General features: G+C 41.9%; 8 protein-coding genes and 1 long non-coding RNA gene across 12 annotated transcripts in view; 4 read left to right on the top strand and 5 right to left on the bottom strand.

Moving 5' to 3' along the window:
* The window catches only part of LOC130455604 (serine protease 33-like), a 2,583-nt gene extending 1,936 nt beyond the window's left edge, over positions 1 to 647 (bottom strand). Inside the window, exons 1-2 of the mRNA XM_056806316.1 lie at positions 542 to 647; positions 103 to 265 (exon numbers count right to left, since the gene is read on the bottom strand). Of these exons, the coding sequence (XP_056662294.1) occupies positions 103 to 265; positions 542 to 647 (269 nt within the window). The remainder of the gene's footprint in view (positions 1 to 102; positions 266 to 541) is intronic.
* A 21,041-nt stretch (positions 648 to 21,688) lies between these two features.
* On the top strand, positions 21,689 to 26,156 carry LOC130455653 (uncharacterized). The gene is made up of 3 exons (XR_008913762.1): positions 21,689 to 22,594; positions 22,898 to 23,000; positions 23,390 to 26,156. It is a non-coding gene; the product is annotated as an uncharacterized LOC130455653 (long non-coding RNA).
* A 1,437-nt stretch (positions 26,157 to 27,593) lies between these two features.
* Positions 27,594 to 41,765, top strand: LOC103106037 (RING finger protein 112-like). The gene is made up of 15 exons (XM_007497970.3): positions 27,594 to 31,455; positions 31,814 to 31,925; positions 33,016 to 33,056; positions 33,943 to 34,237; positions 34,459 to 34,674; positions 34,907 to 35,041; positions 35,294 to 35,398; positions 36,047 to 36,097; positions 36,413 to 36,469; positions 36,563 to 36,649; positions 37,280 to 37,397; positions 37,548 to 37,678; positions 37,769 to 37,825; positions 38,034 to 38,108; positions 39,248 to 41,765. Exons 3-15 carry the CDS (start codon positions 33,034 to 33,036, stop codon positions 39,677 to 39,679), a joined length of 1,782 nt encoding a protein of 593 aa, XP_007498032.2. The 5' UTR covers positions 27,594 to 31,455; positions 31,814 to 31,925; positions 33,016 to 33,033; the 3' UTR covers positions 39,680 to 41,765.
* Positions 41,766 to 55,373: 13,608 nt separating this feature from the next.
* On the bottom strand, positions 55,374 to 56,430 carry LOC130453535 (alpha-hemoglobin-stabilizing protein-like). Its single transcript, XM_056804829.1, has 3 exons — positions 56,365 to 56,430; positions 55,925 to 56,003; positions 55,374 to 55,743 (listed from the first exon to the last, which is right to left on the bottom strand). The coding sequence occupies exons 2-3, from the start codon at positions 55,994 to 55,996 to the stop codon at positions 55,540 to 55,542; spliced, it is 276 nt and encodes a 91-aa protein (XP_056660807.1). The 5' UTR covers positions 55,997 to 56,003; positions 56,365 to 56,430; the 3' UTR covers positions 55,374 to 55,539.
* Positions 56,431 to 69,819: 13,389 nt separating this feature from the next.
* Positions 69,820 to 81,097, top strand: RUSF1 (RUS family member 1). Of its 2 annotated transcripts, XM_001370357.4 has the most exons (14): positions 69,820 to 70,078; positions 70,750 to 70,827; positions 71,243 to 71,357; positions 71,679 to 71,724; positions 72,995 to 73,027; positions 73,131 to 73,236; positions 74,954 to 75,055; positions 75,883 to 75,953; positions 76,034 to 76,218; positions 76,296 to 76,353; positions 76,580 to 76,650; positions 80,268 to 80,411; positions 80,498 to 80,575; positions 80,797 to 81,097. In XM_001370357.4, exons 1-14 carry the CDS (start codon positions 69,932 to 69,934, stop codon positions 80,889 to 80,891), a joined length of 1,329 nt encoding a protein of 442 aa, XP_001370394.3. In that variant the 5' UTR covers positions 69,820 to 69,931; the 3' UTR covers positions 80,892 to 81,097. The 2 variants fall into 2 exon arrangements, with proteins under 2 accessions (XP_001370394.3, XP_056662719.1); XM_056806741.1 differs by lacking the exon at positions 71,243 to 71,357 and having other exon boundaries at positions 69,947 to 70,078.
* LOC100016631 (sodium/glucose cotransporter 2) lies at positions 81,097 to 88,096 on the bottom strand. The gene is made up of 14 exons (XM_001370387.3): positions 87,951 to 88,096; positions 87,051 to 87,122; positions 86,817 to 86,921; positions 85,858 to 86,022; positions 85,578 to 85,683; positions 83,960 to 84,040; positions 83,538 to 83,767; positions 83,323 to 83,458; positions 83,072 to 83,179; positions 82,656 to 82,806; positions 82,366 to 82,534; positions 82,018 to 82,233; positions 81,714 to 81,846; positions 81,097 to 81,580 (listed from the first exon to the last, which is right to left on the bottom strand). Exons 1-14 carry the CDS (start codon positions 88,050 to 88,052, stop codon positions 81,360 to 81,362), a joined length of 1,995 nt encoding a protein of 664 aa, XP_001370424.1. The 5' UTR covers positions 88,053 to 88,096; the 3' UTR covers positions 81,097 to 81,359.
* A 7,217-nt stretch (positions 88,097 to 95,313) lies between these two features.
* LOC100012406 (transforming growth factor beta-1-induced transcript 1 protein) lies at positions 95,314 to 105,322 on the bottom strand. The gene is given in 11 exon segments (XM_056806740.1): positions 95,314 to 97,137; positions 97,272 to 97,420; positions 97,580 to 97,661; positions 97,884 to 98,057; positions 101,026 to 101,226; positions 101,424 to 101,529; positions 101,678 to 101,801; positions 101,872 to 102,002; positions 102,141 to 102,193; positions 102,280 to 102,395; positions 105,172 to 105,322. Coding segments are annotated over 11 exon segments (1,539 nt in total). The 5' UTR covers positions 105,308 to 105,322; the 3' UTR covers positions 95,314 to 96,870.
* Positions 102,288 to 112,215, bottom strand: LOC130453531 (armadillo repeat-containing protein 5-like). 2 transcript variants are annotated; one of them, XR_008913761.1, is made up of 7 exons: positions 111,744 to 112,215; positions 110,257 to 110,364; positions 109,330 to 110,116; positions 108,312 to 108,931; positions 107,948 to 108,080; positions 106,241 to 107,387; positions 102,288 to 102,395 (listed from the first exon to the last, which is right to left on the bottom strand). XR_008913761.1 is itself a non-coding variant. In XM_056806737.1 (6 exons), exons 1-6 carry the CDS (start codon positions 112,213 to 112,215, stop codon positions 106,598 to 106,600), a joined length of 2,910 nt encoding a protein of 969 aa, XP_056662715.1. In that variant the 3' UTR covers positions 106,200 to 106,597. The 2 variants fall into 2 exon arrangements, 1 of the variants encoding a protein (XP_056662715.1); XM_056806737.1 differs by lacking the exon at positions 102,288 to 102,395 and having other exon boundaries at positions 106,200 to 107,387.
* A 536-nt stretch (positions 112,216 to 112,751) lies between these two features.
* LOC130455652 (zinc finger protein 501-like) lies at positions 112,752 to 118,936 on the top strand. 2 transcript variants are annotated; one of them, XM_056806739.1, is made up of 2 exons: positions 112,752 to 112,883; positions 113,316 to 118,936. In XM_056806739.1, the coding sequence occupies exon 2, from the start codon at positions 113,488 to 113,490 to the stop codon at positions 114,769 to 114,771; it is 1,284 nt and encodes a 427-aa protein (XP_056662717.1). In that variant the 5' UTR covers positions 112,752 to 112,883; positions 113,316 to 113,487; the 3' UTR covers positions 114,772 to 118,936. The 2 variants fall into 2 exon arrangements, with proteins under 2 accessions (XP_056662717.1, XP_056662716.1); XM_056806738.1 differs by having other exon boundaries at positions 113,151 to 118,936.
* Positions 118,937 to 125,518: the final 6,582 nt, after the last annotated feature.

Genomic DNA, 125,518 nt, shown 5'->3' with positions numbered 1-125,518 from the left:
TTGTAATCCCCAATTTCATCTGATCCTCTTCCTTAATTTTCCTTCCCCATCTCCATCTCTCTCTGTCTTTATCTTCACAGGACAGCTAATTTTGGGACTTACCTGGGAATACAATGGGCTGCAGTGAGTAGCCAGCTATGAGAGATTAGAGTGGCACCACAGATGTGCTGTTTAAATCGTCTGAGGCTGGCATGCCAGGGCCATTTGCCCTCCCTGGCATTTTCACCCCCAATCACCCGGAGAGAAAGAGGAGGTCGGCCACAGACTAGAAGAGTATGGAGGAAAGTAGTGGAGAGGAGTTATGACAGTTCTCAGATGTTTCAACATTCAGCACCAAATACATACAGAATCTAAATATATTCTTGCCCATGCTTGATAGCACCCCTCCAGAATCTAAATGACCCCCTTTCCCCTCTTCTCTTTCAGCAAAATTCTGTCCTATTAACCCAAAGACTCTCTTCTAAAAATCCAAATCGTCCTGCTCTCTATTTTTTCCTCTTATCCATAGATTCCTTCCCCAAATCTAGGCACACCGCTTTACCTAAATTCCAGGGGGACTTCTGTTCTCCTTTGATGACTGTAGGAATAGAAGAGCCATTGTGAGTTCTAGTACCCAGATGAGGGGAAGCAGTCACTAAAAGGCTCATTGTCCCTGTGAAGGAGAAAATATCATGAAACTCATCTCTTCCCCACATTCTCCCTCCCACTCGATTGTTCACCCTTTTGGTGGGAGCTGAAACCATTAACTACAATTCTGACTACTGGACCTGGGAAAGACATAGCCTCCAAGGAGATAATATTCAAGATTGGAGAAACTGGTAGGAGGGGGAAATAGGAGAACAGCAAGGGTTCCAAAGAGGGAGGGAGAAAGGACTGGCTCTGAAGAGAAAGGGCTTCTGGTGCTAAATAAAGGAGATGGAGCTATGAACACTCACCCAGGACTACTCCCAGAGATGCTCTCCACTGATCCTTCATTCTTTGTTATTCTCTAAGACTAGCTTGCTAAGATCAGGGCTCTTAAGATGTAGCCTAATTTGGGCCCTCCCTATGGGCACACCTTAACAAGGCCCCACCTTCTGGTCTTTTTCCCTTTTTCCACTTATCACTTTACCACCATCATTCTCTGGGGCCAAGAGTACCTTTGTACCTGTAAGATGCTCCACTGATTCCTGGTCACTTCCAGGGACCTTTTCACTGGGGACTGGAAAGAGAAACAAAGATTTTGGAAAGGGAAGGGAATGTGATAGCCTGGGATGAGTGGAGAGATTTAGGACTTGGGAGCCCCCATACCTGGACTTTGGGAAGGAGCTAGATTTGAGGGGAGTTAGGTGAGGTTTAGGGAGTTTGGGTCTTGGAAAAGTTAATTCCATAAATTGACAAATCAAAAGGCACTAACTTAAAGAAAAATAATGTTTCAACCCAACAAATTATTTAATTTTTTAAAAAGTCAATGCCTGCTGATTTTTCTTTTTTTCTTTTCTTTATTTTTCCTGCTGATTTTTCAATCTTTGTAACCGGCACCCAGACCATAACAGCCACCAGACACTCAATCTTTTGAGGAAATATTTTTGGTATCTGGGGCCAGTAATTTCAAAAGTGAACATCAGCCAAGTAAGGGTCAGAGGTCAGAAGGGGAATTAGTCAAATGCCAGATCAGCAAGGGAAAGGAAGTATGGAGAGTTAAAAACCCTTGGCAACTGGAACCTGGGAGGGGAAGGCAGTTCTCTTGGGGAGACAATGGGTTTGGATTTGGGGAAGGAAGATCATACAGGGTGGGGTGACTTGTGATTTAATCTTTTAAAGCAGGAAGAGGAAATTCTCCCATTACTATTGAATCAGTATTTGCCTCTCCCTAACGACACATTCCTCTAAAGATATAACATGATTTCCTGGTTGTGCTGGACATTTGTGGAAGGGGGGAAAATAGTGAGTTTTGTATGATCCTCACATTTGGCCCCTAGGCTTCATGCAGAATCCAAACACTATTTTCCTAAGTCTCTGCCTTGATGCCCCCAATCTATTTTTCCTAAAATCAATGCATGTAGCTTAGAGCTACAGTTGGAAGACTTCAGAGGCCAACTCTACAACAAATGAGGAAATTAAGGCTCAGAGAGATTGAGTGGATAGTGAACATCAGAGGCTTCTTCTCTGGGCCTCAGTTTCCTCATGTTTGAAGTGAGAGTTGTTGGACTAGATGATCTCCAATGTCCTTTTCAGCTCTAATGAGCCTTATTGTTCAGTCATGTCTTAATTCTTGACCCATTGAGAGTTTTCTTGGCAAAGATACTGGAGTGGTTTGCCATTTTTCTTCTCCGGATCATTTTACATATGAGCAAACTGAGGCAAACAGATTTAAGTGACTTACCCAACGTCAAATAGCTAGTGTCACTTGATTTGAACTCAGGAAGATGAGTCTTAGCTGCCCATCTGTGATCTTGTCATTCTTTTCCTCTCTCCCAAAACCAAGTTACACCCCAGAATCCAGTGGCCATCCTCGCTGGTTCCTGGCTCCTTACTCCCTCCCCACTCAGTTTGCTGAAGTGTTGGGGTTCTCTCCCAGTAACCCCCTAGGCTGTCATCCAGCTACCTCTTCTTCCCAACCATGCATCCAATTATCACTAATCCATCTTGGACACTGATTTTCTCCCTAGGAGAGTAAATTCTGGTGCTGGAATCCCAAAGGTCTTCCTTTGGGGTTCTTCACTTGAGCCCTGAGAAGTCAGGTCAGCATTTTGGGGGAATTACTGCCCAAGAACCTACACCCCAGTGAGTAACCACGTAACTGATCAAGGACCTCTCCCTTGAGATTGTCTTCCCCATAGCATCTAGTTCCCACCCAGCAGCCCTAAATCCCATATAGTTTACTATCCCTCTGACTCATTATACTCATCACATAATCCCTCCTATTTTTCAGTTGCCTTTTCACAGCTATTATCTGACAGCCTGCCTGGGGTCTTTGAAGGCAGAGACTGTGTCTCACACATCTTTTTCTCACCTGCCCTGCCCAGGACAGTGACATACACATAACAAGGTCTCAGTAAAGACTTCTTTCCCCCACCCTCCGCAATCAATCAACAGGCATTATCTTTAAAAATAGTTAATCAGTTTCCAGTTGTTTATAAAAATAATTTTAACCTTTGGTTTGAGTTAAAAATTCTCTCCCTCTCTTTACTCTATCCCATCCTTGCAAGCAATTTGGTTTAGGTTATATATGTGCAGTCATGCAAGACTTATTTCCATATTAATAATGTTCTGAAAGAAAACACAGACCAAAAAAAATATCTCAAGAAAAATAAAATTTTAAAAAGTGTTCTTTGATCTGCATTCAGACTCCATCAGTTTTTCTCTGAAGATGAGTGCAAGTGAAGACTTCCCCTCATCAAATGGGTCTATGAGAACAATCTGTACCAATGGTCATGAAGGAGGTTGAAGTGGGCATTGGGGAGCACTTAGAGCTCAGGCAGACACTGAAGACACCAAAGTCATCCGCCACATCCTGGGCCATCACCGGTCATACTGACTTTTGTCTTTCCACTGGACTTCGAAGGATGCTTCTGGAAGAGAGAGGGAAGCTGATGACTTTGTGCATCTCTGCCTCTTACATCTGATTCAGTCTCAAATCAAGACATCACCCTGTGATGTCATTGTTCCTCTCAGAAAACAAAGGATGAATAACAACAAAAGGGACTCTCAGATTTCTGAGAGCTCCTTTTTCCATAATATCTTCCTCTGGACTCTGATCCCAGAGCCAACCATTACGCTCCTCTCTGGCGCCAGACCTCCATGAGGGCTGGGTCTTCTCTAAGCTTAAAATCTCCCCTAAAGAGGCAATTAGGTGGCTCAGTGGATTGAGAGCCAAACCTGAAGATATGAGATCCTGGGTTCAAATGTGGCTTCGGATACTTTATAGTTCTGTGACCTTGAGCAAGTCACTTAACTCCAACCACCTAAGCCCTTACTGCTTTTTTGTCTTGGAACTAATATTGTCATTCTCGGTCACTGAGAGACTACCACTATAGTTCTGTGACCTTGAGCAAGTCACTTAACTCCAACCACCTAAGCCCTTACTGCTTTTTTGCCTTGGAACTAATATTTAGTATTAATTCTAAAGGAGAAAGTAAAGGTTAAAAGAAAAATGATCTGCCTGTGAGCTTTTCACATTGTTTCACACATAACAGATACTTCATAACTGTGAGTCACAACGATTCTGTGTTTCCTTGGTTATCCCAAATCTGATCTAGCTTAAGTACCAAGGACTCAAGAGTGTGAATATACTGCTACCCAAGATCAGTTATGAGACATTCCCTATAACCATGTCACATCCCCTCTTCCAAATTCAGAACTTTGAGGTCAGAGATAGAAAACCTAAAATTTTCCGAAGTGGAATATTCTGTGGCAATCCTTTGGGAAGAAGAAGACAAAGGAGATAGATGGGAGGCATAGAATAAGTGTGAAAGAAGTAGATATTGGCTTGATATTGTATATTCAATTCTGTTATTCTCTCTGGTATTTTACATTTTATTCCACTACATAAGTGATTCTGTATTCCATATACCAAACTTGATCCTTCTCTTTGGTCTCTAAGCAAAGCAGTTTATAAGTTCAAAAGTGCAGACTCCTTCTCTAACCACTTCACTAATTACCCTCCTATTAATACTGCTAATTAAAGAGAACTTCTTGTGGGAATTTGTTATCTCAGTTACACCTGCATATAGGGAAGTTTGTTATTTCACATAACTTCAATCTCTGAGAAGCTGAATGGTACCTGTGTGCCATCCTGAGAACCAAACCATGTTGACCTATCCTAATCCCCTATATTTGTATATTTTGAGGTGGCTTTATCCTATGCCCAGGCACCTTCAAGTTTGTGGCTCTTGTATGCTATCTATGACCTCAAGATGCAACTAGAACCCATAAATTCATAGAAACATTCCTTAGAGACAGAGAAAGGTAGGTCTGATATCCTTCTGTACTTAATGCCCCTTCCTTAATCCAACCAATCATAATTCTCTAACTTGGTGATATTACCAATCTCATAACCAATGATGCGTTTTTTGTTCTTTTCTTTGTTCTATGTTTGTAAAAATGTTTCATACCCCGAATTTAGGGTCTTTTGGCTATTCCAGTTGCTGTAAAAGGAAATTCTTGGTTCTCTTTGTCTATTCTGAGTTTACATTTGTGAAAAGGGAATCCTTTATTCTCTTTGCCTAGTTGTAGTTAACACTTTGGTTAACAATAACTTAAATACCCCTACTTAATACCTCACTAGATTGTGAAGACAGAATTAGTTCTCCTTTGTCTACTTTTGAATTGAATCAACAAAAGCTTGAACACCCTACTTAGCACTAGGTGGAGGAACTCACAAGCCACTTAGAGAATTCACACCCTCAGAAACTCAATCAGTCAGGAATCTATGAACCCTTTTAATGAGTCTTCACCTCTCCAGAAGGTGAGAAGTGATTCCCACTAACACTGCCCCCCTGGGTAGTGCTAGACAATTTGGAAGTTGTGATTGGCTGCTCTGAAGAGGGGAAGGGACCATAGGAAGTCACCATAAAAGCTATGAATTCTTCAGCTTGAGGCAATCTTGTGGAGATAGTCTCCTGGGACTGTTTCCTGGAGATTGTCTTCTGGGGAGAGTTGGCTTGAGATCAGCTTCAGAAGAAGGTTGACTTCAGACATGGGTCAACTTGAGGAATTGTCCTCCACAGATCATCGCCTTACATTCAGTTCAAATCATCATCTTGACCTATCTCTTGGAGGGAACTTGGGTGAGTGAATAGCTGGCTTTCCTTTATTGACCGCTGGAGAGAATTTAATTCTGATTGGAGGTTAACTGGCTGAGTAGAGCACTGGAGCAATATTTAGTTAGATAGGCTAATGTCTTCTCTACCCTTTTGTATTTCTTTACTTTCCCTCTTTCCACCTCTTTTGTAAATAAAAGCTATAATAATTGACCCAAATTTTGATCAACAGAACAAATTACTTCGACTTTGAGCAATAATACTTTGAATTCACGACCACCATTATTACTTGTAATTTTCATATATTATAGTCAAATAATTAATTTTAATCCCTACATGACCAAGAGATCTGCTTTATTTTAGGGTAGTGCCCGCATTAATAAGACATAACAGCTTGGAGAAGCCTGCCTTGACTTACCCTTTTGTTAAATTTCCTTTGGAAAAAGTAGGAGGAGGGAGAGAAGAACTACAAGTTTCAGAACTTCTCAGTTTTGAAAGAACTGCCTCATCTGGATAGGCAAAGCTAGGAGCTTAGAGACAGGATGTATGGTTGGACTGTAACTGGTGCATCAATTTTTCAGGTTGCGTAGGTGGAACCCTTGGGTGTGACCCATATGGAATTGATGACATACCTTGTGAGATCACATAAGGCAAAATAATGGGAAGACCAAAGGCAAAATCCTTTGATCAGCACCTCTGATCCCTCAATCTGCCACTTCTCTGCACCCTCCCCCCACCTCAGAAGAAGAGGTTAGGGGGATGAAATAATTTCTGATTTCAAGGAGTTCACATTTGGGTTAGAGTTGGGGTGAGGAAGAGAATGCTTAAAAATATTATTCAGTCCTACTCCCTTGTTTTACAGATGAGGAAACTAAGGGGGCAAAGAGATTCACTGAATCACCTTCCACCACTCTTCTTCATATGCCCTAAACACCAAGCAAACTGAACAAACCTTCTCCTTATGGCCCAAATGTGACATTTCCTTTCTTTATGATATTGTTCCCTTGTCCTCCTATCCATCTCTGCTTTTTGACATCCAACCCATCAGGAATTGTGTGAACTGATGTAGAGGGAAGTAAGCAGAAGAATAATTTGTATAATAACAGCAATAAGGTAAAGGTATTAAAAGGGATCAGAATTTCCAGTCAAGGTGAAAAGACACAATGGGGCCTAGCTTTCCTATTTATTCCAGAAGTGATGTAATAAAGTCACCAGATCAAAAAGGATCAAGAAATACAAAGAGAAATATGAGTGAGTTCCTTCATTCAGCCCAGAATAGTCAGAAGACAGAACATGGGGAAATAGGTTCCTAAGTCACAGGGTCCACCCCTAGGTCACAGAGTCCAGAAGCACTGCAAAACCTTGGCACTAGGAGGAAAGAAAGATCACAGTAGCTGCCAAATCAGCAAAGTCTAGGGAGAAGAGGGAGGGGGTGCTGGGACAATTATAGCAGAGATCTGACAGCCAAGTGCAGAGCCTCGGCTGGAAATACTGACATCTGCCAGTACTCTGAGCCCAGGCATACAAGGGAAGGGAAACCAAAAGCAGGACCCTTTGGAAAGAAAGAGAGGCCATGACCTGACTACCTCATCCAAGAATATGGGAGAGAGTAGAACCTGGCACTGCCACAAAAGCTCAGGAACTAAGGCTGGAGATATGAGTAAACAGAAGAAGACACTGAACACTAGAAAGGAATTGTCTGGATCATGAGAAGCCCAAAAGGAAAATATAGAATTGCTATGAAAAGAGATGAACCTTAAAAACAATGGATTGATTGGGCAAGAGTATCCAAAAAAACAAACAAACAGAAAAAAAAAACCTGAAGCCAGAGATTTTTAAATGAAATAAGAATCTAAAGAAGAGCTGTGGAAGGGGAGAAAGTGGAAGAACAATACATAGCATAAAAGAGGACAGGAAACTTTCTTCAAGTAACAAACATCCTGGAAGTTAGGAAGGAGCAAATAACTACATGACACAAAGAGGACTATTAAAACAAAATCAAGAGACTTAAAAAAAAGACAGAAAGAAAGAAGGTATAGTCTGTTAAAAACTATTGGCTCTGGGGGCAGCTGGGTAGCTCAGTGGATTGAGAGCCAGACCTAGAGACGGGAGGTCCTAGGTTCAAATCTGGCCTCAGCCACTTCCTAGCTGTGTGACCCTGGGCAAGTCACTTGACCCCCATTGCCTAGCCCTTACCACTCTTCTGCCTTGGAGCCAATACACAGTATTGACTCCAAGACAGAAGGTAAGGGTTTAAAAAAAAGAAAAAAAAAACTATTGGCTCTGAGAACAGGTAGAGTAAACTTTTAAAATTCTATTTGATTTTTTGAATTCTGAACTTCACAAATACCAAATAAAATGGGCACATCGAAGAACAAAGGGGGAGAATTGCACATGAAAGAGGATGTCTGTTATGAAGTGCTTAATTTTTTAAAAAGTATATAATAAGTTCAACATGTAACTGTCAAACTATTGTAACTATTCTGTTTATCTATGACTCCTTCCGGTTTTTATCCCATTTTCTTTTCTTTGTGTGTGTGTGGGGGGGCTATTTCTTGGATTTCTAGTTCTCTTTTCTCCCCCATCAAGTGAAGGACAGAAAAAAAAAAAAGCCTTGTAACAAATATGCATAGCCAAACAAGACAAAATCCAATATTGACCATTTCCAGATCTATATCTTGAGTTTATCCCTGCTCTATTAGGAACTGGGTAGCATACTTCATCATCAGTCCTCTGAAGTCATGGTTGATAACTGCATTGAGCAGAGTTCTAAAGACTTTTAAAGCTATTATTCTTTTAAATATTGCTGTCATTGCATAAGATTTTTCTCCTGGTTCTGCTCACTTAACTTTGCATCAATTCAGATAAGTCTCCTAGGTTTCTCCAAAACTATCTCTTTTGTCATTTCCTATATGGCAATAATATTTCTTTGCATTAATATCTCATAATTTGTTCAGTCATACCCTAAATAATGGATACTCCTATAGTTTCCAATTCTTTTCTACTACAAAAAGAACCACTTTTTAAACACAGCATTTGTAATCCACTTAAACTTATCAATATAATTAGGTTTCTTCTTTTTCCCACTGGTAGTATTTTCAGTAATAGTTACACATTATATGCCACATTTCTAAGATGCTATGGATAAAATTAATGAATGCCTAGGATAAATGCTCATTATTCTTTATTTTTGTGTAATATTTCAACATTTAATCATATGTACTCATGCTGCTCATTCTTTTAAAAATAATAAATATCCTGTTATGCTTTTCAAAAACAAAAACAAAAGTGAAAAGAACTACCTTTCTTAACTTTTATCTTTTTAAGGAATAGGCCTAGTAGTGTTATTGCTGGGTGAGTTTAGTGACTTTATGGACTTAGTAAGGAGATGGTTTAAGAATCATTTAATTCCCTGAAAGGTATGACCACAAAAATAATATTTGAAGAAATCATGAAAAATTATCCAGATCTACTAAAATCAGATAAAGACATATAAATAAGGATAACTTAGCTTGCAGGGCTTGGAATAATACTACATTTAAAATGTAGATATTAGGGGCAGCTAGATAGCTCAGTGGATTGAGAACCAGGCCTAGAGATGAGAGGTCCTGGGTTCAAATGTGGCCTTAGACACTTCACAGCTGTGTGACCCTGGGCAAGTCACTTAACCCCATTGCCTAGCCCTTAGCACTCTTCTTCCTTGGAACCAATATACAGTATTGATTCCAAGAGGAAGGTAAGGGTTTAAAATAAATAAATTTAAAAATGTAGCTATTAAATGAAATAGAACTCTTTAAAGCCTTCCTGATAAAAAAGATTAGAGTTGAGTAGAAACTTTGAAATGCAAACACAGTGGTAAAGAGAACCCTAGAAAAGCAAATATATTGAAGAGATTACATTTCAATAGATGGAGAAGAAACAAGGTCCCTTCAGGATCCCAATGTCTTCAAGAGTTAAAGATATCACTAAATAAGATGAAAATGGTTTTGTAGTGTTTTGTCCGTCTTACCAAAGGAAAGACAAGTGCAGGCAAAAAAGAATTCACTAGGGAAGAAATGAGGAGCAAGAGGGAAAGTATTATTATTATTATTCCCATTTTATAGATAAGGAAATTGAGGCAGCAAAGGTTAAGTGACTTGCTCAAGGTCACACAACCAGAAGGTGTATGAGGCTAGATTTGAACTCAGATCTAGTGTTCTATCCACTACACCAGCTAGCTAGCTAGCTGTCTGGTATACAGAGATGTATACAAACATAGAAGAAGGGGTTAGAGGTGATGAGAGTGGATACAAACCTCATAAGTTCTTAACCTGAAGTCCATGAACTTGTTTAAGAAATAAAATTATATATTATGGAAATAGGTCTTGACCAAAGACACATGTAAAACCCAGTGGAATTGTGTGTTCCATATGGGAGGGGGCTTGGGGGGAAGGAAGGGAAAGAACATGATTTTTGTAATCCTGGAAAAATGCTCTAAATTAATCAATTAAATAAAAATTTTAAAAAAGAATGGAAATAATAGCTATATTTCAATATCAGTAGTTTCATTGGTAATCCTATGTATTTTCTTTTGTTTAATATTTATTAATTAATTCTGAAGAGAGATCCACAGGTTTCCCCAAGACTGCCCAACGGGTCCCTGACACCAAAAGGTTAAAAATTGTGAAGATCAGATGAGATAATGATTGTGGAGCACTTAGCACAATGCCTGAATATAATCAGTTCTAGATAAAAGTCCGTTAACATGATTACGATGATCCTCTGAACCAGAAAAGGACAGTGGAACCCAGACACAAAGACCTTGGCGTAAGTAACTGGGATATCATGGAAGGATCAAATGTGACAGACTAACAGCAATACGACGATTGTAAAAATGGCGGTTCCTGAGGTGAAAACAAGGGTTCTCCCCCTGATTGTGATAGTGTATCAGCGGAGTCTAGAGAGGGTTTCTGGAGCAGGAGCAGGACAGGAGAGAGAGCCCAAGCTTGCCTGGAGCCAGCTTCTGTCTTCCTCTCTCTTCCCTGAGGGAGGCACTTGTCAGTTGCAGCACTGGGTTCCCGGAGGAAATGACGGGAGGGAAATTGAAGACCGGCTTCCCCTGCCACCGTTACCCAAGGAGGTCCTCAGCTTTTCTCCCAGAGAGGCAAACCCCAGCAGAGGGGGTTGGCTCAGATGACTCTATTGTTCTTGAATCATATATCCTTTCAAAAATATATCAAGAGACTTGGCAAAATCTGACTGCTTTACAAAGGTTTTAATTCAGGATCTTAGGGAAACCGGGTGAAGGAAGGCGGGGATTGGTTACCCTAATATTTTCTACACGGTCCCTCACCCGGGAAGTGAGGATTTAGCGACTCCAGGCTTCTCCGTCCCCACTATTATTTTAGGGAACTAACTGGCCTAAGAAACTACAAAGAGATAGGTGCAAGAAGGCAGGAGAAGGCATGGGAGCTGGGCTCCCCTTTCCGCGAGTCCACAGCCCACCCCCCTTTGGGATTTGTGGTATCTTCTCCTCAGTTGAGATATCAGATTGAAGAAAGATCTCTAGGAAGCTTGAATGGAGGAACAGGATTCTCTCAGGTGGCTTTTAGAGAAATTCCCGGGTGAAAACAGGTCTTCTCAGGTAGAGGACTCAGAAACCCCCAGAATTCTCCAGATCTTCCTCAGGTCATTTTTCTTCCCAGAATCCTTTGCTCTCCAACTGACATTTTTTTCCCTCTCTCTCATCTGATGTCAGATTCCAAAAAATCCGACCATGATCCAGGACAATTCTGAGGGACTTCTGACAAAGAAGGCTCTCTACCTGCAGAGAAGGAACTGTTAGAGTCAGAATGCTGATGAAAGCATGTGATTTTTCTGTTGTTTATTTGGGTTTATGTTTGGGGGTTTTGGTTTTATAAGATTATTCCCTTACAAAAATGAATAATATTGAAATGTGTTTTGTGTGATAATACATGCATGACCCAGATTGAATTGCTTGTCAGCTCTGGGACGGGGAGGAGAAGAGAGGAAGGAGATAATATGGATCCTAAGTCTTTGGAAAATTTATGTGGGAAATTGTTATTAAAAAAAAAAAAATTAGTGTCGACCTTAAACTCAACAGGGAAATAGGTGGAAACAAGAAGTATGGAAAGAAATGAGAGAAAAAGTTCAAATTTCTATAAGGCTTACTGTGTGCCAGGCATTGTAGGAAGTGCTTTATAATTTTTACCTCATTCTATCTTTACAACAACCCAGCAAGGTAGGTGCTATTATTATGATTATTTTATAGATGAGGAAACTGAGGCAGATAGAGGTTAAATTACTTGCACAAGGTCACACAGTAAGTATTTGAGGCCAAATTTGAACTCAGGTCTTCCTGACTCCTTATCCAGTCCTCTCTCACATTGTACCACCTAAGCTGCTAGACGAGGTGTTTAAGATGGAGAGTAGAAGTGGGGAGGGAATAGTCACAAAAAAGCCCAAACTTCAGCTTTGGAATATGGATTGTAAAGAGGTAACTAAAAAGAAAGAAGTCACTATGTGAGAGCCACTAATCCAATGCCCAGCAAGAGGAAGACTGGAAGGACAATGGAATAGGTTCAAAGCATTTCAGCTAAGGATTGCGGTTGCTGAGTCGAGCAAGTCCAACTCTTCCTGACCCCCTTTTTTGGATTTTCTTAGCAAAGGCTCTGGAGTGGTTTTCTCTTTTCTTCTCCAGCTCATTTTACAGATGAAGAAACTGAGGCAGGTTTAAGTGACTTGCCCAGAGTCACACAGCTAGTCAGTGTCCAAGGCTGAATTTGAAATAAGGACTTTCTATAAAAATGACAATCCTACCCAAATTAATTTACTTATTTAGTGCCATACCCATTGAACTACCAAAAAACTTCTTTACTGAATTAGAAAAAGCATAACTAAGTTCATTTGGAAGAACAAAAGATCAAAGATATCCACGGAAATCATAAAAAAAAATGCAAAGGAAGGAGGACTTGCAGTCCCAGATCTCAAACTATACTATAAAGCAGTGGTTATCAAAACAATTTGGTACTGCCTAAGAGATAGAAAGGAGAATCAGTGGAATAGACTTGGCGTAAATGATCTCAGCAAGACAGTTTATGACAAACCCAAAGACCCCAGCTTTTGGGACAAAAATCCATTATTTGATAAAAAAAACTGCTGGGAAAATTGGAAGACATTGTGGGAGAGATTAGGTTAGGATCAACATCTCACACCCTATAACAAGATAAATTCAGAGTTGGTGAATGACTTGAATACAAAGAAGGAAACTATAAGTAAATTAGGTGAACACAGAATAGTATACATGTCAGACCTTTGGGAAGGGAAAGATTTTAAACCAAGCAAGACTTAGAAAGAGTCACAAAATGTAAAATAAATAATTTTGACTACATCAAATTAAAAAACTTTTGTACAAACAAAACCAATATAACTAAAATCAGAAGGGAAGCAACAAATTGGGAAACAATCTTCATAAAAACCTCTGACAATGGTTTAATTACCCAAATTTACAAAGAGCTAAATCAATTGTACAAAAAATCAAGCCATTCTCCAGTTGATAAATGGGTAAGGAACATGAACAGGCAGTTCTCAGCCAAAGAAATCAAAACTATTAATAAGCACATGAAAAATGTTCTAAATCTCTTATAATCAGAGAGATGCAAATCAAAACAACTCTGAGGTATCACCTCACTCCTAGCAGATTGGCTAACATAACAGCTATGGAAAGTAATGAATGCTGGAGGGGATGTGGCAAAGTAGGGACACTAATTCATTTCTGGTGGAGTTGTGAATTGATCCAACCATTCTGGAGGGCAATTTGGAACTATGCCCAAAGGGCGATAAAAGACTGTCTGCCCTTTGATTCCACCATGGCACTGCTGGGTTTGTACCCCAAAGAGATAATAAGGAAAAAGACTTGTACAAGAATATTCATAGCTGCACTCTTTGTGGTGGCCAAAAATTGGAAAATAAGGGGATGCCCTTCAATTGGGGAATGGCTGAACAAGTTGTGGTATCTGTTGGTGATGGAATACTATTGTGCTGAAAGGAATAATAAAGTGGAGGAATTCCACGGAGACTGGAACAACCTCCAGGAAGTGATGCAGAGCGAGAGGAGCAGAATCAGGAGAACATCGTACACAGAGACTGATACACTGTGGCACAATCGAAGGTGATGGACTTCTCCATTAGTGGCAATGCAGTGATCCTGAACAATCTGCAGGGATCTAAAAAACACTATCCACAAGCAGAGGATAAACTGTGGGAGTAAAAACACTGAGGAAAAGCAACTGCTTGACTACAGGGGTGGAGGGGATATGACTGAGGAGAGACTCTAAATGAACACTCTAATGCAAACACCAACAACATGGAAATGGGTTCGAACCAAGAACACATGTGATACCCAGTGGAATTGCGCGTGGACTATGGGAGTGGTGGTGGGAGGGTGGGGAGGGAAGAAAATAAAATGATCTTTGTTTCCAATGAATAATGTCTGGAAATGACCAAATAAAAAGAAAAAAAGAAATAAGGACTTTCTGACTTTAGGCCACCTCACTGCCATAAGTTAAAGAATGCTAGTATTAATCAAATCCCTTCTCTTTCACCTAAACTGCTTTCTTCTATATAAGGATGGAAGCTGTAGCAAAGTAAGAGAAGAAAATAAGGGATTATGATGGAGAGAAATACATACTAATTAGTCATTATCAATAAAAATGTGAACTCACCCAGGAAACAGGGTAGCAAGATGGATTAGATAGAATTCAACAATATGTTGTTTACAAGAAACATGCTTGAAAGAGAAAAACAGAATGATTTACATAGAGTTAAAAATGAAAGGCTTAGGGGCAGCTAGGTGACTCAGTGGATAGAGAGCTAAGATGAGAGGTTCTGGGTTCAAATTTGGCCTCAGGCATTTCCTAGCTGTGTGACCCTGGGCAAGTCACTGCCTAGTCCTTACTGCTCTTCTACCTTGGAAACAATTCCTGGTATTGATTCCAAGATGTAAGTTAAGGGTTTAAAAAAATAAATGAAATAATATAAAATAAATAAATTTTATTTATTTTAAATTAAAAAATAAAAAAATAAAATCAATTGTGCTTCAAGTAAACTCAACAGGCAACAGTTCCAATCATGATCTCAGATAAGGAAGTAATGAAAAAAGACATGACTAAAAGTGACAAGCAGGGAAAGTGTTACAGACAAAACAATGAAATAATACCAGTATTTAAAATGTATGCTCTGAGTACATCATAAATAATAAAAGATGGATACTTAAAATATGCACCCTATAGTGTAGCATCTAGGATGATGTTGTGCTCTATGAACAAAGAGGAATGGCAGTAGCTCAAAAGAAAAAGATATAAGATGCACAAATTCAGAGACATTTCCACCTCCAATATTCATATGAACTTTTTCTGTGCCTGATCTGTGGTAGAGTCTTCCAAGTTTGTATTGGTCTGATCAGCCACAGCAGAATAGACTCTACACTGTCCCTGGCATGGTGACGTCATTTTTGTCTTCTTTAACAACAATCAACAACAATGGGGGGGGGGGGGGCAGTTAACATCTTTTATTCCAAATACCTCAAGTGGGATCATCACACTTCCAATTTCCACACCAAGACCCTGAAGGCACAAAACTCGGAAGCCATTTAGTGGTTGCCAGTTAATTCACAAAACCAAAAACAAGAGCTCTAAGGAGCTAAGGACCTAAAGGAAAAGTTAATCAATTTTTTTAGTGTTTCAGCAGTATTATAACTAGGTCTTCAATGTTCCTTTTGAAGATCTAGACAAATATAACAAAAAAAATAAACAAATGAGAAGTTAAGGATCTGGTCAGAACTTTAGAAAAGCTAGATATAAAAGATTTTTTAAATTACTAAGTGAGGGGAGAGAAGGGGAGCCAAGATGACAGACCCACCTGATCTCTACAAAATTATCCTCCAAAAAATTATGATAAAACACCTCAAAATGCATTTTGAATCAGTAAAACCCACAAAAAAATACAGGGCAAAATAATTTTCAACAACTTAAAAATCTGACATGAAACATTTATCATACCGGGGAGAAGTGGAATGCAAAGCAGCAACCCAAGGCAGTCCCCATCATAGCAACCAGCCTTGGGAGGAACTAAATCATCAGCAAAGGCTTCTGGAGCTCTCATCCATATGCAGTAAGGATTGGGGGAGGGGGGTGGAGTGTCAGATAACTGCTCAGAAGATCACAAGGGTCCCTTTGTTGGCTCTGGAGAGTGCAAGACTCTTGTCACATGGCCCAAATGTAAATTCAGGTAGCAGCTCTGAGGCATGATCTTGGGGTGAAGAGGAACACCAGTAGACATGAGCCCTTGCAGCCACAGGGGATCAAGGGATCCTAGTCACAGTTCCAAGGGGTAAAAGAGTGCTTGGAGTTACTCACAGACCAGAGCACAGGCCAGGAGAGTATTAAACACATCTCTCCTTATGTCATACCAACTTAGAAGAACTGAAAGCTGATAGATCCCCAGAGCCAGCTTTGAAGATGGCTGCACAAAGAACCTGAATCTTGGAACAGTGCTCCCTTTATCACAGTTACAGAGCCCAACTTTAACAGTTTTTTTTTAATTAAAAGAAAAGAAAAAAGCTTGGAAAGAAAAACAATAAAAAATAAACTCAATGTAGAAAATTATTTTGGCAACAAAGAAGACCAAAACACATTGTCAGAAAAAACAACAACAAAAAAAAACTAATGGAGGAGCTCAAAGAGGATTTTAAAAATCAAATACAAGCAATTGAAGAAAAATTGGAAAAAGAAATGAGAGTGATACAAGAAAACATGAAAAAAGTTAACAGCTTGGTAATGGAAGCACAAAAAATTACTGAAAAAATGAATATCTTAAAATACAGAATAGGCCAAATGATAAAAGAGGCACAGAAATTCACTGAAGAGAAATTCTTAAAAAGCAGAATTGGTCAAATGGGAAAAGATATACAAAAATTCAGTGAAGAGAAGAACTTGGTAAAAGGTAGAATTAGCTAGATGGGGAAAAATGTACAAAAATTCACTGAGGAAAAGAACTTAAAAAAAAGTTTAATTAATTAACTTAGAATATTTTTCCATAGTTACATGAATCATGTTCTTTCCCTCCCCTCCTCCCACCCCCCTCCTGTAGCCAACAAGTAATTCCACTGGGCTTTACATGTATTATTGATCAAGACCTATTTCCATATTATTAATATTTGCACTGGGGTGATCGTTTAGAGTCTACTTCCACAATCATATCCCTATTGAACCATGTGATCAAGCAATTGTTTTTCTTCTGCATTTCTATTCCCATAGTTCTTTCTCTGGATGTGGATAGTGTTCTTTCTCACAAATCCCTCAGAATTGTCCTAGATCATTGCATTGCTGCTAGTAGAGAAGTCTATTATATTTGATTGTGTCCAGTGTATCCATCTCTGAGTATAAGGTTCTCCTGGTTCTGCTTCTTTTACTGTGCATAAATTCTTGGAGGTCATTCCATTTCACATAGAATTCCTCAAGTTCATTATTCCTTTTAGCACAATAGTATTCCATCACCAACAGATACTACAGTTTGTTCAGTCATTCCTCAATTGAGAGATACCCTCTCGTTTTCCAATTTTTTGCCACCACAAAGAGTGCAGCTATGAATATTTTGGTACAAGTCTTTTCCCCTATCATCTCTTTGGGGTACAAACCCAGCAATTCTATGGCTGGATCAAATGACAGGTAGTCTGGAAAATAACTTTGTAAAAAGTAAAATTGGCCAAATGGAAAAAGTAAAAAAGTTCACTAAAGAAAATCATGACCTTTGATCTGGCAATAACACTACTAAGTCTGTATCCCAAAGAGATCCAAAAAAAGTGGAAAGGGCCTTCTTGTACAAAAATATTTCTAGCAACCCTTTTGGTTGTGGCAAAGAATTGGAAATTAAGGCGATGTCTATAAATTGGAAAATGGATGAACAAATTGTGGTATATGATGGTAATAGAATACTATTTTTATTGTACTTTAAGAAATGATGAGCAAGTTGATTCCAGAAAGAGCTGGAAAGACTTACATGAACTGATATGGAATAAATGAATAGGACCAGAAGTATACTATACACATTAATAGCAATATTATGGAATGATCAACTATAAAAAACAGCTACTTTCAGCAATCCAGTGATTTAGGACAATTCTTAAGGATTTATGACAAAGAATGCTATTCATCTCCAGAGAAAGAACTGTTGTAATTGGAATGCAAATCAAAACATACTATTTTTCACTTTAGTTTATTTGGGTTTTTATTTTGGGGTTTTAGTTTCATGATTACTCTTTTATAAAAGAGAACAATATGGAAATATATTTTGTGTGATAATACATGAATAACCCAGATCAGATTACTTATCATCTCTTGGTAGGGGGAGGGAAAAAAGAGAGGGAGACGATTTGGATCATATAACTCCAGAAAACTTATATGGAAAATTATTACATGAATTTAGTAAAATAAAATATTTATTTAAAAAAGACTACAAAGAAAAAAAAAGAAAATAATGCTTTAAATATTAGACTTGGGCAAATGGAAGCTCCATGAGCATCAAGAAACAATCAAAGTCAAAAGAATGAAAAAATAGAAGGAAATGTGAAATAGCTCATGGGAAAAACAATTGACCTTGAAAATAAATCCAAGAGAGATAATCTAAGAATTATTAGACTACTTGAAATCCATGGGGAAAAATGTGCTTAGACACCATCTATTATCAAACAAAACTGCCCTTATATTCAAGAACAATAGGGCAAAATAAAAATAGAATAAATCCGCCAATCCCCTCCTAAAAGAGATCCCAAAAGGATAGCTCCCAGGAATAAAATTCCAGAACTTCCAGGTCAAGGGAAAATATTGTAGGCAGCCAAAAGGAAAAAAATTCAAATATCATGGAGCCATAGAGTAACACAAGATTTAGCAGCTTCTATATTAAGTGATCAAAGGGCATAGAATATGATATTCCAGAGGTCAACGGAGCTAGCACTTCAACCAAGAATCACTTAGCAAAACCAAGCATCCTCTTTCAAGAGAAAAATGGGTATTCAACAAAAAAAGAGGACTTCCAAACATTTCTGAGGAAAAGTCCAAAGCCAAATGGAAAATTTGATGCTCAGATACAAAAATCAATAGAAGCATAAAAATGTAAACAGAAGATATACTATGAGGAAATAGAAGTCTAAGAGATAAACAGAGAAGAAAGTAATCTGACATTAATTATGCAAGAATCTCAGAGGAAAAAAATGTCTTGGCTCTATAGGCAACAGGAGTGATGGAAGAAATTAAGTGTAAAATTTAAAAATATATATTTTTCCATGTTTACATATTTCATTTTCTTTCCCTCCCCTCTTCCTCCCCCCCCCCCATCCAATAAGCACTTCCACTGGGTTATACAAATGTCATATTATTCATTTTTACAATAGAGCAAAATTTTAAAACCAAAACTCCTAATGATATATCCATATAAACAAATGATGTCATTTCTTCTGTTTCTACTCCCACAGTTCTTTCTCTCAGTGGGGATAGCATTCTTTCTCATAAGTCCCTTCAGATTGTCTTGTAATAGCAAAGTCCATTACATTGTATTGTTCCACAATGTTTCACTTTCTGTGTATAATGTTCTCCTGGTTCTGCTCATTTCACTCTGCATCAGTTGATGGAGGTTCTTTCAGTTCATATAGAAATCCTCCAGTTCATCATTCCTTACAGCACAGTAGTATTCCATCACCATCATATACCACAATTTGTTCAGTAATTCCCCAATTAAGGGACATCCCCTCATTTTTCAATGCTTTGCCACCACAGAGCTCACCTAGGAATATTTTTGCACAAAAATTTTTCATTATTATCTCTTTAGGGCACTAACTTAGTAGTGGTATTACTGGATCAAAGGATATGCATTCTTTTAAAGCCCTTTGGGCATAGTTCCAAATTGCCTTCCAAAATGGTTGGATCAATTCACAACTCCACCAACAATGCATTATTGTCCCAATTTTGTCACAACCTCTCCAATATTTATTATTTTCCTTTACTGTCATGTTGGCCAAACTATGGGGTGTGAGGTACTACCTCAGGGTTGTTTTGATTTGCATTTCTCTATGAGATATTTAGAACACTTTTTCACGTGCTTATTGATAGTTTTGATTTTTTTTCTGAAAAAAATTCCTATTTATATCCCTAGACCATTTGTCAGCCAGAGAATGGCTTGATTTTTTGTTGAATTAATTTAACTACTTGTAAATTTGAGAGATTAGAGCTTTGTCAGGGGTTTTTGTTATTAAAATTTCCCCCAATTTGTTGCTGTGTAAATTTTTAAGAATTAAATTAGGAATGATTGAGAAGTCAGAAAGAAAGAAATCAAAAGGAAAACAGAAAGCTGAAAACTTGACTCATTTTCAATTAAAAAAAAAAGGATGGAATAAATAGAACTCAATGACTAAGTCAAACAATTGCAAAATAAACTGTAAGATAAGAGCTATCAAAAGCAACTGAACCAGAAAAAAGAATTACCAGGCTATTTAAAAACAATGCCCATTTTCTACATTATATTTTTAAAACTCATAAAAAGAAACTGCACAAACCTATTAGAATCAGAGGACAAAATTAAACCAGAGACAACCTCCTAAAAGTGCCATGGAATATCACAACCAAAATCCAGAGTTGACAAATTTAAAAAAAATATTGCAACAAGTATAAGTGTAATTTAAAGAACAAGTAAGTCCAATTTTACACAATTTTTCAGCAAAAATAAGATCCTGCCAAACTCCTTCGTGTTTTATGTGAGTAAATTTGCCCTCTTCTACCTCTCTCTTCTCCCAGTACAACTCTCCTCACCCCTACTTTTTTTAAAATTATCTCAAAATAATTGATGCACACTCATGCTCTCTATGTGCTCTAATAATGATAAAATCCTTAGAATTCATGTACCATCTTCCTATACAGGAATGTAAAGAGTTTATCGCTATTAAGTCCCTTGTGATTCATTTTTCATGTTTACATTTTTATGTTTCTATTGAGTCTTTTGTTCAAATATCAGATTTTCTATTCAGCTCTAGTCTTTTCTTCAGGAATGCTTGGTAGTTTTCTATTTCATTAAATATCAATTCTTCTCCCAAAGGATTATACTTAGTTTTGCTGAGTATTCTTGGTTGTCATTCTAGCTTCTTTGTTCTCCAGAATATCAGATTCCAAGCTCTCTGATATCTTAATATGGAAGCTGCTAATCTTGTGTGACCCTTACTGTGACTCCATAACATTAACATTTTTTTATTTCTGGATGCTTGCCATATTTTCTCCTTGACCTGGAAGCTCTGGCATTTGGTTATGATATTCCTAGGAGTTGATCATTCTCTCAATTTCTATACTAACTTCTGGATCTAAGATATTGAGACAGTTTTCCTTAATAGTTTTTTTTTAATATGAAATGTGTAGGCTTAAAAAAATGACTTTCATGCACTCCAGTAATTCTTAAATTATCCCCCCTTCAATCTCCTTTCCAGATCTGTTGTCTTTCCATTGAGATATTTCACATTTTCTTCTTTTTTTCTTCTTTTGATTTTGTTTTTACTATTTCTTGAAGTCTCTTGGATTCATTAACTTCCACTTGCCCAATTCTAATTTAAAAGGAATTATATATTTTCTTCAGTGACCTTTTGCATCTGATTTTTACATTCAGTTTTTTAGAAAGTTCTTTTCTTCAGTGAATTTTTGTGCCTCTTTTACCATTGGACCAATTCTGTTTTTTTTAGATGATATTTTCTTTAGTATTTTTGTGTGTGTGTGTGCTTATTTTACCAAGTTGCTAATTATCTTTTCATAATTTTCTTGCATCTTATTTCTTTTTCCAATTTTTTCTCACCTAACTCTTCCAGAAATTCTTGTTGGCCTTGGGTCCAATTAGCATTTTTCTTTGAGGCTTTACTTTGTAACCTCAAAATTTCTTAGACATATAAATGTTGGAAATTTCACCATTGGGAAATTTCATACTTGAAAATTTTCCTATTGATAGTGGGTCTTGACTATTGGAATGTGAACCCCATTGGCATGGGAGGTTCCTCCTCTTCCCTTCTTAAAATTACTTTAGGACAGAAACCTTTTGCTGAACAATGGAAAGGACTTTGACCTATGCTTAAGCATAGAACAGGAATTTCTTTGAGTCATGATTGATTTTAGAATTGATACAATGGAGATACTTGGAATAAATCTCCACCCTATTCAGTCCTAACAGGATTGAGTAAGGGCTGCAGCCTAGATCAAAATTTAATTATTCCAATCTCTACCCTACTCAGGTTAACAGGATTTAGAAAGGGCTGTAGCAAAGGATCAAAGATTTAATTATTTGAAAATATGACCTTCAACAGACATGTGCAAAGCCAGACCTCTGGGCGGTCCTGGGTTAAGCTAGAGCCTCCATTGGCACAGGGAAATTGATGGACAGGTGATTGGTAGATGTGAGGACTGAGGGGAGGGAACTTGGATGGTTTCCTTAAGGATAGGGGGGTCTGAAGACTCGAGGTGGTGGTGTGAATTTTAAAAAGTCTCCATCTTGGTCTAGCACCCAAAAAAATTGTGCACACCCACACTACACGGGCATGTGCTAGTCAATGACAAAGCAGAAATAACTAACTGCCCACCTGGGCTGTCCTAAGCCAAGCTAGAGCCAACCATTGGATTTTGTGAGACACAGGAAGTGAGGTAGGGAACAGCCTCTGGAATTCGCTCACTTCCTGTGGGGAGAGGGAGACGCCAGTTGGTGTTAGGGAGAGTTGGTGTTAGGAGCTTGGACAGAGAGGATGCCCGCAGACAGCTTTCCTTCAGATCGGTCACGTGAGTTAAGGACTGATTCTTTCCACCTGGGCCTTTGGGCCTAAAACTCCCTCTGCCTTGGTCAGAGGTTGAGTAGCCCCTTTCCCTTTTCTCTTCTCTCCTTCTCTCCCTCTCCTTTTCCCTACTCCCGTTGTGATTAAACCTCCATAAACTTCATTCTGACTTGAGTGTTTCATTTTTAGGAATTTCATAAGTAAATTCCTTGGCGGCCATTGTTTAATATTACATAAATCCTGTAGCCACATTCTTAACCATTACAATATTATAACCTCTCCCATCTCCCCTAAATTTCCACCATTACAGTGGTTGAGGAGTTTGTCTGAGTGGTTGCAATGTGCTCTGAGAAGCTTGCTCTGAAGGAAGCTGAAGGTGGGGGCCTCTGAGACTGTTTCTCCATTTTGGTCACGTGAGTAATAGGGACTGATCTCTTTTCTTTGCCCCAGCTATCTAAGGGCTTGGGCCTTTTGGCCCAGCCTAAACAGAAGGGGTATTTAAGCCCTATTCCCTTCTCTCCCTTTTTCTCTCTCTCTCTATCTCTAATTCCTTTCTTCCTCCTATTGTAATTAAACTCCATAAAAGATTGACTGCTGACTTGAGTTTTCATTTAGGAAATTACATAGCTGAATTCCTTGGCGACCTTAAATTAATATATATCAGTCTTTTAAAGTGATTTTCTTGTCACAACTTGTAGCAATTTTCACATTGCTGTCTTCTCCTGAGTTTATGTCCTCTTCCTTGCTGCTGTAGTATCTCATTATGATCAAGTTCTTTCCTGTTGTTTGCTCATTTTCCCAGAGAGAAGAAATGGAAAAAAAACAACAGTGTCAGATGTCTGCTCATTGGAAGGAAAGCTATGGTGAATCTGGACAGTATACCAAAAAGCAGAGACAAAGGATTGTACAGTCAAAACTATAGAGTAGCAATGCATGACTGTGAGAGAAGGACTATAAGGAAATCTGAGTGCTACAGAATCAGCACTTTTGAATTATGGTGCTGGAGAAGATGTCTGGAGTTCTTTGGATAGCAAGGAGATCAAATCAGTAAATACTTAAAGAAATTAGTTCAGACTATGCATTGGAAGTTCAAATACTGAAGTTAGAAGTTTAAATACTTTGGCCACATAATGAGAACACAGGGCTGATTTGAAAAGATCTTAATATTGGGAAAGTTTGAAGGCAAAAATAGAAGGGGACAGTAGAGGATGAGACAGATAGATAGTGTCATGGAAACAATGAATATGAACTTGGATGTACTTTGGGAGATAGTGGAGGATAGAAGGACCTGGCATAAATGGTCCATGGAGTCATGGAGAGTCAGACACAACTGAACAATAATTTCCCCAGCCTATTTCTTCACTTTTAATTTTATTTTTAAAAGCTGAGCTCAGTTTACTGAGGGTAGAGTGGCACTGTGCCAAGCTTTAGGCTTTTTAATGCTACTATTTTCAGAGCTATTTCTGGGTTTCTGCAAGTTTTCAATGCTTCCAAGATAGTGTTATCCTAGGAGAGGTGTACTCTCCTGCTATGTACTCTGGGTCTTTGTTCCCTTTCAGGCCCATATACTAATAATCCTCTTGGTTCTGAAACTATGACTAGGTCTCCTGCTTTCCTGCAGCCACAAATGCTAGCATTCCTCTCTACCCTTGACCCCCTGCTCTCTTGTGACCCATTACAAGTGCTCTTCTCCATCCTGGAACTGTGGCCCAGAAATGCTTATGGGCAATAGAGTTGCCAATCAGTTCTAGATAAACTCAGTGCCAGCAGAAAGTCCCCTGTGATCTCTTCCTAACAAGTTGCCTGACCTTCTTGTCTCTGTTCTGAGAGCTCCAAAGCTGCTGCTGCCACAGCTACATCTGCTGGGAGCCATCAGGCCACAACACCTTGACAGAGTCATCCGTGGTAGCTGAGGAGGCCACAGAGTGGCACTTGGCAAGATGTGATTGCCCACTCAGTCCCCCCTTTGCATGACCTCTCTTATCAATGTACTTACCTATGGAATTGGCATGATTATTATTCCCCCTACTCTCAAAAGGACTAATGCAAGAGCAAAATACCTGTACCCTAATTCCCCAAAACATCACCAAAAGATCAGACCCCTAAACCCAATCCCAAAAGACTATCATGGGTTAACTTTTACTTAGGTACATAATTCTTAGCAAAACCACAGCTACAAGCCAAGTCCAAAACTTTCCCACTCACAGAAACCTATTCTCATGAAGCCAGCACACAAATCAATCATAGAGGCCCATACAATAAGTACAAGTACATCAAGCTTCAATATGCCTCAGTGACTCAATTACACAATCTGTAACTCAGAAACTCCCTAGTAAAAACCTTGAAAAATGATCAGTCTCAATTTGAATTGTGTTCCCAGTACCCCTCAACCTCAATGATATGATTGTTGAATTGTCTTTTAAGAACTGTTGATTAATTATTCCATTTTATTAAAAGCAATAAGTAATTTTCCTTGATTGTTGGTAAGCTAAAAACTTCTCACAGGGTAATGAGAAAATTAAGCCACCTGTGACAAAATCATTTATCTTGTATGCAACCTTTTATTCTGTCTGTAGTCACAATACAAGAATATAGAATGTTAATCAAGTGATTTGTTAAAAGTTAATGTATTACTTTTCCAATTATCTCTCTTTGGACATGTGTGTTAGGTAATGTATCTGTGTGCCAAGAAAATGGGTATAAAAATAAAAACCAGGCATGGGGATGGCAGAACAGCTATCAGATGCAATACAGTCCCATGGCAGTAATGATTAAGCTGTCTTCCATTTGTTATTTTTTTGACTGATCGTTGGCCCCCTGTCAGGAAACCCTGGAGTTGCTAGTGAGGCTGGACTTCGCCCATGGCATGCATCCATGGTCTATGCTTGTTGCTCCTGTCCAACTGTAAGCCAGAGCCCATCTCAATGTTACTAACCTCTCCTGTGGACCTCCTAACTTGTGTGAAGGCTGGAAAAATGTCTCCCTCTGACTTTTTGTTGATTCTTGTTAATATTTTAATCCTCTGAAGATTGTACCTTCATTTCTAATTATTTGTTGAATAATAAAAAGCAAGTCAGAGAAAGAAAAGACACTGCCATATGTGGCCCACTGTTTCCTTTTACATACCTCCTCCCCTAGCTAACCTGAGCTCATATTCCCCTCGCTGGCTTGTGTTACTGTCCTGTCCTCAGACCTCAAACTTACCCCCTAATATCACTTTTCTGGGTCTCTTGGACTTGACCTCAGTCCTGGTCAGAGGCCATTCTTCTGTATGCTAGGAGTCACGTGAGACAAGAAGCAAGTGTCTTCAGGGGTGCTAGGGAGCCACAAGGGTTCTGGCATCCTCCCAGTGTATGCAAGTGTCCCCCTTATACAGATAAGTCTCAGACCATGTTCTTGATACAATCACAAGATGGGGCTGTTGGAACCTCAAAAGAACAGGCATTCAAACTCATTAATTCTCATACTCTGCTGCTCTAAGATTTTATTTGAATCATTATTATATTTTCAATATAATTTTATTTTGTAAAAATATTTTTTCATGGTTACATGATTAATATTCTTTCCTTCCCCCTCCCGGAGCTTACAAGCCATTCCACTGTATTATCCACTGTGTTATACATGTATTATCATTGAGTCTTTATTTTAAAGTTATTTGGAATATTGGTAGAGTTCAACTGAGTCCCAGCCTGTATATCACCTCTATATCTGTTTTTTAGACCACTTAAGGAAAGCTTAACACTTCACTTGAACTTTTGGGGTATCCTATACAGGTTGCTACATTAAAATATTAACTTTCTTTTCTTTAATTTTACTTAATTAGAGGATTTAGAATAATTTTCCATGGTTACAAGACTCATGTTCCTTCCCTCCCCTCCCCACAACCCCCTGCCATATCTGATGCTCAATTCCACTGGGTTTAACATGTGCCATAGATCAAGACCCATTTCCTTATAATCAGTATTTGCACTAGGGTGATCTTTTAGAGTCTACTTTCCCAGTCATAGACCCACCAATACATGTGATCAGGCAGTTGTTTCTCTTCTGTGTTTCTTTTCCCACAGTTCTTCCTCTGGATGTGGAGAGCGTTCTTTCTCATATGTCCCTCCAAATAATTCTGGATCATTGCATTGCTGCTAGTAGAGAAGTCCATTACATTCGATTATGCCACAGTGTATCAGTCTCTGTACAATGTTCTCCTGGTTCTGCTCCTCTCACTCTGTATCAATTCCTGGAGGTTGTTCCAATCCCCATGGAATTCCTCCACTTTATTATTCCTTTGAGCACAATAGTATTCCATCACCAACAGATACCACAACTTGTTCAGCCATTCCCCAATTGATGGGCATCCCCTCATTTTCCAATTTTTGGCTACCACAAAGAGTGCAGCTATGAATATTCTTGCACAAGTCTTTTTCCTTATTATCTCTTTGGGGTACAAACCCAGCAGTGCTATGGCTGGATCAAAGGGCAGACAGTCTTTTATCGCCCTTTGGGCATAGTTCCAAATGGCCCTCCAGAATGGTTGGATCAATTCACAACTCCACCAGCAATGCATTAATGTCCCTACTTTGCCACATCCCCTCCAGCATTCATTACTTTCCTTTGCTGTCATGTTAGCCAATCTGCTAGGTGTGAGGTGATACCTCAGAGTTGTTTGGATTTGCATCTCTCTGATTATAAAAGATTTAGAACAGTTTTTCATGTGCTTATTAATAGTTTTTATTTCTTTATTTGATAATTGCTTATTCATGTCCCTTGCCCATTTATCAACTGGGGAATGGCTTGATTTTTGTACAATTGATTTAGTTCCTTATAAATTTGAGTGATTAGACCTTTGTCAGAGGTTTTTGTTATAAAGATTGTTTCCCAATTTGTTACTTCCCTTCTAATTTTGATTGCATTGGTTTTGTTCGTATAAAAACTTTTTAATTTAATGTAATCAAAATTATTCATCTTGTATTTTGTAATTTTTTCCAATTCTTAATTGGTCTTAAAATCTTTCCTTTCCCAAAGATCTGACAAGTATACTATTCTGTGTTTGCCTAATTTATTTATAGTTTCCTTCTTTATATTCAAATCATTCACCCATTCTGAGTTTATCTTGGTGTAGGGTGTGAGATGTTGATCTAAACCTAATCTCTCCCATACTGTTTTTCAATTTTCCCAGCAGTTTTTGTCAAATAGTGGATTTTTGTACCCAAAGCTGGGATCTTTGGGATTATCATAGACTGTCTTGCTGAGGTCACTTATCCCAAGTCTATTCCACTGATCCTGCCTTCTGTCTCTTAGCCAATACCATATGGTTTTGATGACTACTGCTTTATAATACAGTTTAAGATCTGGTACTGCTAGGCCACCTTCCTTCTCATTTTTTTTCATTATTTCCCTTGATATTCTTGATCTTTTGTTCTTCCAAATAAACTATGTTATTGTTTTTTCTAATTCTGTAAAAAAAGTTTGTTGGTAGTTCAATGGGTATGACACCAAATAAGAAAATTAGTTTGGGTAGGATTGTCATTTTTATTATGTTAGCTTGTCCTACCCATGAGCAGTTAATGTTTTTCCAATTGCTCAGATCTAGTTTTAATTGTGTGGAGAGTGTTTTGTAGTTGTGTTCATATAGTTCCTCAATTTGTCTTGGCAGATAGATTCCTAAGTATTTTATGCTGTCTATGGTGATTTTAAAGGGAATTTCTCTTTCTAACTCTTGCTGCTGGGATGAGTTGGAAGTATATAGAAATGCTGATGATTTATATGGGTTTATAAAATATTAAGGTTCTGGAAGTGAAGAATGTGTTCGCTAGCCTATGTAGTGCTTGAAGCAGAACCTTGTACCAGCATGATGCATGCAAAAATATATCTTGCACAAGTGGAATTTGATCGTGCTATCACTAATATTAAGAACAAATTATAATAATTGAAAGGAGGAAGAACTATTTCAGGTTATTGTGAGCCAATAAAATATTTATTGTATATCCACTTTAAAAAAGTAAAGCATAAGCAAGCGCAAAAATAGCCTATTTCCTCCTGTCTCTTCCAGAGAGGAAAGAAAGAGGAGATCTCTTCCCTTGAGCCCTTCTCACTCCCTACTCCAGGAAATGGAGTTTTTCTACTTGAAAGATGAACAATTCATTCAGTAGGGCACACTTGGTCCCACAGCAAGTAGAAACAGATACTCTTCAATTTGGACCTGAGCTGTTAAGAAGAGTAGACACAAGGAACTCAGTGGAGTGACTAGTCCACTGCAGAGGAGTGAGGAGGTGGGGTAATGGGAGAGAGAAAAGATGCTGGGGCCCTTGAGTGAAAGAAAATGTGTGTGCTTCTCAAAATAAACACTTAGATCACTTTATTGCAAATATGAATAATATGGAAATTGGTTTTGAACAATGATACATGTATAACCCAGTGGAATTGCTTGTCAACTCCAGGAGGAGGAAAGGAAGAGGGATGGGAAAAATCATGAAGCATGTAACCATGGAAAAATATTCTTTAAAAAATGATTTTTTAAAAGAGGATGCATAAAAAAATAAAATAAAATAAACTCTTAGGCCTATACCCACTCCCAATGTCCCTCAGGTGAAAGCTCTGGTTAATACCCAATTAGCTTAATTGGGAAAAGGATGGCTAGCCTGTTTTAAATATTAAAAAACAAAACCTTCTGTTGACTATTTATCTAAAGATTCTTGACAAGCCTGGGTGTAGAGATAATTTTAGGGTTGTGATTTAAAATCTAAATTAATGGGTCAACAGGGGAAAATCCCAAATAAAATACCCAAGTCAGTCTGGAAACTTATGGTAATTTTAATTAATATAGAGGGAAGGATTTAAGGAGTAAGAGGGAAGAAGGTATAGGATTTCTCCCACCTGGCCTTTGCCAGGGGAGTTCAAGATCTCCGCCACTAGGTCTCTGAAGAAGATTGGAGACTTCTAAGAGGATAAAGTTGGAAAGTAAAGGGGAAAGACTCAGCCAGAAACTTACCACTAAACCGGACAATAGTTGTAGCCCCTCCAATATGCCAAAAGGCCCAGCATGCTGCCACCAGCCAAACCTACCGGGGAGAGGAAGTGATACAAAATATATAGACCTTCTACTCTTGTGTCCCCTCCTCTAAATTTTCACGTCTACCAATCACATCAGAGGCTTTTTTTTTCCAGGACTGCCCTTTCTTTAGTTCTCATCTTCTCATCTCTCATCATCTCATCTTCTCATCTTTTTGAGTTACTTAACACTTCTTTGTTAAGTTCAATGTTTGTTAGTTACTTAACCTTTCTGTGATTGATTTACCCTTTATAGTTACTTTGCACCTTTTTGTATTAAGATCTTAAAATAGACAGCTTAAAGTTCTAGCTTCACTATAAGGTAAGAACTAAGTACCTTCATTGTTCAATCAGGAGACTACAATTTCATCTTCTCCATAAAGTAAGATCTAAGTAGGGTGGAGTAATCTAAATTTCACATGGGAAAGAGACTGATTGGGGTTGGAATGCCCCTGATTCAAGGGTGATGAACAATTCAGTTGCTCCCTTTATCTTTAAAAATGTTCAAATACTACTTCTTCTGTACCCTGAAGTGGGTTAGAGCACACATGTTTTAGACTGTAAGACAAGGCCCATTTGGGTGGGAGTCGGGGGGCCTGATAGGTGTGGGAGGAGTGTGTGTGAGTGGGGTCTTGCATTAGGAATCTGTATATATTGCCTGCTTGTGCCTAGTCAATTTGTACTTTGGTAGCCTGTTGTTGAGGTGCCCCTTCCATGAAAGGAATAAACATCTGCTTTTTAAAAATTCCTCTAACTTCTGATTCCAGATGAGTAATTTAAATGAGGTAGGTGTTCATCATTTTTATCCCACTTACCCTGAAATTTTGGAGGTGTGTTGACCATGTGTGTTCCTTTTCTTTGTACCTCTCAGCTAGTGATGTCTGTGATCGTGCACACATTTCCCTTTAGTGCTATGGGCATCAATGCACAATTTGGGAAAGAGGGGGCCCCAGGTTTATGGGGGGATAGTTTGTTACAACACTTCATGTTATGCCATATCACTAATACCTTTATTTTAAGCCGATGGTGTCCTCTGGCAGACTGCTTATAGTAAATACAAGCATGGGCACCCTGGGCTATAGTTTTAGTTGTGTGGCTCCACAGAGTACTTTGAACCTGGGGTAGTCATCCCCTGGGGAGTCCACCCACAACCCTGACCTAGAGGGGAAACTACATCTATTTGTTTTGATTTTTAACCCTAGACCCAGCTAATAATTGTCAGCTCTTTGGAGGCTGGGTCTACGGTTATTTTTTCTTTCCATCTCCCCATAGGTCTTTGCAAAGAACCTTGAATAGGACAGGCATTTGGATATGGAGTCAGAAGAAACCTGGGCTGGGAATCTATCTCCTTATGACCTCTATAACTATAGTCAAGGCTCTTCTTCTTTCTGAGTCCATTTGCTTATCTATAAAATGGGAATACCATCACCAATAGTATTACAGATGTCCATGAGAATCAAATGAGAAAATGTATGTTAAATGCTTTGCAAATGTTAGCAATTCTTTTCTTACTGAAAATCACATGTTTTACTGGAAAAGCTTGTGCAATAAAACAATAAGTGAAGTCATGTGTTGTGTTTCCCCTGACTCCCTTTCCACTTTCTCTTCCACTTTCTCTTTTCTTTTCCAAGTCTCCTCAGCTCCATTCCTGAACTCAGGGGCTGCCTTCACACTCTATTTCCTGGACTCTGAGCTGGTTACTACTCTTTCTGGTTCCTGGGCAGATTCCTCTTCCAAAACATCCTACAGTGGTTTCATTTTCCTTCTTGGGCAGAGGCTGGTTGAAGACTGAAGAGGAAACCTGTGCCCGTCCCTTTCCCAGTGCAGGTACAGTTTTTATTAAGGCAGGAAAGTATATTCATGCAGTCTCTGATTTCCTCTCTCCCTGCATCATCCCCACCCTCAAACCTTTCCCCCATCTAGTCACTTCCAAGAACAGAACTTGTTTACCCCATTTATTCCAGACAGACCAGACTTGAGTTTAATGGAAGAGGACTAGGTCTGGGGTGGTGGAGATACTGGGGATGGATTTGGGGTAAGAGCAATGGAATGTTGGGAGGATAATAGAATGGGATGGAAATGAGGGCTAAATTGAGAAACTTAGTTGTCTCCTTTCCCAGTGCACGTACACCTTTAAGGCAGGAAAGTATATTCTCATAATCTCTGGCTTTCTCTTTTCTCCTAGGACCCCTCTGTCTTCTCTGGCCTCCTCCCCACTCTTAATCTCCCTCATCTAGTCACTTCTGAGAACAGAATCTGTTTTATCAGGTTTATTTTGTGTTTGGTTGACCAGACAGGTAAGTTGTTGTTCTTGTTCAGTACTTTTGGATTCTTTGTGACCCCATTTGGGGTTTTCTTGGCAAAGATCCTTGAGTGGTTTGCTATTTATTTTTCAGGATCATTGTACAGATGAGAAAACTGAGGCAAACAGAGTGAACTAACTTGCCCAGGGTTACATAGCTAGCAAGTTTTGAGATCTGATTTGAACTAAGGTCTCCCAGACTCCACAGTCAGTGCTTTGTACCACCTAGCCACCAAGATCTTGAGCTCAAAGGGAGAGGAATGGATCTTTTGGGAGGATAGTGGGATTGGAACAGTTGAATGGGAGGGGAATTGATCTGGAAGGAAGATAAAAGTATAGAACCATGATGGCAAACCTATGGTGCATGTGCCCAAAAGGGCAGGCAGAGCTCTCCCTATTGGTATGCCTGCGGTTGCCCACCAGAATTCCTAACTAGGAACCCAGAAGGACTCTGGGCAGGTCTGTTCCCCTCCTCCTCTCCCTATACCTGAAGACATTCTTCACTCCTCCCCCCACCCCTCTGCCCAGCAGCCAATGGGAGTGCTTCCTGGGGGCAGGGGACACAAGCACAGCACTCCATCTCAAAAAGGTTTTCCATTACTGGTATAGAAGGACTCTAATACTAAAGTGAAAACTATAGGAAGGCTAGGAGGCCTGGGGTTGAACAGGTATACTATTATCTAGAAAGGAATAGAGAGGTAGCTAAATGACTCAGTAGATAGAAGGCAAGGCCTGTATATGGGAGGACCTGGGATCAAATCTAGTCTCAGATACTTCCTAGTTGTGTGATCCTGGGCAAGTCACTTAAATTCAATTACCTAGCCCTTACTGCTTCAGTTTTGGAACTGAAACTTAGTATTGATTCTAAGACAGAAGGTGAGGAGTTTTTTTTAAAAAGGGAAAAAGAGAGGGACAGAGATAAAGAAAGAACAAAAGAAAGAAAGAAAGAGGAAGGAAGGAAGAAAAAAGAGGGAGGGAGGGGGAGAAGGGGTGAAGGGGAGAGAAGGAGGGAGTTGTAGGATGCCAAGGACCAGCACTAACTATTCTGTCTTGTGTCTGTCTCTTTTTTATTTCATCTTCTCAAGGAATAAAAATCCTTCTCAATGGAAAACAGAAATGACCGTTTGTAAGTAGAAGTGATGGTTAATATTCAATCATGAGCCCAGTTTGAAGGAGATTTGGGTTGTTCAGCCTGAAGAAGTCATGACTTAGGGGAAACATGATAGTTGTCTTCTAATATCTGAAAGGATATTAAATGGGGAAGAAAGAATCTTTTTCTTTGTGGCATCTTACAGAAGGCAAAATCACTACCAGTCAGTGAAATTTATAGTAAGGCTGAGATTTCAATTCTATGTAAAAAGGAATTTTGTAAAAATGAAGAGAATCGTTTTCTTTGACCTATAGGGAATTTTTTGTCTCTGGAAATATTCAAATAGAAGATAGTGCTATAAGAAGGTATTCCTGCATTAGGTGACGAGTCAGGCTGGAAGACCTACGATATTCCTTTTATTTCTAAGATTCTATAATAAGCAAATTAGTCTGGGATCAAGAAGAATAGGAATTCCTCCTCCACTTCTTTAGCAATCTCTCCTTGCCACAGCGATCCACAAGGAAATAGATTTATGAAGAGGGATCAAAAAGAGAAATTATATATCAAAATATCTACTTGCATTTGTTCCCTCTTACTAACCCTAACCCTAACCCTAACCCTCACCTTTCTCTCTCTCCCTCTTTTTAAACCCTTTCCTTCTCTCTTGGAATTAATACTATGTATTGGTTCTAAGGCAGAAGAGCCATAAGGACTAGGCAATGAGGGTTAAGTTCCTGCCCAGGGTGGTGAGCCAGGAAGTGTCTGAGGTTAGATTTGAACGTCCCATCTCTAGACCTGGCTCTCGATCTATGAGCCACCTAGCTGCCCCCTACCCTTCTCTCTTAAATCCTAGCCATGATCCCAGCTCCCCCATTATCTCCTACAGCCCTTCCCACATCTAGACCTCTTTCTGTACCTTTAGATCCAGCTTCCTTCTGAGAAACCCCTCACCGAGAACGTTGGACTTCTTGAAGTTTGAACTCAACTGCTCCATCTGTTTGGAGTTGTTCCAGGATCCTGTCTCCATTGAATGTGGCCACAACTTCTGTGCTCAGTGCATCACCTGTCATTGGGACTCAGGTGCCCCAGGTTCCCGGCCAGCTCGCTGCCCCGAGTGCCGTAGACGTTGTGACAGGAGTAAGCTAGTTCCAGACACGCGACTCCGGGGTTTGTTGGAGAATATGAACTCCCTTCAACAAAGGGCAAACTCAGACCAGGTCAGAGATGCTCTACCGTCTTACGAGTTTCTGGGTCTCATGAGCAGAGTGTTTCCCATAAAGCAAGCACTCAATCAATTACTTTTTGCCCAATTCAGGACAGGGTTGTGAATTCTGGGTTCTTTCTAGACAGGTTAGGATGACAGAAGGGGAACTCTTTCCTTATATGGTCAAGACCAAGAAGACTAGGAAGTTTACAGAATTTTCCTTCTTCTCCTCAGACCCCCTGTGATGTTTCCAATGTGGAAGCAAAACCTCTGCAGTTGATTCAAGTTAACTCCGCCAAGGATTTCACCCTCGATCAAGATGTTCTGTCTCAGTGTCTGAATCACCCTCAAGCCAGGAATACTCAAGTCTGTGTCATCTCTGTCACGGGGGAGCAGAGAACAGGAAAGTCTTTTCTTCTCAACTATCTAATCCAAAGATTGCAGGGTCTGGTAAGATCTGGGACTGGGGTTCTGTGGCCTAGAAAGTGAAGGAGAGGACAGGACAGGACCATGGGAAGAAGGGAAATGAGTGGAGGCAGAAAGTCTCTGAAAGAAGCTCCAGGTTAAGAGACCCAGACGTGGTTTTTGAAAAGAGAGCAAAATGGGTTCTAAAGGAGAAATGTTATATAGATGGTATTTGAACCCTGGGGAGAAATGATTTATTAATCACTTTCTCTTCTAGAAGTCCAAGGATCCCCAATGGATGAAAGGAGGAAGAGCTCCTCAGGGGTTCCAGTGTAAACCAGGAGCCCAAAGCATCACCAAGGGCCTGTGGATATGGAGCCAGCCATTTATTCTGAAGGAGAAGGGGAAAGAGGTAAAAGGACAGAACTGGGGAGTTGGAAAGTGGGAGGCAAAAGTCAGAATAAGGTAAAGGGTGGATGATGGAAGAGAAGATGGAAGGTGGATATATGGGATGGGGGAAAATAAGAGAGAGAAGAGAGGAGAGAAACAGAGGGAAGAGAGGCAGGTGATGGTTAGAAGAATCCTGAGGGAAGAAGGGCAGAAAGATGAGAGGGCCACAGGCAAGCTTTGACCTCATGCCCTGGCTCTCCCCTCTATCCTCTAGGTGGCTGTATTTCTTGTGGACACAGAAGGGACCATAAGTCTAGAAACGGACAAGGAAATGAATGCCAAGCTCATTGCTCTCAGCATGCTGCTCAGCTCCTTTCAGGTGAAAGCCTAGGACCCAGGCATTTTGTTCCCTAGCCTGTGGGTTCTCCTCTCTCAGACAGCTCCCCTTCTAGCTGATTTCTGGCCTAGTAGGATTTCTAGGCCAGATTTGAATTATAACTCAGGCACTGAGCCAAAGAGGAATGGTGAAAATATTTTCATTATCTTGATTTTTAAAAAATTACAAAAGATGTCTTAATGGGATAGGATTGTTATCTATATTGTTGTAATTGGGAATAAATGGTTAGAAAAATCCACAAGGTCATACAATTTAAAGTGGATATGATTTGTATGTTTTAATCATGATATCATTGATGTCTATGTTGTATAAAGAAAAAAAATAATGAAAATTCTAGATCAGAGAGATTGAATTTGGACCAGCCACTGTGTGCTTAGTGAAAAAGATGGCTCGATTCTCCCTAGCTTCTATGTTTGTAATTAATATCTTCTGGCTCTAAAGAGTCCCTGAGGCAATATTTTAAAAGTAGCCCCTAACTTTAATAGACAAGATTTGATTTTCCTTTTCTCTCATAAGATGTAATAATCCCTTTCTGAGAATGTGTCTGTTCTAACAACTAGAGTTCCTGCTTTCTGAAACTCTCCTGCCTTTGGCTTCCCTGCCTACTTCCCTGTCTTCCTTGTTCCCCAGATTCTCAATGTCTCTCGGATGCTGAAGGAAACAGATTTGGATCATCTAGAGGTGAGGATATATATAACTTCCAGCAGGAGAAGGGGAAGAAAAGAAATGAATGGTATGAGCTAAAGAACTAAGCAAGGTTTCAGAGTGTGGCTATGAGAACCAGTAGATTTTCTTGGGGGTTGGGGGGAGACAGACAGACAGACAGACAGACAGAGACAGAGAGAGAGAGACAGAGACACAGAGACAGAGAGAGCCAGAGACAGACCCAGAGAGCCAGAGACAGAGACAGAGAGAGGGAGAAGAGAGAGTTAGTTAGAGTTTAAGGATACCTTGGTTCTGTGACAAAAAGAGCCTTAACTTGTATCTGCTTACTAGATGTTCCTCCACATTGCTGAAGAGATAGGAAAATATTTTGAGATGGAACCAATACAGGTGAGGCACAATTTGCCCAGTTCATTTATCCTGAGACTTCAACGTCCTTTAGAATCCACTTGTCAAACTGTCTTGCCTTTTCTTCTCTCCCAGCATCTGGATCTGTTAGTCCGGGACTGGTTTTATCCAACTACGTTTGGAGAGGAAGCAGGCGAAACACACATGAATGATGTGATGCAGGCAAGTGGGACCATTTGCCAATTGATTCAATGACTGATTCATTCAAGAAGCACTCGTTAAATGCCTACTGTTGAGCAGGGCCTGTACCCTAGGGAAGGTTGAATCTAAAGCAAAAAAGTTGCCCTTAAAGAACCTACATTTTCATGACGGTAGTGGTGGAGATGGCAGGTACACATATAAGTATAAACAAAATCTTTGGTGGGGGTATACTAGCAACTGGGTTGAATGAGAAAGGTGTCCTTTAGGAGGAGTCATTTGAGATGGTTGTAAGGAGGGAGAGACACAGCAAATTCAAGGCTAGGTCCTAGAGGATATAAAGAGCAGTAAATATAATGAACCTGGAAAGGTAGACTGTGAGGGGTTGTAAATACCAAACAAGTTTGTATTTAATTCTAGAGTCAAAAGAAAGCCATCGAGATTAATGTATAGAGCCAGTGCTTTACGGCTATCAATTTGGCAGCTGTTTGGAGGGTGGCAGGAAAGAAGGACATCCAGTCTTGGTTCAGGGAGGAAAGAAAATTAGTAGTGGAACATTCAAAATGGGAGAGGGCCCTAGGAATGTTGGTTGGAGAAAGAAGCCACCACCTGAAGCCTGGCTGAAACCATCTTGAGGTCTTGCTTTTTCTACAGAAAATCTCTGACAAATATCCCAGGATTCAGAAGGCATTTAGGAGTAAACAAACCCACTGCTACCTCTTGCCATTTCCTGGGAAAAAAGTGGCATGCAGTGGCAATGCAAATCCAGAAGGTAACTTCCTCTTTATCCAGAAGTCCCTGTAACTTCTTCCCAAAGTGTAATTGATCTCCCCTCACCACCATTCTGATTCCCTTCTAAACACCAGCCACCTTATTCCTGACTCCTCCAGTTTCCCAGGATCACACATCTTCTCTTTCTTAGACATGGATCCAGATTTCTGTGAGCATCTACAAGCCTACATCACAGACGTTTGCAGTTCAGCGGTCCAGAATGTGACAAGATGGTCAACTGGGAATTTCCTCACTGGTAGAGAATTAGCTGAGAAGATCTTGGTATGTGCAACTTCCCCAACTTCAATGAATCTTATACCTACCTGTCCCTTCTCCTGTAACTCCTAATTATCCCTTTGAATTGATCTGCAGAAACTCTCTGATCTGGTAAAGAAGAAAGAATTTGGATTCTCTTCCTCGCTTGATTCGGTAGAGTCTTGGCTCTTAGTTCTGGGAAGGGTTTTAATTCTAGAAAGAGAAACCGATCTAAGGAGTCAGTATCTGTCTTCAAGAGAACATGGGGTTGGAGTAGGTTTAAGTAGAAAGTAAAGGTGGGTGAGGGACTTGGAACAGAATTCCAAAATGGAGACAGTAAGTGAAGGGCAACATGCATGAGGGCCTTCTTTTCATTGAACAGATGACTACTGAGCTCTACAACATGAGGATGATTAAAGATGCTAGAAAAGAGTTTGAGGACTTCATAAAGGAACAGGTGAGCCTTCAGAGTTTTAATTGTCCTTCTCCCATATGAGCTTCTCCGAAGAATGACTCCAGATACAAGATACTCTGAGGGTCAACATCTACTCACAACTCATAGATTCCCATTGATATTTCTACTTTTTCCCTAGGCATCCAGAGGATAGAGTTAGTTCAAAGCAAAATATTCCTTCCATGAATGTAGGGTATTTTATCATACAAATATACAGGCCACCTGAGTGATTAGGCACAGCTATTATTTTTACACATGAATTCACCAGGGGATATCAGGGATCTTAAAGCGTCAAAGGCAGTTAGTTGCCCCTCTGTATTCTAAAGTGATCACTGATGTACCCTGGAGAATCTACTGGGTTTACTAGGCCAGAATTCCTCTCTATGGGTGCTCCTCCACCAGATTTCCTGTCTCCCTCAGTAACCACAATCTCCTCAGAGCCAGCTTAGCCACTTCAAATTAAGTCTGCTAGTGAAGAGTGGTTAAAACTTCTGTCTGATAAGGACTGGCTGATAGCTCTTTAGTCATGCTTGTTGACCAGCTACCACCCCCAGACAAAATCTAAGAAGACTGTTCAAGCTAAGATTTTAAAAGGCAGGTCTTTGTTTTTGGACCCTATGACTGACCGAGCATCCAAAGCTTTCTAGTCTAGATAATTATCTAGGGTCTGGACAATTTAACACACTTCCAATATTATCTCTGGCTTAGCTACAAATGGATCTGAGTCAGAAGCAAAGGCAACCAAAGGAAATAAAATCAGTGGCCTCCACTCAACCATCCTGAATTCTGTCCACAATGGTAATGGCCAAACATGGCTTCTACCTTTCCCTGGAGGCATGGCTTTTTCTCTAGTGCCAGTCTCTGTCACAGTATAGAATATGATGATGAAATTGGTAAGTTGGGCGCCAGCACGAGGGCATACCTTTGTAAAAAAGAAGTAAGATAGAAAGAATAAAAGGCAACATTAAAACTTTTTCTCTTAGAGAAAAAAAAAACCATAATTGAGTTCATCTAGTAGGGAAAGGGAACTGCGATGAAGAATACCTGAATTCTCAAAATAAAAGGAATCTGAATAGCAAAGACTAGGAGAGAATGCTGAGGTGCTCAGCCAGCAGCCACAGCTTCTTCTTCCATACTTTCAGGATTCTTCCACAAAGAACATGTTTGGTGCTGTGAAGATTCTTCCTAAAAACATGTGGAAACGCCTCTCACAAAAGAAGGATTTTGTCTTGTTTAATCTCAGAATGACTTTGAAGGGCCCAGGGAAGACACAACTTATGAACAGCTTTGAGGAAGAGATTCAGAAAAAAGCTAAGGACTTCCAGGATTCCTATAAAATGCATTTCTGTCGTCAGGCTTCTGCCCTGGGTGGAGTTGTGGGAGCTGGTATCCTGGGGTTTGGTATAGTGGGAGTTGGTGTGGCCACCACTGCTTTTACTACTGAGGCTACAGCTTTGGCCACAGGGGCCACAGTGGGTGCCACAGCTTTTGGGGGTGGTGTGGGAGCTGGCATTGGGGCAGCTGTGGGTAGAGCCATAGATGAGGAAACAGTTCCTGAAGAGGAATGGGACTAGCCCCTTCTCAGGGATGATGAATGAATCCTAGAGACCAGGTAGAAGGAAAGGGGGGGCCTACATGTAAAAATGTAGATTTGAACCCCAGACTTAAATCCCCAGAAGTCCTTGGCAGTTTCCAGAATTCCCTATAACCTCACCTGAGTGCAAGATCACAAATTATTATTTAAAGGGGATGTACCACCTACTGGCTCTCTCTGCTTCCACTTCTAAGCACATGAGTCTCTCAAGATGTAGTAAGTGAAATTGAATGGGCTATTCAGCCCTCCTAGATACGTGCTTTTCTTATTTTATATTTTCTTATTTCCTTGATTTCTAATAATCTTTTATAAACCTCTAAAAATATAATACTTTTAGTAGAGAAACTAATTTAATTTTTACGGTTTGGCTGACCACATTGGTTGTGACAAAATAACCTCAATCTTCTTAACTTTCCTAAATCTTTTCTCTACTGTGACTAAGTTCAGCTTTTAATAGCTACTGCCTAGATTTTTTTTAAGCCACATTTCTCCAAGGTTTTTTAGCAAGCCTCTTGACTCATCTCACTCCTGCCTGCCTGCTTCCCGACTCCCGGCTCCCAGCTCCCAACTCCTGCCTGCTCACTTGGTCCCAGACCCACCCGGCTACTGCCTTCAATCCAGACCCATATTGTTCTCCCAGTCCCGAAATGCCCAGCCCACCAACTCTGGCCTCCAAGCAGATCGATCATTGCCCCAGGCCCAGGACTCACTTTCACCAGCTGGTAAAAACAGGGGTGTTTTTTCTTTAGGCTACAATTAGCCTCCACATGGACTGGGGGCAGGACATCACAGTGAGGGAGAAAGAAGGAAAGAATGAAGAGACTTTTCCAAACAGGAACTTATAAGCATGGCTACTTTAAAAGGATATCTTTTTGACTGCCCTGATACTTTTATTTATATCACCTGAGATTCAGGAGAAAAATTCAGCTCCCTACAATTCTTTGGCCAAATTTGGGATTCCAAAAATCCCCTCACTATGGGAAAGCAGCTCAGTGGCTGAGTGGATTGAGAGCCTAAAATCTGGCCTCAGACACTTCCTGGCAGTATGGCCCTGGGCAGGTCATTTAACTCCCATTGCCTACTCCTTACCAATCTTTTGCCTTCTGAAAATAGGCATCTAAATGGATAATTAAAAAAAAAAACACCAAGGAACTTTAAAGAGGCGGGAGGTTATATTTTTAAGGCTTTTCAGACTCCAATGTTTTATAAAAATCCCTGTATTCTATTGCATTTTGCTGATTGTTTTGTTTAAGATTTAACTTTGTGATTTTAAGTTCATATATTAATGCATTCAATACTATTCTGTTATACTGAATCATTTTAATGTACTGGGTTTTAAATACTGTTAAATTATGTTGCTTTTCCCCTATAACTACACTGAACAAACATTATTGAATAAGCCCATATAAAAATAGATTTTCTATTTTTGACTTTGTAAATTGTCACATAGAGGATAGATGGACTCCATCAGAAAATTGCTACAATTGTATAACAACCGTTGGGAAATTTAATGAGCTAAATATCTCAAATTGATTTTTTTAAGGGTTCTTTAGACATGATTTTTAGAAAAAAAAATTTTTAACAATCTCTGGTCATTTTGCCTGCCCCTAACAGGAGTTAAGGCCCATTTTAGTAGCTAAAGTGAAATACAATTATAATCCCCAACTCCCACATTTAGAAAAATGTGAACGGAAGCTGGGAAGTTAATCCCAAGGTACCCCTGAATGGCTCCCCCCAAAAGAGGAGCATTTATAATGCTTCAGCTCACTTCACTTCCACCAGAATGATATCAAGAATTCTTGATGATGTTCTAAACCCAAAATAAGTTTCACTTTGTTTAAAAATGCATTTGACAAGGTTGAAAGATTTGCTAAGTTTGTAAAATTGTGACAAATATCCATCAGTTCATAGGCTTTTAAAAATGCTATACAGCAACTTATGTGAAATATGATAGTTGGTTTGTTTGTTATTGTAATTAACTGGACTATTGAGAATTTGGGGGATATTGATACCTACATATTTGTATTACTGTTCTTTATTAAAAAAAAAACTGTTACCTTGTAAAATTCATTTGCTTATACTCACAGTGGATCATGGCCAGATATGAAGAGAAAATGGATCTCATTTTTCGTGAGAAATCCTTGTATTCTATATTTTCTTAGCTGACACAGTGTATCAATGATTATAAGCTACATTTTTGAATTTTAAAACTCTTTTATTATTATATTTTTCTTGCATGTGCAATATACTATTTCAGTTTTTTATTTTTTCTCTCCTTTTTATATTTGAAGCATGTCACCAGTATTAAGATTTTCTTTAACTTTTTTGATTTTGCAGTAATATAAGTTTAAAATACATTTGCTATAATGTCAATGCATGCCCAATGATCCTGAACAATCCAGAGGAACTTATGAAAAAGAATACTATCTACATCCAGGGAAAGAAATATGGGAATAGAAATGCAGAAGAAAAACATATGGTTCAATGGGGATTTGATTGGGGATGTTGACTTTAAATGCTCGCTGTATTGCAAATATTAATAAAATGGAAATAGGTTTTGATCAATGATACATATAAAAACCCAGTGGAATTGCTTGTTAGCTCCAGGAAGGGGGAGGGAAAGAATATGAATCATGTAACCTTGGGAAAATATCCTAAATTAATTAAATTAAAACATTAAAAAAAGAAAGACAAAAAGGTCCTATATGTACAAAAATATAATATCGCTTTTTGAGTTGGAAATGAACTGGAAACTAAGGGGACATCCATAAATTAGTGAGTGGCTAAATAAATTATGATACATTAATATAATAAAATACTATCATGGCATAAGAAAAAAATTAAATGAATGCTGAAGGAGAAGATAACCTATAGCAGTGATAGAGAATCTTTTAGAGATGTAGTGCCTGGGAGAGGCACACCCAGGGGAGACCATTAGACTTCTGGGCAAAGGGGTGGGGAATGTGAAAACATGTTGTCAGGCGTGGTGGAGAGGGAGAGAGGAACAGCTCCTTCTCGAGTCCCTCTGCCTTTCTAGTAACAAACTAGGCAGTGTGGGGAGGGTAGAGGTACATTCCCACAGAGTGTGTTCTGTGTGCCATCTTTGGCACCCATGCAATAGGTTTGTCATCACTGACCTATAGCATTTAGCTTCCTGAGGGTGAGTGAAGCCCACAGTGGACTAAAGCAGAATGTCCATTGAATAAGGAGAAAAGAAAGAAATGGACCAAATACAGCATTGCCACAGGTGTCTCCTTTTTAGGAGTAAAGAGTGTTACTACCAGAGAATCTTCCCAGCCCCCTCTCCCTGGCATTAAGATAGTATATATGGAGACCAAAATGTGGCTCTTTGGTGGAAGGAAGCAAAATATCTTGGAAAGAACAGTGGCCATGGAATCAAATAATCTAGTTTCAAGTTCCATTTCTGCCACTAAGTAACAGTGTGACCTCGTGCAAGGCTCTTTATTTTCCTCATCTGGCAAGGCAGGATCCTTGGTGTATCTGCCTCACAAGGCTACTGTGAGAAGCTTTATTTATAAACTAGTATTCAGAGGATGAGTCAAATCCACTTGACAGGGTGGAATTTTTAGAATGGAGTTAATACTAGTAAGGACAACATCTCTTGGCCAATATTAGGGAACAGAGGATAATGGGCTGGGCTTTTGATCTGCAAGGAATTGATATGTAACTTATGTGCTAATTAATATAATATAATGGAAGTAATGTGATACAGCGGAAAGAACAGGGGATCTAAGTTCAACTCCCACCTCTCTGACACTTATCTGTGTGACTTTGGCCAATTATTTGACCTCCTTGGGAATACATTTTCCTATCATTAATTTGAAGAGATTGGGCTAGATGATCTTTTAAGATTCCCTCTTGGGGGCAGCTGGGTAGCTCAGTGGATTGAGAGCCAAAAGACAGGAGGTCCTAGGTTCAAATCTGACCTCAGACACTTCCCAGCTGTGTGACCCTGAGTAAGTCACTTGACCCCCATTGCCTAGCCCTTATCACTCTTCTGCCTTGGAACCAATATATAGTATTAACTCCAAGACAGAAGGTAAGGGTTTTAAACAAAACAAAACAAAAAAAGATTCCCTCCAGCTCTAGATCTATGATTTTATATTTAACACTAAAGGGGGGGAAGGGGAGAGAAGGGGGTCAGCTGGATAGCTCTGTGGATTGAGAACCAGGCCTAGAGATAGGAGGCCCTAGGTTCAAATCTGGCCTCAGACACTTCCTAGGTATGTGACCCTGGACAAGTCACTTAACCTCCATTGCCTAGCCCTTACCACTCTTCTTTCTGCTTTGGAACCAATACACAGTATTGATTCTAAGACAGAAGATTAGGGTTTTTAAAAAACCTATAATATTGAATCAGATGTCCAGACTTACAAACAGAAAAGCAGGAAAGGTTTGCATTTATTGAAATAGGCTATAGTCTAAAAAGAGTCAGTGAATTAATGCTATTTCTTTAGGTTGTTAGTGTAGAGGCATTCACACTCTCTGTTCTGGCTCACTCATCCCAACATTAACTTAAACTGGCAAATCTGAATAGTTAGGGAATAGTGTACCGACATTATACCTACCAGAACAGTGATGGTGAACCTGCACCCCCCAAAGAATGGGTACTATGCCCCCAACAGAGACTCTATGCCTTGTGTTCTGCCCCCATCTTATCCTAGAGGGGCAGGTGAAGTAAGGACATTCATGGAGGGGGAAAGGGAGTGACCCAAGCATTCTATTCACCTCCCAGCTCTGCCACATGTGAAGTGCTCCCACTAGGCTGCTGGAGGAGTGGGTAAAGTTTTAAAAAATGTCCTCAGCTTGGTGGCAAGGGGAAAGGGAACAGCTTCTCCGAGACCCTTTCCTTTCTAGTAATGAACTCTAGTGGGTGATGGCTCTCATGCCCACAGAGAGGGCTCTGTGTGCCATTTTTGGCACACATGCCATAGGTTCACCATCATGGTACTAGAATGTCTCTGCTAACTATTTCCTCTCCATTTATCGCAACTCTTTTGCTGAGAAAGTCATTTCTTTGTTATTTTTGAGTCACTGAAGCAGTGTCAAATTCTTTTAGCATATTAAGATTGACAGGGTTCTCAGAAAGTATTGGACTCTTTTAACAAAAATATTTGCACAGCTCCAGCTACAAAGCCTTCTTTTTACTTTCTTCTTCCCTTTCTCTTAAGCTATAGAGGGCAGTAAAGAAAGGTTTTCCCTCTCTTAAGCTGTAGATGGTACTAGAGGGCAATAAGCCAAGATAGCTCTTCAAATAGCAAAGGATTCTGCTTTCCTCCAATCAGATTCCAGCAGGTAAACATTCTCTATCAATAAAACAGCTCCTTGCATCATCTGCAAGGCCTCCCTGCTTTGTTTCTCTGCTTCTCAGAGGTCTAGGGACAATGATTGTTTAAATAGGGGTAGAGGTAGTCTGTCTAGGGTTGAGATATTTGAATTTTATCCTTATACAAGTTTTGGGTTAAGAGACTGTGAGACCCAACATTAAAATTTTTATACCTGGGAACTTTCTTTGGCTACCCAAAAAGACATATCCATTGAATTATAACTTTTTTTGCATGGAGTTTTTTATATAGGTTAGGAATATCCGTTTTGTTCATCTCTTGCCATCTTTCCATATTCTGCCTTCAAAAAGCAATAGCATTCCAATGTTCTGTGTTTTCTGTCTCCAGAACCTTCTAATTTTTCTAGCACTCAGCTTTTAATTTCCTGTTTTGTGTTTTTATCTATCTCTCTGTGACTTAAAATTTTAAAATATAAAAAGATTGAAATAGAATTCTTTTTTACCAAATTACATGTAATAAATTTCCACATAAGTTTTCCAAAGTTATATAATCCAAACTGTCTCCGTCCTTTCTTCCTTCCTTCCCCATCTGGATTATACACATATTATCATGCAAAACATATTTCCATAGAGTTCACTTTTTTAAGTAAATAATCTTTTTTTTTTAACCCTTACCTTCTGTCTGGGAGTCAATACAGTGTATTGGCTCCAAGGCAGAAGAGTGGTAAGGGCTAGGCAATGGGGGTCAAGTGACTTGCCCAGGGTCACACAGCTAGGAAGTGTCTGAGGTCAGATTTGAACCTAGGACCTCCCATCTCTAGGCCTGGCTCTCAATCCACTGAGCTACCCAGCTGCCCCCTTAAGTAAATAATCTTATAAAACCAAAACCCCCAAATATTTCCCCAAATAAACAAGTGAAAAATCATATGTTGTCATTTGCATTCCTATTCCAGTTTTTCCTTTCTGGAGGTGGATAGCATTCTTTTTTTCATAAGTCCCTTAGAATTGACTGACTTAGAGTTCTTTAGATGAAGTCTCCTTGTATTTAGTGACTTATTCCTCCCCAAACCCACTTTTCTGTCAAGTATGACTCCCTATGTGAACTTAATAATAACTGTAACCAGCATTTATATACTATCTTCTATGTACCAGGCACTATGCTACTTGCTTTCCACAAATATTATTTTATTTGACTCTCACAACAACCCTATGAGGGGAGTGCTATTTTTATTCCTATTTTACAGATGAGGAAACTGTGACAGAGGTTAGATGACTTGCCCAGGGTCATACTACTTATAAGCTCTATCCATTATGCTACCTAATTATAATTTCTAATATAACATTCGAAATTCTGAAAATAATTACGTGGCAATGGACTGATGGATAATAATGTCCAGTAACTATCTGGATCAATTCTCTGCTTTCAAACCAGTTCTAACAGTACATTTGTGGGAAGGATAATCTCTCAGGTCTTCAGACCAGTTTTTGTCTTTCCTCAAGTCTCTTGTCATGAAGTCCTTTGTTACTTCTCAAGCAGATTTTGTCTTTACATGAGTGTCCATTTTCTGCCTCCTTTCAGCAACCAAAATGTCTATGTTAGAAAGGGACAGTATCTCCAGTAGCAATTTTTTTCTTAATGTAAGTCAACAGATGGCCCTGGTGAGCAGAGCAGGCTTAATTATCAAGAGGCTAGGGAAGAAGAACCTCCTGCTTCCCTTGATTGAGGGCTGACTTTCATCCCATTCCTACTTTGGGCTCTTGGTCTTCACTTTTCCCACCAACTCGGGCCCCCTGGCAGCCATGGAAGGAGTGGGCGCATGTGTGACTTCCTTTTTCCTGCATCTCCACTCTGCCTTAAGCGTAACACAAAAGTTTGAAAAAGAAAGGAAAATTGCCCGTACTTTGTCTACTTGTATGGCTCAAATCTCAGGAGGAATCTGGCTTTGAATATTCTTATTCCTTCTAATATACTGAAATCTCAATTGATTATATGGCTTCTACTTTTGGCCAGTTTGCCATGACAATTCAAGTTGGATTTATAAAGTCTCTGTCTTTTAAATCTAGTTCCTTTCTGTGTTTGTTCTCCCATCTCACTCAGTCTCACCATTCATATTCAAGTAAGCAGAACTGATTAGAGAGAGAGAGAGAGAGAGAGAGAGAGAGAGAGAGAGAGAGAGAGAGAGAGAGAGAGAGAGAGAGAGAGAGAGAAAGGGAGAGAGAGAGAGAGGGAGAGAGAGAGAGAGAGAGAGAGAGAGAGAGAGAGAGAGAGAGAGAGAGAGAGAGAGAGAGAGAGAGAGAGAGAGTTATACCTTGCTATTGTGGTTCACTTATTATGGCTTCACTGTATCATGGATTTAAAAATATATATCTATATATATATATATAATTCTGTATGATCAAGTTACATTTATTGCAGCAAACTATTGGCTGATGGAATGAAAAGCGACCAACCACAGCGCTGTTCTGTATCCTGGGTGCTGAGTAGCTCAGTGACTGTAGGGTAATAAGAGTATGGAAAAGGTTTATAGGAAATTGGGAAGTGTTTATAAAGCCATAAAATATATATTAATAATAAATATAATGTTGCTACTTTGTGGATTTCCACCTATTGGAGGGGTCTTTGGAACATAACTCCCATGATACGTGAGGGATCACTATATTTGAATTAGGATGACCCTGTATGTAGTTATCCTCCTAAATGCTAGTTCACAAGCCACCAACCCATGGACTTCTTAATTAGCCATAGACTCAGTTCTTTTGCATTTTCTCAAGGAGGCATAACAAGTACAGTAGTTATAATGCATTTTCCCAACACACCTAAAGACTAGTACTGGCAAGAGTAGGTCTGAGAGTGGTAAGCGAGGCATTACAGGGAGAGGATAAATGTGACCAAGGCAACTCACAACTCCAGTAGTACAGGGCTTCTATCTTCCTTCTCTATCCAGAGGGTCCTCACAAAGATCTTAGCAATAGGGCACACAGAGGTTTATTTTTCAATGGACTGGGGACTGTAAGAATTGAATTACTATTTCTACCCAGATATATATTTTATAAAAGTTTATTAGAAAGGGTAGACAATCATAGCTTAAATCTCATCATTCCCCTAAGTAACCTGACCACAAAGTGCCTGACCTGCAAGTCTCTTTCTCTTTCCCCTTACTTGCCTCCTCTCTTCCCACATCCCTTCTTCATTCTCTTCTCAAAAGCCCGGGTCCATCATTGACCCCTCACTTTTATTGATGTACAACACATACACAGATGCAAAACCTGGCATAACTGTGTTATGTGAGGAATGTTGACGGACGGGTCAAGCCACTCAGGAGGGGGAGGGAATGAACTTCCTTGACACAGGACGCCTGTCACTTTTCAGCTAAGGCAACTACCCTTAATTAGAACCAAGAAAAGATTCTTTCCTTTGCTTCTCTCAGAACTGAAAGTGTTTGTCATTTCCAGGCAGAAGATGAGAAAAAGCTTCTTAAGCTTTCCCTTCTTAAGCCACTCTATGATGCCTTTAGATTAGTTTTAGTTCAGTCATTTTTACCTCCTAGACTCCTTAGGATCTTATTTCTGAGCAGTAAGAGACAAAGGTATGAATATGTCTATTCCCCTAGTACAAACGTCAGTAAACCATGTGGTCCATGGTCCATCTTGCCTAATGCCTGTTTTTTTTTTTCCCCCCAGGCTCTTAAGCTAAGAATTTTTTTTTTATTTTAAAGTAAAATCATGTTGTATTTAAAAATGTAAAAGACATCTTAAACGCATGGGATGCCCAAAAAATAGGCATTAAGCCTAATTGACTCTTGGTCATAGTTTGCCAATCCCTAGAGGCATTTTCTTGCTGACTTCTCAGATGCTTTCTTGGGTGGGAGATACTAATTTTGTATCTGAAAGCTTTCCTCTTAACTTTTCAAAATCTGTCCTTTAGCCTTGGTAGAGACACTGGTTTTTGCTGAAGTCTGATTGGCGCACCTTCCTTACATTAATATAGTTTCTCATGTACACTGAAAAAAGTGTTTTAAACAATGCCACTTGAAAAGATTACATTTCTATTTGGAAGGAAGGGCTTCTCTCAGCAAAGTTGGGAAAAGAAACAAAATGACTGGTTTCCATTTTGTCCCATCCTCTAGGGAAGGGGTGAGTGAAGATAGAGAGTAGATGTAGTAACTAATTAGGGACTGAATTCCTCCTAACAAGATTGGGAAGCCTGGAGTGTGTGTGTATGTGTATGGGGGTGAGGGGAGGAAGTGAAAATTCCAAGTGGGTCCAACTGACAAATTCTGATCTTACATTTTAGAGAGATGTTAGAAAGCCCTGGAATATCTCTTCCCAGTTTTTAGGGCTCCTCTGGTTCCCCTGTCATTGAGGGGTAAACATTGGCCCCTATAACATATAATTATAATATAATTATAATAGCTCAAACCACTACAGAAGAGTTCAAATAAGAAAAGATGCCAACTGGAATGCTGTACTCATTTCCATCATTGCATTCTCCATCATCCTCAAAGTCAAGTCACTGATCTTCATTATGGTTCCCAAAGCCAACTTGAACCCCAAAGTAATCCAAGACCAAATGCTCATGTCTGAATCCTAACTCTGTCTGGTTCCTTCAGGAGGGATACTATTCATAAAAGGAAGAGAAGAATTAATGAAGTTCTCTTCATTTAAATTCCCATATTTGGAGGCAAATACTTTTCCAAATGAACGTTTCTGGAAAACAACCAAGAGATTTGGCACACAGAACCTATCTATTGAAATAAAATCATAAATCTAGATTTGGAAGGGACTCAAGAAGCCATCTAGTTCAATCTATTAATTTCACCCAAGATTATTTTTTTATATTCAACTTTAGGCCTCAGGAGGTCTAGAAACAGGGATCCTACAAATGTTCAAATTTGTGTCCAGCACAAGGGGGAGGAGAAGTGAGAGTTGCATTTCACAAAGGCGGCTTTCTAACTGTCCCCTTTTATTATATAGAAAAGGATCCTTTTATATAGATAAGTTCCTATCTCTGCTGTGAGTTGGACATTTCTTCTTGATTTCTAGGGCACTAAAACAGTGTTTGGTGGGGAAGCAAGTCATGTCTTGTTACTTCTGATTCTAGATCTATGTATTGCCATCTTTGAATATTGTAATTAAGGAGAAAAGAAGGAAGAAAAGGAAAGTGGAAGAAAGTCCGACTCACTCTTGTGTTTGACTTCAGTTCTGTTAACTCTGACCTTGAATCATACGACCTTAATTAGACAAGAAACTCTTCTCTGCACAGGTAATCATGAGCTCATCTGGGGAGCAAAGGTGCTAAGTTGGTTCGTGATCTGAGTTTCTGATTTAACTCAAATCTCCTGAACCAGACTCCAGATCCTAAAACAGGGGGTTCTTTACTTTTTTGTGTGTCATGAACTGCTTTGGCAACCTGGTGAAGCTAAGAACTCCTTCTCAGGATATTTTTTTTTAATTTATAATGGAAGAAAATGTGTAAATTTCAGTTAGAGATTAATGAAAATTAAAATATAAAATTTTCTTATCTAAGCTTTTTGAGCTCTAGAAATCTGTTTTTGAATCCTCTTCCATGTTCATGAACTCTGAAATTCTCTTATCTGAACACAATCTGTTGCCATTCTACTTCTTCTGCATTGTAACCCCAAGCTTTATCTTCATTCTCCCCATGACCTCTGTTCCTTCACCTTCTCATTTCTCTTTCCTAGGCCATCGCTCAGGCACTGGCTGTATTTTCCTCTAATCCCCATCTTGACCCCTTGATGAACCAGTTCAACACTGCCTTATCCTCTTTTCTCAAGTGTCTTTCTCCTTGTGTCCTATCACTGATCTTGACCTGCCAAGCCTTAGCCTTGGAGTGCCTTTGCTCCTAATAATGTGCTACTGAAAAAAAAAGTGGGAGAAAATCGAAAAACCATGCTGACAGTTATTTTAATTGTCGCCAACCCTACATGATCCCATTTGGGGTGTTTTTGGCAGATACTGGAGTGGTTTGCTATTTCCTCCTCTACAAATGTATATTACATTATCTCAACTGATACCACTATCTCATTACAGAGAGTTGAATTACTGTCTCAATACAAGAGCAACTTTTCATTCATCCCTGAGGGCAGGGATCATCTCTGTCTCTCTGGGTCTTTGTCTCTGTCTGTCTGTCTGTCTCTCCTGTGCCCCACCTCCTGCCACATACACACACATCCCCAGGACCTAGTGTAGCACCTGCCATATAGTAAGAGCTTAAAAAATGATTATCTAACTTAATTGTTAATTGAATTTAATTCTGGAAGACTCAATATATCAACAAAACCATCAAGAATTGAGATAAAGAAGCAGTCGAAGAAAGTTGATGATCAATTTAATACAATATTTATTAAGCACCTGTTAGGTATAGGTATTGTGCTAGGCTTTGTAGATACAAAGGTAAGATGGGATACACACCCTTGAGGGCAACTCAAGGTACTTAGAGTCCAGTTATGAGCCAGAAAGGGATGGAACACAGGAGACTTGAAGGCTGGCAAAGATAAAGTATATACAAGGTATTCTTGGCTAGGAGACTTGGACAAAGTGATACCATGTAGGATCATCCCAAACCCAGGTACCCTGCTTCCCCATCTTCTCCCTTATTCCTAGACCCCACAACCTAAAAAATGGCAACATGTGAAAGTGTTGTCATACAGGATGAAGAGACCAACCCTGACTCATACTGGCATCCCAATTACACATGGAAACCAATTGTCACTAGGTTAGGATCCTACCCCCTCAGCAGGTCACACACTCTGAAGTCCCAGCTTCCCAGTTAATGCAGTCTGATTCCATTTCATCATAAGATGAAGCAACCTACTCTTTAGATGGAACCACAGTCTCTTGGAAGCTGAAGACTTCTCTGACAAAATGTATGGTTACCGGAAGTCTGGGAAGATTCTTGGACTGAGATTTCAGAGCTCAAGATTTCATTCAAAATTTTTGTTAGATTGCTCTGTAGTATAAACGGATAATGTAGAAATAGGTATCAAATGAAAGCATCTGTACAACCCAGTGGAATTGCTTGTTGGCTCTGAAAATGGGGAGGGAAGATGGAAAAATATATTTTTTAAATTTTTAAATTTTAAATTTTATTTAAATTTTAAATTTATTAAAATTTAAATTTTAAATAAATTAAAAAAAATTTTTTTAATAAAATAAGGGGGCAGCTGGGTAGCTCAGTGGATTGAGAGCCAGGCCTAGAGACGGGAGGTCCTAGGTTCAAATGTGGCCTCAGACACTTCCCAGCTGTGTGACCCTGGGCAAGTCACTTGACCGCCATTGCCTAGCCCTTACCACTCTTATGCCTTGGAGCCAATACACAGTACACAATACTGTGTATTGGCTCCAAGACAGAAGGTAAGGGTTTAAAATAATAATAATAAAATTAAAATTTTAAATAAAAAAGTTGTTTTGTTGGGGGCAATTATTTTGAGAATCCTATTGACAATGTTTTTCTTAAGAGTCCTAGACTTCACTTCTGTCCCTATGTTATGAAGTATTCCACAATCATTCAGTGGAAATTCTAAATCTGAGAGTAGAGCTGAAACTAAGGCGAGGTACTTAGAACTTTTCCTCATGGTGCTGACACACAGGGGAACACATTTTCTCCTGTGGAGGGATGTTTCCTCTCCATGACGGTCTAGAGACCACTGTTCCTGTGCCTAGATATCTACAAGATTGCACTAAATCTCATGACCCTGGTACTTCACCTGGCCCCTGGCTGCCACTCCCAGGCTCCTTTCATCATTATGAGATTTGCCTTCTATCCCCCTCAATCACCTCTTGGTGGTGGTGGTGGTGGGGATGAGCAAGACTCTCTGGTATCTGGGTCTTTTCTTCTACCCATGTGAATTCACCCTGGGTGGTACTATTTTCAGTGCTGCCAAGGGGTCATCCTTTCCCTCACCCCTACTCCCCCTAGTTGCATCTCTGATTTCCATTTTTCAGTGGCTGAGGAAAAGGAGGCTAAGAGAAACTTTGTGAGTGATATTTCAACCTAGATTTGGATGAATGATCTTGAGCTAGTCAAGGGCCTCCGTGTTCTAACCTTATAAAATGAGAATTTTGAACTAAAATCTTTAAATTTCTCGTTAGCACGAATATCTCATGTTTCATGAGTTTCCGGCCCCCCAGGATGAGCTTTCTGGTTTTGCTTCACCATCTGGTGGTTGTATGGAACATGACACCCTCTGATATTAGGGGACTTTGATCTATTTCCTCCCCTTGGATGATTCCATCTTTTCCATTTCCATGATCAAACTCCTTCTTGAACATTTCTCTTCCAAGCTAATCTTTTTCTCCTCTATTACTCGCCCCTTCAGTCTCTTGGTCCTCCTTTCCACAATGTCTAAATGGAAATGATCCTCCTCTGGCCTTTACCCATCATTTTTTCCCCTGGTCCCTCTCTCCTTGCTCCCCATCACTACTAAGCACATAAAAGAGAGTGATATGAAGTATCTGGGAAGGTAGGCTGCTATCATATTGTGGAGGGCTTTAAATATCAAATACGTTGGAGAGTCAACCAAGAAGCATTTATTAAGTGCCTACTATGTTTCAGGCACTATGAAATATTTATTAAAATAGCCAAAAAACACCATCCCTGCTCTCAAGGAGCTGATCATTAACCCAAGAAGGAAGGTCTTTGTAGACCTGAAGATCACAAGGGAGGAAGCATTTGAAATGGCTTTCGAGATTTGGTAGAAATTCAATATGTCAAGAAGTAATGGGAGAGGCTCAGTCCAGACCTTGGAGATGGGAGGGCCTGGGTTCAAATACGACCTCAGACACTTTCTATTTGTATAGCATGGGGGGAGTCACTTAACCCCCATTGCCTATTCCTTATCACTCTTCTGCCTTGGAACTGATATTTAGTATCAATTCTAAGACAAAATAAAGCTTAAAAAAGAATTAGCGGGAGGGTATTCCTACTCTAAGCAAATAGAGGAAACACTCAAGATAAGGAAGCAGCTGATAGGACAGAGAACACTCCATTTCGATAGGAATATGAAGTGTCTGAAAGAGAAGAGTATTAAATAAGGATAGAAAGGTAAAATACCTGCTTAGAGCCAGGAGGTGAGAGGCTTTGAATACCAAGTAAAAAGTCTGAATTTTACTTAATAAGCACTAGGTAGGCACTAGAGGATTTTCATCAGGGGAGCAAAATAACCAGGTCTCTGCATATGCAATATTATTTTGAGAAGAAAAGTGGGTAGCAGGCCGGGGAGAGGAGGCCAGAGTGAGGGGGAAGTCATTTGTCCAAGGACACACTTCATCTAGTGGCAGACTCTGGACTGGAGTCCAGCTCTCCTAACACCCCTGCTTCCCACTATGACACACAGTCTTGAAAGTATCTGCCATTTCATATAGTAAGTTCTAGATTCCATATGTCTGATGCAGATTAAAAAGGGGAGAAGGGATTAGAGGCTGAAGTGAAGGAGGGTAAGGCCCAATTCTAGTCATCCTAGGGTTCTAAGACCATCCAATAAGAGCCCCTTCGAAGCCCTTTCACTCCTTTCACTTACAGTCACAAATATATATTTGAGGAAACAATTCATCTCCTGGTTAATCATTGCTCCCATCCCCAATTATATCCCTGAGCAAGTTAGTCACTCCTCTCTGGGATTCAGGTTCCAACCAGATGATCTCTAAGCTGTCTTCCAGCTCCAACATTCTATGACCTATGAATTAAGCACCTTGGTAAAAGGCTGAGGGAACAAGGGATTCCTTGGGGTAGCACTGGCATTAGCAAAAGAGAGCATGGCTTCAGTCAGATTGAATAGAATCCTGCCAGTTGCAAAGTGAATTCTGTTGGTTCCACTTTAAAGAAGATAAGCAAACAGAGGCATTTCAAGGCTAGTTGGGGTGGTACGTCTCCTACATGTACAAGTCACCATGTTTCTTATTCCTACCTACCAACCCTGGACATCTTCTCTCTCCATTTTTTTCCTCTCTCCCTTCTGATCACCCTTATTCCTCCTTGTTCTTCCATCTCCTGTTTGCCTAAAACCTGATGTTAAGGTTATGGAATATGAATGACTGGTCTGGGTAGATACCAAGAGAAGAAAACTCCAGGATAAGAACTAAAGAAGAGAAAGAGACGGGATGGACCGCTAGACTTTGTTATGGGGAGGTCTAAGTGTGGGGACCAATTGGAAAAGAGGGAAGGCTGGAGAGTACTAAAAACTTGTTCCCTTTTGATGGAAACGAATCCTTGGAAGTCCATTAGACTTCCCAAAAGACACTGTAATGAGACTACCCCTTGCACTACTCTGTGCCCCTAAGTTCCATCCATGGGTCTATGCTACGAACCCTGAAAAAAGGGGAGGTACATGTTGAAAGAAGAATGCTAGGGTCAGATATTCCCATGTGTGTATTTATTGAAGTATATATCCTTTAGGGTTGGAGGAAATTGAGATACAACAAGGTTTCAGGGGAGAGGAAAAGATTGTTAGAGGGTTCAGTATTGGGCATATCTTAGAAATAAAAACATGGGACAGGAATGGGAGACATGGGGAGACTCAAAGGGATTTTAGGAAGGCTCTGTACTTGTCCAGGAAGGGGTTGGCAGAAGACCGAAGCTCCTCTTGAAGTTTTTGCATGGCTCTCTCCTGTTCTTGTTGATCCCCTGACATCTTTTGTGAGAAGAATGAAAGGTAGTAGTTCATCCAGTCGTCCACAATGGTAACCATGTCTTTCTCAGAGATTACAGCATATGTGAAATCCTGGCAAAAGAAGAGAGAAGTTGCTGTTCAGATGTGCTGACCTCCAGGCACTCAAACTTCCCATCAGTCACTACACATCTCCCAGAAGCTGCATTTCCTATCCCCCATCAAAGTTTTCCCATCAAACCCCCACCTTATTTCCAAAAATATCTCCTGGTGCTTAAGAAAAGACCCCTCTCACCTGCTGATTCAGTAATTTGTTAAACTCCTGCATTGCTGAGGAAATAACATCCTGATTTGACTGAAGAGCCATCTTCCTGCTTAAAGAAAGAGGGCAAACTCAGGTAACCTTTCCCCTAAACCAGCGTTGGTGAACCTTCTAGAGATTGCATGACCAAACTGCATCTTTAAGCCACCTGTAAGCCCCTCGAATTACCCCCAGAGAGTAGAGGGAGGGCTGCTGGATAGAGGAATAGGGCATGTGAAAATTGTCCTCCAGTTCAGTGGAGAGTGGTAGTAGCGGAGTCCCCTCCAGTTTGATGGGACATATGTGCCATGTCTTCACCAACATGGCCCTCGACCTTTACCCACCCCTAACACTTTCAGTACCTTGTCTCCTTCAACTCATGTACATTTCCCTGCACCTCTTTCCTTGATTCTCTCTTAAGATTAGCCACTTACCAACTATAGCCTTCTTCTAGATGTTTCACCTTGCTTTCTTGGGTCAGTTTGTGTGACTGGGCAAAACTAGTCAAGGATAGAGAAAGAATTAGAAGGGAGGAGATATCCTAAGGAGGGTGGCACCCTGAATTTATCCCTGAACCATTATGATAAGTGAAGGAAGAGGGAGGAGGGCTAAGGGAGGGTCTCTTCTGAGTTAGGAGATAAACTGAGGCTTGTACAGAGACAACTTAATGAACAAGACAAAGTAATTGGGTAAAACTGGCATAGCCCCCTACCATCTTCTTCAAATTCAGCTGTCCTTTCCCCTATGATCTTTGCTTTCTCTCCTTCAGTTATGACACTCCTCCAAGAATTTGAGAATTTGGACTTTCCCAAAGCTGAAGGGTTTATTTCCCAGATCTTTATATAATCTCTCCAAGGTCCTGGTCCCTAGCTCTCCTTCTAGCCTCGCAGTAACTTCTGGAAGATTCTAAAGAACCTCCCTGTATTCCAGTTCTAGTTCTAGTTCTAGTTCTAGTCTGGTCATGTTAATAAAGCAGTAAAAAGGGAGCAGCTAAGTGGCTCAGTGAGAGCCAGGTCTAGAAATGGGAGGTCCTAGGTTCAAATCTAGCCTCAGACATTTCTCAGCTGTATGACCCTGGGCAAGTTACTTAACCCCATTGCCTGGCCCTTACCACTCTTCTCCCTTGGAACCAACACACACTATTGATTTCAAGATGAACAGTAAGGGGAAAGGAAAGAGAAAGAAAGAAAGAAAGAAAGAAAGAAAGAAAGAAAGAAAGAAAGAAAGAAAGAAAGAAAGAAAGAAAGAAAGAAAGAAAGAAAGAAAGAAAGAAAGAAAGAAAGAAAGAAAGAAAGAAAGAAAGAAAGAAAGAAAGAAAGAAAGAAAGAAAGAAAGAAAGAAAGAAAGAAAGAAAGAAAGAAAGAAAGAAAGAAAGAAAGAAAGAAAGAAAGAAAGGGAGGAAGGGAGGAAGGGAGGAAGGGAGGAAGGGAGGAAGGAAGGGAGGAAGGGAGGAAGAAGGGAGGAAGGGAGGAAGAAGGGAGGAAGGGAGGGAGGGAGGAAGGAAGGAAGGAAGGAAGGAAGGAAGGAAGGAAGGAAGGAAGGAAGGAAGGAAGGAAGGAATGTATAAGTGGAAATCTTGTATTCTTTGGATTTCATCTCCCAGTATTCTTTCCTCATCCCAAAATTCCCTTTTCCCTTGTGTGTACCTGTGTCCTTACATTGTTTGTATATAATGGAGGTGGCTCCTCCCTCTCACTCTCTTTTCCATGTGGAAAGCTGGTGAACTCTCTTGGTTTCTCTAGCCTTTTACTTTCCCTTTGCTTCAAGTTAAATATTAATAAATATTATTAAATATAATATTTAGAATATTGAATATTACTTTTTAAGTTCTACAGAAAGTAATAAAAGACAAAGATGCCTTGAGCTACAAATAGGATCAGAATTATAAGAGACCTCAGTGGTTACCTAGTCTAATAATCATCTCATTTTACAGCTGAGGAAACTGAGGCATAGAGAAGTTAAGTGATTTGTTCAGACAGGTTTTCAATGGCAGGGTTAGAATTTGAACTTAAATCCTTACATTCCAAATCTAGAGCTTTCTGTGCTGCACAATACAGACAAAATGAGATGTGACAGGAGCAAATGAGAGGAAGAAAAATAGAGGATCAAGTTTTATTATCTGCTGCTGTTTTAGATCTCTTCGGAATTAGTAACATCTTGGTAGTCTACACAGTTACTAATATTTCTCCAGAGGCAAGAGCATTTTATTTAATTTTCACCATTAATACCTGGACCAAAAGTCTTGGGAAGAAGAGATGAGCAGCCAAGCATAATGCTGAATAATAATTCATCATGGGAGGAAAGAGTAACTACATGTGATTAATACTCATTTAAATATTGGCTGCAAAGATCTTTCAGTGGTTACCATGAGTCTACTGTGGTTGAGATCTGTATGTGTTATAAGCATATTCTTGTTGCCTATCAGTAAATACTGTTATGTTGAGGTGGCAATCACTTAGATTCTGTGCAAACATATGTTATTCTCAATGACAACAGATAGACATTGAGGGTCTTTGGTGTGAAAGGTAATGGGCTAGAACCAGGGAAACAAAGAGGTATAATTCCCTGCCTCAAGGGTCCTCTGTTCATTCTTACTCTAGAATCCTTTCATGTCAATCTACTTGGAAAAGCAGTGTCATAGGATCTTAGCTTTAAAGCTGAAAAGGACTTATTTGGTCATTTCAGTCACGTCTGACTCTTTGTGACCCCATTTGGGGGTTTTTTGGTAGAGATAATAGAGTGATTTGCCATTTCCTTCTCCAGCTCATTTTATAGTTGATAAAAGTGAGGCAAACATGATTTAGTGACTTGCCCACTGTCACATGGTTAATAAAGGATGAGGACTTAGAAGACATTTAATCCAATATCCTCATTTTACAGATGAAGAAGCTAAGGCCTAGACAAGTGAAATAATTTACCCAAGATCACTTAGGTAGTAAACAACAGAGGAAGGATTTAAATTCAGAGCCTCTAACTCCAAAACCACTGTTCTTTCATGGGCATTTTAAAAATAAAGTATTTCACTTTGTTTCATTATTCAAATGGCAAACTCTATAGAAATTAAGAACAAAGAGGGACCACTACTTTCTGAGAAGACTTGAGTTGTGCTTTGGAGGTGTTTAGAGTTTAAAGAATAGAAAGAAAGGGGCAAAGTATTACAGCCTGGGTAGGCAAGGACAACAAAGTACAGTAGGTGCTATATCTTTAAGTCAGAGAATGTAGGTTCAATTCCTGGCTCTGCAACGTTTTATCTGGGTAACCTGGGGTCAGTCACCTCACTTCTCTAAGACTAAATTTTCCTTACCCATAAAATAAAGGAGTTGGATTAATCAATCACTAATGGCCTTTCCAGCTCTAAATAGCTGGCCTAAGAGAAGAATCACTATAGCATGTTCTGATGAACAGAAAACAGAGCAAAAGAGTGAATAGAAACAAGAGATTCTGTGTGTATGTGTGTGTGCACTTTAATAATTGGAGATATTTATTTTTCTATCTTTCCCTATGCCTTCAAAACCCAAACTCTGTTCTTCATTCTTCCTTTCATCCCTTCCTTCAAAATCTTCTTTTTTCCAAATTCCCCTGTTACTGTAGAGAATACTAACATTAGATTACAAAATTTAAAATGAATGATTTTGATTGCAAAATGTTAAAGAAATGATTTTGAGAATACTAACATCCATCCAGTTGCACAGATTAAAGATTTCCGTGTCATTCTTAACTATATTTTTTCTTTTTTTAAAAAATTAATTTATTTAGTCAATTTAGAACAGTATTCCTTGGTTACATTATTTCCCTCCCTCCCCTTCCCTACCATTCCATAGCCAATATGCAATTTCATTGTCCTTGATCAGAACCTATTTCCATATTGTTGGTGTTTGCATTAGGATGTTCATTTAGAGTCTACATCCCCAGTCATATCCTCATCAACTCAGATAATTAAGCAGTTGTTTTATTTCTGTGTTTCTGCTCCCATAGTTTTCCCTCTGATTGTGGATAATGTTTTTTCTCATAGATTCCTCTAAGTTGTTCAGGATCTCTGCATTGCCACTAATGGAGAAGTCCATTAGATTCAATTGTACCACAGTGTATCAGTCTCTGTGTACAAAGTTCTCCTGGTTCTGCTCCCCTCGCTCTGCATCACTTCCTGGAGTTCTTTCTAGTTCACATGAAATTCCTTCAGTTCATTATTCCTTTGAGCACAATAGTATTCCATCACCAATATATACCACAATTTGTTCAGCCATTCCCCAATTGAAGGGCATCCCCTCATTTTCCAATTTTTGGCCACCACAAAGAGCGCAGCTATGAATAATTTTGGACATGTCTTTTTCCTTATTATCTCTTTGGGGTACAACACAAGTAGTGCTATGACTGGATCAAAGGGCAGTCTTTTAGCACCCTTTGGGCATAGTTCCAAATTGCCCTCCAGAATGGTTGGATCAATTCACAACTCCACCAGCAATGCATTAATGTCCCAACTTTGCCACATCCCCTCCAACATTCATTACTTTTCATTGCTGTCATGTTAGCCAATCTGCTAGGTGTGAGGTGATACCTCAGAGTTGTTTTGATTTGCATTTCTCTGATTATCAGAGATTTAGAACACTTTTTCATGTGCTTATTAATAGTTTTTATTTCTTCATCTGAAAATTGCCTATTTATGTCCCTTGCCCATTTATTAATTGGAGAATGGCTTGATTTTTTTTGTACAATTGGTTTAGTTCTTTACAAATTTGAATAATTAGACCTGTGTCAGAGGTTTTTGATATGAAGATTGTTTCCCAATTTGTTGCTTCTCTTCTAATTTTGGTTGCATTTGTTTTGTTTGTGCAAAAAATTTTTAACTTGATGTAATCAAAATTATTGATTTTATATTTTTTAAATTTTTTCTAGCTCTTGCTTGGTTTTAAAGTCTTGCCTTTCCCAAAAATCTGGAATGTATACTATTCTGTGTTTACCTAATTTGCTCATAGTTTCCTTCTTTATATTCAAGTCATTCACCCATTCTGAGTTTATCTTGGTGTAGGATGTGAGATGTTGATCCAAACCTAATCTCTCCCATACCGTCTTCTAATTTTCCCAGCAGTTTTTATCATCCTTGAGCTCCACTAGTTTCTCCTTTAGAAATTTGGATGCTATGCCATTTGGTGCATACATGTTGAGTACTGATATTTCCTCATTGTCTATACTGCCTTTTATCAGGATGTAATTACCTTCCCGATCTCTTTTAACTAGATCTACTTTTACTTTGGCTTTGTCAGATATCGTGATTGCAACTCCTGCCTTCTTTTTATCAGTTGATGCCCAATAGATTTGGCTCCATCCCCTTACTTTTACCCTATGTGTATTTGCCTTCCTCATGTGTGTTTCTTGTAGACAGCATATGGTAGGGTTTTGGATTCTAAAACACTCTGCTATTCGCTTACATTTTATGGGTGAGTTCATTCCATTCACATTTAGAGTAATGATTACCAGCTGTGTATTTCCCAGCATTCTGATTTCTACTCCTAGTCCTGCCTTTTCTTCTTTCACTATTTCCTTCCACACCAATGTTTTGTTTTTAATCAGTCCCCCTAATTCCCACCCTTATTTTACTTCCCTTTCTACCCCCTCCCTTCTTATTCCCCCCTTAATTTCTTTACAGTCTTTTTAAACTACCCCCCACCCTCTCCCTCCCTTGTACTGCTTCCCTCCCCACCAGTCTGTTTGTTACCCTTCTACTTCCCTATAGGGTGCAAATCAATTCTCTGACCGAATAGATTGGATTGTTCTTCCCTCCCCACCAGTCTGTTTGTTACCCTTCTACTTCCCTATAGGGTGCAAATCAATTCTCTGACCGAATAGATTGGATTGTTCTTCCCTCTTTGAGTCAATTTCAATGCATGTAAGAGTTTTATATTTCCTATCTCCAACCTCTTTACCCTTCTGGTGTATTGATGTTCTCCCCTCTCCCACCATAAGCTTCTTTGAGACATATAAACTTACCTCTTTTGGTTTCTTTTCCCATTTCTTTTAGTATTAACCTCTTTTTATAGCCCTAGTTGTGTGTGTTTATATATACACACATATATATGTATTTACGCATACATATATCTATATACATATTCATGTCTTGGCATTTCATCTTATACAATTTGTCACTGTTCCCTCTAAGTGTAATTCTTCTAGATGCCCAGGTGATAATAACAATTTTTAAGAGTTACCAATGACCTCTTTTCTTATAGGGATACATATCATTTTAACTTACTGGGTCTCTTTAAAAAAAGTTGTTTTTTGTTTTGTTTTGTTTTTTCTTTTTTCCCTCTTTTTAAATTACCTTTTGATTATTCTCTTGAGTTCTGTACTTGGGCATCAGATTTTCTGTTCAGGTCTGGCCTTTTCTTTACAAATGCTTGGAATTCTTCTATTTTATTAAATGACCATGCTTTCCCTTGTAAGAATATAGTCAGTTTTGCTGGGTAGTTGATTCTTGGTTGTAGACCTAGTTCCCTTGCTTTCTGGAATATCATATTCCATGCCTTTCTGTCCTTCAGTGTAGATGCAGGCAGATCCTGTATTATCCTCATGGTGATACACCATGGTATCTGAATGACTTCTTCTTAACAGCTTGTAATATTTTTTCTTTGGTCTGATAGTTCTTGAATTTGGCTATAACATTCCTGGGTGTTGTCAGTTGAGGATTAAGTACAGGAAGTAATCTGTGGATACTTTCAATCTCCACTTTTCCCTCTTGTTCTAGAATACTGGGGCAGTTTTCTTGGATAATTTCCTGTAGTGTAATATCCAGGTTTTTTCTTTTGTCATGGTCTTCTGGTAGACCAATGATTTTTAAGTTGTCTCTCCTGGAAAGATTTTCTAAATCTTCTAATTTGTGAATGAGATGCTTCATATTTTCTTCATTTTTTTTTCATTCTTTTTATTTTGTTTTATAGTGTCCTGCTGCCTTGTAAAGTCATTTACTTCTAATTGTTGTATTCTGGTTCTTAAAGACTGGATTTCATCCCTGGAGTTTTGGTCATTCTTCTCCTTCTGATCTGATTTTCTTTGGAGGTCATCTTTCATTCTCTTTGCCTCATCTTTCATCTCCTTTGCCTCATCTTTCATCTTCTTTGCCTCCTCTTTCATGTCCTTTGCCTCATTTTCAAGCTAATTAATTTTGACTTTCAAGACATTATTTTCTGTTTCCAGATGACGTAACTTGCTTTTAAAGTTGTCTTCAGCCTCTCTTAATTGTGTTTTGAATTGCATTTTGAGTTCTTCCAGGGCCTATATCCAATTCGCTGGGTTTTCCATTTTTTTTTTTGGCTTGGGGTTCCCTCATCCTTCTCTGTTCTGTTTGCTCTTTGTTCATTGCCTGTATAGAAGCTGTCGATTGTAATTTCTTTTTTCTTTTTCTATTTTTTGCTCATATTTACCCCCTTCTTTACTCCCTGCAGTTGCATGAGCTCTTGCTCCTCTCATTTTTTTTTTTGTGGTGGTTTTGGGATTTTCTTTCAGCCATCACCTTTGGAGTTTTGTCAGTAAATCTCTCAATGCAGTCTATAGGGGAGGGGTGTTGGAGCTTGAGCTTCCCTGAACTCTAGAGGCTTTCATGGGATTAAGTCTGGCTGGGTTGCTGGATGTGCCTTGGGGCCAAAACCTCAGGAAGGATGAGGGCAATATGGAGTATCTCCACTGCTGCAACTATGCCTCCTGCTCTACTCTCTGCTTTTCTCCTCTATCTGCTTCCCCACTGCCTGTGTTGAACACTCTGAGCCTGGCACAGCTTTGCCCACAAGGTTCTCCCTCCAGGCCAGCACCTTTGTCTGCCCAGAGGTTCCAGCTGCTGCTGGAGGCTTAGTACTCTAGGTGGGGGAGGGGTCCTGGGACCTTCCTTCTTCCTTCCCCTTAAACCGGAGTATTCTCGAATTCTGGCTTTTGGGGGTATACCTTTTAAGTTGAGTCCAGCAGGAGGGCTCCTTGGCTCTGTCTTATTGTTAGGTTTGATTTTTCACCCCCCCTAGGAACATTTAGTTTGCAATTGGTAAGGAAGGGTTTTCAGAGGTCTGAATGTTTGCTGCCTTTACGCCACCATATTGACTCCGCCTCCCATTCTTAACTCTTTATTCTTTCTTACTCTATGTGTGAACTTTTGATTATTCCACCCTACTTAGTCTAACAAAAACAGGAATGTTTACATCCATACTTAAGGATTAAGTATTTAGGAGGATGGCCTATGACAGACATGTGCTAGCAAATGACAAATCAGAAACAACTGACAGACTCCTGGGCTGTCCTAAGTCAAGCTTAAGCTACCATTGGTACATGTGAGACGCAGGAAAGTGATGTAAAAACCGTCTATATATTTCGCGTCACTTCCTCTCTCCAGCCTTTTTGGTGGCAGTGTGCTGAGCGTTTTGGCATCTTGGCTTGGCGGTTGCTATTGTCCGGGTTTAGCAGTGAATTTTCCTTGATACCATACTGGAGGAAGCTGAGTAGCCTAGTTCAGGTGAGGCATCTTTACTGAGCCCTCTCGGAGTTTAGGCTGATTCTTTCTTCCTTAACTTCCAAACACGATTCTCTTAGAAAGCCACTAATCTTCAGAGACCTCATGGCGGAGGACTTTGAACTCCCCCCCCCCCCCCGCCCCCTGCACAGGCCAGGCAGGAGAAATCATACACCTTTTCCCTCTCCCTTATCCTTAATTCCTTCCCTCTATATTAATTAAACCACCATAAATTTGTAAACTGACTTGGGTATTTTATTTGGGATATTCCCTGGCGACCAAAATTAATTTAGATTAGGTCACAACCCTAAATTTATCTTTACATATGCATACAATATGCAGTTAAATTTTGTAGCTTCTACATTGACATCTCTCATATATGTATCCTTTTCTCCATTCACATAGACACCACCTAAGCTCAGGTATTCATTCACCAATCATCAAAAAGGATTTCTAATAAGTCTCCTTGCCTTAAGTTTCTCCATGTTCCATTTGGAACTATACCCAAAGGGCTATAAAACTGCATTACCTTTGATATAGTAATACCACTATTAGGTCTGTATCCCAAAGAGATAATAAAAAATGGGAAAGGACCTACTTGTCCTTTCCTACAAAAATATTTATAACAGCTCTTTTTTGTAGTGGCAAAGAAGTGGAAATTAAGGAGTTGTCCATCAACTGTGGAATGGCTGAACAATTGTGATACATGTTGGTAATGTAATACTATTGTGCTATAAGAAATGATAAGCAAAATGATTCCCCCAAAAGCTGGAAAGATCTGCAGGAACTGATGCAAAGTGAAATAAGCAAAACTGGGGGAACATTGTACACAGAAATAGCAATATCCTACGATGATTATCTGTGAAAACTTGGCTACTCTCAACAACAATGCAATGATCTGGGACAATTCTGAAAGGCTTATCCACATCTAGAGAAAGAAATGTTAGAGTCATCTTTCACATCAATGTATAATTTTTATTTTAGTTTGGGTTTTTGTTTATTTTGACTTCACTCTTACAACAATGATCAATAAGGAAGTGTATTTTGCATGACAATAAAAATTAAAAATAAAACAAATTCTCCATGCTCCAATTTGTCCTCCACTTAGCTGCCAAAATGATTTTCTTAAAGCACAGTTCTTATCATGTCACAAACACACGTGCCCACCACTCAAATATAAAATCCTCTGTCATTTGAATCTCTTTACAGCTTGGCTCTTTCCTCCCTTCTCAGTCTATTTATACTTTATTCTCTTCTACTATATTTCTAAAAACTAGACTAAGTAGGCTGGAGTCAGGATTTTCTTCAGGTTGATTTCTATCCCTTCTCCCTCATTGAAGTCACCAATTGATTAATGGCCTCTAATCAACATAGTTTCATCTGACCCAGTCAGCATTATGTCATCAATTTGGTAGGGTAAATTTATGCCTTCGGGAAAGGAGGCCTCTTTCAAGTCACCATAATGTGGAAACATGAAGAAGATTTCAAGTAGACCTGTATGGAGAAAGAAGATAAAGGTATATTGGACTGCTTCTCAGGTGAAAACAGATTTCTCCTCATACCTAGCAGATTAACCAATATGACAGTAATGGAAAATAATAAATGTTGGAGAGGATGTGGCAAAATTGGGACACTAATGCATTGCTGGTGGAGCTGTGAATTAATCCAACCATTCTGAAGGCAATCTGGAATTGTGCCCAAAGGACTTTAAAAGACTGTCTGCCCTTTGATCCATCCATAGCAATGCTGGGTTTGTACCCCATAGAGATATAATGAAAAAATATTTGTACAAAAATATTCATAGCTGAACTCTTTGTGGTAGCAAAAAATTGGAAAATGAGAGGGTGTCCCTCAATTGGGGAATGGCTGAACAAATTGTGGTATATGATGGTGATGGAATACTATTTTGCTGAAAGGAATGATGAACTGGAGGATTTCTATATGAACTGGAAGAACCTCAATGAACTGATGCAGAGTGAAATGAGCAGAACCAAGAGAACAATATGCACAGAAAATAAAACATTGTGGAACTATCCAATGTAATGGACTTTACTACTAGTAGCAATGCAATAATCCAGGACACTCCTGAAGGACTTATGAGAAAGAATGCTTTTCCTCATTGAGAGAAAGGACTATGGGAGTAGAAACACAAAAGAAAAACATATGACTTATCACTTGTATATATGGGTACATGATTTGGGGTTTTGCCTTTAAAAGATTGCTTGATAACAAAAATGAATAATATGGAAATAGATATTAAGTGATAACATTTATACAACCCAGTGGAATTGCTTATCAGCTCTAGGAAGGGGGAGGGAAAGAAAATGAATCATGTAAACATGGAAAAATATTTTTAAAAAATAAATTAAAAAAAAAAAACAGATTGCTCCTGCCTCATCTCTGCCACAAAAAGAAAGAACCAAGCATTAATGGTGAGATCAATAATCCCACATCACTTGCCATAGGCCTGGGTTACTTTTTTTACAACATTGATGAGGTTAGGATCAGCTGTAGTGATGGTCATGGTGAATTTATTTAAATCTATGTAGTCCACCATAAGCTGTAGGTGCCATTTGCCTTCCTCAAGGGATAGGGTTCTTATAAGGAGAATTTGTATAATGTAGTACTCCAGCTTGCTTAATCTCCATCACTAGGGAAGAAATGATCTTTCACCCCTCCTGAGGATTTGATATTGGTTGGTATTAACTACATGGGATAGTTCAGGTCAAGGGTTTCCATTTAGCCCTACTTACAGTAGTATATGTAGAGGTGGATGAAGGAACTATACAAATACTGATTCCCAAGAGTCCATGATACCCTTTTCTTACATGGTTGGTCCTGTGTAACCTTCCCTGAATGATCCAAATGGACCAGGGGCTTTAGAGGATACTGTAAGCTTGGGTGTGGCTGAAGGATCTTTAGTGTCCTGGTGCTGAATTTCCTCATAAAATTTTATAAGAACCATGATGGGCAGGCCATCAAATGCTTTCTTATCACCCCCATATTTTAGGAACCACACCCAAAGCTCCCTCTGAGAGAGTATCTTTGCCTCTGTCTGTGACTCCTCCCCACATTCCTAGAGTGCCTATCAGTATTAACAGCGGAATTTGCAAAATCATAATTGTGCCAATATCCTTCTCAAACTTTAATAGTTGATCAGCTCACACCTGTGTAACTGTGTGATTAGGGACTCAAAGCTAAACTCTGAATACATTCTGGTGAGCCTCTACCCAGAAGTCAGAATCTAATTTCCCCAGAGGAGGGCTAGTCAGAGGGTGTGGCAGGCCAAGGAAGAAGGGGGTCAGGGAAGGAACATGAATAAATACAATCTATCAAACGCATTTCCTTTAGGAACTTCATCCCTTCCCTAGCAGATTCTCATGTGGAATTGGCTCTACCCAAGATTAATATTTATAGGACCAGGTGCAAATAACTCCACACTTCAGCCACTTAAAAAGGGACAAAGGGCAATTTGCATCTGATGCCCTAATACATTTAGATGACTACATAAAAGTAAGTCTCCTAAACCTATGGAACTCTGTTTGGCTCCATTAGAACACACTCTCAGGAGCCATCCCTCCAATGACTCATCAGATTTGTTTAAACTTCTGAAACAGTTGGTTTCCTTTTAGGGAAAACTAATCCCTGGTGTTGAGAAATAGGGGAACCCTGGTGCCATCACAGAGACTTTCCTTAAAACTGGGCCCACTTCAGTCAAACAAGGGATAGAGGAAATTACAAAAGATAAATATTTGATCAATTGATTGCATGAAATTTGAAAAATTCAGCACAAACCTATAGAGAAGAAAAGCAGTTGAATAGGGGAAAAATGTTTGTATCAAACTTAACAGATAAGGGGTCGGTAGCTAAGATATAAGGGTGAAACCATTCATATATATGAGGACATGTATATGTATGGATAGGTAGATAAAATAGTTTTGATTAAACATTTTTCAAAAGAATAACAAAATATTATCAACCATATGAAAAAATGCTCCAAATAACTAACTATAACAGAAATGCAAATCATTTCACCTCAGAAAACTGGCAAAGTTGACAAAAGATGGGAATGATTTGAGGTGGAGAGGTTATGGGATGATATTCACACTCCTGAATTGTTGATGGAGCTGTGATTTAAATATATGCCACCATTTTGGAAAACAATTTGGAATTATGCAAATAAAATTACTAAAATGCCCATATTCTTTCATTTGACACAGACATTTCATTTCCAGGCACATATATGCCAATAAGGCCATTGATAAAAATAATATTTATAGTAGCACTTTGGGGGCTAGCAAATAATTAGAAAAAATTGATGCCCATCAATTGGAGAATGGCTAACCTGAATATCTAATTACTATGCCACACGTAATGATGAATATGATGAATACAGAGGAACATGCAAAGATGCCCATGAACTGATAGAGTGAAATATATAGAACCAAGAAAACAATATACCTAACTATAACAATGTAAATGGAAAGAACAACCACAAAATAATCAAAGGTGAATGTTACAAAGTTACAAAGAAAAGCATGACCCCAAAAAATAAATATGAAGTATCACCTACCACTCTATTACAAAAGTGGAAAGTACATATTTTCAGACTTCGTTCAATATATTAATTGGCTTTACAGATGGCCTTTTCTTTTTTCCTTTTTTTCTTTAAAAATATTCTTTGTTATAGGGAATGGGAGAAGAAGGGAAAATTTAGATCGTAAAACAAAAGCTATCAATGAAATTTATATTAAAAAACTACATCTATAAGATAGGTAAAGTATTAAGAATGAGAAGTGATAGGAAGCCCAGGAAGCTAAGGGATCTGCCCAGGGCGAAATGTTTGCTCTATGCAGGATTTGAACTTGGGTCTTTGTGCCTCTGATCCTAGGCAGACGAGTGGCCTCCTTTCTTGGGGTGATATCTCGACTTATCAGTGAATTTGATTTAAATGAGGCCGAGTTGCACAAAGTAACCCTAACTAAGTCGGATATAAGCAAAGCGCTTTGCATACATCTTTTGGTCCTCATTAGAACCCTAGCGAGTGGGTTTTACGAATAAGAGGAAACTATGGCCCACTAAGCGCTTACAGTTTCCTCAAGTCGGATTGGAATTCCAGTTTTCCTTATTAGAGGACCCAACCTCCATCCATGGATGCATTGAGTTACTGCTAACTTTTAAGTCTGGTCCGCAGGAGCCAGCGGGGTGGGGGAGGGGCGGGGGCAGGGCTCTGACTGGACAGCTTGAACAGCTGCAGGGAGGAGGGAAAAGAGCAACAAGTCCCATGGGAGAGCGAGCCTAGTGCTTCGCTTTAGTGTACGTTCTGTCCTTTCAGAGTCTCCGTAGCTTCTAAACCGGGCAACTCTCGGGCTTAGAGGGGCTAGGCCGGAACCACGCCTGCAGAGAAGGCGGATGTGTGGGGTTAGAGGTCATCGGACCTAACCGCCTTTCCGGAACTAACTGTTTTCTGCCGCTGTTCCGGGCGGGAGTTTAAACGGCTACCCCTGGGGACCGAGATGTCGGGCAGTGAGGGGCCAGTGGCCATCAAGTGCTGGGAGCGGTTCGGCTCCAGGCGCCCTCGCAGCTGCACCGTAGCTCCGGATGGGAGCCTGAGCTGGGAGGCTGGCGGCGGGCCTGGGCAAGGCCTGCGAGCCGCTCTCACGGTGACGGATGGGGGAGGGGGAAATGTGGAGACACCCCCTCCTACCAGGGATACAGAGAACCCCTCACCCCACGCTCCTAGGAGGAGAGTGTGGAGGGCTACCCCCAAGGGAGGGGAAGGATTTGGAGAGATCACCTCACTCTAGGGAGGGGGAGGAGTGTGGAGACACTCCCTCTTCCTAGGAGGGATACTGAGAAACAGCACCGCCCCCACCCCACCCCACCCAGTCTAGAAAGAGGCTGTGGAGCCACCCCTGATGGTTGGGGAGGCGGGTAGGGTGAGAAGATCCCCACCTTTCAGGCAGGAAGTGCAGAAAGTCTCCCAGGAAGGGGACATATATAGAAATCTACCACATAATGGAACATGGTAGATCTCTAGAGAAGAGAGCAAAACAGAGGCCCCTCCTCATAAAGGTGGGGTAGAACAGAGACTTGGTAGATAGTTGTAGGTAGACTAGAGATGATCCCTACCTCTTCCCCCCCATCCCCCAGAAAAGACAATCCTACTCATAACCCCCATAAGGGAGGAAATAGGGACTTTGGGATAAGGTGGGACACAAAGTCTATCAAAGGCATAAAGGTTGTCTGAGGGGTCTGTTGTGGGGAGAGAAGTGAAACCCTGGTATCCAGGGTACCCTCAAGCTCACTTCCCTTCTCTCTTCACTCCTCTCAGGCTGTGTTCCTGCCTCATGGTTTCCCCGACAGTGTCAGCCCAGACTACCTGCCTTACCAGCTATGGGACACGGTGCAGGTTATTATCTAGCCCCCTAAAGGGGAGGGAGGAAAAGGGAGAGGATATAATCGAGGAACTGTGGAGGTCATCTAGGTCAGCCTTCTCTTTTTACAGAGGAGGAATTTGAGGCCCAAACTGGTCTGCTTGAATCCAGGTCTCTCTTTCTTTTTCCCAGTGTTCTTTCCATTCTTTACTTTGGGGAATTATGACAGGACTGGCAGCTTGGTGTAGTGGAGCAAGCCCTGGGCTGTAAGTCAGAAGACCTGTTCTAATTCTAGGCTTGCCCTGGTTATTCCTGCCCTTTGTCTGGGCCTCTGTAAAGGGAGGGAGTTTGACTAAATGATCTCTAAGGTCCCTTTAAACTAGGTTATGACAAATTCAAAGCTGGGAGACCCATGATGTTTCTCTCACCAGATAATCTTTCATCATCCAGGCTTTTGCCTCCAGCCTCACAGGCTCCTTGGCAACTCAAGCTGTCCTTCAGGGGGTTGGGGTGGGAGATGCAGCTGCTTCTGTCTCAGCTGCCACCATCACTTGGCTCTTAAAAGGTGAGCTATGGTCTCTATGCCTGCCCCACATGGCCTGTTTTCAGCCTTTTAGTCCTTTTCTCCTTCCTGTCGCAAATGCCTATCATGTTTCTTTCTGCTGTTAGGTATTTGTCACTTTTTACTTTTTATAAGTTATTTGTGAATTGTTTATCTTCCTGTTAGATTGTTTCAGGAGAACCATGATTATTTTTGCCTCTTTTCTGCATCAACCCCATCAGTTTACACAGAGTAGATGAGAAATTGTTATTTGCTGAATGAATGAATGAACTGACATAGAGCTCAGTGACCCTTTGGTCTCATGTGCCCTCTGTTCTACCATAGATGGAACTGGCATGCTGGGGCGAATTGGTTTTGCCTGGTTGATGGGGTAAGTGAGTTCATCTTTCTCCTGGATCCAATCCAATTTGGTGTTGTCAGCAAGCTTGTTTTAAATCATGAACTTTTCACTGGCCAGTCACTATGTCTTTTAACTCTGCATAGCCACCAATAACCTAAGATAACAGGGCTGACCCTCACCCAAATTATAGTTTGATTTTTGGTAGCTTCCCATTTCCCCCAACCTCTTTTCAATCAATAAATCAATATTTCTTGATAGGAGTATATAGGGTGTTCATGGAAGTGAAGGCTTGCTGGATCTTTTCAGAGCTGTTTTTCTCCTTTTGTGTTCACTTATTATGCAGCTTCAAGAAGCTGTAGCATGCACTGTGACCACTCTGATAAACCATGTAGGCCTCTGGGCTAAACCAGATTGAGGGTAACCAACATCAATGACTTAGTGTCTATCCCAGGCATTAGAAGACTTCCTGGACAGGAAGAATTTATTTCGGCAGCCATGAAAGTGGTAGAAGTGAGTGCTGTGGAATGTTTAGTGCTTGGTTAGACATCAAAGATGCCAAGGTCATCCTCTGAATCCTCAGCCATTGCCACTTATCTTGACCTTTGTCTTGCCACCTCAGTGGCTCTGGACTAAGGAGTGAGGCTGATAACTGTGCAACTGCCTCACTTAAATCCAATTTATTTACAAAACAAAAGGTATCAGTGATGCCATTTTGGTCCTTTTCGTGTACAAAGGCTAACAACCACCAACCATTCCTTGACATCAATTTCAATATCAGTATCCCTTTTTCAACTTCCTTTTCTTTCCCCCTCTTCTAAACCTACTCAGATTTTTAGAATATTAGAATCTAGAGATGGGGAACCTTAGCAGAAGAAAAACTGTGGTCCAACTTTCCAAAAGGTCTAGTTAATGACAGACTCCATCTGTGACTCTCCACTACACTATGTTGCCTTATGTTGTTCCATCTCTTGTCAGAGAAGAAAAAGATAATGATAATTTCAAATACATTGAGGTGTTAGGGATGTGTGTTCATTAGGGACCAAATGTGTTCCTTGTGCTGCTTGGTTTTCAAAAGAAAGAGCTTAGAGAAAGCATTGCTTATACCAAGAGTGACTCTCTAACGATCTGGCTTTAGAGATCAGTAATAAATTGGGTGAGAGTTTTTTGGGGGAAGGGAGGGTTTTCCTAGAGTCTTCCAATTCACTTCATATAGGTAACTTTACTCTGCCTTTATGTAAAGATGACTGCACAGTAAATTCTTTCTTCTTGGTTTCAATGCAAAGTAATCTCTTCCCTATAGGAGCAGACTGGATTGTGAGGCCAAGAAATGGAGGTAATGAAGGTGCATTGGGGAGGCTTCAGAGCTCGTTGGAGTTGGAGAGCAGAAAGTAAATTTTTGGTTATGGAAATTTAGGACCTCTAACCTCTGACCTCAGGCTTTTCGCTGATGTTCTCAATGATGCAGCCATGTTTCTAGAGATTGTGGCCCCAGGATTCCCATCCTGCTTTACCCTCATTGTTTGTGTCAGCAGCTTAGCCAAGGTACTCATCTTGAAAAGATTAGGGGAGGGGATGTAAATCAATTAATAATCATTTTCTCATAACTTATTATGGGCGGTCCTGTGTTCCTTAGAAGATTTAAGAGATGCATAAGACATGTTCCCTGGAGGAGTCCAATAGGAGCAATAAAACAGAGGCACTTGAAAGTTTAAATAACAATGACAGGGCATGATAATATATGAATAATATAATCTGATGCCTCATTGTGGTTCCAAGGTGACTTAGAATTTTCCATGGTATTGCTCTTCATGGTATTTTTTCCATTATAAATTTTTCATGGTATTGCTCCAAGGAGGCACTCTTGGCAGGTTTTGCTACATTGGCTTTAATAAAGGCTTGATGATTAAGAATTGTCCAAGGACTAGTTTAAATATAGAAAAGCTCACCAGCAAGGGATTGGAGAACAAATAATGATTTGGGGCTTAGTTTATGAAACCACAAACTGAGATGTGATGGAGATATAGTCTGCCTTGATGGAGGGAATGCCCATACCTCTGAATCTTGAAGTATGAAAATAAGAGAAATATGGTTCATAAGAATTGTCAGAATTTAGCATAGTGTATTTGAATTGTCATGGACTGGGAGTCAGGAAACTGCCACTGACTAGCTATATGACTGGGCAATAATAGCACTTTGGTCTTATCCATAAAATGAAGGGATTAGACTAGATGATCTCTGATCCTTAGGCTCCAAAATTCTAGTATCCTGTAATGATCTAACAGGACCAGAATGGTCAGGGACGACTTCATATAGGATGTAGAATTTTATTTTAGCTTTGAAGGATAGGGGGTGGTATTTAGCTAGGTAGAGAAGAGCTCTATAGAGATTGTGAAGACTGGAAAGCACATGATGTAGTCAAGAAAATTTAACTGGTGCTAATTTGGGTGGATGGCTGGTGTGGTTCAGGAGGGGTAAATAGAAAGGATATATAATATGAGTATGATGCTTAGGGCTTCTGCTGTGGGGAAAAGAGTCATAGACTCTCAAGATTCTGGGAAGGGAGAGAATTAGGAAAAAAGGTGCTAGATCTAGAAGTAGAAAGGACCCACTGTATCTGATAGAGGAGGGAGATAATTATTTCCTTCCTTTGTTTCGAAAAAAGAAAGTGCCTCAGATTGCTAAAGTCAGGGCTCTTGAAAGTCACTTGGAGGACACTGGTTTGTGGGGACACTATATTTTTAATGAACATTTATCAGTCATCTGTTAAGTTCAGGGGCAGGGCTGGCATAGTAGAGAAGGTGTTAGGCTTATAGTCAGGAAAGTGTGAGTTCCCCCACTTAAATAGGTGTTTGACCTAGGATGAGTCACTTCTGAGTTTCAAATCTCTTCATCTATAAAATGAAAAGAGAAGGACTTGATTTCTAAGATCTCATCTCTCAAGCTGTAATCCTGTAAAATACTATGCTAAGTATTGGGAATACAAATGCAAAGGTATTCTATGCCCATAAGGAACTTACATTCTTTTACTACCTGGAACCATAGTAATAGGTTTGGTTTTTGTACTAAACTGTTGAAACTATGCTGAGTTCTTTCAGGGTCTTAGCCCTGTTTTCTCTCAGTAACTTAGGAAAGGGTTGAAAATGTCTTCCAATGTCATGAAAATGTGGGCTATATGATCTAAATGTATGAGAATTAGTCCTGAGAATATGATGTTGCTGTATTGGCATTGAGCTTCTTTCCTAACATATTTCACTTTTAGTGCATTGTGGGAGTAGCAGGAGGAGCCACACGGGCAGCACTTACCATGCACCAGGCCAGGAGAGACAATATGGCTGATGTTTCAGCCAAAGACGGAAGCCAGGTAAGAGACCTGAGAAGAGATGTGGAGTCAAGGCCTAGGGTAGGACTGGATTTGAGCCAGAACAGCAAAGGCACTGAGTTAGGGATCTGTGGGAAGATAGCCTAACCCTTCTTTCGGGAGGAGGAGAATTTAAGTAGATACCACAATGTCTGTGAGTAGGCTTGATAAGCTAATCTAGACATAGGCAAATGTGATGGTTTCTTTCACTGAACAAGAGAAACAATCAAGCTGATTAATAGCTTGTCCTTCCCAATGTTTTTCCAGTGTGAAAAAAGCTGTAGAGGACAGGAATAGAACATGTCAAGACTAAACCTCTCTTCAGTGGTAAGATTAGCGTGTTGATGGAGTTTTAGGATAAATTGAGGACCCAGCATTGTTCAAAGGTGCACCAAACAATACTCTTGTATCTTGTGCCTGAGGACAAGTGCTAAAGCACCCAAACAGTTAAACTCCTATAAACCTTTTTTATATTTTTTTGTTTGAGTTGTCTTATGATTTTATGAAAAATTTATCATTTCCCTTCCTAGATTGTCATCTCTCCAAAGCTAGATCCTAAGGAATTGATCAGTTTGATTGAAGCATTTTCTAATATATTTAGAACTGGAAGGAACCTTCAAGAAGCATATTTATGGGCAGATTTTTAAAGATCCTTGAACTGAGGTTTAAGAAATTTGGCCTACATTCTGTAGGAACCATTGGAAGCTTCTTGAGTTGGGGAATAACATGGTGAAAACTCTGCTTTAGAAAGATTAATCTGGCAATGACACCACGATAGAACTGCTGACCTGACTTTTTCCCCTTTTTTGCCAACTTCTCTCCCAATACAGGAGACTTTAGTGAACTTGGCAGGGCTGCTGGTCAGTCTTTTACTTCTTCCTCTGGTATCTAATCGGCCAAGGTGAGATTTTAGGGGAAGTCATGAAGGACGGGCTTTGTCTACTTTGTCTTTGGCCTCTAATCTCAATCTCTTTTCCTTAGTCTCAGTCTTGCTGCCTTCTTCCTTTTCACAATCCTCCATCTATACGCCAACTTCCGAGCTGTTCGGGCTGTCATTATGGAAACATTCAACGAAGCACGACTTTACCTTGTCCTAAAGCACTTCCTTCAATGGGGAAAGGTTCTAACACCCCCCTCAGCCAATCGTATGGAACCACTGTGGACAGGTGACAATGCCCCTCCTCAGTCTCCCACATACCCTAACCTAGTCCCCACTGAACATCCTGACTCCAGCTCCCTACAGGTTGCCACTCTGCCCTGTCCCTGTCCCTGGGTGTTCCCCTGCACAGCCTGATCTCAAGGTGAGTGATATCCTTCTCTCTTCCTGCCTCCTTCCCTCATGCATTCTCTGGGCCTTTGTTACCCCACTTGAAGACATTGGACTTTCTTACCACTACAAGGCCCTTTCCCCAATCCTTTTCCTTTGGACTTCCTGCCTAGCCATATCCCTTTCACCCATAGCCACCCTACCACTGCCACCTTCACCTCTCCCATATGCCAGCCCATTGTGTTTCTTTCTTTCCCTAGTGTCTTTGAACTACAGCAGGTGAGTGAAGGGCACCAACAGCCCTATCTCCTGCGCTGGGACCGATGCCGAGGTGAGAGAAGTAGAAAGATAGACTAAGGGAGGAAGGGGAAGGGGAATGGAATGATTTATGAATAACTCATTTCCTTCCCTTTTCCTTTTAGACAGTTTATATAAGAACATAAAAATCCCTCTTAACTCCCCTTAATAGCTTGGTCAGAAAATAGTAATGTTGGGGCAAATTTATATCCTTGAGTTCATATATTAACAAATTAAGGAGGGCAGAGGTCAATGAATTGGGCATGCAAATTAAGAAACTAGAAAGTGAACAAACTAGAAATCCTCAGATGAAAACTAAATTAGAGATCCTAAAAATTAAAGGAGAAATTAATAAAATTGAAAGTCAAAGAACTATTGATTTAATAATAAATAAGACTAGAAGCTGGTACTTTGAAAAAAAACAAATAAAATAGACAAAGTACTGGTCAATCTAATTGAAAAAAGGAAAGAAGAAAACCAAATTAACAGTATCAAAGATGAAAAGGGAGACCTCACCTCTAATGAAGAGGAAATGAAGGCAATCATTAAAAACTATTATGCCCAATTATATGGCAATCTAGGTGATATGGATGAATATTTACAAAAATAGAAAATACGAATGTTGACTACATGATATAGCTAGGTAAGTCTGGTTCAACAATTGACCTCAGAGAGTATTAAGATCACTGTTAGCCTGGATGGAGGCCTCTAGCGCCATATGACTTTCTAATCAACATTTTTATCTTCAACTTGGGTAAAGAAGTATATAGCAGGGCATATCACACATCAGACTGTTGCAAAACTAAGAAAGATAGCTTTTTTGAATGATGACCAGAATTCAAAAGATGGCAATTTTTGTGATTTTAAAAGGGGCTGAAACAATAATTCTCAAATGACTTTGTAACATCAATGTGAATGTTCCCTCCCACAGTGTAGGTAGCAGTCTCTTTGCTTGTCCATCTTGAGCTGCTCTTGACTGTGTCCTTCTATAAGATTGTTACTGGAGGCCCCAATGTGCTAGTGACCTTCCTTGCTTTCTCCCTACTTCAGTAGTATGCCTGTAGAACACCCAAGAGATCAGCCCATCTCTTTTCAATCATACATTCTTCTGATGACGTGCCTTGTCCATTTCTTCAGAGTTTCTAAATTTTCTATGTTTTGTAGAGTTTGTTCTTTCTCACTCTTTGTCTCTGATGCCTTCTGAGTGGTATCAGATTTTATTATCAGACTTGGTGTTTTGGGATTCTGAGCCATAGGAGTAACAAACTATTAGAAGAAAATAATCAAAAATCTATGTAAAGTCCTAAACTACATGAGTACAAGATTAGGGAGACCTTCCATGATAATAGTTTGTGTGTAAAAGATCTGAAGGTTTTAGTTGACCACAAGTTTAACATGAATGTGTCAGCCATTGTGAGCTCATGATAGATGAATAAAAGCACAGTGTCCACAATAGGAGAATGACAACTTTACTGTCCTCTGACATGATCAGACTCAAATCTGCAGTATTATGCCCAGCTCTGAGCATCACATTGTTGTTGTTTTTTTATTTTGTTTTAAAGTAGCATAATATTGTAAGAGTCTATTTAGAACAGGAGTTCTTGATTTTGGGGTGACCATGATCCCCTTTGGCTATCTAGTGAAACCTATGGACTCCTTCCCAGATTGACAATTTTAAATAATTGAAGGAAATACTGAATTCCATGTAGAGGTTAGTGAAAATAAAGATGTAATTCTTTCTCCATCCAAACTTATAGTCCCCATGAAAATTATGTCAATGCTGGATCAGTTTGAACCTCTAATCTAGAGGAATGTAATCAAGATTGTGAAGGATCTACAAATCATGTCAAGAGGAAAATATCTGAAGGATATGAGAATAGACTAGCCTGGAAGAGAGTGAACTGAAGGGTGACAATGTTGTTTAGCATATCTCAAAAGCATTTGTTATAGTTTTAAGTTTTAATAAGACATTTGGGATATCCTGCATCTTAAGGACTTTCATGGGTTGGGCGAAGAGGGGAGAGACTTGTTCAGTGTTGCTCCAGTGGGTATTACTAATATCAGTGAGTAAAAGCTCCAGAAAGGCATATTTCAAATGAGTATTGAGAAGAATTTTTCATATGTATATGAAATTTTTTAATACTTTTTTTTACATTTTAATACATTTTTTAAAAATTTATTTCATTAAATATTTCCCAATTACAATTTGAAATTTTTTAACAATTTGTAAAAAATTTTGAGTTCCAAGTTCTCTCCCTCACCCTTTGAGAAGGTAAGCAAAATGATATTGATTATAAATGTGAAGTCATGCAAAGCAATTCCATATTAGCCATGTTGTGAAAGAAGACACATACACAAAAAAATCCCAAAACAAAATCCAAGAATAATAAAGTGAAAAAATTGATGCTTCAATCTGTGGTCATTCATCAGTAAGGAAGAATTTTCTAATGCATGAAGCTGTACAGCAGTGGAACAGTTTGCTTCAGGAGTACTTGAATTCCCTGTCACTGGTTTTAGTGTTTAGGTAGAGTCTGAACCATCAGGTCTGTAAAATGGATTTCTGGAAGATTAGAAGATGTAGCCCGCTCCTCTATGTCTCTTGCCCTCTGAGTAATGAAATTTTATTCTTTCAAAGACCGTTAGTGTTCTGTAACCCAGGACCATAGGATAGACTGAAACTAACAGAAGAAAGTGATCAAGAATAGATATAAAGGGCTAAATTGCATGATTGAAAGATTAGGGAGACCTTACTTTGATGGTGGTTTGTGTGAAAAAGACTTGATTTTAGATGACTACAAATTTCACATGAATATGCCAACCATTGTGAGCTCATGATATATGAACTCATTGACTTTTAAAGGCCTTTCCAACTATGAGTTTATGTAGCTGTAAGTTCCTGTAGCTTAGAGAGAGGTGTGTATGTGTACATATACATGCATGCTTTTCTTGGCTTTATCACTTTTTTGGGTTACAAATTCTGCGTATTTACTCACATTCAAATGATTATATGTTTTCTTTTTAGAAAGCTTCAGAGCTCCCAGTAAGACTCTTATAATCAAAGATTTGGGAAAGAAATCTGCCTTTTCCATTATGAGTTTATATGCTTTCATCATATCCCTGTCTCAGTCTTTCCAGTTGGAAGAAGCCTAATTCTTCTCCCCTCATATAGCAATCACTACTCGCTTCCCTTTTTCTCTCCACAATATCTTTGTAATTGTTCTTCCAAGGTTCTTTCCCAGTCTGGTTATCAGGCAGGCAGTCAACAAATATTTATTAAGCACTTGTATAAGGCATATATGCCAGGTACACAAGTGTAAACCATACTCCTGTCCTTAAGGATCTTACAAATGTATTTGGGGAGATATGATATGTACAGATAAAAATAAACCTAATGAACCCCAAAACGAAAGCTAAAGGTCACTAGTGGAATAGACAAATGTGACAGTAAATGGAGCTCAAAGAAAAAAGAATAGTGTATGAACCAAGGCTGTTGGGGAAGGCTCCACAAGTGGAGGTAGCATTTGAGTAAAGCCTTGAGGGATGAGCAGGGAAGAAGGGAAGGTACTCTAGGAGCAAAGATGTAGGGGAATGCCTAAAGTGTGTCCTAGAGACTAATGTGCCAGACTACAACTTGTACCTCTATCTCTCCAGGTCAGATACAGGTGACTTTGGGCCAGGAAGTAAGTACTGGGGTCATTCTGAGGGCAGCAACACATGGACTTTTGCTGGCAACCCTGTTGGAAGATGTGCCCCTTATGGAAGAGCTGGAGACCCTGAGGGGTCAAATCAGGGCAGGTGAGAGTTAGGGGTTTTATATAGGGCACAGCAGGAAGAGAGAAGGGCTAGAGGAGCTCACTCTGGTTATTGTTTCTGCTCCCTAGCCCCTGAAGGAGACAGTTGGACCATTGTCAAGGAAACTTACCAAATCCTTGATAAGCTCTACCCCAAGTTCTTGAAAGGTAATACGATCCATACTCCTTCCTTTAACCATTCTACCCTGACCTGAAAATTTGAGGGTCCTGGATTCTAATCTGGATCTTCCACTTATTCATTGTATGACCTTGGCAAATCACTTCCTTTTTCTGAATTTGCTTCCTTGGCTTTAAAGTGGGGAGGGGTTGGGAGCTTAGATAATAGATTAAGGGTCCTTCAGTGGTTATGAGGGACCTTTTCCCACCAGAGCTACAGGCTGTAGGCTGGGAGACAGAGCACCATCTATTGGAGGTAGATGAGTGGCGAGCCACATGGCCCCTGCAGAAGAAGAAGACTTTGTGAATGCCCTGCTATATCACCTGGACACAGACGAAGCCAGATGGGGACCAGGAATGCTCTGGAGATGGACCAAGGGAATAAGGAGGTTTCCAGAGAAACAGAGCCACTGTCACCAAGAGAACGTCCCATGTCAGCACCTTTTCTGTTTTCTTTGGGTGGGAGTACCTTATCTGTGTTACCATTTTTTAAATTACATTGAACTCTCCAGATCTGTAATGAGTTTTATTTTTAGTCAACCCAAGAGTAGCCACATTTTAAGCTGATACAGTAATATAAATGATGGATATATTCATCAAGTATAACAATGGTATGTAGTTGATGAGTGATGAAGCCGATGTAACTAGAAATGAACCAAAGTCTGCATGTTAGGGTCTGTTTTTCCTCCCAAAATGCCAGTCCTAGATTCTAGCAGTGTCAGTGTTGAAGTCACTCAACTTCCCTGTTCCCTAACCATGCTCTGTCACCAAAGTGTCAGGCAAAAAACCCCCATAGAAAGACTGCCACTGTCATCATAAGCAGTGCATTGAAGTTGACGATTCGGGCCCAGTGTGGATCCTCAGTAATGTCTGCCAATTCCTGGGCTCTTGTTGCCTCTTCCGAGGGAGGTGTGGAGCTGCTTGGACCACTTCCTGTCATCCCACAGAACCAGAGTAGGCATTGGCGGAGTAGGCTTGGGGCTGCCCGTGAGGGTTCTGAAGGAAATGAAGACTCAGTGCCCAGCAGAGAGAACCCCTGAGCCTCCCACCCTTCCAAAGAAAACCCAGTCTCCTTCCTTGTATTTGTAGACTTAGACCTGGGCCTCATGCCCTGCCCCTAATAGCCTACCTTCTATTTCTACTGCGTGCTCCAGCTGGCCATTTTGCACAGGGAATTCAGGGGGTCCCGTCTGCCGCTCATCCACGTCCAGGTCCTCCCGCTCTTCCTTACTGTGGCGGAGGCTAAATACGAGGCGGTGGAGCTAAGAGAAAAAGGGGCCCATGAATTCATTGATTCATTTGATTCAGTTGACATCCACTAAGTTTAGGGCACCGTGGACAATGCTGAAACCAGTAACACAGTTCCTTCAATCCAGGGGGGACAAGGAATTGCCCTCTGGAGAAAGGAAGCATCCAGACTAGGCCACACTTACGTGCTTTGAGGGAATGGGTGTTGTGCAGAAGGATATGGTGAGAATTATGATACAGGAACAGATGAAAAGTATGATGGCAAAATAAAGGTAATGGACGCCACAGAAGAGACTGGGGCAGGATGAGGGCCGGACGCAGCTGCCAGTGCCAAAGTAGAACTCTGGGATGAGGCGGGCCAACCCCATCAACAGGCCCCCAATTAGCCCCCAGAAAGCACCCTGGTGAAGAAAGGAGTAATCACACTTAAAAGTGGCCCCCACAACCCCAGGAACCCTCCCTGCTAATTACTCCTAAATTCCCTTAGTTCCCCTGCCATCGAAGTTCCCTCTGTCTAAATTTCTATGACTCACTGGTTCGTTGACCCTGGGCACAAAGAGAGCAAGGACGAAGACTGCTGAAACTGGTGGAGCCAGGTAGCTAGAGATGGCTTGGATGTAGTCAAAGAGCTGACCGCCTTGTGCAGCCTGGACCACAGGGAGCCAGGCAATTGAGACTGCAACAATAAATAGTACCCAGAGCCTAGGAAGAACAGAAAGGTGATGACTGGACTGTCACCTCTACCCCCAGCTCAGGCTCAGATGGTGGTCTCCAAGGAGTGTTCCCCAGAATCGTTGCCTCGGGGCTGAGGATGGGACCTCACCTGCCCACCAGTAGCAGCTCTCTGTCTCCTGCTCGAGGTCGAAGCCTTGTGTAAATGTCCATAGTGAAGAGGGTGCTACTGCTATTGAAGATGGAGGCCAAGGAGCTCATGAGAGCAGCCAGCATGACGGCCAGCATTAGTCCACGAAGACCTAGGCAGGAAGGAGATGACGGTGAAGCACTTTATAACCAGACTTAAGGGAAGGTGGTGATCTGGTGGAAAGAGCCCTCCACTGAGAGGAAGTTCTGGCCTTACTACTAACTCATTGCCTAGCTCTGGGTAAATCACTTTCCCTTTCTGGGCCTCCATTTCCTTGGCTGGACTGGATCTCCAAGGACCCTTGCAACTCTAATATTCTGTGACTAATGCAGATGTCTGTTCTCTTCCCCATTCCCCACCCCCATGTCCCATCTTACCATTGGGCATTAGTTTTACTACCAGCAGTGGGTAGGCAATGTTGGAACAGCCAACCTCTGTACCACAGATCTGCTTACACACTTCTGGAGCCACACATGCCACTTTATCTAAAAAAGGACCACACAAAGCTAGAGAAAGCCAAGTCCTGGCAGGGCAGTTGAACATTTATATATTTGGGTTTGGCACAGGAAGCCAAGTCCAAGAGCAAGGACCCCCGATTCCTAAGATCAGAATGAAGTTGAGCTGTTACCTGGGTAGAGAATTCGGCTAATCATTCCTGGCATGACCATCAGGAACATGGGCAGCAGTTTCAGGTAGCCACACAGGATACAGCCAGCTTTAATGTGGGTCAGGTTCTTCCCTGCCAAGCACCTCTGTACAATAACCTGAGACATGAGAGAGATTCCCTTGGCTCAGATCAGATTCTCAGACCCCAACATTCCCATTCTCCCTTCATCTCCATACCTGGTCACTGCACCAATACCAGCCAGAGACAATGGTGAGCCCCACCAGCAGAGCTGGCCAAGGCAAATCTCCAGACACTGGATCCCGGAGAAGATGATAGGAGTCAGCTCGAGGCTCATAGCAGGAGGGTGAAATGTTGCCCACCATGGGGTCCTCAGAAAAGGTTTGTGTGGTCTTGGCTTCCAAGTACTTGTTAAAGAGACCTGTATACCCGCCCACCTCATTGAAGGCTGGCACAAGGAGAGAGGACAGTCACAAGGCCTGGTGACACAGATTTGCTTCTTCCCAGGGAACTTCCTATTGAGGCCTCAAGCTTCCTTTTGTCCATAAAGTTCCACCCCTTCCTAAGAAACCGAGCTGTCCTATCCTCCAACCTATAGTTCCCTCCACCCCAAAGAAGTCAAGGTTATGCTCCGTCATACCATAGCCCATGAGGATGAATGCTCCCCCAAGAATGACAAAAGTCTGGACGGTATCTGTATACATCAGTGCAGCCAGTCCCCCTGGAAGGAGAATGAAGTCAGAAGACAGGCCATCCTTTTCTATCCCCCCCATCCCACCCCTAAAAAACAAAAATAATGATGGTTTCATAATTTCGCAGGCACTTAAACATCTATCATCTTATTTAATCTTGATTGGCACCCTGCAACTAGGAAGCTGTTTATCTATTTAGCTGTTACATCTCCTTGACAGATGAGAAAAATGGGTGTTTGTTTTTTAAACCCTTATTTTCCATCTTAGAATCTGTAATTGTCTGTATTGGTTCCAAGGCAAAAGAGGGGTAAAGCCTAGGCATTTGTCGTGATTTACCTAGGGTCACATAGAAAGTGTCTAAGGTTGGATTTGAACCCAGGACCTCCCATCTCTAGGCCTGATTCTCAATCCAATGAGGCACCTAGCTGTCCTCAGAAATGTGTGTTTTTAAGAAGGCCATCTTAAAAAGGACTGTGACAGCTAGAGTATGGCCAAATAACGTGAATAAGAATGGTGAGGGACCTAAAAACCTCCCCATTGCTTAACAGAATTGGGCAGTTAGTCCACAGAAGATAAGATGGGGAAATATGATTAAGTGAATATTTGGATGGCCAGCATATGGAAGTTATTTTATTTGACTCCCAGAGCTCAGGACTAGGAACAATTGGGAGAATTGTAGAGAAAGAAGATTTTGGCTAAATTATGGAAGAACCTAAGGATCAAAGCTGTTCAAAAAAGTGAGGGGGCTGTCTCAAGAGGTAGGGAGTTTCCTGAAGCTGAAAGTCTTTGAGATAATGGAGTGGAAGAAACACTTCCCATTCAGATAGAGGGTTAGATTCAACCGGAGTTCTTGCATCATGGACCCTTTTGGCAGTCTAGTCAAATCTCTGGACCCTTTGAAGGGTTTTTAGTGCATGAAATATACAGAATTGCAAAGGAAGCCAGTTACCAAAAAGTAAAATGCACTCCCTGGACTAGATGGTCTTTGCAGTCCTTTTCTATTTGAGATGGTGAGGATGAGGGAGCTGCTTTGCCCAAGGCTATGCAACAAGGCCAGGCTGGCACAGAGGGCTTTTGCCTTTTTGCTTGTTTTGTTTTTCCTATTGAACCATTTGGCCTCTCTTCTGTAGTAGTGTAGCACTCCATTTTATAGTAGGTCATAACTCCTTTTTTGCTCCAGTAAGTGTCATGTTGAATCTGCTGTTTACCCACTCGTATGACTTTGGGCAAGTCATTTCCCCTGTCAAGTCTCATTTTCCTCATTTTTCATTTGAGGACCCTTCCAGCACTCTGATCCAAGAACCTTGGTGCCATCTCCAGCAGCACTATAAGCCAATAGGTTCGGAACATTTGCCTTCTTATTTGGAATCCACTAGACTGGGAGAGAGCTCTGAGCCTGCCCTGCCACCCAAACCAGTTAATGAGGAAAAAACCACCTAGCCTGGTCACTTGTGGGTAAAGCCCTAAATTTAAAAGGCAAGGTGATTCTTATTCCTTCTCCCTACTAGAATGTCCCACTGGACAACAGTACCGTCCTACTCCCTATTGTAGGCCTGCCTTGCCTACCTGTCACTGTATAGATCATGGTGATGCCTAGGAGGGCAATAACAGAGGCATAGATATTCCAGCCCAGAGCTTGTTGAATGAACACAGCCCCGGAGAACATGTCCACCTGGAGAAGGTCAGGTCAATAGGGAAAGTATTAGGATTTAGGCATCTTGTCCTCCAGGATCCAATTGTCTATCCCCCATTCTGTTCCCCACAGGACCCAAATGTCATATCCCTCCAACGTGACAGCCATGCCGCCTCCCACCCCACCCCCTACTTCTACATAGTTGGACCCTACAGAGATTTTGGTGAAGATGTAGAGAAAGAGCGAGAGCACTGTAAGGTAGAGACGGATCCGATGACCCCCGAAACGCTTTCTCAGGTACTGGGGCATAGTGATGACTCCTGCTGTCAGGTACACTGGGGCAAACAGCCAGCCCAGGAGCAGCACCACAAACAGGGCCTGGGGAGAGAGATTACAGGGTTTTCAGTGGGGTACCCCCACCTGGAGGAGGAGGTTCAGGGAAACAGGTCTGTGTAGTGTAGCGTTATCACACTTGCTGCCTGAACCAGCTTCAAATGTAATTGGGGAACGTTGGAACAGACTAAATAAAAAGCGCGATACAATAACCATAATGTTAATTCATGGTTTTCTAAGTCAATACATGGCCTGTAGGGATATGTTTTGATCTGAGTTTTGATACCACTGCTGGAGTGAATTGGAGGGAGGTCCAGGTCTCCAGAGGGAAAAGATTCAGAAGATCCAGTGGGTGATGAAAATTGAGTTCAATTAGGAACTGTCTAGAAAACAGGCCACTGTACCCCAGGAACTGGGGAGGCCAACAAAACAGAACCTGCTGTGATCAGTGTGATGATCAGAGAGGGCTGTCCCTGTGGATAGGGGGAAATGGGATCAGGAGGAAGCTGGGGATCAATTCTGTGCCTCTTCAAGACCATCATCATCATCATTCAAGGTCATCTTGTCCAACCACCTTCCTCTGTGGAGGAATGCCCTGCATAACTTCCAAGGAAGAAGAAGAAGCTCAAGGCACCTTCCCCAGCTTCCACTCCTTTCCTTCTGTGTCTCCGATTCTAGATGAAGAAGTTCTATCTCAGAGCTAATCTCTAGGCTCCCTGCTAGAGGAGCCTTTACCTCCATCTCTGGGAATCGAGAGATACAGATGGTGGTCCCCACAGGACAACAGTACCATCTCCAGTGGATGGTGAGACTGCAGAAGAAAAGGGAGTGAAACTCACATTCCACTCAAATCCGGCCACTGCTAGTCCACTTGCTGCCCCCGTCCCAGCCAGGCCCACAAAATGTCCACTCCCAATGTTGCTGGCAAAGAGAGAGGCTCCAACCTGCAAGAATTGGGATGGGAGGGAGTTGGAGTCAGGAGGGATAACCCCCAATTCCCCTCATTCCCTTTCACATTCTTCCCAAACCCTTTCCCATGATACTCCCACCCCTATTCCAAAGCCCTTCCTCACCGGCCACCATATCATACTCCTTCCAGCCAAGAAGTATCCTCCAATGGTCCCCCGGTTTGTCCGGCACATGGACTAGGAGAGAAGGGAGGTGGTGGCTGCAGCTAGCTTTGAGGAATAGGGATCATAGCTGGGCAGAACATTTGATGACCAGCCAAGGGAATAGCATTAAAGGGGGTGGGGAGTGAGGACATGGATGGGGGCAGGGGTTGGGCTAATGGGATCATCTATTTGTACCTCATTAGTGTCCTCCTCACATTCCTCAGCCTTGTTTCAGTATGAATATTAACTCCTATTCCAGCCTTCAACCCTAGTCACATGATCTTAGAAGCATAAGATATTAGTGCTGAAAGAGACCTAAGAGATCCAGACTCTCATTTAAAGAAGAGGAAAGCTGAGACCCATAGAGGTTCAATGACTAGCCCAAGGTCATGCAGTAAGTGGCAAAGTCAGGATTTGAACTTGGGCCCTCAGATTCCAAATCCAGGGTGGTTTCTGACTGTTTGCTTTTTACTATACCCTATTCCCTTCCCAACTCCTACCTAGATTGCTTTGATTTTGAAAGCCAGACTTCCAGCTCCCAGTTTGTGTCTTTCTCCTTCAGAGACAACACTGTTCTTTAAGTGCAGAGGACTGGAGGTCAAAAGATTAAACTCCAAATCCTGGATCTACCATTAATTTGTTCGCTAACCTTGGGCAGGTCATTTCTCTTTGACCCTCAGTTTCTTTTTCTAAAAGTTGAACCAGTTGACCTTTCAGGCCCTTTCCAGCACTGACATTCTAGTTTTCTAGGACCCTAGGTGTCCTATCCCTTACCCCCTCCCATCAGCTATTCTTGTCCTCTCCTCCCTCTGTCCTCTCTGATCCAGCCCAAGCTCAAGACGTAATCTTTTAGCTTCTCACCCACAAACCGACCCCGATGACCAAAAAGAAGTAACCAGCGATGACAACGATGTCTGCTGGGTTGTCAATAAAATTCCTGGAGTCTGCCATGCTCTCCTCCATGATGCCTCAGCTCTGCCTCGAATCCTGTCTGGGTACTGGCCTCCCCCTAACTGCAGGAGAGGATTGACTCCTCCTCCAAAGGTTTAATGGTTACCTTGGGGGGCACTGAGCCGAGAAATCCCCATTTTGCATTCCCAGATATCGGGTACCCCTACCCTTGTCTTGGGTGAGAGGGCCTCATGCTCGGTAGAAAACAAGGGTGACGATATTGTGGGGTGGGATTCATATTGATGACTGATTCTGGAGAGGAGATAATCAGATAAGTATAAACCAGCCCCACAAAAAGACTGAGTCATGCAAAACAGCTGAGAAGTAAGTGAGTATCCATTGATTGGGGAATGGTTAAACAAATTGGGGTATTTAAGTATAATGGAATTCTGATATGCCTTAAGAAGCAACAGATACGAGGAACTTAGAGAAACATGGGTAGACATATAAACTGCTGCAGAGTAAAGGAAGCAGAACCGGGAAAAGAATATATAAAATGACTATAATGATAGAGATGAAAAAGAATAACATATAATTCTAATGACTAATCTCAGTCTCTGAGATTTTTTTTAAATATTGGAAATTTTATTTTTGTGCTCAGCAGGGGGAAATGGATTTAGAAAAAATCAACTCATGTTTCATCTGAAAATAAAACCGCAAATAAATTAGACCCATATTGAAATAGAAAAATCAGTTAAATGTTCAACTTTATGGATATGCTTCTCAGATAAGCTTCTTCTGTTCCTTGTTCTTCTTTAAGAAGTGCACTTCTCTCTGACAACTCTGTTATGAAATAATTGACCCCAAAGGAAATGTACCTCCCTCCTTTCATTGGGGAGGCTGAGAGTGAGTATGGGAACATATAATAATATATCATCTCTTTTTTTTTTACCCTTACTTTTTCATCTTAGTAACAAATCTAAGACAGAAGGGTAAGGGCTAGGCAGTGGGGGTTAAGTGACTTGCCTAGGATCTAACAACTAAGAAGTGTCTGAGGCTAGATTTGAACTTGGGCCCTCATGACTCCAAGACCTGGTGCCCTATATCCTGTGCCACCTAACAGCCCCTTATAAACACTCTCCGTTTTACTGATTTTTGTTAAAAGAGAAATTTCACTAGAGGGCAAATGGGATAGACTCTCTGAAAATGAATGTGATATAAAAACAATAGGCATCAAATTTGTGCTTAAAAGACTGAAGCATGTTTTCATGTGTTAAGTTGTGTGACAGATCTTTACTGAACTCCCCTGTGGGTTATTTGTGGATCTTAGGGGAGACACAGATCTGATTAAACTGTCAACCTCAGCCCTCAGTCTAGCAGGGGAAACGAAATATCGACTCCTCCTCCATCTAGATATTCCAGCCACTCTTAAAATTCACCATGCCCAAAGTTCAACTTGTCCTCCCAACTCCCTTATCCCTGTTGGGCATACCAGAGTCTTGAAGTTTCAGATTATCATTGTATTTTTCCTCTTCCTCAACCCAACATACATTTAGTCCCTCAATGTTGTTAATTTTACACCACTGATATCTCTTACATCATCTCTCCCTTTCTATTCCCATGTATAAAATAGCCTAATCCAAGTTCTCATTACAACTACTTGAACTATTCTAATGGTTTCCTAGGGGCAGCTAGGTGGTTCAGTGGATAAGGCATTGGGAAAGAGAAAACTACTTCCAAAAGGAGATACTTTAATGTAAAGGACCTAAAGGGATTGGAAATGGGAAAAAAAACCCAACTAGGAACCTCCCAGGGCCAGTGAAGCACAACCCTTGCAATTATTAAAAAACCAAACCAAAACAGGTTTATTGAGGGTAGGAAATGGTAGATAAGGCCCTAAATCTACACAGCTATAGCTCCTCCGACCAATCTATGTTCCCCCTCACAGGGTTTGCTCTTCTGGTCTTCTCAAGCCCTTTTTATTCATTCCATGATCTTATCTAGACTCCAAAAAGCTATCTGACTACCTATATACTACAGATTGTCTTTAAAAGGCTGAGGATGCAGGACTTCCAGATGTACTGAGTCCTTACCCAAAGCCTGAGGTTGACTTCCTAGGTAAACCCAAAGTTCCAGGGACAAAACCCTTGGGTTTACCTTAACCAAGTTGTTTCTGATAGGCTGATCTCTGTACTTCAGGGAAAGGCAGGTCTCCTCCAAGGCAGTTCTCCAACCTAGGAATTTTCCTAATCTTTCCACAAGATTAGTCTTTTCCCAGGGGGATGCCAGAGTAAAGATCCTCCTTACCAGCTCAGAGAAAAGTCAGATCAGGAGAGACTGTTAAACCCACTAAACTCCCAAGAACCTCCTCTCCTTCCAGAATCTTCTCCCAGGGTTTGTGTCTAAATTTTCCTCCTTGGAATTTCATGGGACCTGGAATGACCTCCAGGAATTGATGCAGAGTGAGAGGAGCAGAACCAGGATAACATTGTACACAGCGACTGACACAGTATGGTACAATCAAACGTAATGGACTTCTCCATTAGTGGCAATGCAGTGATCCTGAACAACCTGGAAGGATCTATGAGAAAGAACACTATCCACATTCAGAGGAAAAACTGTGGGAGTAGAAACACAGAAGAAAAACAACTGCTTGACTACATGGGTTGAGGGGACATGGCTGGGGATGTAGACTCTAAATGAACATTCTAGTGTAAACATCAACAACATGGAAATAGGTTCTGATCAAGGACACATGTAATACTCAGTGGAATTGAGTGTGGACTACAGGAAGGGTTGGGATAGGGGAGGGAGGGATAGAATAAGATTCTTGTAACCAAGGAATAATGTTCTAAATTGACTAAATTTAAAAAAATTTTCCCTTCTTTCCTCTTAAAGACAATTCATGCATTTTTCTCTATCCCTTATCACTTATCCTTACAACTGGCCTGAAAACAAGCGGACCTGAGTTTAAATCTAGCCTCAGACATTTCCTAGCTATGTGACCCTGGACAAGTCACTTAGTCTCTATTTGCCTCAGTTTCCTCAACTGTAGAATAGGAACCTCAAAGAAGGCAAACCACTCTAATATCTTTATGAAGAAAACCCCATAAAAATGGGGTCATGGAGAGTTAGACATGACTTACCAACAACAAAAAATAGCTTCCTACTTGATTTTCCTTCTTCCAGTCTCTTCCCCAGTCCTACACCCACTGCCACATTAATCTTTCTAACACATATCTCTGATCAGGTCTGCCTGTTGCTCAGGCAATAGCAATGGCTTTCTCTGCAATGGGCACTTAAGTGATAAAATATAATGTTCAAAGGACTGGACTTGGGAGTTAGAAAGATTTGGATTCAAATCCTTCCTAGACACTAATTTTGTGAACCCTAGGCAAGTCACTTAACTTCTCACATCCTCAGTTTTCTCTTTTGTAAAATGTAAATGATAAAATAGTGACGGCCCCACAAAATGTGGCATCAAATTAACTTTTAAGACCTTCCATAGTTTGACCTTCAACTAATATTTCCACGTATCTTGCCAACAAATACCCCACAGCACCTAAAAGCTGTTCCCCTTACTGTGCCTCAAACACTAGTAAGCTGCCATAACTTAGTTCGGGCTGCCTTTGTTCCTGGGTGCCTTTGCACCCTGCCCCCCTTGGCTGAGAGACAGTCAGAAGACAATTAAAAAGCTGGGTTTGCCATGACCTTGCCTTCTATTTTGCTGAGCAAATGAGTATTCCTTCAAGAATAACAACCTCCCCCCCAAACTATGTAGTCAATTCAAGCATGACTTCAGAAAAGAGTGTTGAAAACACACTTCTATCCCTTTACTGTAGGACGGGTATGAGAGTGGGGTGTGATGGGGGCAATGGAATACTGTGTATATTGTCAGGCGCAGTCTGATGGTTAGTATTGTTGAGTTTTTTCTTTTTCATAAAAAAAAAGAGTTGTTGTTTAGACAACTCCAAGACTTGTGGTGAAAAATGTTATTGACCACAGAGAAAGAACTGAAGGAATCTGAATGTAGACTGAAGCATACCATTTTTCACTTTATTTTCCTTGTGAACATTTTCTTGTATGAGTCATTCGTATCTTCTTTCCTAACATTACACATGTATAACCTATATATAACCCAAGCACACATAAAACCTATATGAGAAAGGAGGGAGGGGAAGAGGGAAAGAATTGGATGGTAAAATGTCCCAAAACAAATGTTAACAATTGTTGCTACATGTAATTGGGGGGAAATACAATAAATACTACTGGAGGAGGACAATATCTTTGTTACAAAGAATGACTCTCTGGGAAGGAGAGGGAAACAATATCCTCAGAAACGAATGTGAAATATAAAGTAAAAGGTATCCATTAAAAGGAATTTCCTGAAGCATTCCATGCAGGCAGTGATGGCAGTGTTACTAATAGAGAAGGGCATGGTTGTGATAGTGTAGCAGCGTTTATGTGAGCGGAAATGTGCCACAAATCCTGCCTACCAAGTAGCTGTACACAATCAAAAGAACAGAGAAACAACAACTAGTTGATTGGAACGGGACTCCTTTCAGATAAGACATCCGGGTGCTTAGATTCGTAATTATGAGAAAACTCCTCAAATCAATCTTTAGTCATAACTTGGGCCCTTGGCTGGGGGTCTCTGGACAGCAAGTACAGGTGCGTCAGTTTCCCAGTCACACAGGACTAGGTTCAAATAATGCTCAATTTCTACCCTCACTGCCTTCCTTAGAGTCTGTGTAGAAAAGAGCAAAACTTGACCTCAAGTGTCCCAGCATATTTAGTGTATCGTTAGCATCCCATTTACACTGTGGTTTGCTCTGAGGGTAAAGTGACATCAAGTTCCCTGGAGAAACAAGGCAATAACTGCCCAAACAAACAGCCCCTTCCTTAGTAACTAAGCAAGATAAAAAGCATTCCTGACAACCTCAACACCCCCCTCTGATCTTTTTTAGTCTTACCTTTCTCTCTTTGCTCTATCTCCATCTCTACCCTTACTTACCATACCTTCTTACCTCCTTACCTTTCCTTAATTACTTACTATACTTGCTACTTTGTTACTATATTCTCTTATAATAAAGAGTTTTCTTAAAACAAATAAAGCTTGTTTTCTTGGAATTGGGTCAGTTTGCGTCATTAATCAATTCTTTGATTTTTTAATTTTATAATTGTTTAGTATTTTTAAACTTTTCACCAGTTACATGTAATAACAAATTTCCACAGAAGTTTGAGTTTATGTTTAAATTCAGAGCCCTAAAAAACCTTGTCTTAGTTATGGCTCTGTCATAAGTACCTAAATTACTTTTGGCTCTAGTGTTTTCTTCTTCTGCTACTTTCCAAATCTTAATCGATTTCATCTTAATCATAGGCACTAAACTTCCTGGATTCCTTGTTCCTTTACTTAAATTAGAGATATTTGATGTTTATTTGTCTGTCTCTATTTCCTTGCTACTGCTTCCTTTCCCCCCTTTTCTTTCTTTCTTTTTTTTGTTCTTGTCTGTCATACACACCAAGCCATGAGAGTTCATTTTTTTTTTTAGCATTTGGAGAAAAAGAATATACCAGAGAAAAGAGAATATAACTCAAAATAACACGCTGGAAAAAGGTACCTAGAAGTGTATACAAAAGAAAATTACCTGGTCCCAGATCAGATGATACTTAAGACTATCTTATGCTTCTCAAGGGTCTTCAATCTGTCTTTTCCCCAGAAATGAAAATCTTTGCTGCCAGCCTTTAAGCTTCTGAGTGAGCTTCTTGGTCCATTGGGAGAGTGAAGGATGTTGGATTCAGAGCTGCCTATTAAGATTTCTGTATTTATTGTCAGCCTCAAGATAGCGACACAAAAGTGCTACCTTGGTCAAAAAAGCCCTCCCACCCCCATCCTAGCCATCAGTGGAAAGAGAGTTAAAGACAAAGCAGAGGTTACACCAGGAATTCCTTGTGCTTTTCTGGTCAATACACCTTAATGGAGACAACTCAAGAGGTGAAGATCTCCAACTCTTTAAGGAGGCTGAGGATGAAGAGTATAGATTTGTGAGAATAAAGGATATGGTTAGATCTGTTAAAAGGAGAGGGTTTGGGGGATGGAATGATTTGGATCTAAAGAAACTTGTTCTGGGAATTGGAGTTTGGAAAATACCTGCCATATGAAGTCGACTCCTCAGCCCAGGTCAAGAGCTGGGCTTTACTTTTTCAGAAAATAATGGAGAATATTTATTTGTACACCTTGGGCAGGGGTGGGGAGGTGGGGATGAGGTGAGGCAGGGGAGAATCTAAGCCACAGGATGGCACAGAAAACTCTAGGATTCCATGGCAAAGAGATCACTGACATTATCCTGACAGTGACCCCAAGTTCAGTTCCCTTATAGGGATAGCTAATGAGCTATTTGGATGCTTTATGTTTGCTGTATCTGTTTATATCTCCTAAGAGATCTTCACAACGTACACGTCTTCTGTGAGGTGAAAGAAAGCCTATCAACATACACTAATTGTACGTTGAGTGTGTATTAGGGATGACACCCACATCTAAGGTAACCTTCACAGAGCCATACTTTTTTAAAAATTATTTTTTATTTATTTTTTAAAACCCTTATCTTCCATCTTGGAGTCAATACTGTGTATTGGCTCCAAGACAGAAGAGCAGTAAGGGCTAGGTAATGGGGGTCAAGTGACTTGCCCAGGGTCACACAGCTAGGAAGTGGCTGAGACCAGATTTGAACCTAGGACCTCCCATCTCTAGGCCTGGCTCTCAATCCACTAAGCAACCCAGCTGTCCCACAGAGCTATACTTAAAACTGTTTTTGAAGATAATTATGGATCAACTCCAGGTGGAAGCAATGAGCCAGAGAGAAACATTTTGGGAATCAGACCTCCGAATTAAAGTAAGTATATATGAACCCCTCAGAATCTCTTGAGGAGCCAGGCTATGGATTGTATTTAGGGGTTGCAGAGATCCAGGATCACAGACTTTGGGTACTTAGGCTGTACCTTCCAATGGCATCAACAGAGACTTTGGAGAATTTCTCCAGAAGGATAAAAAATCCTTGGGCTAAACAGGCATTCTGTTGTAAGCTGTCTGTTGTGGGTTCCAGGGGCACTAATTTGTTGCTAAATTGGGGGGACATTATTCAAAGAAGTGGAGGCGTGAGAGCAAGATGCAAGTTGATGAGTGTGCAGAACAGCAAACCAGAAAAAAGAAGCCAGGTATGTAGCAGAGGAATGAAATGGCATTGAAATGATTCCAAGCCAGCAATTCTACTAGACATTTCTTCCCCCCCCCTCCCCCAGCACAGAAATGATTGACTTTGATCTTTACTGTGGCCTTGTTTTAGGTGTTGGTGTTTATTATTTGATACTGGTAATAAATTACAGGCCTATTAACAGTGATTGTTTTTTCTGAGCCTTTAAGTGTGTAGCTTGAGAGAAGGAAAGCTAGCTCACAGGAGAAGAGATTTCTGTGGTCTAATTCCGGGGTGAAAGTGAGGTGTCAGCCATTTAAAGAGAGAATTTCTGCAATTTTGGTAATAAAAGAATTCAAAACCTCCAGTAGACTGCCTTGGAACCTGATGAGGGAGAATTAGTAAGGGAACAAGCCAGACTGAGGGGCAGGGGAGGTCTCTCTATAGGCCTGCATCACATACCCACAGTCCTCTACATTTATAATTAGAGTTTGTGCATTCTTCAGTAACCAATCCTTCTCTCTACCTCTTCTACCACAGAGGACCTAATTGGACAATGGCTAAGACTAGCATAGAGTGGGGAGTGCTCAGAAATGTATTGAATTAATGAATGGATAGGCAGAAAGCCAGGATATAGGGAAGTGGAAGTGGGTTCTAGTCGGAAATAATCCCTTCCTCCTTTCTGCGTCTGCTCCCCCCCCCCCCCCCCCTGTAAAAAGAGACAGGCTAGTCTGGAAGGAATTTTGTAGCTCAAGTTGTCTGATTGGGTGTGAAGATTCCATAGTTTATGTTTCTGGGTTCACATTAAGGGTGTGATTCAGAAGGAAAAGAATAAGAATCGGCAGCTAAATCACAATGGAAGCCAGTTGGTGAAAGGTGTATTTATATAGAGATAGGTGAGGACGGCAGTGAGGGACACTCAGGACACTCAGACAGTACTGTGAGGCACAACCCGGAGCCGCAGATTTCTAGGACTTGGTCCCTTTCCCTTAAGCGCTTTCCTTCCTTAGTAAGACGTAAGTGCGTTCAAACCTAGAGAGGGATCCTATTACCCACAGCTGGGGAGCCCTACAAGAGCCCTCAACCCTGAACGTCTATTCCTGCGGAGTGGCTTCACTTCCCCCTCCCCATCCCTTCCAAGAAGGGAATTCTCTAGACATTCCTTTGTCTCTCCATTCACGTACCCCAGAGGGATGGAGCTTCAGGGAAGAGTTGGGCTGCTTCTGAGAAGGACCAAGAAGCCTTGTTTTTTGGAGGAGGGAGAACACCTCCCTCGAGGTGGTCCCCGTATATGATAGGCGTGGACCTCCTGGGCCCGGGTTCTATTTAAAGGGCACCTGGAGCCTTGGTCCATTCTTAAACCGGGGGAAGGATCCGAGCTCCCTTTGGCCTGGAGTCTACTTAAGGGATGGGAGTCCGCTGGCACTGGGCTCTAATTAAAAGGCAAAGTGTTCTGGGAATGTGCTCTATTCTTGAGCCAGGCTGGGGGAGGGAAAGGACCTCTCTTTGGACAGGGATCTACCCCGGGCGGGCCTCACTAGGAACGTAGTCTAATCTGGAACCAGCTTTGTGGGGGGAGGGCGGGCCTTCCCTCGGTGTGCAGCCTCCTCGCACCGGGCTCTTTTTAAAGGGGAAGGCCTTTCTTGGAATGGGGTTCTATCCTTGCGGCGGGACCTCCTCGTGGCCGAGTGGGTGGGGGCTCAACCAAAGAGCTTGAGGAAGCAGGGCTGGCAGTAGGGCTTGTCCGCGCGCTCCTGGAAGGACCCCTTGGTGAGCGGGCGCAGGCAGAAGGTGCAGGTGAAGTGGTCCGGGTGGAAGCGGCGTCCCAGCGCCGAAACGCAACGGCCGGTGACCGGGAGGCCGCAGGTGGCGCAGAGGGATCCGCGCCGGGCGTGGAAGTGGCTTTCGCAGAGCGGGCGCCCCTCGTGCTCGAAGAAGCTGCCTCCCGAGAAGGGCGTAAAGCACTCCTAGAGGCGGGGAAGCGAACCAACACGCCCGAGCAGGGTCAGGGGCCGAGCAGGGGCTAGGGAGAGCTGGACCGCCCCAGCTCGACCCTCACTACCTCCCCGGCTCGCCGCAGCCCTTCTCGACCCCTCCTCACCCTGCAGACGAAGCAGTCCGGGTGCCAGAGTGCACTCAGAGCCGAGATGTAGTTCTCCAGGATCGGACCCTGGCAACCTTGGCAGCGTGGGGCGAACAGCTGCAGAAAATCCCGGCGGCAATACGGGCGACCCTCCCGCTCGTGGAACCCTGCGGATCCGGGCAAGGGTGGGGGAATCAGAGGAAAGACGGCAGAAGGGGAGGCGTCTAAAAGGGGAAATCATGACGGGGGGTTGGGGGGAGTCCCAGGGGTGATCCTAGGGACGTGGGGAAACGGACAGCTACTGGGTACCCCGGGCCCTTTCTTACCCTCTTCCCCAAACGGTTCCCCGCAGCTGACGCAGCAGAAATGTTCAGGGTGCCAATGGGTGTCTAAGGCGGTGACCATCTTCTATAATAATAATAACAGTGCACATTCGATATCATTTTAAGGTCTGCAAAACGCTTTACATATGTCATCAGAAAGGAAGGGCAGGCGGGGACCCAGGTGCCTAGAAGTGTAGGACTGCCTAGACTTAAGATTGCGGGGTGGGGTGGGGGCGGGGAACGGGAACCCAAGAGAGATTGAGCCAGGGCCAGGGAGGCAAGGGAGCTTCCAAGCAACTGGGCTCACGTGGCGAATGGGCTGATTGCAGAGACCACAGCGCGGGGAGAAGCGCTCGAAGTAGCATTCAGGGCAGTAAGGGGCCCCATCCTTTTCAAAGAAGCTGCTGCCTCCCAGAGCCACGGAGCACCCTCCGCATAAAAAGTGCTCCGGGTGCCAGGTCCGGCCTAGAGCTGTCACCACCTGCAGGGAAAACGTGGGACAAATGATCACATTAGCGCCTAGCTGGGCCCCCACTGAATTTCTATAACAACCCAGGATTACACTAAAATGTATCTTTAATCATCTAGTTCATTTTTAAGATAAGGAAACAGTTACTTAAAGGTTAATCATTCTCACTAAACACAATCCTCCTCACTCTACACTATTTTGTTTGGCAGTGCCATTCCCTGAGTCTAAAGGGGCTTCCTGGTTAAGGGGTAATCTTTGACTCTTCCCTCTCATATACAGAGAGTCATCAATACCTCTGAATATCACCTTTCCACATTTCTGGTAGCAGACCCATCCTGTACATTCCTACTGTTACCCTGGGATAGGCCCTGTGTGACAGAGGCTGGCACTAAAGAAAAGTGCCAGGCTGGAGAGTGTGTGGATCTGCCCCACCCCCCACGAGGCTGAAATCTTGAGGAGACAGGAAGGTTCCTTCGGAAGAGCAGTTGGTCTCTTAGTTTGGAGAAGCTGAAGAGGGAGGGGTGGATAAGATTTTCTCCTGAGGGTTACCAACTTTTTCCTGCTTGTGACTGGAAATCCTTCCCCCCAACATTTCCCAATTGAAAAGACTATTGAAGATAAACCTGAGAAAGGCATTTTGAGTCTTTGTCAGACTTTACCTCAGCTCCTGTTGCCCAGAGTCTGAATTATGGCCAAGGGGCCAAACCCAGGGTCAGTCAACTTGACTATCTCTCAGGGTACTCAGGCTGCCAAAGCCTGAGTTCCCCCCAAACTCAAGGAGGGAGGAAAAAGGGTGTAGATAGAGACAGGGACCACCTTTTCCCCCCACTATCCTTTCCTATTCTTTCCCTGCCAGTTATTCCTTTATATTACCCTACTTGAGTTAATTGACATTAAAGTAGTTGAATTTTCCCCAAGCTTTGAGTCAAGTGTGAGTGATCAAGGGGAGAGACATCTTCCTAAGAAGAAACATTTAGTCTCTAGTAGTGGAGGGGGGACAAGAGGGACAAGAACAAACCTGGGAGAGCAGCTACAGCTAAGGAGGGAAGGGTGAAGGGGGAAAAATCTTCAAACCCCCCCCTCCTCTCTCTGAGCCAATTCTAAACAACATCTGTCTCTCCTAGATTGCTGTTTCCTTTTACCAACCCCAAACCATTTCTCCAGTGCGTCTGTCACCAATCATCTACTGTTGCCTTGGTCCTTCTGGACTTCACAATAACCAACCCTTTCTCCCCCACCCAATCCATTCTTCACCCTGCTGAAAGAATCATCTTTCCTGCCCAAAGATTTGGTCATGCACTCCTTTGTTTCCTCTCCACTCCCCTTTCCCTTGTACTTTGAGAAAATCTCAGGTATAGTTTTGTATTAAGGTTATGTGCCATGTCCCTCTTACTAGTCTATAAGCTCTATGAGGACAAAATTCATGTCTTATCTAAACTCAGAATCTTCCCCCAATTTTTTTTTTTAAACCCTCACCTTCTGTCTTGGAATCAATATTATGTTCCGAGGCAAAGGAGTGGTAAGGGTGAGGCAATGGGGGTTTAGTGACTTGCCCACAGCCACACAGCTAGGAAGTGTCTAAGACCAGAACTGAACCCAAGACACCCCCCCCACCCTAGGCCTGATCCTTAACCACTGAGCCACCTAGCTGCTCCTTCTCCAATATTCTTTGCGTATAATAATACTTCAATAGGTCTGAGATCTTGGTCTTTCTAAGGGTCCTGCAAATCGCAATCCCATGGTCAGCTATAGAGATGTCAGAGAAGAGGAAAATCGAAGGAAGGCCATTAGATTTGGCAAAAAAAAAAGGGGGGGGGTCACTTGGGGCCTTTGAGAGAAGAGTTTCAGTAGAATGTTGGGAACAGGAGTCAAAATGTAAGGGGCCAAGAGCTTAGTGGGGGATGAGGAAGCAAAGGAAAGGAATGCAGATTGTTTACTTTTTGGCAATGCAGTGAGATGAAAGACAGATTAAAGGGACAGGGTCAGGGGAATTTTTTCTAAATTACTGGGAAGATATGAGCATATGTAGGGTGTCCCAAATATCTCAGTGAAGTTTTAAGCATATACATATGCTTAAAACATGTATGTATAGTATATACACATGTGCTTAAAACTATACATATATGTCACCTAGTTGCCAGAGGTTAATCTTAAAAGAATAGCTCCAGGGGGCATCTAGATGACTCAGTGGATTGAGAACCAGAACTAGAGATGGGAGGTCCTGGGTTCAAATGTGACCCCAGACACTTGCTAGCTGTGTGACCCTGGGCAAGTCACTTAACCCCCATTGCCTAGCCCTTACCACTCTTCTACCTTGGAACCAATACCCAATATTGCTTCTAAGACAGAAGGTAAGGGTTAAAAAAAAATAGTTCCAATCTGCCCTCTAAAGGCAGAAAGTAATATTTATATAGTTTATTAAGCTTTGAAAAATGCTTTACATATTATATACCATATATACATACATGTGTGTATAAGCACATACAGATGAACAATCTCATTTTTTATATTATCCATACAGCTCTGAGAGGGAAGTGCCCCACATTACAGATGAGAAAGCTCAGGTTCAGAAAGGTTAAGTGATTTGCTCAGGCTTAAAGACAGGAAGTATCTGAGGTTAGACTGGAACCCAATACTTCCTGGCTCCCTAGTAGAGCCCTGGCCAGCATACCATCCTGCCTCTAAAGGTTTTGAGGTGAGGATGACCTGAACTGGGCGAACCAGGAGGCGGGATCATCTGCTGAGAGTGTATCCTTAGAAGAGAAGGTCTAGAGTGAGTGATAATGATACATAAAAGAGCTGTTAGACAGTGGCGAAACGTGTCTCCAATTAGAAAACTTTGTAACTCTCCGATAGGCATCCATAACCTAGCTGGTGTGTGTGTGTGTGTGTGTGTGTGTGTGTGTGTGTGTGTGCGCTCTTATCTGTGCATCTGCCTTTCCTCGATCCTCTCCCTTTCTACTCTGGGGGCCAGACTCACCTGCCCAGCAATGGGTTTATTGCAGGAACCACAAAGGCCCTTGGCCTGGGTGGGGACTCCCTGTCGACTGAGGTCTGACTGAAGCAAGCCCAGCATGGTGTCCAGACTGCCCTCCGTGGCGGGCCCCGAGGTGGTGGTGGGTGGTGTGGTATCACTCACTGAGCTCAGTTCTGGTTTGGGGGTAGACCCAGAGGCAGGAAGCTATTAGGGTATAAAATGGAGGCATTTGCTATTTATTTGGCCCCTCTCTGCTTCACTGAGCTGAAAGGGGTGGTCTTGGGCCAGGGAAAGAGTGGAGTTGACCTCTGACAGTTTGGTGGGTGCAGGGATCACAGTGGCTGGGGCTAACCAGGGCCAGTACCCTCCCTGGGGACCCTTGGCCCTTCCATTCTGCTCACATGGTTCTGGACGCGGAAATCGGAAAGAGAAGCCATCAACTTGTCCAATTCCAAGGTAGCTGAGGTGGCCGAAGGTTTGGGCAGCGGAGGCGTTGGGCTAGGGGGGCTGCAGGGAGATGGTTTAGGTGAGTAGCTTTCCCTCATGTCTCAAACCCAGGAACCCTACCTCTCCAGCCTCCTCAAAGCCAAAGAATACGGGCATCTGGGTGTGCACCTCCATGCTCCAGTTTCTACCCCAGATCTGGCGAGCCAGCTATGTAGCCTTCCCATTCTACGTCCCAGAGCCTTACATGGTAGGCCTTTTCTTTTCCTCCGATTGTTCTTCCTTTCGTTCTCCATCAGCGGCCTTGCTGGATGGGAACTGGGACATGATTTCATCTGGTTGGAAGGAGGGGTTGTCAGTCTAGCTATTACTGGACTCTGCTCCCTCCCCTTATTCTCCTCTTACCTGTGATATTGAATTGGGTAGCATTGAGCTCTTGCAGTAGGCGGTCCAGCTCACAGAGCCCAGCACCGAGGACACCACTGGAGGAGAATGGAGGTGCCGCAGGCTTTGGGGACCGAGGCTTGCACACAGTGCTGGAGCAGAGAGGCAAAGTTGGAGTGGAAATGGGGGACTGAGAGATAGAAATGGTATGGGGGGGGGTATGTGAGCAAGCCCCTTGGACTTGGAAAGGGACACATCCCTTATCTAGAGGACATCCCCATTCCCTTTACCTGTAGAGATGGTCTTTGTCTCCTGAGGCCCCAGAGGTTTCCCTGGCCACCTTCTGCAGAGAGAAGCAATGCGACTGAGTCCAGAGAGGAGCTTCCCTCCCCAAGCCAAGGACCCCCCCTTTAGTGCTGCTCTTCTTACCTGTTGTTGCTGGGTATAGGGAGGAGGAGCCGGAGTGGCTTCTTGGGGCTGGTCCCTAAGAGCCCCAGCCCGAGGGATGTGGGATGTTGTAGACTCCAGGTCAGACAAAAGAGCATCTGTGAGAGGATGAATGAGTGGCGCAGGGGGTAAGTTGGAGGTTAAGGGGCTGGGTTGGTCCAGGTTAGAGGAGGTCAATATTTGAAAGGGATTTGAAGTCGAGTTAGGGTCAGAAATCAAAAGTTAGACAATCACAGGAACAAAGAGGCATCAGGGAAACCACCCAAGAGTGAAGCTGGAAGCAACACAATCTGGCCAAACAGTTTTATCCTTGGCCAATCCTGGGAGCCATGCCAGGTTGGGTGTTTTACTTCTGGTCATGAAAACCCTTATATTTGCAGAGCAGTTGTGTCATCTTATCCTTAAAACATCTTCTATGAGGTCATAGGATTATAATCTGTAAGGAACATTATAGATCATCATGTTCAATCTCTTTATTGCTTATTCCAACTTGCTCATTTTACAGAATAGAAAACGGAGGCCCAGAAAAAGTTAAGAAGATATCTGACATTCACATAGCATCTTTAGATTTACAAAATATTTTCCAGTTATCTCATCTAGACTTCATAACAAGCCTGTGATGAAATTACTGCCATCCAAGGATGGGAAAACAAACAAAAAAAAAACAAAACAGAGGGCTGGGGCCAGGTAGGGTAGTACAGTGGATAGAGCATCAGACTTGGAGTTGGGAGGGTCTGGGTAAAATTTGACCTCAGACACCTCCTAGTTGTGTGACCCTGGGCAAGTCACTTAACTCTGTTTGCCTAGCCCTTGCCCTTCTGTCTTAGAGTTGTTACTAGAATAGAAAATAAGAGTTTAAAAAAAAAGGAAATAAACAGAGGACTGAAGGTGGTTTGCTAAAGGTCAAACAGGTAGCAAAAAATGAGATTCTAGGGGGCAGCTGGGTAGCTCAGGGGATTGAGAGCCAGACCAGAGATGGGAGGTCCTAGGTTCAAATCTGGTCTCAGACACTTTCCAGCTATGTGACTCTGAGCAAGTCACAACCCCTGTTGCCTAGTCCTTACCACTCTTCTACCTTGGAACCAACACACAGCATTGATTCCAAGATGGAAGTTGAGGGCTTTAAAAAAAAAAAAAGAGATTCTAGATCAGGTCCTTTTCACTCTAATCTAAACTTTCCCCAGAATACCACACCATCAGGCAGCTCTCATAGCCTCCTACCATTGAGGAAATTCAAGTCTACCTAACTGATTTGCCCCAAGCCTCATGGTATGGAAGACAGAACACAGGCTCTGAAGTCAGAAAATTTGGGTTTAATTCCCTCTTCCACTTACTGGCTATGTGACCTTTGACAAGTCATTTTATATGCCTAAGCCTCAGTTTCCTTATCTGTAAAATGGAGGGGGTTGAAATAGACAGTCAGACAGAGATGTCTTCCAATTTTAGGATCTAATTATCCAAAAAGAAACAAGTAAAAAGAAGAAAGGCAACTTTAGAGAGTTAGGTTCAAATCCCACTTCGGAAAGTTAACCTCTCTGTTTCTCAGTTTCCTCATCTGTAAAAATAAAGAGCCTCTAAGGTACCTTCTGAAGCAAGTAGGTGGTGCAGGGGATAGAGTGCTGGGCCTGGACCCTTACTAGCTGTTCAACCCTGGGCAATTCACTTAGTCCACTTTGCCTCAGTTTCCTCATCTGAACTGGAGAAGGAAATAGTAAACCATTCTGGTATCTTTACCAAGAAAAGCCCAAATGGGGTCATGAAGAGTCAGACACAATTAGAATGACTGAACAACAAAGTCCTATCTGGCCCTAAACCTGAGATGATATGTATGACAAGAACTCTAGTCTTTCAGGTGATTTCTATACACTAAGTCCTGGGCTCTTTCTTGGATACTTCATTGGCTCTTTTGGATTGTTGTCATCCTCTCTTCTCCAACTCAACTTCAAAATTGGCCCTTCTTACATTTTGAACTATTCTTACTTCCAGCCTCTTCTCCCAAACATCTTCAGAGGGCCTCCCAACCTTCATTTCAGCCCTCTCATTTAGCAATCTGCAAGACTCCCCCACTCTTCTGATTGGCTGTTTCCTCCCAACTAGGACCTCTGGATTAGGTTACCTTCCAATGACCACAATATGTGGTCCAAGAGGGGATAAGGGGGAGGCGGAGTCACCTTATAGGGAAAAGAGAGACAGTCACCTGGAGAGAAGTGGAACCTAAAATTCACCCCCCCCCCCCCCCCCCCCCGCCTGACTCCCCTTCCCAATCTTTCACCCTCTCACTCCCCCCTCCAGGACTTCAGCCTTTCTCCTACAATCCAGGAATTTTGCCCTGCAGCTCAAAGCTTTCTTCTGCAGACCCACACCCAGGAATCCTCCTTGCCACCAACCTAACGCTTCCATTCCGCTCCCCTCTCAGAACCCAGGTATCTGGTCCCTCCGATCCACTTCCCAGTCCCTCTAGCCTTTCCATCAGTGGACCCTAGTTCCCCGGGAGAGATGGGGGAAAGGACAGGAGAAAAATGCAGGAAGGGAGAGGCAGGAAGGGAGACGTGGAGCTGAACAAGAGGAAGGGGGGTGAGGGGAGGAGAAAGAGAAGCAAGAAGAAAGGGAAGGGAGAGAAGCAAAGAGAGGCGGGGAGTGGCCAGGGAGACAGAATTGAGGCATAAATGGAGAGATGAGAGGAAGAGAGCCCTTAAGGGAGAAGAAAAGGCAAAGATGGATAGAGGTGGAGAGAGACGAGAAAGGGGTGCGGTGTAGGGAAGCAGAGGAGAGGAGACGGTAGGATGGGGTCAGAAGAGGAAGCTAGAGGCATGGGGGGTGGGGTGGGGATGGAAGGGAAGGGCTCGTAGTCCCGGGGCTTCTAGCCCCACTCACCCAGGTCCTCCATGGCTGGGGTGCCGGGCTGCCTGGCTGAGGGGTAGCAGCAGGGCGGGGGCTGTGTCCGGTTGGGGGGCGGGAGAGAGCGGGGGAGGGGGGGACGTCCGGGAGAGGGAGGCCCGGCTGTGACCATGTAAGGAAGCGGGGACCAGAAGGAATGGGGGGCGGGATGGGAATTAGCTGGGAGAGAGGCTAGAGAAGGGGGCCTGAGGGGAGCCCAAGGAGGGTGACAGACTAGAACAGGGAGGGGAGACACACCCTCAGAACAGCCACACCCCAGCCAGACACTATGGAGTGGTGAGAGCTGGAGCTTGGAACTGAGAACCCTCCACCAACAGCACCAGAGAAAACCCAGAAAGCAGAGTGACAGAGGAGTCCAGACGCTCAGAGACACAGAAGCCCAGGGAAACCCTTTCAGGGACAGCCATCAATTCAAACACACAGAGATGGAATAAAAACTCAGGGAGACAGATGGAGAAGGATGGAGATATTCATTAAGGGATAGAGGCAGATCCCTGAAGTACTCTCTAGCATCCTAGGCCACATGGAGAGCCCCGTACAGAAGACCCCAAGCCCCTCACTCAAGGGGAAACTGGCCAAGGCTTGAGCAGCCATAAAATAAAACTGAAACCCCCCATGTATTTGGTCACTATATTATAATCCTTTTTCCCCCTATATCCCTTCCCATTCAGCATGCCCAGTGCTGTTATAAAAAGAATATTGGGCCCAGGGACTCCCCTTCTGAAGCATTTTCTAGCCACTCAAGTGAATCCCCAGGGCCCTCTGTAGGGATCTGCTCCGGGATGTGGGAAAAGCTGAACCACAACCTTGTATTTAGTCATATGTATATATAGTGATCCCACTAGTCAGTCCAGGCTTATGATCTCATCTTTCCCTGGGTACATGACTTAAGGCTTATGCTTCCTCTACTAGAATAAGGACGGAAATGTGAATTGGTCTTTGGGTGGAAGTCAGGAAAAATCTGAGAAAAGATCCTTTTGAGACAAAAAAAGAAACACCCTGCATGAGGTATAATAAACTCTGAAGCCTTTAATTTCAGTCTAACCTCTGCATGGGGCTCCTCTTGGGTGCGGAGGGCCTTCTTCAGCTCTAGTCCTCCTAGGTCTGTGTTCTCCGTATCTTTCCCGAGCCCTCTGGCCTTCCATTTTGCTTCCTCGGGCCATTCTCATTCTTCTTTCTTTACCCTATCTCCCCCTCTAGTTTCTTGTACTTTCCATGGCTCCTCTTCCCTGGAATCTGCCCTCTCCCTCCCTCCCCCTCCCCTCAACTCCCCCCAGGCAACAGTTCTCCTTTTCCAGAGAAGCATCCTTTTCTGGTCCCTGGGGCCAGGCTTAAGGTCCTATAGAGCATCTCCTCTGTCCAGGTACCAGGGAACCTCAGAGTCCTGGGGCTGTGGCCCTAGTCACAGCCTCCCTCTCATTCCCATCACAGCCCCCAAAAGGGCCTCAGTCAGGGGCCCGCCCTCCTCGCCTGCTGCCTCTACTAGTCCAGCCAGGGCTGTTGCCCGGGCTTGTGGGCTCCGGCCAGGCCCCAAGGTCCAGTGGGCACATTTTGAAGCGAGGCGGGTTCCTCCAAGCCGGAACACCTCGCCTACTGCCTCAGGGGGACCACAAGGCCCCAGGTGCACACTCCCCACAGCCTCTTCCAGTTCCTCTTCTAGGATAGGCAGTAGAAATCTGCCAGCTGCCTCCAGGGCAGCCTCTGCCTCAGAGCCCAGGAGGGGTTGGCCTGGAGGTGGGATGGGCTGTAGGGCAGCCCCACAGCCCCGGCAGCCATGGAGATGGTGCAGAATAGGCCAAGCAGCCCCCGGGGAGAGACCTCTCAGTGGTACCACACTCAAGTGAGCCTCGGCAAAGCCTCCTGATAGCAAGGCTCTGAAAAAGGGGGAGGCATCCGTTGCAGAGGCCCGAATGGCAGGTAGGCGGAGGCCTGAGTCCAGCAGGAAGTGGAGGTCAGGGACAAGGGATGGGGTAGGGCCCAGCAGTTGCCCGTACAGGCAAGGGGAGGTTGGAGAAGAATCGGCTGGAGGCTGGGCAGAGTCCACAGATGGAGAGATGAGGCATCGAAGGCAGGAGAGGGAGTCAGCAGCAAAAAAGAGGAAGAGTGGATGAGGGGCTGGCCGAGAAAGTGCTGTCAGAAGGAGGCGGAGACCACCTTGGTCCAGAAGCAGACGTCTCCAGAGAGCGGGTTTCCTGAAAGGCAGAAGGGTCAGTTGGGCACCTGAGGCCAAGACAAGCTTCCTCCCTTATAAGAGGGCACAGCACAAGTTCCTGCTAGAAACTCTGCAGCTCTCGCTGCCCCCGAACTAGGCTTATGCTCTTGTCCATTTCTAGGAACTTACGACCAGGTTGAGATCAGAGCTGGTTCTGCTAAGAGAGGGAATGAAATGGGAACTAGCTTGGGAAAAGTGGAGGATGGATCTTTTTGGGACCGAGCGGCGGAGAGTCTAGAGGCAAGAGAGGAATAAGGAAGCAGGGAAGAGGGACGGTAGAGTCAAGGAGAAGAAAGCAAGAGAGAAGCCAAGGGAACGAGGATGACTGTAGGGTCAAAGGAGAGCAGACAGACACCAAGAGAACCTAGATTTCACAGACAAAATAAGCAGCCGAGGGAGGGTAACAAAGACTGGTCCAAACAGCTCCGCATCTTTTGCCCATTTCTGCTCTCCCTCCTCCTATCCCTAGCAAGCGCCTGCCCCAGGAACAGGCCCCACCACCGCCTGCAGGAGGCGCTCCCTGTCCCTAATCCCGCGTACCTGCAGATGAAGGGCAGAGTCAGTGCACAGGCCACTCGGTCTTCTGGGGTCCCAGAGAGAAGCAAGTGGGTAAGTGCTCCCACTCCAAAGGGAGACTCGGCCTGGACGGTCAGGTTCTGGAGTAACATCTCACCTGGAAGGAGAGGAAGGGCCCAGTGTTTCGATCACAAAAGCAACCCGTTTAAGATACCTCCATTTTGGAAGGACAACATTGCAGGAAAGGAGGTCACGTGGGTGCCAGGAGAAACTAGGAGACGGGAGGCAGAGGCCTGGGTAGTGGGAGGAAAGAACTTGCGTGTTCTAAAGAGAATAAGGGGCAGGACAGCCAGGTTTAAGTGGCTGGAAGAAGAACCGGATCACTCACCGAGCTCTCTATGCTTTCGATCCCCTGCGCGGACCCGGGGAAGCTTGGCTGACCGATAGTCATCTGGGGCAACACCCAACACCAGCCAGGCCCGGATGAGGGCAGCACCGTAGCTTCGGACAAAAGCTTCTAGGCAAGCCGGGTTGCAGGTGAGACGGGCCAGAATTCTTAAGGCCCGAGGATTTGGGGGCCCGGGGGCCCCAGTCACATAGCCCAGCAGACCTTGTAGTGCTGGGCCAGTCACCAGTGCCCCACTGGGATCTGGGGCCTGCGAGAAGCGTGACAAGAGTAAGAGTGCTGGCCCTTCGCGTCCCCACAACTCCTCAGCCCGACCAGATGTCCTCAGTGGGGGTGGCGAAGGATTTGGGATGTTGCCTGAGTGGCCAGCAGTCTCTAGCTGGGAGGTGCTTGGGGTTTCCAGGCCCAGGGTGGCCGGGTTTGGAGTAGAGGTTGGTGGGGGGTGGGGCACTGTGGAAAAGGAAAGGCTGTCCTGTGAACACTGCTGCTGGAGGGATCTGACTGGAACAGCTGGAAGCTCGGGCAGAGGGCAGTGTTCGGGGGACCAGTCTGGGGAGATATCTCCAGGCGCCACAACGTAGCCTTCTGATATTAGCCATGACCTGCAGACCAAAGAGAAAGGCATTTAGTGGTCCCATCAGACCTGAAAGAAATCCTCTCTGGGAAGTACTTGTCACAGTGCCTGGAACCATCAAAGGCACTTAGTTTAAGCATGAACTAAAAATAGCCAGTATTTCTATAGTACGTTAAACAACAACCCTGATAAGTGCTTTTAGATAGCAGATGAGAAAACTGAGGCACATAAAAATTAAGTGGCCTGCCCAAGGTCATACAACTAACAAATGTCTGAGTCTGGATTTGAATTCAGGGCTTCCTGAATTGACTTCAGGTCCAGTACTCTATCTACGATGTCATTATATTAAGGATTATTAGAATTAGAAGAGTGGCAGGATGATCAGGAATTGTGGATCTAGAGGGACTATTCAAGATGCCGGTTTACCTGAGGCTCCGGAAGCTCCCAGCCTCTGTCGGCCCTGGGGTTCGTTCCTCAGGAAAGTCACAGGAGGCAGCCTCACGGCCCTCTTCCTCTTCTTCTCCAACTTCACCACTTAGCTGCCCTGCCAGCAATGGCACAAGCCCTAGTGCCTGAAGTCTTCCTAGGGCCCCCGTGTCATACAGGAAACCAACAAGTGCTGCTACCACACGAGGGTGAAAGGCTCCTGCCCGTGGGTCTCTCAGAAGGGACATGAGCAGCTCCAGACCCCCAGCATCCCTTAGTCGTGCTCGGTTAATGGCCTCACGGCATAAAAGGCAGACAGCCCGTACCAGGGCCTGCTGGGACACTGGGCCTGCCCCACTGGGCCCCCTTCTCCTTCGGAGTTCACTAAGTAGTACTTCCACGCCGCCAGCATTGCCCAAAGCAGGACGAACTAGGCCCTGGGCACATAGGTTGGCCAGAGTCAGAATGGCTGCATCACGTACTGTTCGCTTGGGGTGAGTGGCCAGACTCACTAGGGGTCCCAATCCCCCACCTAGGCTTAGCTGTTCAGCACAGGCCCGTGAGCAGCCTCGGCTTAGCTCCAACAGGGCCCGGGCCAGGGCTGAAGTCAAAGCAGGGTCAGAAGTGGTAGCCAGGAGCTCTGCCAAGGGCCTAACTGCACCCTGTTGAGCAAGGGCCAGGCGGTGCTGAGGTGAATCAGCCAAGTTGCGGAGGGCACGGACGACACTCTGGAGACACTGTGAATCCTGAGAGGCAGTGAGGATCTCAACCAGCAGAGGCACAGCACCTAGACAACAGAATGGAAAGGAAGGATGAAGAAAGCTGTTTAACTCCTCCAATTCTGAACTCCTGTTTTCTCTTTTCTCCAAAATCTGGGTACACTTTCCCTGCTGTTCCCATCTCCCTTTTGCCTTAAGAAACTCTTACCAGCTCTGTGGATATCTCCACAGCTTTCAGCTTCCATAGCCAGGTTCCCTAAGGCTCGGGCTGTCCGGTTTTGTATGCTGTCAGTCCTCACACACTGTAGAATGCTTACTGGGGGGAAAATAGAGTCAGAGAGTAAGACACACTTCAGGGGTTTATTTTGTAGTAGACTGTTATGGGCACAGACCAAGTCTCATCTAAATTTCGTATTTTCACCCTTTCACCCCATCTCAGAACTACTATTTTGCATAAAACAAGCACTTAATGAATTTTACAATTTTGCGGACAAAAATTTATCAGTGATTTACTGTATGATTTGTCCTAAATTTCTTGACCTGAGTTCTGAATTTTCTTTTGGTCAAGTAGATAAGCCCTATTTTTTACAACCTCAATCTTACAAAAATACAAATGAGAACAAAGATTAAATTATAGCATTCCCTGGAGTTGGTCAGTAACAGAAGCTGTCTAATAGGAACCCTCCCCTTCAATAAGTCTTTATTCTCCCCTCCCTACAGAATATTGACATTGGTACCTTATTAAAAAGATAACCCACAATTTCTGATTGGATCCTAATGTCTATGGCTTTCCTCAAGAAGCATAACTGGGATAAGAATGAACTCTTGTTAAAGGAATTCTCTCTCTGATGGCCAAGGAAGGGACATAACAGGCCACTTTTAGACTCTTTTTATGAGCTGTTATGTTTGAGTCTGTGTTCAAGAATGCTGGGGGATGTTTCAAAGTCCTTTGAGTGTCATATATGTTTTCTGCATGTTTTATGAGCTCCTATGCCTCATTTGCATTTTCTCCAATTTTTTTTGGTGGGGTGAAATAAATACTGTCTCATATGATATACTCAGATTTTCTTGAGTGCTTGAATGGGAGCTGAGGATCCCTCTTACCTATATCTTAGAAGTTAGTTATACTTATTATATTTAGAGATTGTTCTTCAAGCAAATTCCAGGTGGATGCAGGATAAAGAGCTAGAGAGCAAATGACCATTTGGGTCAAATACCAGAAAAAGATCCAAGTCTGGGGTAACTTGGGGTGGGGGCCACCTCCATGACGTGGGTATTTTCAGTAAAGAATTACATTATGGCAATTTAAAGACATCACTCTGGCCTGTTGAGTTCACCACTCCAAAACTATTCAAATAATTTTCTTAAGTCTATTTTAATCCTATATGGACTGAAAACGGGACTATCATGGGGTATGGCTCGCTGAGTATTTAAAGAAAGACATCACAGTGGGAGAAGAACCCGGAATACTAAGGGGGCTGTTGCGTCACACAAGAGGTCGTGATATCACAGAAGACCCTGTGACGTCACAAACCCTGTCCTCTTCCATGAAGGGGGAAGGTCATCCCAAAATAGCGAGATCCCCCACAGATCCTGGGCTTCGGATAGCCTGTCTCTTTAAATCCATCGTCAGGAAGGGGAACAGCAAAGGGGCAAAATCGAAGCAGGGCGAAGGACGAACAGCTGGACACTCACCAAGTGGGAGAATACCGCCGAGTCTGCGCACTTCAGTCCGACACGCCCCCTCCGTGCAGCAGTTGGCAAGGATGCTGAGGGCCAAATCGAGCGTTCTGCGTAAGCGCGCAGGCGCTGACGCAGCAGCGGGGGGGGCGGGACCCGATGAAGGGGCGGGACCGGCGGCGCCCGTCGACGTGGCTGGTGAAGGGGCGGGGCCGGGGCCTGCTGGGGGCGGGGCGGGTCCCGCTGCCACTGCTGCCGTGCGCCGCAGCAGTGCGAGCAGGGGGCGGAGCCCACCGCGCGCCCGGAAACGCTCAATATCCCCCGCCGCCTTGACGTGGCGCGTGCGGAGGGCTAGGAGCGCGCGGCTCAAGGGGGCTTCGTTGGCTGTCGAGTCCTTTCCCCCACCCGGCCCTTCCACGGCCGCTGCAGTGAGCTGCGCGAGGCAGAATGAGAGCGAGTCGGTGGGGGTCGGTTTCGCCGCCGCCATCTTGGCCTGGGCCTGAGGCCCCACCCCCCTTTTTCGTGGCTCCGCAGAGAACAGGACTGGAAGGATGGGGCGTGACTGTGCACGTCTCCTGGAAGACGCCTTTTAAATGGCACCGTCGCTGTGATGCACACTGGGAATTGTAGTTTACACCTCCCCGGCTCCACTTCCTGCGAGACTGCCGATCACGTGGATGGTGGGCTGTGACCAACGGCCGTTCGAAGCACGCGAGGCATGACGGGAGTGGTAGTTCTTTGTCAGATTCTCTGTATTGGAGACTGGGGCGCGGTGGACGCTGGGATACGTAGTCCGTGATTATCTTGTACAGCCTATCGTGGGACGAGCGGAGAACTCCCGCTCCCAGGGGACAACGCGCGGCCCCTTCCTCTCGAGAACCCAGGCGTCCGACCATGGAGTCTCCGGACTACACGGTCCCCGGTGCCCCGAACTTCGCGCTCCCCGGCGCGGCCCCGGCCCTCTGGCATTCTCGGCTGCCGCTGCTCCCCCTGGAGCCGGCTGCCCCTCAGACACGCCCTTGTGGGCTCCAGGGTCGCAGCGTCGGCCCCTGGGGTCCCGCCCCCCGGGCTCACGGCCGCTGGGGGGCCGCGAGCTTGTCCCGGGCTGTTGGGGGCCGAGAGGACTGGCGAGCCTCTACCTTTTTTCTCGACACGGTGAGTTAAAGGGTTAAGCCCACAGAGGATCGCTAGGGTCTGGGTCCTAGAGAGGCCAGGCTGGGGGGGGGGCGGGGTTCCGGTTCCGGTGCTCGGACACCTGGAACCTTAGTGGCCCATCCCAGCTCTGGTCGATAATCTGGGCGAACTCCAGCCCCGTGGTTCCCGTGATTCCTACTGCCCACCTTTCTTCTAAGAAAGGACTGGCCCGTTTCTTCTTTTCCTCCTCTTCCTCTCCCTCTCTCTTCTTTCTCCTCTCTCCTCCAGGATGGAGAGAGGGTTGAAGCAGAGGGACCCTGGGTTCCAGGCACACGAAGAAGAGGGTCTGAGAAGTGACGAATCCCGGGATGGAGGAGAGAAACAAGTAGGGGCTGGAGGGCTGGGACGCCGGTGCCCCAAGAAGGGCCTAAAATGCCCCTTTCTCCCCTTAAGGAACAGAGATAGGGAAGATGCAACAACTCTTCAGCCTGGAGTTCTTGAGGACGAGAGGGTTCCGGGCCTGGCTTCTGGAGACCTGCCCCCCAGCCCTGTTTTCAAGCTCCCTTCGGGCCCCCCACCCGAAAGGCCTTTTCTTGTCTGGCCAGGCCAGCCAGCTGCCTGTGAGATGATGCTGGGGCTCCAGAGACTGTGTGGATCAGGCCAGGTCGAGGGGGAGGAGAAACTTACAGGAATAGGTCTCAGGACAGCTTTTTCAGGGTCCAGGCCTTTTGGTTGCCACCAGTGTGGACTGACTGTAGCTTGTCTCCCGGATCTGATTCACCACCAGAGTACCCACCCAGGAGAGAAACCGTACAAGTGTCCTGAGTGTGGGAAGGAGTTTCGAAGGGGCTCAGACCTAGTGAAGCACCACCGTGTACACACTGGGGAAAAGCCATACCCTTGCCCAGACTGTGGCCGTTGCTTCAGCCTTAGCTCCAACTTGATCCAGCACCGAAGATCACATACTGGCCACAGGCCCCACAAATGCCCTGACTGTGGTGAGGGCTTTGGCCGAAGCTCAGACTTGGTAAAGCACCAAAGGGTCCATACAGGTGAGAAACCATATACTTGTTCTGAGTGTGGCAAGAACTTCAGTGTCAGCTCCAATCTCATCCAACACCAGAGAACTCATACTGGAGAAAAACCATATAAATGTGCAGACTGTGGCAAGAGCTTCAGCCTAAGCTCTAACCTGCTACAGCATCGGAGATCACACACTGGGGAAAAGCCCTATAAGTGTGCTTGGTGTGGGGACAGTTTTGGCCGAAGCTCCTATCTGCTCAAACATCAGCGTTCCCACACAGGTGAGAAGCCCTATAACTGTTGTGAATGTGGCAAGAGCTTCACTAATAGCTCTGACTGTCTACGCCATCAGCGGACCCACAATGGTGAGAAGCCCTTCAAATGCCCTGATTGTGGTAGAGGCTTCAGTGAGCGTTCCCAGTTCACAGATCATCAGCGAATTCACACAGGAGAGAGACCTTATTCCTGTTCAGACTGTGGCAAGAGCTTCTACCACAGCTCTAAACTTATCAAGCACCAGCGTTCTCACACAGGAGAAAAGCCTTATAAGTGTCCTGAATGTGGCAAAAGCTTTGTGGATAGTTCAAACCTCCTTCGGCACCGACGGACCCACATTGGGGAGAAACCATATACTTGTAGTATCTGTGGAAAGGGGTTCAGTCAGAGTTCCCATCTACTTATCCACCAGGCAGCCCATAGTGGTGAAAAGCCTTATGTTTGCCTTGATTGTGGGAAGGCTTTTGCCCGAAGTTCTAATCTGGTCCAGCACCAGAGAACCCATCAGGGTGGGCGTCCCTATAAATATCCTACCTTTGGTCAGAGTTTTGACCTTGACCCTGACTTTGTTCAGGACCTTGGGAACTCTTCAGGAGCCGACTTTCTCTGACCCTTAGCCATTAAAAGTGATATAGCCCAGGCCAGATATATTCTGGGTCTCACTGGGGGTGTCCTTTATGTCCTAGAACATACTTCCTATTTTGGGGCAGGGACACAGATTCCGAGTTTCAAATATGAAGACTTCCTCCATTCCTCCTACCCTGTTAGAACTTTCAGTTAATTGATGGGCTAGACTTTAAGGACTAGGAATACAGGGCTAGGAAAAGAAAAGACTGAGGGAACATCATAGCTACTTCCAAAAATTTAAATGCTTTTATATGGAAAAGTCATTTGAAATAGCTCCTGGTGGCAGAACTAAGCCCAATGAGGAGTTAATTAAAGCTATCTGTTTTTACAGGGTCTGAGGTAGTTAGTGAGAGCTTTAATTTCCTGTTAGCTTTAATTTCCTGTTACCTTCTCTAAGCAGAGGCTAGATGACCATCTGGAATATCATAGTGGATTTCATTCCACTAGAATGGAGGTTGGAATAGATTACCTATAAGGTCTTTTTTCTGATTTCATGCTCTATGATTCTGTTACTAAGGCTTTGGCAGGGTTTTTAGGACACATTTAGGCCTAAGCTAAGATGTCAGGAGTCTTCACTGATGCTATGGGAAGGAGCTCTCTGTCATAGAAGGGATTAGATTGATACTCAGGCCCAACTACAGAGGGCAAAAAACGAGTGGGATAGTTCTCAAGTGCTCAGCACCTGAGCCTTTAAAGCTTCGATATTCTTGGATTCAAGGGAAGATGGGTAACTGAAGGTTCCTCTGTTGTATTGGCCCTTAGCCAAACTACATGAAATTTGTTTTCACTAGCCTTATTGACCTTTCAGAGTTCTTAGGTTGCTACCCACTCACAAAAAGATGTTTATATATATATATATTTGCTTCATCACATTCAGATGTTGAACATTTTGTGTTCTATTTCCAAGGAATAGTTGTAGAGCCTTGGGAAGAGTAGTGTTTAAATCAGAGGGATGAATTGCTAATGATGGAATATAATCTAGCAATGAGATATTTGGGGACTTAGTGGAGGACCATTTGCAGACCTTCCCAAGGAACAGTGTTTCCAGTCACAGATCCAGCCTATCGCTATTTCTTGATATTAATACTCCCTCCCCCTCCTCCCCCCCAATTTGCCCAATGTAAAAGTCTTGAGAAATTCAAGGGCTGGTGGTACTGAGGCTGATTATGTTCTTCCATCGATCTCCATAGAGACTGCCCTGGGAGGTCTGGAGTGAATATGATAGTTCTGGGCTGTTGCCCTGGTATAAGGAGAAGAGGCCCTGGGATCTTTGGATTTGGGGAGGATTTTGATTTGGCCTTTGGCAGTGTTTGAATGTTTTGGTTCACAGAGCATATACGTTGGTTCCCCAATAAAGATGATATCTGTGACTGATTATTCTTGCTTCAAATTCACTCATCCATCTTATTTTTCTCTAGAGGCTTTTCCCTGTACTCCAACAAAATGGGTTAGTGGGGCAGGATATCAGTGAAGTTAGAGACTCACTTCTGTCAAATATTCTTCCTCTGGCCTCAGTGGGTATCTCTTTCTAAGGCAAGAAAAAGGGTATTTGTGGTGACTGCTATTCCCCTGTCTCCCAACCTCTGTAAGAGCCTTCTAAACCGTAGAAGTTCCACTTACATTATTTGGCATTTCCTCCCAGGAGTTCAGAAGGAAGGAGTGTTGTCTCCATTATATAGTTGGGGAAGCTAGTGCTGTTTTCTCAGATGGTATTTGGACAGGTCCAAATCTCCACTGAAGGGTAGAGTTCTAGAAAGAACACTAGATTGGGAGTCTGACCAGAATTCTAGTCTCTATCTGACATTAAAGAAGTCTCCCATTTAACAGATAAGGAAACTGAAGGATCTATTTTGGATGTTAATGGGCATTAACTGAAAAGCATAAAGTGCTATACATGTATAATGGATTAATCTTGTTTGTACAACACTGTAGCATACTATATATAGTATTTTGCATATGTCACATATGGTAGCATATATCACAATATATTTTCTCAGGACAGATATTCTTTATTTTGTAGAAATATGGGTACTGCCAGAATGGTTGGGAAGACCAAAATTTAAGGAAAAGAAAAATGTTTGGGACGGGGATGATTTAATTTTGAAAATAAAATAAAATTGTAAACAGGACTACTTTACTGTCTTTTAAGTAAACAAATGTTCATTTTTCCTTAGAGAAGAGAATTGATTTATTTGCTCATTATTGGTAAGTGTTAACGTTCAGTAGTAAACATGGAAAGCAAAGCATTAGAGTGAGATAGAATATCTCCAATATCTTTTAGAATAAGAGTCTTTTCCTCCAAGTCTTGATGGGAGGAGAGGAGTGCTAACCTGAAGAGTCTGAAATTCTATATGATTAGGCCTCTGAGAGGAAAGGGTGGGGATTCATGAAAATATAACTACCACACAGGACAATTCTAGATTCCTGCTAACCCAGAATTCATTGAAGGGTGGAGGAATAGAAGATGGTTATTCTTAGTGATCTTAACATCAAAAATGTAGTTGAACTTTAAATCACCTATTAAAGATCTATTTTTTTAAAAACTAAACTATAAGCTTATCTTTAACTTAAATTTTTATTATTTCATGAAATAAGCTGCTATAAAGCCTGATATGTAAAGCAAGATTTTCTTTTAATTGACATCTAATGATTTTTAAGCATCAAAGTAGTTTTAAATTTGGTATTCTAGGATTTCGTAAACAGCACTTCAGCTTTTATTGATAATACATTTGCAGAATTTGGGCATTGAAGCAAACATTTGTTAAATGTCTTATGTGTCAGACATGGTGAGATTCCCATTTATTTGTCTTTTTAATCTTTGAAAATTTGGTCTCATAACAGCTTTCCTCCCATCAAACCTCATCCCTGGATTTCTTCCTCTGGATATTTTCAAGTTCTAAGAAGCCTCTCATGAGATATGGAGACAATAAGGGGATAAAAATACACTAGATACAGGTGTCTCATTTTACACAAGAACAGAAGGAATCATCCCTCTTTTGTATCTCATTCCCTTACTGATGGTGCCTCATATCTAGTCATCTAAAGTGGTGATATAACAAAGTTCTGATTTCAACCTTAGATTTTCACTCTAAAATATATTGGTGACACTGACTTACCTGTTACTTTTTTTTTAGCTTTCTGGGTTTTCTGTAAATTGTCTCTTAATTAGCTGAAAGACCTTTAGCATTATAGGTTTTAGAGCTAAAGGAGATCGTAATACATTGATCGTTCAAAATCCTTCATTTTTATAAAGGAGGAAACTGAGGGCTAGAAAAATTTGTTTTGCTACATACAGTTTGTGTTCTAGTCAGATGAGCAGTAAGTTCCAGAGCCAAGATTCAATAGATTTTCTGATTACAAATCTAGGGCTTTTTGCCTAAGCTAGTATCTTGTCTGCAAATTGGAGGCCTTATTCTTCTGAGCTATTAAGGAAAAAATTTTTTATAAGACAAGGCCTACCACCAAAACCAGACAACACCACCATTGTGGAATTCTTCTAGAGCAGTGTCTAATTATCTTTATCCTTTGTTTATTCTCTCCAAAAGATTATCTTGTCCCATGGGGACTTATTCTGATAATTTTCTCTTGAAAATTAATAAAAGACCCTGAAAATTAAGTAAAATTGATCCGGTGCTTGATGCTTTGTGCATACCTTACCTCAAAGAACTTTAGCAGATTTAACCAGGTATATAAAAATGAAATGTGTTAATGTTTTTTGTTTCTATTTTGTTTACATTCCCAGTGTATCACTCTCCCCTTCCCAGAAAGCTATCCCTTAGAATGAAAAGAAAGAAAAACAATTTATCAAAACTAACCACAACAAAGGCTGCCATCTATAGTGTTCTATGCCCACGATCTCCACCTTTGCAAAGGAGGAAGATGCCTTCTTATATCTATCTGGAGTTGAGTTTGGTCAGAAGTTTCTTCTGTTTTGTTGTTTTTTGCATTTACACTGTTGGCTGTATATATTTTCCTTGTTCTGTATTTGCATTACTTCATCTCAATTCATATGACTTTGCTTCTCTTTTTTCATCATAGTTATTTCTTATGTAAGCACAATAATATTCCATTATTAACCAAGTACTTTGGATCATGTTTTATTAGTCTTCCTGTCTCTCAATAAGCAAATAAATATTGGTTGCATTGAACTGCTGCTAGGGAAAGAGTACTTGACCTTAGTTTGGGTGGAATAGGAATTTGGACCCTGATGCTTTTGACTTCAAATCCAGTGATTTTTATGCTGTAATCAACAGTAAAAGACAGTCGATCCTCTACACTTTCAAATTTAGGTCAATCTTGAATTACTTTCTCTACCCCAATTTTAGAGAGTAAGACATTAATGTCAGGACGTCTGTAGGTTAGTCGTAATGCATCCAGTAAATTCCATGTGCAGATTAACTCCAGAGATAACCAAGAACTGGTAGAAGTAGGAAAAAAGGAAATAGGAAGAAGGGATACAGTGGATGAAATCTGTAAACCACTCAACATTATTTTTCATCCTAGATCTTTGTGTAAGTGCTCAATCATAAATAATTTTCTCTACCTTAGTGTTGTTGCATTTGAAAAGTTGCAGTTTTATAGTACAAGATTTCTTGGTGTTCAGGCCATTGCTAATTCCTCAGGTCAGTTCCTTAAATATGAGCTGCTTATGTCTAGCCCTTTCCTATGTGCTGTGAGGGAGGTTTGGAAGGAAATGAGCATGATTCTTCACCCAAAGGCCACATGGCCTTCAAGGCCATTCAAAAATGGTTTCTTTCTCCTCGAGGAAAGTGGAAAGTGAGGGGTTTGCATTTCTGTCGCCCCCAAACTTCTGTTAGGATAGGAAAAGGTAGGCAGTTACAGGATGGAAGAGACTTTTAGTAGAAGAAAACGTTTGAATTTAGCAGGTGGTGGAGGCCACAGGCTACTACTATGGATATTGGATTCTGAAGGCACATGGCCATATTGATTCAGATACATTGTTTTGTCTACCTCCCTAATTTCAGCACATACTATTTGTGTGCTATTTCCACTATCCTCAGCATCCAGAACAATCCTCCCAGCAACACACCCCCATTTGCTTATATACCCAAGAGGCCATCTGTCCCTACTAAACCTTTGAATCTCTCTTCTGTGCTCTTCACTTAAAAATTTTTCCATATATACCCCCATGTTCCTTCCTCCCCAATTCTGCATGTTCATCAGTTTATCATCCACTTTCTTATTCTGAAGATAAACAAGTTTGTAGGAAAGGATGATCTTGGAGGCAGCAGGAACACTGTAGCATTGAGTACGGGCGTGTGTGAGAAGTAATCAGACTTGTTTCTTAGGAAAATCACTTTTGGTGACTGGAACTTTTTATTTTTATTTCTTTTATTTAAGGGTACTTCTAAAGTCCTCATGTACACAATAGTATTATTTTGAAAATATTTGCAAGTAGGTTATTTAAAAACCTCTGTCACTCGTGAACCCATTTTTTCAAGGAGCAAGTCATAAGGGAGACATTACAGTCATTGCCTTGGGAACAAAATAAACTTGTGGAGAAACTTTGTGGCAAAAATTGAGAATTATAATTTCCTCTCCCAAAGTAAAAACATTTTAAGTACCCTGTATAGGATATGCACTTGTGACTAAACCTAATGACACATTTAGCTCACTCCATTTTTTTTAAAGCTGCCAAAATTAAATTTTAACCCCATTAAATTAAATTCATCAGTATTTACACATCCATTAATTTACACAGATAAGTAAATTCTGTATACTTCTCAATACATAGGACTTCCTGGTAGTTTGTGTGTGTGTGTGTATACATATATATGTGTGTGTGTGTGTGTGTGTGTGTGTGTGTGTGTGTGTATATACACATACACTTTTTTGCCTTACTATAGGAAAAAAGTTAATGTTATGTGCCTAGTATATTTAAAGTTTTTTTGTCTTTAAAATTGATATCTGATATAAATATGCAAATAATGCTGTGACATCTTAAAACTTTTTTTTTTTTAAACCCTTATCTTCCGTCTTGGAGTCAGTTGTATTGGCTCCAAGGCAGAAGAGTGGTAAGGGCTGGGCAATGGGGGTCAAGTGACTTGCCCAGGGTCACACAGCTGGGAAGTGTCTGAGGCCAGATTTGAACCTAGGACCTCCCATCTCTAGGCCTGGCTCTCAATCTACTGAGCTACCCAGCTGCCCCCATCTTAAACTTTTTATTGTATTTTTTCCTGATTGCATACAGAAACAATTTTAACACTTAATTTTCTGATACTCTAATCCATATTCTCTTCCCCAACAATCAGCAAGAAATATGATAAAAAGTGAGACGTATGCTATCTTGAATCACATATTTCCATATTCATCATGTAAAAGAAGACACAGTACAACTTGTGGAAAAAAATAAAGTGAAAAATGGAATACTTCAATCTGCATTCAAACTTCCATCCATTCCTTCTATGGTGATGGATAGCCTTCATCTTGGGTCAGAAGCTGTGACACATCTTGAGAAATGTATTTTCAGTTTTGGAGTGGGAAGAGACTTGAGGAAGGCAGACCTGCTAGCAGGCTATTGTAGTAATACAGCCATGAGCTGATGAGGGCTGCAGTAGAGGAGTGATGGTGCCACAGGAGAGACAGGGACATATAGGAAAGATGTGACAAAGGTGAAGTTGGCAGGCCTTGGCCACAGATTGGATATGGGGATGAGAGATAGTCAGGAATTCAGGATGACTCCTAGGTTATGAACCTGAAGAATTGGGAAGATAGTATTATCTTCTCCAGTAGGGGGAGGTAGGAGGGGAGAGGGTTTAGGAAGGAAGATTATAAATACAACTTTGGACTTGTTAATGTCTACTGGGCATCCACTTTGAAATGTCTGAAAGGCAGTTTGAGAAGCTTGATTGGAGGTCAGAGAGGTTAGGGCATGATAACTAAATTTGAGAAGTGATTTTGACAGGAGTGGCTTGTGAATGCCATAGACATGATGCAGACATTGATTCTGAATCTGGTTTCCATACTGGCTAAAACTGTCCACCTTCAGGCAAGGGTAGTTATGTTCACCATCATAGTGTTTGACCTGTATGGAGCCTCAGCTTTGGCCAGTGTGAGTAAAGGCTACTTGCCAGCATGAGTTCATGCATGCTGATTCAGTTTTGTCACTTGGAGTTCTAGCTACAGTTTATGATCAAAGGGCGTCTTATCTGTGTGCAGATGCTGAGCTGCAGCCAAAGGTCTTTTTGCAGATGGGGCAGTGGAAATTAATTCTGAGCCAGTCCTGTAGCCTTATCCATCCCCAGCTCGCTCTTCACATAAATCCTTCAACTTTTCTATCTCATTGAAAGTCCAATGACCCAGGAGCCCTAGTTCCTGTTATTTAGCTGAGTCCTCTCTACTCCCCATTGCTCTTGTTTTCTCTTTCACCACTGTCTTACCTAATCAAGTTCTCTTAGCTTGAGAAGCTTGAAGGTCTATTTTGCAGTGTCTTCTAGACATGTCCTCTAGCTCCTGCTAATGCCCTTGCTAGGTCGGTCAGGGGAAGGATGCTCATTGCTGAGGATACACAGGGAATGGAGACCAAAGCCTCTATTGATAGGACAAGGGAATGACTTCTCACCCACGTAAATATGAAAGAAGGATGTGATTGGAGTTTGGGCTAAGTTGTTCCTACAGTCAGACCAGGAGAAGGGCAGTTCCCCTTTGTATAGCTGCTCTGACATGAGTTCAGCAGGGAGCTGGTGGCAGTGATGCACACTTCACATACCACAGCAATGTGGCTTTTTGCTACTGTGGATATACTGCTGTTATATCACCTATATATATCACCTGGGAACTTTGGTGGAGACTTTTGCCACACTTACAACAGGATTAGGGTGTTGGGCATAGCTCCTGGAAAGGCATTTTCCATGTTGGTACTTTTGTTTTTTACTTTGACAAATTTTGAAATAATTCTTTGACTCCTGGAATTTTGGGTGGATGAATAGTTTCCTCAGTGGCATACCCTGTGGTTCTTTTCCACATTTTCTAGTTAAATGTTCAGGGTACAACCTCTAATTATTCCTACCAGTTCCTTATCATTTGGTTTTCATAGTAACTTTCCATGTCAATTTGTCTTCATTTTTGCTCCTAATACCAGTAGGGAATAAAAGAGGGATTTTCTGGAAAAGGATTGAATAGGAATGGGTATTAGCTTTGGACATAATCTCCTCTCCTGGTAGCAGCAGAAAGGTTTGGAAAGCAAGAATGAGATGTCTCTCTTAGAATACCAAATATCCTTGGCCCTGAAGGAAAATGGGATCCTGGAAGCAGTAGGAGGTTTAGGTATTTAACAAGAAAACACATGACACACTACAAATTCTCTATGCCACAACAATTTTTCCTTTTCATAGCAAGTGTCTGAATGATAAATCCAAGTCCCAAGTCTTGCTACTCATTCATAATTGTTTCATCTTCATTTTACTCTTTTGAACTCTGCCAATAAGTCCTAGAATTGATATGAGTGTAGGGGTCCAACAGTATTAAAGTAATGAATTATGCTCACTTTCAATAAGTAAGATGAAACCAAATTATTTCACTGATGAGCTCTTCCAAGAAAGTAATTTTTAATGTGTAAATGGAGGGGGATGCATCTTAAGCAGGGGGCTCATTTGAAGAGTGGAAACGTCCACTAAAGACTAATATACAACAGCACTCAGCCTGGCAGCTGGCAGTTTGACCTGGAGACTGAAAGTGAAGAACCCTTTCTTGATTAGCTCTCATGGATCAGGGGAAGGAAACTGGGGAAAGGGAGTTAAGGAATAGGGTTGGCAACCATGACTTAGTCTCAGCCTCTGATTCACAGTGGCTATTCACTTCATCTCAGTCCTACTACCCAATCTGAATGGGTAATTTGTGGAATTATGAAATGAGACAGGCACACCTGGTTCTTTAGCTACTTCGCAAGAGAGTAGCTAAATGACAGTGGCAGTAGAAAGTGAGGTTGCAATCTCACTTGGAAAAGGCACAGAAAATACAGAGGTAAACATACAGAAAGGACACAGGTAGATGGTATAGGGATAAGGATTGGGTGAGGAAGGAAGGAAGAGGAGGGGGAAAGGCACAATCACTCTTAACCATGGATTAGAGTTGAGAGCATTTGGCAGCATGGACCTGATAGAAATGGCAGTGTTCTTTTGGGCCATGAGTTTGGGGTCCCATTTTTATAGGTTTGGGGGTGGGGTTGACAGCTGTGCCACCGTAAATTAGTTCATTGACAAAACTAAATTTTGTCAAAGTTGTTGGTAAAACTTTAAAGTTAACATCTACGTCATATCACTTGTCAGCATCATTGTCTGCTGTTCTTACTGTGGGTATTAGGAACTCATTTGTGATTTATATATCAAAGGATGAAAAACCGGACAACAGTGCTTCAGTGGCTTCCCCTGATTCAGCACATATTACCAGAACATTATTTTTGGTTAATATATGATATAATTTGTAAATTATGCTCCTTTGATCTTTGGGATGATTTTTATGTGACTTCTAGGTTCCCCTTTACAATCTTACTTCATGCTATTTCTACTTTATAGTGGCTACTTATAAACTTACTATCCTGACTAGAAAAGGATTGAGTGGTCAGGGGAACCAGAACAAGAATCAGTTTTAAAGCAGAATTCCATAGAAACCCTTGGGTCTTTTTCATCTGTTAAGTGGAGATCATGAGAATACTAGCAGTATTTACCCTATAGCATTGTCCTGAGGTATTTCTAAAGCACTACTATATTCGAATATAATATCTTATATTTCTATACAAAATGGTTTAAAAGTTAAAAAATATTTTTGTTTTACAGGTTATATTTTATTCCATGAGAATTTTTGAAAGCTGACATTTTCCTGACAGAATTGGAGCACAGGACTTCACTTTCTCTGGATTTTAACCAAGATGGGGCAATTTAGAGATAGCTATTGCCTTGCTTTGTTTTAAGGGTGTAAAAATTTGTTCTAAATTAATCTAGATACAAGGTTTCGGCTTCATGAGTAAGACTTGTACTTAAGAAACGTGGCAATCTTATTGCCTCATTTGCTTATATTCAGCCCTCAGGGCTTCAGCTGATGTCAAGATTTAATCTAAAATGCTTTGACTTCACCTAAAATCAATGAAAAACTTGAGTTGAATTATTCATATTTTTAAGTACTGTAATTGAAATATATCCTTAATCAAATTTGATCTTTTGAATTTTAAACTTATCTAATGTTCCTTTGAAAGGAAAATCACAAACTCTTCCAGACTCCTAAATCATTTTTGGTCAGAATAGCTCTTTCCTGCTTAATCATATTAATCAAGATGTCAAAGTATTGACACAGAATTCTCTCTGCTAATTCTATCTTTTCTTCTTTGGATAACCTCTGCCCAGGTGCTTAGTATCCTTGTGGATCAATCAGTAGATATGAAGTGCCTACCAAAGGTCAGGTATTAGACTAGAAACTGGAGATACAGAAAATGAAAAATAGCACTTACTCTCAAGGACCTTACATTTTATCTGGAATAAAAACACATAAACACAAACTTATGTATATGCAGAATAAACTCAGGGTAATTTGTTAGACCTTCTCTTGATTTACGTGATTAATTCAAGACTTAGATGGCAAATTCCAGGACCTTTAAATTCTTATAATCTTAGTTGATATTGTGAAAAAAATTAAAAATCTTAATGCTAGTGATATTTGTATGAATTTTAAAATAATAGCTGGTATTTATATAGTATTTTAAGGTTTACAGTGCACTT

The sequence above is a fragment of the Monodelphis domestica genome, chromosome 7 (assembly GCF_027887165.1).
Source record: "Monodelphis domestica isolate mMonDom1 chromosome 7, mMonDom1.pri, whole genome shotgun sequence".
In the NCBI taxonomy this organism is placed as follows: domain Eukaryota; kingdom Metazoa; phylum Chordata; class Mammalia; order Didelphimorphia; family Didelphidae; genus Monodelphis; species Monodelphis domestica.
The sequence above is the reverse complement of the archived record's forward strand: the minus strand, read 5'-3'. Positions and strand labels throughout refer to the sequence as shown.

Coding starts and splice junctions, on each gene's coding strand:
- LOC103106037 (XM_007497970.3), top strand. CDS start 33,034: ATGGAAAACAGAAATGACCGTTT. Junction 35,042..35,293: donor TGAAGGAGAAGGGGAAAGAG/GTAAAAGGACAG, acceptor TCTATCCTCTAG/GTGGCTGTATTTCTTGTGGA. Junction 37,398..37,547: donor TGGCAATGCAAATCCAGAAG/GTAACTTCCTCT, acceptor TCTCTTTCTTAG/ACATGGATCCAGATTTCTGT.
- LOC130453535 (XM_056804829.1), bottom strand. CDS start 55,996: ATGGCTCTTCAGTCAAATCAGGATGTTATTTCCTCAGCAATGCAGGAG. Junction 55,744..55,924: donor ACAAATTACTGAATCAGCAG/GTGAGAGGGGTC, acceptor TTCTTTTGCCAG/GATTTCACATATGCTGTAAT.
- RUSF1 (XM_001370357.4), top strand. CDS start 69,932: ATGTCGGGCAGTGAGGGGCCAGTGGCCATCAAGTGCTGGGAGCGGTTC. Junction 70,079..70,749: donor GCCTGCGAGCCGCTCTCACG/GTGACGGATGGG, acceptor CACTCCTCTCAG/GCTGTGTTCCTGCCTCATGG. Junction 76,651..80,267: donor GCGCTGGGACCGATGCCGAG/GTGAGAGAAGTA, acceptor CTATCTCTCCAG/GTCAGATACAGGTGACTTTG.
- LOC100016631 (XM_001370387.3), bottom strand. CDS start 88,052: ATGGAGGAGAGCATGGCAGACTCCAGGAATTTTATTGACAACCCAGCA. Junction 82,807..83,071: donor AGTAAAACTAATGCCCAATG/GTAAGATGGGAC, acceptor CTTCCTGCCTAG/GTCTTCGTGGACTAATGCTG. Junction 82,535..82,655: donor GAGCTGCTACTGGTGGGCAG/GTGAGGTCCCAT, acceptor TGTTCTTCCTAG/GCTCTGGGTACTATTTATTG.
- LOC130453531 (XM_056806737.1), bottom strand. CDS start 112,215: ATGGCGGCGGCGAAACCGACCCCCACCGACTCGCTCTCATTCTGCCTC. Junction 110,365..111,743: donor CGGCGGTATTCTCCCACTTG/GTGAGTGTCCAG, acceptor TTTTCCCCCCAG/TAAGCATTCTACAGTGTGTG. Junction 110,117..110,256: donor TGGAGATATCCACAGAGCTG/GTAAGAGTTTCT, acceptor TCTGTTGTCTAG/GTGCTGTGCCTCTGCTGGTT.
- LOC130455652 (XM_056806738.1), top strand. CDS start 113,152: ATGGAGAGAGGGTTGAAGCAGAGGGACCCTGGGTTCCAGGCACACGAA.